This window comes from Tiliqua scincoides, chromosome 7 (genome assembly GCF_035046505.1).
Source record: "Tiliqua scincoides isolate rTilSci1 chromosome 7, rTilSci1.hap2, whole genome shotgun sequence".
Classification (NCBI taxonomy): Eukaryota; Metazoa; Chordata; class Lepidosauria; order Squamata; family Scincidae; genus Tiliqua; species Tiliqua scincoides.
In genome coordinates this window covers 66,815,833-66,944,169 of record NC_089827.1, presented here as the reverse complement: position 1 = coordinate 66,944,169, position 128,337 = coordinate 66,815,833, and the positions used below count along the sequence as shown (strand labels likewise).

At 43.9% G+C, this 128,337-nt stretch overlaps 1 protein-coding gene across 1 annotated transcript; it reads right to left on the bottom strand.

Moving 5' to 3' along the window:
- Positions 1 to 19,937: 19,937 nt before the first annotated feature.
- On the bottom strand, positions 19,938 to 103,663 carry KITLG (KIT ligand). The gene is made up of 10 exons (XM_066634357.1): positions 103,452 to 103,663; positions 57,219 to 57,332; positions 42,315 to 42,377; positions 34,659 to 34,841; positions 32,950 to 33,112; positions 32,394 to 32,483; positions 27,585 to 27,694; positions 26,871 to 26,947; positions 26,225 to 26,305; positions 19,938 to 24,900 (listed from the first exon to the last, which is right to left on the bottom strand). The coding sequence occupies exons 1-9, from the start codon at positions 103,464 to 103,466 to the stop codon at positions 26,266 to 26,268; spliced, it is 855 nt and encodes a 284-aa protein (XP_066490454.1). The 5' UTR covers positions 103,467 to 103,663; the 3' UTR covers positions 19,938 to 24,900; positions 26,225 to 26,265.
- Between the last annotated feature and the right edge of the window lie 24,674 nt (positions 103,664 to 128,337).

Here is a 128,337-nt window from a genome sequence, read left to right as displayed (position 1 = left end):
ATAAATAAATAATAGCATTCCCAAGCCCCTTTTCTCCAGCTTCATGAGCAAACAGTGTCGGAGGCAGTCCTCTTGAAATATGGCCTCATCCAAGCACATGACCTTGACTTGGTGTCCAGAACATCTCCAGATATGACAAAGTGAGTGAGGCATCTTTGCTAATAGGCGTGTAAGCTAATGAAGGGACCCAGCAAGAAACAGACTAACCATCAGGAAGACTATTTGTGCAGACCACGAATGCCTTGAGGTACACAGGTCTTGTACAGTCCTCCAATACACAGAGACAGATTTGGTGTTAGCATGCTGAGTGCTGTAACTCAATTCTAATTTACCACATTTTAGAAATATCTGACAGTTCTTATATTTGTCAGAAATATCTGACAAAGTAAGTATAATACTGGATTCTTGTGAATTATTTATGTGCCTATTTATTTTTCACAATTTTATACCGCCCTTCCTCCAAGGAGCTCAGGTGTGCATGGTTCCTCCCCTCCTTCTGTCCTCACAACAACCCTGTAAGGTGGGTGGGCCTGAGAGATAGTGACTGGTGCAAGGTCACCCAGGAAGCTTCATGGCTAAGCAGGGATTTGAACCTGGTCCTTCCAGGTCTTTGTCCAGCACCAGACCAACTACATCATGAATGAATTAAATACATATAACGTCTCATTAGCTTTTGATAATCTGGTTGTGGTGTACTTTAGTGGATGTTGATTCTGGGCCCAATCCTATCCAATTTTCCAGGACCAGTGCAATGGTGTCAGTGGGATGTGCACTGCATCCTTTGGTGGGGAGGCAGTCACAGAGGTCTCCTCAAGATAAGGGAACATTTGTTCTCTTACCTCCAAGCTGCACTGCAGCTGCATCGGTACTAGAAAGTTGGATAGGATTGGGCCCTCTATTTGCTCTGATCTATCTGTGTGTACATGATAAATATAAACAGGATTTAACTACTAGTTGCCTCTGCAACACAGTTGTGGTCATATCTTTGTGACTGACCATTCACCACCAAAACCCATCTACAGTTCTATTGGGATAAATTTAACCCTAACTGCATAATTAGCCTCCTTAAGAAATATGAGAGAATCTCACTTCAGTCAGTTATAGTGGGTGGGGGGAAGGGACTGGGAGAGAAATCAGCCCAAATTCATCACAGGAAAATTTGCACTATTTAATGAGCATCTTGCAGACAATTTTGTTCCAGTTTACCCCTGAATTAGCCTCTTGTTTGCTCGTACAGGTCATGCCTCATTATCCACTGGGGTTCTGGAACCACGGTGGATAAAAAATAAATCAGTGGAGAAAATAGTTTTAAAGATCCACTTCCAGGTTTCTTGCACCTCCATTGTCACACCATAATGCGTGGTTCTCAAATGTTTAGCACCAAGACCGACTTTTTAGAATGAGAATCTGTCAGGACCCACCAGAAGTGATGTCATGACCAGAAGTGACATCATCAGGCAGGAAAATTTTTTAACAATCCTAGGCTGCAATCCTACCACACTTACCTAGGAGTAAGTTCCATTCACTATCATTGTTAAAAGCATATACATAGTAGCCTGTTCAAAGTACAGAGCTGTAACATTTCCTCAGATGCAGTCACATACTATGGTAGCATCAAGTCTACTATATTAAAAATAAATGAATGGGGACCCACCTGAAATTGGCTTGTGACCCACCTAGCGGATCCATACCCACAGTTTGAGAAACACTGCTTGCACTGAAAAGCAGGCAAGGTTCAAAGAACATAAGAACAGCCCCACTGGATCAGGCCATAGGCCCATCTAGTTCAGCTTCCTGCATCTCACAACGGCCCACCAAATGCCCCAAGGAGCACACCAGATAACAAGAGACCTCATCCTGGTGCCCTCCCTTGCATCTGGCATTCTGACATAACCTATTTCTAAAATCAGGAGGTTGCGCATACACATCATGGCTTGTACCCCATAATGGATTTTTCCTCCAGAAACTTGTCCAATCCCCTTTCAAAGGCATCCAGGCTAGACGCCATCACCACATCCTGTGGCAAGGAGTTTCACAGACCGACCACACACTGAGTAAAGAAATATTTTCTTTTGTCTGTTCTAACTCTCCCAACACTCAATTTTAGTGGATGTCCCCGGGTTCTGGTGTTATGTGAGAGTGTAAAGAGCATCTCCCTATCCACTCTGTCCATCCCCTGCATAATTTTGTATGTCTCAATCATGTCCCCCCTCAGGCGTCTCTTTTCTAGGCTGAAGAGGCCCAAACGCCATAGCCTTTCCTCATAAGGAAGGTGACCCAGCCCAGTAATCATCTTAGTTGCACCTTTTCCATTTCCACTATGTCTTTTTTGAGATGCGGTGATCAGAACTGGACACAATACTCCAGGTGTGGCCTTACATTACATCTTACATCTTGTACATAGATTTGTACAACAGCATTATAATATTAGCCGTTTTGTTCTCAATACCCTTCCTAATGATCCCAAGCATAGAATTGGCCTTCTTCACTGCCGCCGCACATTGGGTCGACACTTTCAGAATTCTGGGACTAGCAAGTGGACTCTGACGCTGTTTCTCCAGAGCCCCTGCACAATGTTTTGTCGATGCTTGGGACGCCAACATATCAAAGTGGGAGACTTCTGGAAGACCTTGCTTGAGGACTTGAGGCAGCATTTGGCTCATCCTCCCCTCCTTCAGATGGCAAGCAGTTTGTGAGCATAAGGAACTCATTGGAGCCTGCCTTCCGTATCATGAGTTAAACAGGGAGAAAGACTCTCATCCACAGGGAATTAGATTGAGCTCCACAGGAAAGAAGAAAAAGCCCTACCCTGAGAAAAGAGTCGCTTTTCCTGAAATGATCTGACCTTTCCCTGGGCCTGTGTTTTTCCTCATCTGAAAATCTGGCAACCTGCAGAAGCGACGAGAACGGCTATGGCTTCAGGAGATAATTTACAGAATCTGGAGGAATCCGCATTAGTGCCTCTGGGGTTTCGCCAGCACTCCTGCTCTTTGCAGCTCCCTTCGTGGATTGTATACATTTAGCGCCAGTGAGCTGATGGATGTTTCGTGAAGCTGTATAAATATTTCTTAACTTTATTTTTTAGCATTAGATTAAGCATGACAGGTGAAGAGGGTTTTTTTTTGGTATTGTGCTGCAATGCATCATAAGAAAAAAACTCGCCCCGGAGTCTTGGTCCAAAATGACTCATCACTGAATACGATGCTTTAGCTTTGGAGACCAGGATTTTCATTTTGTAAATAACTGGGGGGGGGGGGGGGGAATGTGTGTGTGTGTGTGTATGTGTGTGTGTGTGTGTGTGTGTGTGCGCGCGCGTGTCCGTGTGCTTTGTTTTTTTAGTTAGTTTCCTAAATAATTTGGTGTAACAGGATGTAACAAAGTCAGAATACATTAAATGGGAAGAAAAAAAAAAGCTGGAAGGACTCCAGTCTAAGTGTTTTAAGTGGAAAAGAATACGCAAGATACTATTTCTGTATAACTGCAAGAAGGCGTTTTTGAAAGAAGTGCACTCCTAGGGATTGTGGTCTGTGGGAAAAGTTGTACAAAAATCATCTCCCACCATTGTGTTGCCAGCAGTGGTGTAGCTGGAGGGGGTGCAAAGCACAAAGTTTTGCAGGGAGCTTCAGCATGGCATGTAAGCAGCGCCTCCCCCTCCCCCTTTGGAGTCGTTCTAGGTATACACCTCTGTTTTGCGCCCCTGCTTGAAATGACCCTGAAGGAGAGGGGGAGGGGCCACTTGCACACTGCGCTGTGGCTCCTTGCAAAACTTAGTGCTTTGCACCCCCTCTAGCTATGCCACTGGCTGCCAGTAGACTAAAAAGCTAAGAAAAACTCATCCTTTCCTTTTATAAAAAATTTCATCTTTTGATAAGGTTGCTGCTTCTTTGGTCCTCAAACAGCAGGATGTCTGTATGGGCCTGCAAAGACTTGTCGATTCCACCATTTGGCCAGAACCAAATATATCATAGCCAGACGCAACACACACTTTTCAGAGTCGCCACGTGGATTTCTGTAGTAGCAAAAATAGTTTATTTCAGGAATGTTTTCTTACACTTACTAATGTCCGTTTTTAAGTTACGTCCAGAGAAAGTTGGTAATGTTTAAGTGCTACTGAAATAGGTGCGACAATTTTGCTCATGACTTTTTTGAACTCAACATGTCATCATTATGTATATTATGAAAATGTTGCCAAAAATTATAAGGCATTCTCTTTATGGCTGACTTCTCTTGCGGTTTAGTTGTCTTTTAAAATTCTAATTGCTGCAACAGACTATAATAATCTCAGTATGAAACTGCCATGTACTGAGTTTGGAGTTGCCCCAACCATGAAGTTGGTAAACTCTGATTTTTTATAATGCACAACATAAAGTATAATTGGAAAAAAAAATAAAGATTTATCTCAATGAAGTTGGTGGTAAAAATATCCCCTTTCCCCAAGGGGACCTCTAGCCTGCTCCTAATATGCGCTGGATATGGTGTAGGCCACTTGGCCTAGCTATGCCAGTGCAGGTAAGGATTGGGCTGCCCATGAAATAGCAGGTGGGCAACCCTATCCTATTGGGCCAACTCCATGCACTCTGCACTTACTGCTGGCTCCGGGTTGTAAAAAAGTGCCGTAAGGCAATCCAGCCTCGTTGCCAGAAAAACAATGGACTGGAGCCTCCAGTGGTAAGTTGCATTGGCAGCTGGCAGTGAGCCTTTTCAGGGAGGGGGGAAGGCAGGAAGTGGGTGAAACTGGACAGAGAGCGGGTGGACCATGGGGCAGACTGGGCCTGGAAAAGGGGCAGAGATGACAGCATATGCCAAATCCTATACCCCCTCCGGAGCCGAAAAACCCAACACGGGTATCCTTTCAATAGTGGGCACAGATCCCAGTAGCCCATAGGGGCTGCCATTGCTCAAGACTTACCCCAAGGAGACCTCTGGAACTTCCTTGGTCCTAGAGGTTGCAGTGACGGCCATTTCAGCATTGGTGTAGCCCTGGGTGCTAAGGAAGCATCGGATTGGACCCGAAGCCTCTTTCGCTCTAGTGAATCAGGCTACAATCCTAGTCACACTTACCTGGGAGTCATTGCCATTGGACACAATGGAATTTACTTCTGAGTAAACATGCATAGGATTACACTGTCAGTCATCTACGAAGAGAGATTGAGGGTGCAGTCCTAACCCCTTATGCCTGTGCTTTCCAGCACTGGCATAGCGGCGCCAATGGGACATGTGCTGCATCCTGCAGTTGGGTGGCACTCACAGAGGCCTCCTCAAAGTAAGGCAATGTTGGTACCCTTACCTCAGAGCTGCGTTGCCCTTATGTCAGCACTGACATAAAAGGTTAGGATTGCACCCTTATTTTCCTAAAAATGGATCCCAGTAAGGACCAGCTGCTTATCTTGTGCTTTTCTGCCTTCAGTCGAAGCAAGTCTTGCCAAAGCGAAACATAATGTTTGAGTAGGGTTTGGTTTAATCACGATGGAAGAGTGCTTAATATCACAATAGTCAGGAGCATAAGCGTATAAGAAATGCAAACACCCAGAGATTAACTTGAGGGATGCCATCTATCTTCTTGAAACGTTCACTCGTCACATATATTTGGCCAAAGCCTCAGAGAGGTAGACTCTCTTCCACACATTGTTCTGCATTGTGCTTTTAATCAGGTGCTCAGAGACCAGTATCTCCCCTCATTGTCAGGAAACAAAAAAGGTCTCTCTGAGATCACCTCTTTACAACTTTTGCTGGCAGGTGAATTTGAATCTGTGACCCTTCCAGTTGCTAAATTTCTACATTTGAGCAACTTGAAGCGGGCTAAGTTGCTGGTTCTAAGCAACTTGGAGTAACTGTGTAAGCAAACTGGTGTGTTTTAACTCTTATTTAAATTAGCCACCCTGGGTCCCGTTAGGGAGAAGGGCGGAATAAAAATAAAGTTTTATTATTATTATTATTATTATTATTATTTCCTCTCTCTCTTTTAATATATACCTTCATACATGACTGTTTGGAGATATTAGTTGTAAAACTATATGCCTAATAAAGGTTTGTTGTATGTTGTTGTTGATATTTGGCCAAAGAATGTGCAAATCTGTTAGTGACACCAGGCACAAAAGATTTTAAAATGTTGCTTCCTGATTGTGAAAGACACACGGACACATAGACACATTGATGGCTTCTTGCGCTGTCCTCCAAAGAGCTGACTCTTGCAGTTCTGCAGTCAGTAGAACCGGAGAACACTGGATTGGCTGAATGAAAAGTAAAGAATGGGTTTTGCTGTCATCCATACAGCAGAGATTGTGTAGCTGTCACACTTGACCGAGTCTTTTTTTTTTTTTCTTTCAGTTGTATAACGCAGTCATTCTTTGTGACTGGTGGAGGAACCCATGTGCTTGTTTCCCTAACAAAAGCACATTTGGATTCTCACTTTGCCTCATGCTAAGAGCTGCTCTTTGCACATATTGGTCAAGAGTGTGCACTGGGAACTGGAAAATATTGATTTGAATCTCACCGAAGAACTCCCAAAGTGGTCTTAGGCAACCTGCTCACCTCTCAATCCCAGGCCCCCCATATACCCCACATAGGCATCATCGTTATGCTCTTGTTATTTTAGTTTCTGAGATGGTGTGTGCAAGAACATCTATCTTTTTTGGCTTAATTGTCCTAGTCATTTCCTTATTAAAAACTTGATTTGTTTCATTGTTCAGTCACAGGCAGCCCAATCCTATTTGGTGTTGGTGCAGCAGACCCTCGCATACTGAAATTGGGCAGGCTAGAGGTCTCCTTGGTCCAAGTCTGAGTAGTCCAACGTAGGGTGTTCAGGCCCGAATCAGGAGTTAGGATAAGGTTGAAGGCTCCTCTGCTGACCCTGCCATCCTCCTGGGCTTGAACTGCCCCCTCCCTGCTCTCACCCACCCCAAAACACCCCTCCCTGCTTCATTCTGCCCTCTTCCTTGCCCCTCTGCTGCCCGGTGCAGCACTTACCTGCTCCTGTGACTGCTGGGCTGGATTCAGCACCAACAGGCCTGTGCGAGCCTTCCTGCCATTGCTACCTACTCACAAGTTGTCGCAAACATGCTTTGCTGCATATTTGCACCGGCTAGACCACAGTAGGCGTAGGCTGTTAAACCATGTTTGTTTTGATTAGTATTCCTTTCTGTTATTTCTGTTATGTTCACATACCATCACTTTTGATGAGAAACACAGCTCGTGTATCACTGGCCGTAACGTCTGTAGTTCTTTGTGGTCTCTTTGAAGTCACATGATGTGGAGTTCTGCACGTACGTGGCCAACCTCGGAATCTTAGAGCTTTGGTAAACGTTCTGCCCCTGCTCTTGAGTCAGTGAAGCCAGTGCGCGCCGTGTGTACCTCCTTGAGGATGGAAAGAACGTCAGCTCCTTTTTTACTGCTGCTGAACCAGCTTCGTGATGAATGTCCCTTTGTCTTTGCCCATCGGAAAAGTTTTAAAGAGAATTCTGTTTCCATCTTTAGTCTCTGCCTTTGGGGTAGTAGTTAGTTTTTGCGATCAATCGTTAGTTGATTAGTTAGCCCTGACTCATCACATGGTAAGTAGGGTCACCATTATCAAATGTGGGGCAACCCTTCATCCACAGGCACAACACAGGTGTTCTTCTTGCCTTTGACGTATAAGGTGTGCACAGGGGTTCCCTGATTTGAGAGCAGGGGCAGAATATTCCTGCTGAACTCTGGAAGCTTCCAATGTTCATTCTGCATATACACAGTCTCTCCATGTGCCTGCATGGGCAGCCACTCAAAGAATCATATTTAGAGGTAATCAATGTGTTCTTTCCCATCCAACTGGCAAGAAATTTCCATGCTCTCTACTACTTACCCAAGTGTTCAATCCTGCCAAAAGTCACTCAGATAGGAAACAGTGTCCTTAATCTACAGACAGTTAAAGAGGTACACAAACACACAGCCCAAGTGCTGTCTCTAAGTTTATTGAATAAATAGGCCAGGAACACAAACAGACTCACAAAAGTAAGACCGGAGTGATTCCGGGTTACTGTGGAGGTGAGAGGACCCTCAGCAACAGACCTTTCAGCTTACTTAAGTTTAATTTCAGGAGACTCCCGTAGTGGTGCTTGGCTGGGCTTTCATTTTTTTTCTGTAATACACCTTCAAGATAAGAACAGTTTGAGTTTTACCATCAAACCAAAATAAACTACAGGTGGAACCTCTTTATTTGCAATATTTTTAACCTCGAATCTGACTCAAGGCAGGTTCCCAGGACCTGCATGGAGCCAGACTTGGCCCCACCTGAACCCTCCAGAGGCAACTGGAGCTGCGCTGGCGCTTCTGAGGCCCGTGGAGGCCGCGTGCAACCCCCAAGAGCCTCACAATGGCCTCCGGAGGTTCATGTTCAGAGGTGGGTGGAACCCAGATTTCGCGTGACTTGACTTTGGCAAAGTTTGTGTGGGCTTTGTTTCTAGTTACCTGTGCCTACATACAGCCGACCCTGTCATTAAGTCAGAATGAGGTGTGAAAATGCATTGTGTGGTGCTCCGGTATATCTTGCAATCCCACTGTATGTACATTTATTTCAGTGGAATTTGAGCTTGCCTTTCACTGTACGCTGGTTCTTCTCAACAATATATACTACCCAGTGCCCTTCAAATGTGACAAAACATACTCTTTTGAACCAGCTGTGCTTCCAAGGCCCAATCAACAAGTTACTCTTCAGTAAACGAGAGCCACTGGCCATTCTGCATGCTCAAATTCCAATTTGGGAAAGTATATTTTCAAAACCCCTTTTACACAGAGCGCGCGATACCATAGTCTTTCGAGACTGAAGGTTGCCAACTACATTTACACAAGGTTTCTTTTACAAAGCTATGACACTCTTTGAAGCAAAACACACTGTAATCTTTTTACTGGCTTATTTCCCTCTTGGAATTTATAACTAGTGTAGTGAGTACGACACAGTCCCTGAACTCATAAATTTTATTATTTATGGACTCGTGGAAACAATAAAAAGTAGTTATATTTGTTCTTTTTTCAATAAAAGTAGTTTGTTCTTTTTTTTTTCTCCTTATCTGTAGAGGCTCCAGAATAAGTAAAAAAACTGCAAAATAGTCTAGCTGATTTTTCTGCCAGTGGTGCACAAAAACCATCCCACATTGATTCTGTTGATGTATTAAGTCCCTGCATTCAGTTTATTAGAAAGCAATTAGGTGATTAGATTTCTTCTGGAAAAAAACGTACTAATCTTATTTTTTCATCTGCTTTGATGCTTTAATTGAACGCATTTATTGGCTTTTAGTAATGTGATGTTATTTTCTTTTCCTGCTAATTGTTTACTTAAGACAACCCCCACTAACAGGGTGGTCTTTATTCTTGTTTTAAGAATATAATCCAATCACTACAATCTTTGCTTACTCACACACAGTTCAAATGAGTCACCTATAGCATTTCATTTTATGATACCCTCCAATGTCAATTCCTGAGCAACGTCAGAAGAATAATACAGACCAAATGCAAATTCTCTTGGTAGTTGACATCATGGCAGCCAGTCAACAGCTTGATTCATCCCCCCCCCTCCCATTTATTGTGGACCATTTGAGCCAGAACGTAGTTATGTTTTTAATCATTTATCAGGCTTCAGTACATGACTGGTGGGAGGCCATGAATCTGACAAGCCTGGGAACAATTTCCATGCGTGGGATCATCTCAGGACTTGGAAGGAAAGGGATATATAATTTACAACCCAATCCAATGCCAGCCTCAGTTGGTAGGACATGCACGAACATCGTCACAAATATGCTGGAAGACACATTGTGGCAGTGCAGAGGACACTGGTGATGGCTGAAAGGCCTGCAATAGCCTGGCAATGCCAGTTGGGGGCCAGTCCCCACTGGAGTGGGTAGGCATTCCACTGGCCGTTGGGGGATAGGGTGGTATTACCAGACAAGGGAAGGGCAGGAAGGAGGAGGATCAGGCCCAGGAGGGGGGAAGGGACATCAGAGGCAGTCTCTGCCATATCCTATACCCCACCCCCGCCTTTTCACCTGACATGGGGCAGCTTGGATTTGTGCCAGCGCTATTGTTGGTGTGGATCTGAGTAGCCCCATAGAGGCTGATGGGGCTTTCCCCGGGGTAAGGGGATGACATGAGACCTCCAGCAGCCTCATCTCCTGTGTTGGATGCCATTTGGGACATCACCAATGGGCAGCCATTTCAAAGATTTTAATAGGAGAGAGTAAATTTCCATAAGATTCACAGACTCACTCTTGGATATATTCAAGAGTTAAATGGCATTTTAAGAGCTTCTTTTTTAAATCCCTTACAACCGTGGTTCCCAAGCTTACCCTGGTCACGGCACGCTTAGTGTCACTGGAATTCTTTCACCATGGCACTCTGTCATGGTGTGGGAGTACGAGATGGCCACCAGCACAACCCTGAGATTGCATGAGATTTCATGATCTCGGCTTGGCCAAGATGGTGGTGTCCGGGAGAGCTGGTGCCCCTATGAGTTCACCATGGCATCCTGGGACACTGTGGTAGACAATTTGGGAACCACTGCCTTACAATAGCTATAGCAGCAGTATATAGCAGCTATTGCGCCTCTCTCTCTCTCTCTCTCTCACACACACACACACAAACAAAACCACTACCATTTTTTTTAAAACAAGGGTTTTGTGTCTTTGGCACCCATGTCTTCTGCATTGACCCATTTAATTATTAGTAATAATAATCACCCAATATGTCAAGTAGTCCAGTGATACAGGGGTTTCTATGTCACCACATAGGTGTGGTTGTCCCCCTCCCATCCCCCCATATTATTTCAGTGATGCTCCCTTAATGGTGGTAGGACTAACTAGGTTTCTGCTACTTTTACATGCATGAGGACAATCAGGCAGCAATGCTTAATTCTGTTTTTATTTAGTTACATTGGGTGGAGTTACTCACCATGCCGGGATTCATCCAACCAAAACCTGTCAATTATTCTATTGTTTGGTTGAGTGGTTTAAGAAAGGGAAACTACTTAATGCAGCACAATGCTGCTAATGGAGGGAGAGGCTGAACTTACTTTACTTTTACAAGATGTGCAATTTCTTCTGCTGAGTCAGTGCTCCTTGGAGCGCAGTGCATAGCTAGAGAGGGTGCAACAAGTTCACCACCCCATGCAAGCAGTCCCATCCCGTCCCCTTCAGAGCCATTCCAGGAGGGGGAGAAAAGCAGAGTCAAATACCTCTGTTTTGCTCCCCCTGCCCAGAATGGCTCCAAAGGGGAGGGGCTACTTGCATGGTGTGGTGAGGCTCCCTGCAAAACTTGTGCATTGCACCCCCTCTGGCTATGCCACCGGGTGGATACGTTGTTGCCGCTGCATTCTCATATTTTCTTACTATTGAATAGTTCCTGCACCAAGTCAGAATTCACAAGGATTTTATTTGGGAAATTTTAAGCCATTCCAGCAGCCCAGTGACTTGCTGTGCTGACATTGCAATTTCTTGTGACTCAATTAAGATGATTTCTGTTAAGCAGTTTATGAACACCATCTGCAAGTGTCGTGTTTTTGACTGCTGTTTTCCTCGTATCTGAGGAGGAAGCATCGTTCACGGACTTGCCAGTCGAAACCACCAGCCCTCTGTTCGGGGAGGGCATCCGTTAGGCGAGGTGATCCTGGCTGCATCAGCAGTGGGTTGGGGCAGGGAGAGCAACGGATTCAAGGTGCCCTTCACACCACCGCCTCTCTCCTGCCTGCTGCTGACATAAGCTGCACTGATCTGCTTGCTGCCCATGAAAGCAAGCAGAAAGGGAATCGTCTGCATCCTTAACGTGCTCCAACACAGTTTCTTCAAATGCAGGAGTGTGGGACTTCCAGTTGGATGGGACCATGTGAAACATATGACTGCCTTTGTGTGTTTCCTTTAAATAAAACCAGAAGACCCACACTTTTGTGTTTGAAGAAACTGCAGGGAGCTTTGGTAAGGGGCTTCCTTCTCCCTTTTTTATAGTACAGAACAGTGATTTTCTATGGGTGTGCCATGGCTGCGGGAGTTTGGAGCACAGCTATTTAGAATTGCTGAAAAACTCTTCCAGGTTCTGTGGATCTGTTTCTAGAGCAACTGGAGTAATGAATTGTCAGTCCCTCTTCCTCCTTCAGCTCCTTATAGCAGAGGTGCCCAAACCCCAGCCTGGGGGCCACTTGTAGCCCTTGGGGGCTCCCAATTTGGCCCGCGGGGAGCCCCAAGTCTGCAATGAGGCTCTGGTCCTCCAGAGACTTGGTGGAGCCAGTGCTGGCCCCTATGCAACTGCTCTCAGTGTGAGGACGACGGTTCAACATCTCACCTGAGCTGTGGGATGAGGGCTCCCTCCACTACTTCCTGTTTCATGTCTGTGATGCAGTAACAGCAGCGAAAGAAAGGCTGGCCTTGCTTTGTGCAAGGCCTTGTGCTACTGCAAGACCTTCATTTATTCATATAAGTTCCATCTCTAATATGTATGTAAATTTATGTAAATTTATTCAAATTTTAAATGTAAATTAGTTCTTTTTTTCCGGCCCCGGACACAGTGTCAGAGAGATGATGTGGCCCTCCTGCCAAAATGTTTGGACACCCCTGCCTTAGAGGAAGAGGGCTCCTAGAAACAGAGCCACAAAACCCAGTAGAGTCTCGTAGAAGTTGCAAGTGACCTCACAAGAGGCGAAGACCACAGAGAAGAACATAGAGGTCAGTGTGCCTTGTGTAGAAAAACGCTGACAATCACAGGCACAGAAGCAACAGTGGCGGACCCTGTTTATCATTGGTCAGTGTTCCAGGTTATGCCACACTTGCCTGACTTGTACATTTATCTCTAACCTATAGCATAGGGTCTACTTTTGATTCTTTTTTCTTTTTTTCTGTCCATTCTTTAAAAACTCCTCAAAACTTACCCCGTAATTAAATAAAATTAATGCTCCCAAGTGGTGTGACCTATTTTAGAGCACAAATTAGTGGTCAATGAGAGTTTACCAGCTGAGATAGGGCATGTCACAATCTATGCTCATTTACTGTAGCTTTAACTCTAACAGCCCTTCTAGGCAGTTTACAAAATTTTCCTGAAACAATAAGAATGAAACACCTGCAGGAGGGGGGGAAGGAGATGGAACAGGGTGGGGGGACGTTGGTAATGGAGATTGGGTGGGCGGATCTGGGAGGCCTGGGAGGGGAGGTGAGATTGGTGGCACCAGCACACACCATATTCTATCCCCTTTCCTGGGCCTGATCCGCCAACATGGATCAACTCAGACTTGTGCCAGTAATATTACTGGCATGGGTTAGCTGACCCATAGCTGCTGCTGGGTCTTACCCTAGGGCAGTGGTATTAAAACTGGGGCATCGCGACACCCCAGCCTGAGGGTCCTGGTCCCTTTCCCCTTAAGGGGCGGGACCAAACCCCGCCAGGAGCCAAGAGGCAGCCAGGAGGCAGGGAGGAGGCAGTGGTGTGATCCCCAGGATCATGCCGCTCAGGGGGGCTGCAGGGGCTTGGTGCACTTGCCCAAGGGGGGCTGCCCTTGGTGCACTTGCCCCGCTCCGCAAAACGGGAAGTGGAGCATGATCACCCCACTCTCGCTTTCCCTGACCTGAGGAGCCCTGCAGGCGCTCGCACCCAGCTCCCCGCAGCCAGGGACGGCTGCTGCAAGGACTGGAGGGTGCACCCCAGTCCCTGCAGACCGATCAAAAGGGAACATGGAGCGATCGCACACTGCTTCCGGTTTAGCAGAGTGGGGCGCGATCACTCCACTGTCAACCTTCCCTGACCCAGGGAGCCCTGCCGAAGGTCACGCAGGGCTCCCTACCCCCTGGGGGGCTGCAGGGGGCTTGGGCAAGTGCACCAAGCCCCTGCAGCCTCCCTGAGTGGCACTATCCTGGGGAATGAGCTGCTACCTCCCCCCCCGCCCCCGCAAAGACTTACTGCAGGATTCAAACTCCCTGCGAATTTGAAAACCGTAGCCCTAAAGCAAGAGGACAAATGTCCCCTTACCCCGAAGAGCCCTCCAACAGCTGAAATTCACAGTGTGGGAATTTAGTTAGGATTGGGCTGTTTATCATTAACAAAGATTCTGGCTTTTTTTCCCTGGCTTGTCTCAATATTGTTTCAGTCAGAGGATCCTAACTTTTAAAAGAGGTCCCAGTTTTATGTACAGGACGAATTAATAAACAGACATAAACATTATCCAGTAAAATGTAAGGTATGAGGAGGAGGAATTTCTAACACGCAGACCGCTTGGCATTTGAGCAGCAGCCACTTAAACTGATACAAGCCACACATTCTGTCTTTCAGTCACTTTAATAGGACTTCTTTACTATTTATGCTTTATTCATCATGGCACAATAGGCGAGACACAAAGAGACACTTGTAGTCCCCAGAGCATCTTAATTTCATGAGCTGAAGAAAACCCCTTATTTTGCCAAAAGGCACAGAAAATTGCGCCTGTGTGGGGGACTGGCCCGAAGCCCGAGGTCTTGCTTACGTCTGGAAAAAATGTAATTCACACTTTGCTGTTCTATTCTCTTCCCACTGGATTTATGAGAAGGAGCTACGAGTCAGGAGAGCAACACTTGTTTGTAGATCCATCCTCTGTTGTGTCCAAGATGCTGACGATGAATGTAAAATGTAGTGAGAAAGGAATTACAACAAATGCAGGGGCAACGAGCATCTATGGGCTGATTCATGCAACCCCCCAATTTTGCTTCATATCGGTAGCTTCTCACTATTTCAGTGTGGCTTAAAGGGGTTGACAACAAATAAGAAACGGTGGATCTGTTTGGGCCTGATTTTTTTAAGAAGTTGAAGCCAGTAACTAGAAAAGCAAGTGAAAAGACTGCTGTTTCAGTTGTACACAGGTGTTGAACAGAAAGATGCTGTGCTGGGAAGCCTTCCTAAGTCCCACTCCTAATTTCTGGGCTTCATCCTCAGGTTCCACTTCCAGCCCTGTATTGGTTTTTATCAACTGACTCATGAGCCTCTTCGTTGCCCAATCCTAATGGCCTCTACAGTGGCGTCACTAGGGTTCATGTCACCTGGTGCGGGATGCCAGCGTGTCACCCCCCATGCAGTGGGCGGGGCAACACCCCAGATGGTGGGCGTGGTGATGTACCATCATTTCGCCCCCACTGGTTTTTTGGCTGTACCATTCAATAGAACAAATATAGAACACATTCTGCACGAAATTACGCATTGATTGATATATAACATGATGGTATTATTCCCCCAAATTATGATTTTAGTGATTTTGGTCACTAGTGGTGTCACCCCCCCCCCCCGATGTCAACTTACTAACACCTTATTGCAGCAGTTCTCAAACTTTTAGCACTGGAACCCACTTTTTAGAATGACAATCTATCCAATACCCACCAGAAGTGATGTCATGGTGGAAGTGACATCATCAGGCAAATTAAAATAAGTATAAATAATTAAAGTAAAACAAATAATTAAATAAGCAGAAGCCAGCCCTGGTCCACCAAGTGAATTTCCTCTGCAGCCTGCCTGCAATAACACCCCCCCCCCCTCAAAAACCAGTAAGGCTTTCAGCCCTACTCAGTGCCCAGTTCAATTTAAGAACTTCTTTTTAAACCAGATCACTGTCAGGATCCACCTGGCTTTGCATATCTCAAAAAAGTTCACCTTATCAGTTGAAGCCTCTGTTTTGATCCTTTTTAGTGGGGAGGGGGGAGAAGGCTGCCTTTTGGAGCACTTGTTTAGCTCCAGGTGCATAGGATCAGGACCATTCTGGTAGCCTTCCACTCTCCTTCACCTGATCTTCCACACCAGCCAAGGCATGTTTGCTTACTCGTGAGTAAACATGACCGTGAGTCTTAGTTTTGCTTTCCATAGGGCTCAATACATTCATCTGCTTGGAGGGAGGAACTTCTTTCTCAGGTGTTTTTGGGGGCTGCATTCATTGGATCAGGACCATTCTGGTGTCCTTGGATTCCTCTCAGCCTGCCCTTTCTGAGGTCTAAGGCAAGTACACCTTCTCACGAGTAAACACGTGATACGGCTCACTTTCACTTTCCATAGGGATCCATGCATTTTTTTCGTTCTCTGGTTTTTTGGCCATAACCTTTGATTAAAAGGAGCTATTTCACTCTGGTTTTTTGCATTGCATTCCGCTCGAAATTCCACATCCAACAGTATATAATATGATGGGGTTACTTCTAACCACCGTGATTTTAACGCATCACCTCCAGTGTGCATCACCTGGTGAGGCCTGCACCCCCCTAGCAACGCCACTGGGCCTCTATGCTGGTGGAGCATGTGTTCTGCCAGTGCATTCTGTCACAAGTGAACTGTAAAGCATGGTGTGTGCAGCATCCAGGCCTGCTAAAAGGCTAAAGCTTTCCTGCATGTGCTGGCAGAAGGTGCCCGCAGGAGGTCAGATTTATGCTGAGCAGCAGGGGGAAATGGGTTGGGGAGGGCAAGGAATGGGCAAAACAGGGTGACGGAGGGTGGCGACAGGGTAGGGGATGGGTGGATTGGGCCAGGAAGGGGTGGCATTGGTGTGCACTGTATCCTATCCCCCTTCCTGAACTTGATCCACTGGCACTGATTGACCCAAACTGGCACCAGCGATGTGGCAACTAAGCCTGTGGTGAGTTGTAGGGATAGAGTACTCATGCCAGATGTAGGGGAGGGCACCAGGATGAGGTCTCTTGTTATCTGGTGTGCTCCCTGGGGCATTTGGTGGGCTGCTGTGAGATACAGGAAGCTGGACTAGATGGGCCTATGGCCTGATCCAGTGGGGCTGTTCTTATGTTCTTATTTTCATAGGTTCATCAGAGCTGGAATTAATTCATGAAAAGTCATTAAATGAGGGGACTCTTCAGTGACACATCTTGACAAAGTTCAAGGGAAGCCAAAAATAGCCAGGGCCCAAGTTCATGTGTAAGGGATCTTTTTGAGCTTACCGAGGAAAAATATCCTACTGGACATTTAAAAAAAAAATGTGTATAAGAACTTGAGCCCTTTGATATGCTGGTACATGCTTCAGTGTGCATTACCAGGACAATTCAGATACTTTATAATTATTTTGATTTTTAAAAGGATTTCAACCACTGATGCATAAATCAGTGATGGTGGAAGCAGATTGAGAGTTTGAACTTTTTAAAGTTACAGTGTGGCTTGAACTGCTGAATTAGGCTACCTCAGTTAAACAAGGCAAAGCCCTCCAGTTTTAAGTTGGAGAAATGCCCCCCCTCAAAAAAAAAAAAAAAAAAAAAAAGACTTTTGAGAGCTCATATGGAAAGTGTTCCATGTTAGCCTGTCAACTAGAATTATGTTTGAGTCACTGAACTGGATTTTCACCTCATGTAAAGGGCTACAGTAGTATTAAATGGCATGACAGCAATGAACGTTTTGTATCATCTGATATCCTGCGCTATAGGTAAAGCGATACATGCTAATTTTAACGGTAAGGAAGTTTGGTTTTCTGTAATTCCTTTGAAGGTGGCTTAGAGAAGGAGCTTGATGTCTTCTCCAATTTACAGGTGCTCTTTTACTTGCACGGTTGAAGATGATTGTAATTGTGGTATGATTAGTTTTGTGATACTGCACCCCTTTATTTGGGTTATCCCCTGCCCCCAATTTTTTCCAGAAATGGCTGGTGCAGTTGCACAACACTCCATGCAGTCACTTTAACAAGTGAAGGGTTCACTTTCCTAAAACCACAAACCTTTGGAATCCACTACTGTTGAAGCTGCCCCCTTCCCAAGTTTCGATCTGCTCATCCTGTAAGTATAGGATGGGGCCCAAAGCCTCTTTTACAGTAACGTAAGCTTAGTTACTTACTCTGGAATCAGCCTTTTCAGCCACACTAGACGCTGTTCCAGAACCACCATTCAGAGCGTGATACCAGAGTCTTTTGAGACTGAAGGTTGCCAACACACAAGCTTAGTTAACATCAAACTTAGTACACTGCTACAAGTCATAGAACAGAAACTTCTAGTATCCTGGACCTGCTTAGGACTTTTTTGATTTGAGTCAGCTCCCACTAGTTTTGGTGACCACATCTCTACCAATTGTTTTAGCTTCCACCTCCTTGTTTGCTGCCTGGCACTGGCAAATTATGAGGTTTCCCCATTGGAGCTCAGTGGTGGTAGCCTACTTGTTCAGTACACCCCCTGAAACTGAGAGTGTAGTTATTACCACATACTTACCTTCACAGTAGACACACATTTGTGGTATCCATCTCTAACAATTCCATCTCTACCAATTCAGGAAAAGTAGATAAAACCATTACAAATATTAAACCTCATAATCTTCCTTGCTTTTTCCCCAAGCGCTAAAAGCTAGCCAAGGGCCATATCCTATCCAACTTTCTAACCCTGGTGTAGCCATGCCATTGGGATATATGTTGCATCCTGTAGTGGGAGGGTAGTTATGAAGGCCTCCACAAGGTAAAGGAACATTTGTCACCTTGTCTTGGGGCTGTATTGCAGCTTGCACCAGCGCTGGAAAGTTGGATAGGATTGGGCCTCCAGTCTTTTGTCCAATTAAGTATCTCGCACATTTCTAGGAGATGCACAGGCTTTGACAAGCCTTTGTCTACAAAAGATGAATGATTCCAAACAATGTGAAATTTCTCAAATTTTCCTGTGCAGTCCCCATGGAATAAATGAAGTAGTCTTACTACAAGGATTAAGGGACATGAATAATTGCTGCAGAGTCCTAAAATGTTCAGTCCTAAAATTCTCTGAAAACTTTCAGTCACCTCACCAGATGGAATGAACTGAACCTTAATAAATAGCTTTCTAAGTCACAAGGCCTCCATGTCATCATCGTTTTATGCTTGTTTGAGTTCAGCCACAAGTAGGTCACTTGTATCCAAACTTCCAGCAATGAAAGTCCATGGAAATTTGTGCCATCTAAAGATTAAGAAATCTTGGGATAATAGTGGTTGATTGGCAACCTTCAGTCTAGAAAGACTATGGTATAAGCCTACAGCACCTGGTATTCCCAGACGGCCTCCCATCCAAGTACTAACCAGGCCTGACCCTGCTTAGCTTCCAAGATCAGACACGTGCAGGATACGCTCCTAACCTCATGCTGTACAACTGAACTATGAGGTAAGTGTTAAATGCACTGATCGTAATATGCTTTTAAAAAAATAATGATTTGGAAAAATGTGCTAGTGCATCATCAGTGTGGCCTTCCCAAAAGATCTATGGCCCAATCCTAAGTAAATGGTGTGCTAGTGGGAAGCCTGTTCCATTGGCATGCCTGGCCTTCTCACTGCCAGAAAAGTGCCATAAAGCGCTTTGCGACAGCAGGTTCACCGTGGGAAGGTCCGAGCCTTGCCACACGTGCCTGCACTTGCAGGGGTGGGGGAAGGGTGGGGAGTGGATGGAAAGTGGCAATGGGGCAGGGGTTGGTGGATCAAGCCTAGGAGTGGGGCTGGATCAGTATCCTGTCGCTTCCTAAACATGATCCAGTGACATGGATAAACTCAAACTTGCGCCAGCAATTGACCTGGCTCAAGTCTGAGTTGACCCATTGTGGCTGCTAGGGCTTACCCTGGAGCAAGGGGACAAATGTCCTCTTGCTTCGAGGAGACCTCCAGCAGCCACAATTCTACCACAGTGTTCAACAGAGCCAGCACCGGTACAGCAGCACCAGCACAGGGGAATTGAGTTAACATTGGCCTGCTTAACCAATCCTAAGCAGCCTATCTTATGACGCTGATGATAAATTAAGTTTATCATTTATTCATTATGGTAAGTGAAGTGACCAACAAAAGTTGCAGTATTCTGCGAGCGTCCTGAACTATCATACACTGTCAGTGTGTCATACTGTCCTGAAGTATGTCACACACTGTCAGTGTGTCAGAGTGTCCTGAACTATCATACACTGTCAGTCCTAAAAGAGAAGAGATACTGGTCTTCAGAACAATTGGCTTTTCTGACGACCTTATGAAACAGTGAAAGCAATGCTTTAATTAAATAGCAGTGCATAAAATTCTTTATTTAGAACAATAAAGTATATGGATATACTGTAATTCCAGATTCAACCAATATAAAAAAGGTCAAAAGGTATACATCTATTTTAAGAGGACATATATATACATACACATTACATTTTATAAACTTGGTTGATTAATTTTCGGTCAGATTACAGGTACACAAGATTGTGTTGATGGTCACGTCAAAATATACACTCTCACCCGTGATACAGCCAGCAAACGGTTCTCTCTGCCTAATAAGGAGCCAGACATTTCAGCGTTCCAAGGACTTAAAATATATTTAATAACGACTTCTACATGGTTTCTCTGGGGAAAAAAAAAATAATTGAATGAAATTGCTAGTGATGCAGGGAAGCTATCACTCAGTTCTCAAAGTCTCACTCCAGATAGCTTAAAAATCATTTTAAAGTAACTTTTTAATTTCATATTTGTATTGTGTCTAGTTTGGACCGTCACACCACATTTGGAAAAGAAAGGAATGAATTCTGTATGGCACATTTGTATTAAGCATAGATCTAAACCAGGGGTGCCCAAACACTGGCCTCTGGGCTATTTGCGGCCCTTGGGGACCCCCAATCTGGCCCGCGAGGAGCCCCCAGTCTCCAATGAGCCTCTGGCCCTCTGGGGATTTACTGGTGCCCTCCAGATTTACTGGAGCCTCTGGCCCTCTGGAGATTTACTAGAGCCCGTTCTGGCCCAACATGACTACTCTCAGTGTGAGGGTCAACTGTTTGACCTCTAGGGCAAGTTTTGGGGCAACAGCTCCCTCTGTTGCCTACTGTATCAGCACCAGCAGCAAAGGAAAGGCCAGCCTTGCTTTGCACAAAGTCTTTTATGGGCCTTGAGTTATCGTGAGACCTTCATTCATTCATATAAATTCAATCTCCAATATATTCACTTATGTAAGTGTATTCAAATTTTTAAATGTAAATTTCTTTTTTCCCAGCCCCCCAATTAAGTGGCCCTCCTGCCAAAATGTTTGGACACTCCTGATAAACAACAAACTTGCAGTGAAAAAAAGTTTCCTGAAGTAATTCAAGTCAACTTGAATTACTTCTAAAATAGCATATTGAAATTTGTCTTCCATTAGCTGCTTTCTATTCCCAGAAAAGTAATAACACGCACATTTTGTTGACATACACAGAACAGGATCAGGAATTGCAATAAAACGTGGTGGATTTACATGTTTTTAAAGAATATTCCTTTGGAGACATTTATTGATCCATCATTCCAAAAATGGGTTGTATACCCTACTGTGAATGAAAAGGTTTTTTAAAAAAAATATTTTTGAAGAATTAATGGATTACTCCATGCATATAAGATCATACTCTTACAGTGCAATCCTATGCACATTTTCTCAGAAGTCCTATTGTATTCAGTAAAGGTTGCGCATAGGATTGGTTGTGCCCAGGAAAATGTGCATAGGATTGGAGCCTTACAATGCAATTCCATGGATGTCTAGTTGCAAGTCCCATTCAATTCAGTAGGGGTTATTCCCAGAAAGTGTCATAGGATTCAAACAAGCACAGCCCCTTGGTTTTGTCCTCATATTATTTATATAAATTAGCGTCGTCGTGCTACCACGAAACAGTAAAAGAGTAGAAATCCACTCTGATCCAATCCCAATTCTGAATTCAAACGCAATTTTCTAAGCAGCCATTTTCAACCACTGTCAATTGTTAAAAAACTGATGGTGTGCCTTGACAATTTCAGCACCTTGTCAGTGTGCCATCAGACGAAAAAGGTTGAAAATCACTCATTCAAAGGGTGTTAAAGGGCAATTTGTTTCAAAGGCTCTTCTGTATGTCCCTTATAAGTCAGCTTTCTCTTCTTTTTTTTGAAGTATATTTTGTTCTTGCTGGTGAGAATTACCCAGGAGCTCCAGTATCATTTACGCTCTTGAAGGAACTACAGCACTCTGCAAACTATTGACTAGTGGTTCCCAACCTGGGGGTTGTGACCCCCCCAAAAAAAACCACGTTAAAAAATTATCCCCCCCTTAAGGGAATGACAATCAGTGGAGACCCATAGGCAATGGTGCCCATCACATCCAGGTTCTCCTGCTGCTGCCTCCATCACCCCCTACAAGGAGGAAAAGAGGTTTTTAAATGGGGTTTTACCTCCCTATAAGTGACAGTTTGGACAAGGGAGGTTTTACCTCCCTGTAAGTGACAGTTTGGACAACCTGAAAGGACAGGGTGCTGTCACCTACTGGTCCACCGTTGGATCCCAACCCTCTCTTGAAAGGGACTACTTAAACAGACTTTTGACTATTCAAGTAAGCTATCAAGCAGACTGGACAACACGGCTTCCTGGAACTGTTTGACTTGACTGTACCTGCCAGTCTGGCTTCACTGCTGTTGTGATGAATCTGGGTCCCGGCTCTGCCACCAGGACACCAATTTTGCCATAAGCCCTTTAACACTGAGAGTACGATCCTTTGCATGACTACTTGAAACACTACTTGTGTTCAATGGGGCTTACTCCAAGGAAAGTATGTATTGGGTTACACCTCTTGCAACTGTGGAAGCAAGCTCTGGCCATGCATCACCATGGAAATTTCAAGAAAAGGAGGTGAGCTGAGAGCAAGATGCTAAGTAAATGCATTTCAAACTTCCACAATTAGTTTACCAATTGGCACTGACAATCCTAAGTAGTGAAGTCCTCTCCAGATATTTCAGCTTTGTGACATTTAACGGAGGAGGCCCAAACCACTCAGCCAAACCTCTCAAGCAGAAAATGCCAAGAAAATGCTACCAACTGTCAAAATGATTATTCAGCTTCAGTTCTGATGGGATGCTATTCCACTTTGTGCTAATGGAGGTTATTTACATTCAAAACTAGAACAATGATGGTTATGCAAGCACAGTAATGCCAGTAGGATTATACTTGGAATTTTTAGTTGGCTCCGTGAATATCTCTTGACCTTCAGATTTGTCTTGTTCTGTTTTAAGGGTAAAGAGAATGTGTCCTTGTTAACAAACCCTGAACTATAAATTAAGTTTTGCACAGATGTCCTATAAATCCCAACAAGTTTGCATTATCGTCTTGCAAGCTGTATTGATCAAACAACAAACATGGTCTTTGTTCTCTTTGGAAAGTGAGCAAGTAGGTTTCAGATATATTGCACACAGACGTCTTTTCGAACACTTGCAGAATGGGAAATGCTGTACATGTTTACAGAGCGTTTAGTGATTTATTGGGGCATGTTTGAGGTTTTGGTTTCTTTCTTGCCAGGACTTGTACCGGAATACATTCAAGGAAATCTTTCTATGTTTTCTTCTGTTGTGCAGAGATTTCAGGAACTAGCAAATAAGCTGGAAATTCACAATTATGGGCCTCAATCCAGCTATAATTGCCAGCAACTAATTGCACACAATCGCTAGTAGTTCCTAATGCCACCTCACCAGTTCAGTAGATCAACACCACAATCTGAATTGAGGAGTGCACACAAAATGGGCATCTATACCGGCAAGTCATGCAGATCTTAGTTTGGGTCAACAGACTTTATACAACTCAGTAAGCATCACTACCAGCAAAAACCAATTCATAGGATAGGAAAGACAGCTTCATGTTCATTTTAACCAACCCTAAATACATTCTATAGCTTCTCATATATTATTTCTAAGAGTTTGTGACATATGAAAATAAATAAATCTGTGAAAATCTTTAGGTTTAAATAAGTATTTTTTTAAGCATAGATAGATTGATGAGTGTATTGTAAATGAGACTTTTAACAATCGTTTAATTAAACTTATAATAGTTTAAGCTTATTATTGGATTAGTAGTTTGGAACATGAGACAATCAAACTATTTCACAACCACAAAGTCCCATGTGTCCGTTTTCAGGAAACAAATCACTTCAGCACATTCCATACAGGTTTTGAGTAATTTGTATAGTGTCCCCCTTCAAAATGTATGTGTAACAATGTAGGTTATTTTGAGCCTTGGATTCACTGTCCATGTCTTCCTTACAAATAACACTGACAACTCTTCAGAAGACAGGTTTCTTTTTTATCTGAGCTGAACTAGTCATAATTAATTAAGAATGCTAAGTGATGAATAGTGTATTACTCTGAAAATTTCTCTGCAAATCTTCAATGACACACAGGATAAGCTAAACTAAACCTTGGTATCTTCAAGATGACCTGATTTTTTTTTAATGAATGTCAAGATGATAATTTGGATGCTTGTAACATTTTGAACAGACATTTACTATTCCAGATGTTGACTTTAGTATTCCCTACTCATTGGAACTAATGGGAATTTCTCTACATTCAGCAGTCAGTGTTCCATCCGATTAAAATTGCCCTTGTTTTCATGAACAAAACAATTCATTCAAGACAAGTATTGTCCTGAAGTATACTAAAAGCTCTGTCAATGTGCCCATTGGCTTTCTGGAATGTGAAATACAAATTTTACTTACAGCTCAGTAGATATCCAATCTTATTTCATACCTGACCTTCCCTCAGTATGAACCCAGTTCCTCAGACGAAAGAAAGCTAACACACTTGTCCACAGCATAAACTTATTTGCAAATTTTATGTACAGTACTGTAGACTGCGGGGTTCTCATCCATTGGGGATTGTCCTCCTCTTCAGTGTCTCCATTTGTACACAAAATGCAAACTTCCTTATGACGTTTGGTGCTGGACCACATAAATCCAGAATCATTTGCTCATGCATTTGCCAAAAATCCACTGCAAATTCCACGATGCAAAGCAACACATTCACCTGCATTTAAAAATACAGTCCATCTCATTGCAGTTACTTCTCTGGTGGTGTTTAATTCAACGTTGGTTTCACAGTAGCATATTCTTTGCCCACAGCTCTATATTCTCAATATGGAGTCACGGGCAACAACAACAGATGCAGACTCAATCTGTCACTCCAGAAGGAATACAAATATGCTTAAAGCTGCTTCATTTATGAAGCAAACATGGAACTGTTAGCTGCCTGGTAGAAGAGAGAGAAAGAGAAAACTTAATAGTGTTTGAAAGGTATTTCCTTGAAAAATTTTGGTTTCACAAATTTATAAGAGGCACTCTAAAAAAAACATAAATTCTCTGTTTCGAGCAGTTTTCAACGTGTTGAAAACAGTACACTTGTGGAGGTGAATGTTGTAGAGAAGTGGTTTCCACGCTTACTATGGTCCAGCGCCTTCTTTTGCGGTGGCTTCTTCCCAGCTCTCCTGGGAGCTGCCATCTTGGATCATGTGAGATCTCACAAGATCTTATGTGACTCATGATGGTGGTGCCCTGGAAAGCCAGGATTATGGGTGCCATCATCTTTGATCTCACAAGATCTCACGCAATCCAAGGTCGCAGTGTCCAGGAGAGCCAGAAAGAAGAGGCTGCAGGGACGTCCTCCAGTGCCCCTGGGAGTTTGCCATGATGCACAGTTTGGTAACCCCTGCTATAAAGGAGACAGTAGCACTGTATCAGGGGAAAAAGGGAAAGTTGGAAGATTGAGCAAGAGAGGAAAGGTGTGGCAGGAGAAATAATACATGATAGTTATGAGTGAGAGGGAAAGAGAGGTTGGGGGGTTAGGGCTGTGTTAGATAGGATATGGACAAAAAGACTGTATGGCAAAAGTAGATTCAGTCAGTCGATGGTTGTGCATATGTGTAGTTATTTATTAAAAAAAATGGGCTGCAAGCCCCTAGTTTTATATACAAAGACTTGGTTTCAACCTTTCCAAATCTTTAAAACCAGCAGAACTTGCAGTGCCTTATATTGTACAAGAGTGCAACAGCAACCTGACTTCCGAGGATGCTTGCTTATTATGTTGCTCTCTATTCCTGTGTAAATAAAGGTGTGATAATTCCGAATACTTTCGTGAATGCAGAAACTAAATGTTATGAGGAAAATTGGAGCTTTTATTTAAACACTTTACACCCCACCTTTCAGACAAATGCCACAAGTGGGCTAACATTCAAGTAAAATAGTACTCACTGTAAAACATTCGTTAAAAGATACAGAAATTATACACTATAAAAAAGAAGCAATGAAAAAATCATATTGAAATTCCCCAGCGCCAATGCAGTGAAACCAGCATTTCTTGCGCTGTATCCCATGGGGGAAATGTAGCAGTGTGGAGGTCTCCTCTAAGTAAGGAAACATTTTTCCCCTTGCCCCAAGGAAAGCCCCAAGCGGCAACAGGTCTACACAGACCTGTGCCTGCTAAATCGCTGGCGCAAGTCTGAGTCCAACCATGGGGGAACAGTCCAATCATTAGAAAATACCGACAGGGAATTAATGTTTCCTTTTTCAGAACTTACCCAGACATGAAACAGTAACAGTGGATATAAAAAAGCAACAGCTACACTTGTAGAAGCGACTTGTCTTTTTGCTGCAGCATACTGAAGGAAAACAAACCAGATAAAATGCTTTTCAGCATACCAGTAGAAAAATCAATATCAGCACATTTAAAAGATTCCTAGTATAGGATGATGAGCTTTCATTTGAAAAAGGCACAGGAATTCCAGGAACTATCCGACAGCCCGAGGCTGCAACTCTATACACACTTTCCTTGGAATAAGCCCTACTGAACACAGTGGGATTTACTTCTGAGGAGACATGCATAGGATTGCACTGTTCCTTTATGTATTGCACTGTTCCTTTATGCTTTTCTAGACTTAAGATTGCAGAATAAAAGCACCTGTCTTGGATAAGACACTGAAATTGGTGAACGTATCACAACATGGGTATAACCAGAGTACCTGACACTTCTCCTCGACTTCACTTCACTTTACAATGCTAAGGGAATGCAACACAAGGGTGTACTTTCAGGCATGTAACTCAGTTCTCCTCTGGGTCTCGCCCATGACAACTACCAAACAAAGAATGATGTAGATTTCAGGAACAGGAGCTAGGAAATCAGAAGACTTTTTTTTCATAACAAACTGTAAATAAAGGTAGAAGTACCTTATCTCATTATCCTCTTGGCAGACATTAGACTGTGTAGACTGGTCACTTTCTGATATGTGTCTACGGGTTGTTTTCTGTGGGGGAAAAATGCATTTGATAATGTAGAAAAAGTCACATTCCAAATAAGCAAGATCTTAGTTTCCTTTTGACCAGTGTGGGTTCTGATGTGCTGATATGTTGCAATGGGTTACATACGAACAAAATAAACTAAACGTGGACTTCTCCAAAGATGGTGCATATTTGTTTTGGGTTTGGTGTCTTTGTGGGGAGGGGTGTGTGCAAGAGTGAATAGAATGCCAGATGCAAGGGAGTGGCAGCAAGATGCAAGTATCTTGTGTGCTCCCAGAGGCTCTTGGTGGGCCATTGTGAGAGACAGGAAGCTGGAGCAGATAGGCCATGGGCTTGATCCAGCAGGGTTCTTCTTATGTTTCTCGAGGTAAGGAAATCAAGGTTTCGGAAACAGATTACCTGGTTACATTAATACAGCACTGATATGCCCATCGGTATGGTTGGTTGGCAACCTTCAGTCTCAAAAGACTATGGTATAAGCCTACAGCACCCAGTATTCCCAGGCGGTCTCCCATTCAAGTACTAACCAGGCCTGACCCTGCTTCCAAGATCAGACAAGATCAGGCATCATTTTTTAAAGAATATTATAAAGGTCAAGCTTAGCACTGTTTTCAACAGCAGCTAAAATGTGACATTTCTCACCTTCCAGCACAGAGCTCCCAAAATAAAGCCAATAATAAGAGACACCAGCGATGTCATTGTTAGGCTGATTCCTTGCATGCTGGGACTGTTGAGGAAGCCCATGGCTTCTTCTGTAATTAAACACAATTTGTGTGAATGAAGACACTTTTTTTTTTAATCTTCAAGGTAGCACAGTTAATAAGAGGTAGGCTCACGGGTAACACCTTCGTAGACCATACGTTGCAAGTTATACCTTTAAAGTGGCTTGTTTGTAATTAAGAAGTGTTTGGCTGCCTGGTATTCACAGCTTTATGTGCGCTAATTCTGGAAAGGCAAACATTCTGCCAACTCTATAATCACATTTTCACCATCTGCAGAGCAACATTTATCAAGATATTTTCTTCTTTCCTTCCCCCACCCTGCATTTTCAAAATTCCCCCACCCCTTTCACAACCCAAACATTTCAGCAAAGCAGACCACGTTACTCAGCAGAGAGAACCTGAGCTGCTCTCAGTGTAAACCCTACAGCTCCTAAGTGTGTCTTTTGTCCCCAAGCAGTATAATAACCCTATTTGCAAATTTGAGTGCTGCTGGCCATTGAGTCCAAGTGCCTACATTTCCTTATTCCTAATTTATGCTTATAACTAGTAACCTGGCGTAGCACATATACAAGTTTTATTAAGCAGAAAAAACATGAAATTGAGCAAATCATTATAGAGGGCTTTGTTTGGAAGAAGTGGTCTGCATTAGGAATAGAGGTGGGCGTAAGGGGCAGGTGAGGTCCAGAACACTGAGATGGGTTCAGAGCGCACACCTGCTGTCATCTATGTTAAAAAAAGGAGATGTTGGAAACTGTGGGCATCACTTAGGTGCCATTTTGGCTTGGCTGGTCTTGTCTGCACTCCTCCCAGAGATGGCATAGAAGCTGCAGACTGGCTAAACAAGTCCCATCTGTATATTGCAAATGCGTGCTTTTTGCCTACGCAAAATGTTTTTTGTCATTTCCAGTTCTGATTCCTCCCCACCCCCCAACTGCTTGTCTCAAGAAAAATAATCTATCCAAAAATTTAAGTAGAACCACCAGGAAACAAGATTAGCAGGTGTGAAAAGTGTCGCTATGTCCTGGTCTACTAGATATTAGCCATTTCAGTTCATTGGTACAAACTTGCCTTGATGTGTGTGCGCAACCTCCTGATTTAAGAAATGGGCTATGTCAGATGCAAGGGAGGGCACCAGGATGCAGGTCTTCTGTTATCTGGTGTGCTCCCTGGGGCATTTGGTGGGGCCGCTGTGAGATACAGGAAGCTGAACTAGATAGGCCTATGGCCTGATCCAGCGGGGCTGCTCTTATGTTCTTATATTCTTAACTTTCTATTCAAAGGCAACCACTTTCTTCTGTGTTAGGAGATTTCCGACTTTAATTCTGCCACAAAAATCCTGCCTGCTCCAGTTCAAACCACATCTCAAGCCTCACTGCAAACAGGTCTTGACAGTGGTAGCACACATACTTTATTATTATTATTTTTAAAAAGCTGCCTGAGATTCTAAATCTTGTTTTTTAATCCGATTTCTAGCAAACAGTGTTTGAACTCTGTTTAGACCCTGCAGGTGTGCCAACACTAAAAGGAAATTTTAGTCAAGTAGAACAGATACTTCATGCTTGCATAATTGGAAGGTGGTTATTTTACACTATGCAAGCTAACAAGAGTAGATAAAAGGTGAAACTAACACACACAACTCTTCTTGGTGAATGCATTCGTCATTCTTCACTGTTTTGCTTCAGAATCCTCTGAGAGGCCCATGCAGGTGAAAGGTCTAATACATAACAGCCCAAATGGAGCAGGTTGAAGCACACTGAGTGTAGCTTCCCATTTCCAACACTGGCTGCTCATCTACTTCCAGAAAAGCCCATGAACAAAGCGCAAAGCCAGCAGACTAACTGGCTGTCCCCTCCACTAACCCAAGCAACTGGTACCCAGTGGTATCTCAACTTGGACGCTCAGCATAGCTATCCTGGCTAATAGTGGTTGATAGAGTGATTCCCTCAAGCAAATGATTTTGTTTAGCGCCCAGTGCAGAGCAACCCAGAAGTCTGGCGGTGACGTGACCAACAGAACATGTATTCTACCAGGAGCTTATTGGGATGCGAGTTCTATTTGCACGTGCATAATTTGATGTCTCTCATGCCCTCACACCACTTTAATAGCCCTTTTCATAATTCACAAGTCCTCAGTGCTTTCTTCATACAGAGGCTGCTTCAAATCAATGACCATTTTAGTTGCCCTCCCCTTTCTAAACCTTCTCTAGTTTTACAATATCCTTTTTAAGGAAGCAACCAAAAGTGTACCCCGTTTTAAAAAGACATTGCGATACTGTTTGAGTCAGATTCTGAGCATGGAATTTGCCTTTTATCTTCTCCACACTCTTATGCATTAATTTTGCTAGAACAGTCTCCCACTGAGGTTGGGACATGCCTAAAATGGAACCTTTGGAAGTCAGAACCATTTGTCAGTGATTTTTCTTGAAAAATGGTTCTACCCAAGACATTAAATATGCTTAAATTCTATTGAAACAAATGTAATGAAAGCACTTAACTGTGCTCTTAAGTTCTTCTTCTATTACCCTGCAAAGAATTAAGAGCTAAACTGCACATGACATTCAGTTGTAAGTAATTCTATCCCAGGCATTTTTGTTTTGCAAATTGTAATCACAGAGCTTGAAAACCCAAGTAGAAGACTGGAACCAGGAGAGGCTTCTCAACAGTTTTTCAAATGCAATTTTTCCACTAAGTATTTGCCCCATTTGCTTTTTACCATGCAAGGGAAAGAGTAATGGAGACCTATACCTTTTTCCTTAGATAGCATTTAGTGGGGGGGGGGGGGCGATACATGAAGAGAAGAAGCCCTCCTCCCCCCCCCCAATCATGGTCTTCCACTTTAATTTACAGCCTTCATGGTGGTAAATTGCCAGTTCTCTGAATGCAATATATAGCTTGGCCCTTAAGAAAACTACGGTGCTTAACTTTTCTATCTGCGTCAAGTTGTAGAAATGTAATGAACTTCTACCTGGAGCCAGGCAAATTGCGTTAAGTTTAAAAAAAAAAAAAGACACCACACTAAACCACACACTAATTCTGGTGCCATTCTAGAGACTTGCTCCAAATTAATTAAAACAAGATATGTATCTGTACAGCGTTAATCAGTCTCTCACCTGCTCATTAATTTGGTCATGTAATATAAAATGTTGGGCAGAAGAACAAATAAGCAAGGCTGGGTCAGTTGTGTGGGAAAGTGCAAAAGCACAAGTCCTGGGGTCTGATTTTCGACTTGATTACAAGGATTTTTTTTTCATTAATTGGGAAGATCAAAGTTCTGTCTGAAAACATGTAGCCACAGAGTTTATTAGGGGAGTTTTTGAAGGGGCGTATGCCAAGCTGCAGCCAAAATGTCAGAGGGCAGTAATGAACAGTTAAAATGAACAGTGAGTTGAATTCTCCATGGGACACAGTCACGGATCCAGAGGGTCATCAGAGAATACTACAAATAAATACGGTCGATTTTTTTTTTAAAAAAAGGGTTATGTTGCATCACATGTTACGACATGTTGCAAAAAAAGGAGTTGCAAGATATGCTAATACTTTTACTTTTCACTGCATAATAATCACACACAGAAAGGGAAATCATGGCTTTCTCCTGACAGGGAGATGTGCACACCCTCAACTGACCTTCATACATCTGCCTTAACACACATTCTAACAAGCAAACCCCTGCCTTAAAGTTTGACAGGTGACTGCTGTGCCCAGCTTAACTTGATGTTGTGTTCATCTGGTTAAACAGATGCCTAGTTCTAGCCTTTGTTGCCCCTTTCCTCTGACTCCAGGGCTGGACTGCACGCTACAATCTCCAGAATTCTGCCTACTGAGACAATATGAAACAAATGGGAACTTGAACAATGGGAACTCTCCCCAAGTCCTAGTGAGAATGCTCCTGTGCAGGGTTCTGGCCAGCCTGGAAAAAGGAGCCTTGTAGCCTGTTTGGGGCTTGTGGAGAGGGCATTCCCCTACCTTTTCTCCATCACCCTGAAACCTTCCCTTGCCGTGAAGGTCAAGTTTGGAGCTGGCTGTGAGCTCCAAATCAGGCACTGTATAGTCAGGAAAGGGGGGGGGGTTATTTAAATATTTAAAACCCATGCCATTTTCTTGCAAAAAATCCCCAACACTTTACCTGAAGGCGCAATTTACTCTTCTTATTGCAACAATTAACCTCAGGGAGAAATTTAGGGATTGTGGCTTTCTTTTTCTTTGATAAAATAAAATGTGGGAAATCCCAGACACGGGATTCCAACACACTTAAATAGTTTCACCCTCGGTCTTGAAAGAAACAATGGATCAGCACTGTACTTTCTAAAGTTAATGTTTCATTAAACATCTCAAATTGTATTACAACGATTGCAACAAGATAAGGTAGATGAAGTGCTTTGAACATCTGAAAGTATGATGAAAAGGCAACACATTAAGTACAAAATTAACTGTGATCAATAGGTAAAAAAAATCCAATAAAACCATATTCTTTGGGCTCCTTTCGCTGGTATCCTGCGTGTGCTCTACTGTTCAGCCCAAGTAGTAGAGTAGTAATTCTCAGTGTCAGTATGTAATATTACTTGACAATGTGTTTTCGGTCAATTACATTTCTGTCCTAATGTCCATTTACTAACCCATACAGAAGCTATGCATCAGACCTGAACAATTATCGCCATTTTTCTTAGCTTTCTCAATTCCCCCCCCCCCACTACACTGAAGTAAAACAGATGTGGACCACCCTTTGTACTTACTATTGCTGTTATAATCACTGCTGTCATTCCTAAGGGAGCTGGCAGCAAATGGATGTAACAAAAATGGCACTTTGGAGCTGGCCCGGGATTCTAAGACAGAAATAATAGTGATCTTTTTTTTAATTTTGGAAAACAGCTGTTTCTTTTGCCATGGCATTTAGTCAACCCAATAAGAATGTTTAAATTATTATTGAACAGAAGTTAACAGAGTTGTTAAAAATGAAATACTTATTAATTCTGAATGTTTCTCTTACAGCAGAAATCTGATAGCCTAAATTCTCCCCCCCCCCCCAAAAAAAAAAAAAAAATATACAGCTTGATCCTCCCTGACACCTGCAAAATACCCTTATACGTTTATGGTCCGTTAAGAGCTTATTAAAGTAAATTTTCAGAGCTAAGCAGTTGGCTGTCATCACTAGAGACACCTGTGTCTACATTTAGTCAACTGTGACTGTATACATAAGATCGTACAGAATTGTTGCAAGACCACTGAAGGTGTAAAAGGAATTTGTGCAAGCTAAGAATACTCCAATATGAAAAAAAAAATGACTCTTACCTTCTGGAGAAGGTTCCGTTGGTAGAAGCAGAACACAACCACTCTGTTCTGGTGCTTTTGCAATGAGTTTGTAGATTTCAATGGTGCTATTAAAGTGCTTAAAGAAGTCTTCAGGACTGAATTTACCTTCTTCATAAAGATGGCCATTTTGTTTACTAAAATTCTAGAGAAAAATTACAGCATCAATTTTAAAAGAAAGTACAGGTAATTTACAACATCACAATGTAGAACACTATTTCTTCTCTATGCAAAGTGGGATCTGGTTCATGAATTCTTCACTAGGTGGTAAAAATTTTGACCAATTGCACACACCTTAATATGAACGCTATAAATTACAAAGGTCAAACCCATCTAAGAGTAATTTTTTTCTGATGGAAAAGCTCTAATCCCTGAATTTGTAATTAGTTTCCCTCACTTTGCAAAATTAAGCAGTGGATTTCAAAACTGGTTCCAAACAATTTGGTTTCTGCAACAAAATCTGTCTTCATGCTTTACATAGCATAGCACTCTACTATTAAAAGATATATTGCATAAGACATGTATATTTGTACCATAGCGTACTGTAAAGGTGGGAACATTGGGCCAGATTGGACAATACTTTCCTGTTACTCCCACATGTGTGGTGGGAGAGAAATAATTTTGTATTCCTGCCTACTCAGCACAGTGCAAATATCACAGGATATCCACAGAGGGGCATACTATTTGAAAACTGTATGTGCAATCCAACATGCAGACAATCCATTAGAACTATGTGCACCAGCGTAGCTGACCTGACATGCTCACCAGGTAGACAGGAAGGAAAAGCATTCACTCAGTGCCTCACAGAGAAGAGCAATTGGGAAAAATATTCTCCAATCTGACCCATTATGCCAGTTCAGTCAACATTTCAATAATGTATACTGGCTGTTGAATTACAACAGTTCCAAGTTTGTAGATAACCAGCTAAGGTGTCATTTTTGGAAAGTAATACCAAAACCAGGCAGGGAAACTTTGAATAAAGTTCTTCTTTATTCTTCTTAACAAGAAGTTAAGCTTAACTTCTTAAACTTTGAATAAAGTTCTTTATTCTTCTTAACAAGCACAGGGAGGAAGTGTAGACAGGCAAACTACAAATGATTTTTTTTGTAGGATAGTACATTTTGAGGTCTTGTTTGTAAGGCTGCAATAATTTTTTTTTTTTAAATGAGTGACTGGCCAGGATCCATAAACTTGTTTTAAGTATGTCCCAAGCCTTACATATGCTCAGTGATATCTAGATCTAGTTATTTGAATAGGAGCCTATCTCCTACACTGGAATAATCTCAGAAACTGCTTTAAAACTCTCACCATTTTCAAAAGCACCTTTCCAGATGCCCTTGAGAGCATGAAGCTTCTTTCTTTGGATCTACCCTCCACCCTTTTTGTCTTCTGCTGTAACAGCTGACAAACAGCCCACTACCCATATGAGAACATTGATACTGCATCACCAATCAGCCATGAGAAGTTAAAGCCATGTGGAAAGAACTAGAAGTGAGGAAAAGTGATGGAGAAGCTGGAATAAAGACTTGAGAAGAAGACAGACATGTTATTTATGAGAAAAGAAAAAAATTAAAGAAAGAAGTAGGCAGTCATGGTCACAGAGAGGCAAGAGAATTTGCACACAGCATAACCTAACAGGCTACCCAAAATGATTAAGCAATGAAGAGGAAAAAATCCAGATATTAGATTACCTTATTTTTATTATTAGAAGACAGACATGCCATTAGATCATTGATGATCCTCGTGAGGTTATTGATAATTGAATAATTACTTATTACATCCGACATATCGGAAAATTCTGTAAATTTGCTGAGAAGATTACTCAGGCTCCTTTGCAATTCAGGGACCATCAAATGTAACCAGCAGTGATTAGGCTGTCAGAGACAATAAAAAGAAAAAAGAAAAATTACATTTCACACACAGACACACACAACCCTTTCAGTAACTTAGTGTGTAAAAGCAGATTAACATGGCCAATTGGTATTAAGTTGCACTCTGCTAAATTAAAATTCAACTGCCATTAGGATGCCTGCTGTTTTCTCGAGTCCTTTTTTGGAATTCTTGACAACCCTTCTCAACATAACTAGTTCAGCCATGACTGTCAGAGATGTTGCCAGCTCGACTTTATCCCTGCGTCTACCAGCTTCAGAACTGTCAAAAATCACTGCTAGCATTTAACCTCTGTTGTACTATAAAATGCTAGAACCTATAAACCTCTTGCTCTTCCTTACATGATGATTTGTTAGATTTCCAGCCTTCCTTAGTGGCCTTGGTGTAAGCAAAGCTAAGGTACTAGCAGAGCTTTAAAACAAACAGCACCAGCATCAAATATTTAGGCACCAATTGTTACGCCTATTGCAACCCAGTGTAATAAAAAAAGGTCTGAAGGTCATTAAGGAGATATGTCTGAAAAAGCATGTCTGAGAGTCCAGTACTATTCCCCACCCCTGCAGTGGCACCAAAATGGCTACTGCAGCATCCTGCAGAAAGGCTGTTGTAGAGGACTCCTCTGGGTAAGGGAACAACTGTTCCCTTAACCAGGGGTAAGCCTCTACAGTGCGGGGAGGAGAGGTCTACTTGGACCTGTGCTAGCTAAGTAGCTGGTGCACGTCTGTGCGGACCCATGCCACAGGATCAGGTCCGGGAAGGGGGTTAGAATTTGGTAGCCACCACTGCCACTGAGCCCACCCCTTTCCCAAACCTGACCCGCCCACCCTCTGCTCCTGTTGCTGCCCTCCCCCTGACCCCCTCTCACCACTTTGTTTCACCTTCCCCTGCCACCTTTCTGCCCTCCTGCCACCCCTCCCACCTCCCCTGCCACAATTTTGGTGGCAGGCAGCTCCGGATCCACTGGTGCAAGCAAGAAGGCTCCGGTTTTCCTGCCAGTTTCCCAGCAGTGCGCTACTGATCGTGCTGCTGGAGCACCTTTTACAACTGGTGCTGACTGCTCTATGATAATCAGCACCAGTGGAAGAGGTGCTCTAACAATCACTGGCTCCTTTAGGACCGAACCCTATATATGTTTTAAATCAAGTGGTCCCATGATTTGGGACCTGTATTACATGGGTTGTAACTAAACAAGATAAGCACTGGACCTGGAATAAGGCTTTCTGAAGTTCCACCCAGTCTACTAGGCAGACTGATACAACTCTTACTCCTGCACTTTTGAAAGGTGAAAGAGGCGGCAATGGTGCTGTAAGGCTTCACTCGCCTACTCCTTCCCTTCCTCACTTGGCCACAGACATACTTCATTGGCTAGTGGCAAGATCAGAGCTTCCAGAGTGCTTTATCCCAGGGGCCTGGAAGAAAAATGTGACTGATCTAGTGGGGAGGAGATATATTGTGCGAGTTCTGTGATGGGGGGGGAGCTTCTCCCTTAACTTTGGCAGGAGGCTCTTAAAACACCTTTTGCCACAAAAGAGTAAATAAATCGCAGAAGGCAATGGCAATAACTGCTGATTGCATTGCTGGCACCTCTTAAAAATACACTTTTTGCTGTACATATGCAGGGAGCAGCAGCTTTAGCAGTGCTTGAAGCGCTGATGGGCTCTCTGGCATCCAGCTTCTGCCAGTCATCAGCTTTTTCTCTTGTGCTGCAAGGTCATTCCCTGCCCATTCTGAAGAAAATTAAAATGGCAACCAGCAGAAGCTGGCTGCCCGGGCCTCCATGAGCCCTGCAAATACTGCTAAACGGCCACTGCCCACAGAGAGAAAGTGAAAAAGTTTTAAAGAGGAACATAGCCCCACAGCAGTCATTTGCTGGACATGAGCTCAAGGTCACTAACAGTAACCAGGCAAAACTGCTATACAGGTGGGACCTTGTTAACTGCGGTGGATCCGTTCTCAGACTCCCCTCCGATACTGAAAAGCGGATAATGAAATCCGCTTTTCTTGCTCCTTTAAGCCCTCTGGAGGTGACTGGAGCTGTGCTCCAGTTGACTCCAGAAGGCTTTCTGAAGCCTGTAGAGTCCAAAATACGCTACTTCGCAAGCTAAACCGGAAGTGACATTTTTGTGCCATATAAAGCATTCTGAGGCCTGGGGAAGCCCTTCCGGGTGGGTGTATGTGACTTCTGCAGGCTTCAGAAAGCCCTCCAGAGATGACTGCAGCTGTGTTCCAGAAGGCTCAGGTGGGGCCAAGCCTGGCTCAACACAGGTCCAGGGAGACTCGCACCAAGACAGATCCACAGATACACAATTCGTGGATATGGAGACCCCACCTGTACTGTATATCCTTATCTCTATGTGCCACTCGCACATAGACATATAGAGTTACCACATGATTTTTTATTTTCCCTATACTTCTGTGACTCACCAACTCCTGGGGTGAGATTCATCCCAGGTAGGCCTTCTCATGGCCAGGGTCCCATCTGTGGTGCTGGTCTTTCAAGATTATACAGCCTAAACCTTACAAAATGTTCTAGTACCTTTTAGCTCTTGTGAGCATGGATAGTTGCGAACAAAACATGCCAGAGATTTATTATGTGCTTGCGATCCTCACAGTGATTTGGAACCCTGACCAGTGAGCATGTCAGCACACGGGTAGGCAGCAAATTCTCCCCTTCCCCATAGAATACAGGGAGAGTAACCTATGGATTGTTCTCTTTTGTTAAATACAGCATTGTATAGTCCAAGCCTTTACCCTAGTTGTCATTTTCACTGGTTGGGTAGAAAGTCCATACTAAGAACAATCAACAAGTTAGTGAAAATGGGGATAAAGCAATACCTTTTACAGAAAAGTAGTGTGGAGTAGGACTGAGATATGAAATAGAAACTGGTTAAAACTGCAGCTCCCATATTCACACCTGATGCAACTCAAAAGCACCATTAGAGGCGCCCAAAATCCTAGCATGCTGGCAAATGTATCCATCCTATCTTTTGGATTGCTCATTGGCCATCTCTTTTGTAGTCATGCGCAGCAAAGCCCAGGAACAAAACCAATTGCATGACCTCTTGTCAGCAGGCAGATTTCATTAAGCCCCTAATTAGGCCCCCACAGTTGGTGCATTTGGTTTTTGGCCCAGCGAAGCGAAATGGAAATAATTTGCAATACAATATAGTTGCCATTTTATTGCCAGCATTTGATAGGACTCTGTTGATGGCATATTGTTTGCTGGGAGTATTTTTGTTATATTCAAGTGCCCCCTCCCCCAATTCATTTCTTTGACTGACTGAAGGCTAACGTAATGCTTATTCCACTCAGCCCTTGTCCACACACACACACACACACACACACACACACACACACACACACACACGATTTATAAAAGACTATTCCTAGTAGGACACATATATGGTCAGGGACGGTCCAGTGTCCATGTGTTTTTGGTTTCAGACAAGCGTGAGAAAACTTCACCACAACTACAAAAACAAATTGTTCCATTAGTAACAGTCATATATTAACAACCACACTGCCAGACTGGGAAATTAGAAAACGGGTGACTAGGCACAGGAATCTCCTTAGGCTTGATCAGGCCAAGAGTTTATCTAGTCCAGCATCTTGCTTTCCTCAGAAGTCTGAGTTAACTCATTGTGACGGCTGGGGCTTACTCAGGAGCAAGGGGATAAATGTCCCTTTAACCAAGGAAACTTCCAGCAGCCAAAAATCTCCTGTGGGATCCAGCATAGCCCAAACTGGTGATGCTGCATAGGGATTTAGTTAGGATTGGGTTGCCAGTTTCTAACAATAGGCTGTCCCACTTTAACATGTGGGAGAAAGCTAGACATGGTGTTTTTTTAGCTTCTCATGTGGTTTTAGCTTCAATATTTCTTTACTCAGTGTGTGGTTGGTCTGTGGAACTCCTTGCCACAGGATGTGGTGACAGCATCTGGCCTGGACGCCTTTAAAAGGGGATTGGACAAGTTTCTGGAGGAAAAATCCATTACGGGGTACAAGCCATGATGTGTATGTGCAACCTCCTGATTTTAGAAATGGGTTATGTCAGAAGGCCAGATGCAAGGGAGGGCACCAGGATGAGGTCTCTTGTTATCTGGGGTGCTCCCTGGGGCATTTGGTGGGCTGCTGTGAGATACAGGAAGCTGGACTAGATGGGCCTGTGGCCTGATCCAGTGGGGCTGTTCTTATGTTCTTAACTACAATTCCCAGGAAGCCTTGCAGGTCCCTTGTTATCTGGTGTGCTCCCTGGGGCATTTGGTGGGCTGCTGTGAGATACAGGAAGCTGGACTAGATGGGCCTGTGGCCTGATCCAGTGGGGCTGTTCTTATGTTATGTTTTCATGTGTGCCCAAGTAGCTTCTCATGTGTCCTGCTGATAAATGGGTGTTTGCATTAAGCATTGCACTTGACTGCCCTGTGCATTGTCACAGTTCATGACCTTAAGTTGACATTCCTGGGACATTAATCTCCCACTGCAGGCAGATACACCAGCACAAATTGTTTAGGACTCATGCTTAAAATATTTGACTGTAAGATTCCACTGTTCCAGTTTATGGCTGCATAATGCCTGTATAAAGCTGAATAAACTTTTTAAGATCATGCACTAGAGGGTGAGACAAAATAAATGAAGATGTACACCATCTATGTCGATGTACGTTATAGACAACAGCAGCTTCTTCAATTATACCAGCTTCAACTCTGATCCCAACATACCCAGTTTAAGCAGCGAGCCCACCATGGAAAGGCATTCGCCCTTTTTGTTCAAACTTCCTTGAAGGTCTGAGTTCAGGAGAAATGCACTCTTCCTGCCTACTACCAAAACTCACTGTGCGCAAAACTGATTGGTTGCTTCTCTGTGACAACAAGAAGCCAATTCCTCCACTTTCAACTTTAAAATAATTTTTCAATTTGGATTTAAAAATGGATTTTTTTTTGTTTTAAAAGGCAAGGAACAATTGCTAAATTGAATGGAGAGACATACTGTTCATTAGAAAAATAAGAAGGAAGACATGCCTCTTGATGCATGTCAGAAGGGGCAGGACAATAGACTGAATTTGTGTTTGCAGATTAATATGTTTGTCATTGGCATTTTGGATGTCGGGAATAAGTCAGGCTTGCCCATAACCCAATACTGAGCTGCCCGGCACCCAAGGCTGCAGCAGTGCCAAAATGACTAGGGCCTCATCCTACGGCTGTTTGGGTAGCTGCGGGTGGATCCTGACACCTCCTCCCAACATTCCCCCCTAGTAAGGGAAGTGACCCCACAATAGGGTTACTCAACTATGCGCTGGCTAAATGTCGTATACTTGGTCTCACACTCCCAGGGTTTTGGGTGCTCAGAGTTGTTGGTTCTGAGCCCTAGAGCCCTCAAAGATCCCTGTTCCGTAGTACTGCCACCACCCTGTAAGAGCCAGTGCCTCAGTCCAGGGACACCGAGACCCTCTAGGCTTAACTATATCCCTTGTAGGCACTGAGCACTTTCTTTACTTAAAGTCTCAGTCCTCCAGTTACTAGTCCACAATGAGGATTTTTGGTAGCTTGCTGAACGGCTCGGCAGGATTCTGAACCTTTGTCCCCAACAGACAATGAACCAACATGGTAAAAGGATTTTTACTTTATTAAGTACATAGGGTTACAAAAAGTTACAAAGGCAGCAAATGCTAGAGGCATAAAAACTTCTAGGAAACATATCAGCATAAAACAACAAAGCTAACTGGCTAACTCTATTATTCTCTGACTCTCTCCTGTGTCAGCTTCTTTTGTAGATCCTCAGGTCAGTTACCTAAGGCCACATGGTCCTGGTGGGGGCAAGATGTGCACCCACCACCTATCTCACCAAGAGACAAAGACCAAAAGACCCTGCCCTCTGGAAGTGGGGCTGGATGCTAGCCCTCTCAGCTCTTCCCTCCCCCCTGGAGATCTACAGCTGCATTCCATCCTTGATGGGCATCTTTCTGGCTGCCTAGGTGCTACATTATCACCTTCCATTGAGTTGTAAATTCTTAGCAGCTAGGACTGCAAGCCACTTCTGTGTTACTGTTTTAGCTTGGTTCAGGCTTTACATGTTACTAGGCCTAAACTGTACATATTCATGACATTAAATAGCCACCGCAAAGAAGCCCCATGTCGGGCTGGGAGGTCTGACTCAGGGCTTTGGATTCAGCAGAGCTGAGCTTCACTGGTCCTGGCCCCTCCCACCACCTGCCATGCCTTCCCCCACCCTGCAACACCTCCCCCCCACGCCCCCACTCAGTTCTCCATGCACTTTGCATGGAGCGACAGGCAGCAGCTGGCTAGTCTTCGACTATTGCTGGCCCAGCGTGGGCTCACATTGGGCAGGCACTGATTGCCACAAGTATGCTTTACAGCACATTTGTGAAAGTGCAAGCCGGCAGTGGGCTGGTGCAGATCGAATAGAATTGGACCCCCAGCCAGAGAAGTATACTCCTTGGCTTCTGTGTTTTGATATGCCTGTATATACACTGAATAAAACTATAGTCTGTCCTAAGAGTTGGCTTTTTGCACATGTTAAAGGCAAGATAATATGGCTAAGAGAGTGTGGAAAGAGCATGAAATCAAAAGAAATGGGAAAACATTTATCATACAATATTTCTTATCTTGAATACAATCCCTATCATACGAGTTTATCACTTATAATTAACCAACCACATTAATCACTTCAGTTTTTGCTCTCCAAACCAATTAGGAAAATTAGCATACTGACTATTAAGGAATAATGTACATGCCTTGACATTCCTTGGCAAGTGAAACAATAAAGCATTTAGCAGAACTAACACAAAAATCCTTATGCAAAATTCAAAAGATATTTACTCTTTAGAACCACCACCTGCTTTCCAAAAACAACAAGAAATGGATTAAAGAGTGATTCGAAACTACAGAATTATGCAAGGAAAAAAAATAAAGCTAACATATGTCAGAAAAATAAGTTATTCTTTTGATTACCCTGTACATCCATTAAGGAGATGATAATGATAATAATTATCACAGCCTGCAGTTGTTCTCTATCACTGACAACATCTTACATGCATTTATCTTGAGGAAATTATAATTATACACATAGTCCCCCCTTTTCTGCTAGAGTCAAACATTATGTAAAATATACAACTAACATCTATATTGTTTCCCTTTCCTTGCCCACTAATGAGAATTTATAGTATTTTATAATTATTTAAAGAAAATATCTGGGACACAAGCCAGGCAGTATTCAGCAAGTTGAATTTTAATGGCTTTAAAGGTTTAAATATACCAGTCCTTTAAAATATCAGCAGGACTTAAAGTGCCCATCTTTCTCTGGACTGCGTATTTTGAAATGAGAGTTTTTGAAAGAACACTAATCAGTTTGAGCCTTAAAAATCATCTGCTCACATTTTAATATATTAGAAAGCCTCCTTATCTATTTTACGGAGAATAATAAAAATTAATTATACGTACCAGAGCGTCCATCTTCCGGACATATTTAAGGGTTATCATATAATCATTTGGAAGATTTCCAACCTGCAAAGGCAATAAAATACATTAAAAGGTGACTCAGTGATTGGATTTTTATATAAGGTTGAGATTTAAGTATGTGCTTCAATAGTGTTCTTAAATGTTTTGCTAAAGTGATGTCTGAAATACCAATTGGCAGGTTGCTGGCTAAAGACGAACATACCAACTGATCATTCCATGAGCACCCTACGTAGCTATGTGCATGAAATGAAATTTTGGTTATGTATTTTGGCATTTATTCATGCACATTATATTGCATTATATGCCAGAGGCTCAGAACAGGTCCCATACGAACAAATTAAAGCTATCCACATGCTTGTTAATCTTTGTCATATTAAATGCAAGCCTGAGCATATTAAATGCAAGCCCAAGCAAAGATGTTCCAAAATATGCTCAAGTTCTCTTGTAAATTTTGAGAAGAGGGAGATGCACAAATATGGAGCAGTTATAAAAATGCATGTTCTCCTCTGAACCTTGTGCGTGAATGTGAAAGAATGTCAGGAGTTATATTGTGGCATAGGAAAGAGAGTCTTTAAAGCATTTGGGATGAACAGATTAAAGCTCAGAGGTCATCACAGAAATGGTCCAGAAGAAAAGACAAGGAATCTACTGACAGCATCCTCCAAGTCTTTTCCACACGCAAACACAGAACTACTCAGAAGCAGTTATGCAATCTTAATACAAACACCTGCTTACTTTTAGTACTGTACACTTAAAACTTAAGTCTCAATGCTATATGATGACCACAAGATAAAATGGGGCAAGTAGAGACATACCAGGTCCAGCATTTCCTCTGGCACAGAGATTATATGAGTGATCTGTAGTGCTTATTTAGACCCACAAAGAGAGTCTGGTCCAACAAGAAGCTGACGGAACATACCAAGATCCAGGTCTACAGAGCTTGCGTCCTGAGTACACTTCTGTACTGCAGCGAGTCATGGACTCTTCGCTCACAACAGGAGAGGAAACTGAACGCTTTCCACATGCGCTGCCTCCGATGCATTCTCGGCATCACCTGGCAGGACAAATTTCCTAACAACACAGTCCTGGAACGTGCTGGAATCCCTAGCATGTATGCACTGCTGAAACAGAGACGCCTGCGTTGGGTCGGTCATGTCGTGAGAATGGATGATGGCCGGATCCCAAAGGATCTCCTCTATGGAGAACTCGTGCAAGGAAAGCGCCCTACAGGTAGACCACAGCTGTGATACAAGGACATCTGCAAGAGGGATCTGAAGGCCTTAGGAGTGGACCTCAACAGGTGGGAAACCCTGGCTTCTGAGCAGCCCGCTTGGAGGCAGGCTGTGCAGCATGGCCTTTCCCAGTTTGAAGAGACACTTGGCCAACAGTCTGAGGCAAAGAGGCAAAGAAGGAAGGCCCATAGCCAGGGAGACAGACCAGGGACAGACTGCACTTGCTCCCGGTGTGGAAGGGATTGTCACTCCCGAATCTGCCTTTTCAGCCACACTAGACGCTGTGCCAGAAGCACCATCCAGAGCGCGATACCATAGTCTTCCGAGACTGAAGGCTGCCAACAGAGGATTTAGCATAGGACACATTTTTGAGAATGAATCTGTCTGGGACTTGCCAGAAGTGATGTTATCAACCTGGAAGTGATGTTATCAAGCAGGAAGTTACATTTCCCTTTAATACAGTCAACACCACGTGTATTAAATTGTATTAAAGGGAGAGTATCTTATGGCATTTTATTAGCTTTTATTGAAAAATTTATCAGGTTTTTTCCAATTGCAAAGTGTAAGAAAAAAAACAACAACCCTATTTACAACCTTGACACAACAAAATAATATCCTGGACTGCAGGGTTGCCACAGCAAATATTATGCAGAAGTCAGCTTAGAAGAATGTCAGCATCTCAGCTCAGAGCCACAGTAATCCACAATTTCATGAGCTGGAAACCTAGAAAAATGAAAGCAATTGCAACCAGCTAATCAGAGCCGCAATGGCAAGTAGGGGCTTCCTACTGCACCAATCCCAAGTCAGGCTTACAAAACTATGCCTTGTGTGTGCACCAGTGAGGCTGCAAAACTGAACCCAAGGCCAGATTTCTGTCTTGCATTTCAGAGGCCATTCCTTGCACAAGATCAACAGATGCACCTTCCCACCTCCAGCTCTAAACAATTTCAAGTGGCTTTTAGGGAGAAGTAAGGCTTTTCTTCTCCACTTTTCAAGGGAAAGGAGGTGTGTTACCCAGGGGGACTTGGGTTTGGAAAACTGAGGATTTGTCAGTAATGGGAAGAGAAGAACTGGAAGAAATTTTCCTCAAAATCCTCTCTGAGAACATTGTAACATCCTCACTGTCCCAAGAGACATTCTGTTTTTTTTAAAAGGGAAGCTGCCAGGACAACTAACACAATTGCCATCACAATTCTTTCTGCCAATTTCACATACCCCGTGCAGATCACCAGAATGCTTAATTCACTCTCCCATTTTCCCCACCCCATTTCACATACTCCTGCACTCACACCAGCATTTCATTCTGAAGCCAAGGCCTGACCGGAACCTTTCAAAAGCAGTACCCAGGTTTGCTAGTTTCCAAGATGGCAGCCACCAGCCTATTGCAACGCACCAGTGATCAGGATGCAACCCACGGTTTGAGAAACGCTGGTTTAACGTATTGTTTCATTTTGCTGCAACAGCCTGGTGCAGATGAAACGTGGCAAACCACAACCTGTGAATAAGGTGCTAGCTTTAAGAACATGTACTCCTTCCTCAAAGGTGCAAATAACCCTCCCTTCCTTTGATGGTCTTGGCTCTGGTTTAGAGCCCAACATGAGTAATGACATGCAGGGTTTGAAATGGGTTTGCAAACCCTACTAAACTCATTTTTGCACAGTTCACAGGTTTACACATTTGATCCCTGTTGTGTATAGGCAACATTGGGCAGAAATGGTTTAAGAGAGAATGTACTTAATGGCTGTGCAACTGCTATAATCTCTCTTGGAATATGGGTCCTTCCAAATTTTCCTTTATCAATTCCCCTGAAATCTAGAATGTTACACGTGTACAGTGCAATCCTACAAGATCATTTGGGTTTACTTTTAAGTGACCTTGCATAGGGCTGCAGTGTCATTTAGGGTGGTTCTGAAATTGCACTATATACTACAGCTTTTTAAAAAGAAAACATTTTATACTGATCAACACGTACAGCTGAAAGGCATCAAGGGACCCAGGAAATTGCAGGCAGGAGATCAAAATTAATTCTAATTTCTTTATCGAGTTACCAATGGTACTAGGCTGACCTGGTTTTCAAAGTTGCTGTCTCTTTATTTATTTATTTATTTAAAAATATTTTTATCCCATCTTTCCCCAACCAAATGGGAAGGCACCAAAGCCAGCTTAGAAGAAAATTAAAACAATGGAACAATGATTACACAATGAAAACAAACATAGCGATAAACCCCCAAAAGACCAAGAAAAGCCCCTACAACAGAACATAATGCCAACTCAAAAAAGGTTCAAAAAGCGAGTTTGAAGGCTTAGTGAAAAAGAACAGGCTTTAAGAAGTGATGAAAAGAAAACAGAGAAGGGTCCAATCTAATTTCTCAAGGCAAGAAATTCTACATAGAAAGAATCTTTCTCCTACCAGATAGAATTTTTACCCAATTTTTCTATAACATTAGTATTCTACACTCACACCAATTTTTTTTTAAAAAAGCCACAACTACACCAATCATTAAAAAAAAAATCCTAAACAGTTAAACCAGAGATACCAGAGAAAACATAGTATTAAACTACATTAGCAGGAAAAATTTTAACATTTCAAGAAGCAGCAATTCATAGACATTCAGATCCCATTTAAGTAAATAATGGTCTAAACCAGGGGTGTCCAAACTTTTTGGCAGGACGGCCATATCATCTCTTAAAATTTGAATAAATTTACATACATAAATTAATTAGAGATGGAACTTATATGAATGAATGAAGGTCTTGCTGTAGCTCAAGGCCTATAAAAGGCCTTGCACAAAACAAGGCCAGCCTTTCCTTCACTGCCACTGCTGCATCACAGACGTGAAACAGCAAGTAGTGGAGGAAGCCCTCGTCCCACAGCTCAGGTGAGAGGTCAAACAGTTGTCCTCATGCTGAGAGCAGCTGCATTGGGCCAGAGGCTCAATGGAGACCTGGGGCTCCTCGAGGGCCTGATTGGAAGCTCCCGAGGGCCGGGGTTTGGGCACCCCTAGTCTAAACCTATGTGTGCTGCTCACTGGCAGTGTACCTGCTGGGCTGGTGCTGACTGCAGTAGAGCCTGCTGTAAAGGGAACAATTGTTGCCCTACCCAGAGGAGACCTCCTGGACTGTCCCCTCACCATTCTGGTGCCGATGCAACAGTGGGGTATGGGGAGGATAAAATTGGGCCATGACTCTTTAGTAGTCTATCTAAATGCAGGAAGAGAAGAGCCCTAATTCAGACATTATCTAACCATGGCGACTCTTCATGTTAAGAGGCGCTGCAGGAGCTCCCCAGAAAACCCGAACCCCACTGTGCTCCATAGCTCCACCTCTCCACTTTCCCTAGCAGTACAATTTGTCTGCACTGACAAACTATATCCCCAGGGAGAGGAGGGGTGCGACTTGCTGGTGCCCTCCCAAGGATGCTTCTAACTGTTGAGAGCCTCCATGGTTAGATGACTTGTTTAAAGTTTCATCAAATGTAAAAGGGCTAGGCAGATGAGCAGACCTTCCCTGATCCCACAGTCTTGGTAGCATCACCAAAAGGCCCTCTCGCCTACATGCTATGGGATAGAGATTCACAGCACAATCCTCTACTATGTTCAGTGGGGCTTACTTCCAGGCAAGTGTGTATAGGATGGCAGCCTTAATATGTTGGTAATGAGTACAAAAGATGTTTTAACTTATTTATTTATTTATTTATTTATACAGGTATTTATATACCGCCTTTCTTTCTCCTCAGACTTTAATCTCAGACTGAGATTTCTCAGATTTTAATCCAAGGCGGTTTACATAGGCAGGCTGTTCTAAACCCGCATAGGGATTTTTACAATTGAATAGTTCTAGTCTTTCAAAGAACTCCTCCTTCCAGCTGGATTCCTTCCCAATCTGGCCTCTCTCTGGCCCTTCGCCTCCCACGCTCCACTTGACAGCAACTCCTCTCTGCCACCGAGGGTCAGCTCATCAGTATATCAGCGTGTCATCAGTTCTCAGGTACTTCCGGTTGTTTCGAACTGGCAGCCTCAGATCTTCAGGCATACAAGGCGGCAGCTCTACCAGCTGAGCCAGATTAAAAGATCTAACTGGGCCATTAAGATAAAAGGAAAATTCAGTGTTCTGGCAAGAGACATTGCTTACTTTGATAAAACTTCAAACAAGGAATTTCCAGACCAAAGGAACAGTTGGTAATTACTTTGAAGTGTACATTTCCCAAAGTTTTCCAAACACATAAGTGGGTAATTTAGCTATGCAGATACATTTGGGGGGGGGGGGAAGGTCCAAAAGACAAAGTAGAGCAATAGCTTTATAAACAGTTAGCAAAATGGTTATGTTCCTAGAAAAGTTGTTGTAAGATGATATGATGCACATTGAGACCAATTTTACCATAAAAATACAGTGAGGAAATTGGGAGTTATGTTCCTGACCAAGGATCCAATATGCAACCTTTTTTAGATGTTTAGAATAGCGTGTTGAATTGCCCATAAAGCACATACAATTATACAGTCACTGATGCTATAATGTTTAGAAAGTTCTTTGTTGGGGGAGGGGGATTACTGAAGGAGGAGGAACATCTTTGGAAGAAGCACCTGAGTTATAGAATTTGAAATGGCTTCTTTAAGCAGACTTCTGGGAGTCTTAAGGTGGCATGATGGTATTTTTGTTGTAGAATTCATTCAATGCAAATTGTTTAGCTGCCTTCTTCATTGTAAGTTTCCCTATAGCAAGCACAAACACTAGATATCATAATGTTCATATTGATTCCACATCCCATGTTGGGATCCATTGCTGTGCCAGCTTTCTAAAGGCCTCAATAGCGTGGTTGTCATGATACCTTGGGAAGCCCCTCTCTTCAGTTGAGATGGCACCTTCAGCCTTCCTTTGCTCCTCAAGAAAAACAAGGACTCCAGTGCCATGTTCTTGGGAGTAGAGGCATGTTATTCCTGGATGTCATCTGCTTCAACTCTTGGCTGTAGCTGGGCATCTATTCCCACAACATCAGCAGTGATCTCATACAGGACCCAATCCTATCCAACTTTCCAGTGCCAATGCAGCCACAATGCAGTCTCAAGGTAATAGAACAAACCTTGAGGAGGTTTCTGTGACCTCTCACTGCAGGATGCAGTGCATGCCCCACTGGCATGGCTGCATCAGTGCTGGAAAGTAAACGTGAGCCCTCGGTCTCAAAATTCCTTGCAAGCTAAGATTAACTCTGGGCACTGATGTAGCTAAGAGTTTGAGAGTCTAAGCTTGGTAAATATGAAGGTGGTTGGCAGATTAGGAGTGCTGCAAATGCGGATGGATGTAAGCTGATCCACTGTGACCTGCTTATACCAGCAATTTTCAACTGGTGTCCCATGGGAGTTTGGAGCATGGCAGTTGAAAAAAAATCACAGAAAAATTCTTCTGGGTTCTGTGGCTCTATTTCTAGGGCAACTGTCTGCAGTTATGCACAATGTCCTCTTCATTTGTAAAAGACAGTTGCCCTAGAAACAGAGCTGTAGAACCCAGAAGAGTCTCCCATAAGTCGGAAGTGACATCAAAAGAGCCAAAGACCATAAAGAAGACCTTAGAGGTCAGTGAGCCATGAGATGAAAAACGCTGAGAATTACTGGCCTATACCTCAATAATACTGCTTCCTTTGGTGTTGTTTCATTGCAGCAATCTCCATCTTGGGTTGGCTCACAGCTACTGCAGCCAATGAAAGCTGTTTTCCGCCTTATATTCTATGACATCTCCTGCTGTGCTGTTAGATGCAGCAATTGGCCATACGCACAGTGCAATGCTATACTTGCATCTTTGCAAGTTAATGTCATTATGTTTGACACTTAGTAACATTTCAATGCCAGGTAAGACTGACCAGAGGATTGCAGCCTTAATGTTGACTTTCTGCTTTGCACATTTCTGTTTTCTCAGCCCTGTTTGATACAGTCCTACAGCTTCCTCCGTTTAGTACATATCTCGTCATCCTGTATGAACAGATAATCCTATTGTTATTATTATTCAGTATTTATATACCGCTTTTCAACTTAAGTTCACAAAGCGGTTTACAGAGAAATCAATGTATTGTTATGTGCTGTGCACAGGGATGTGGGGCCAGACTTAGGAGCTGCAGGGTCCAATGCAAAACATTTTTATGGGGTCCCCCACTCCCGCTGCCCCCCCCCTACTCACCAGGATGAATGGCAGCAGTGAGGCACCCAGAAGCAGCTGCTTCCAGGGGGGAGGATTTCAAGCCAATTAGACCAAAGGGAGAGCAATGCAGCTGCAATACTCAGTTCGCGGCACTTTCCTAGTGACACCTTGGCATAAGGTACCAGCCTCTCCAGACGCCGGATCCAATTTTAACAAATTGCCCTATGGCCCGCTCTGCAGGGATGTCAAATCAGCCACACTTCCAGCAAAAGTGAAGCTGCAGCTTCAGGTGCTGTCTTCCACACGCAGTATGCTGGGACTTGATACTTAAGCAATGCCAGCAACTGTATATTCCTTCAAGAAAGGTCACTGCAAGATTAAATTTATTCCAGATCAACGGGCCCTACAAGAATTGACATGCATTATGTATGCAATCTACTTTCCTGGCATCGAAATCCGCCAAGCCCTTTTCACGCACAGTTAAAAAAATATAAGTGGCCAAGTCCAGGGATTTGAAGACTGAGAGCATTTCTTAAAGCTTCTAAACAGGAAACGACTCAGCACTAGGCAACTTATGCCCGACAGCAGACTTAGAAAAACAGCCAGCAACAAGAAAGCTCATGAAACCATCCTAATTTAGAATTGTTTATAGAACAATTTGTCTAGAACTATTTAAACGAATGCAACTGCTGGGTTATCAGTCCAGTTTTCAAGGCAGGTCAAAGGTAACTACATACACTGCATCTCAAAGACAAACACTGGACAAACACATGCTCAAATTTAGATAGAATAGGTATGACATAAATATAACAATAACTATCTCATGGGCTCAGAGCAGCTTACAGTACTTTTTTCTGTCTGTTAATTTTGTCCCCAAGGGACTCAGGAAAGCGAAGAAGCTTTATTTTGGACACAAGAAATTATAGAAATCATTACATCTGTGTATTATTGCTCATGTGGTAAACTGCTGATTTGGCCCTAGCTAAGTATAGTCACATGGGCATATATCCAGAGTGACCAACTCTGGTGCAGACCAGTCTTGCCATTAGGTTGCAGGAGCTAATTAAGTATGATAGTAGGAATCGTCAACATTTCAAAATGAATTCAGACAAATTCTAAATCGGGGCAGCAACTCAGTCACTCTCTCACACCTACCTCTCACCTACCTCACAGGGGTATTGAGAAGACAAGAAAGTAAGAAGAACTGCATATGCCACCCTGAGCTCCTTAGAAGAAGGATGGCATAGAAATGTGAAAATACATTGTTCCAGAGGGAGGGATGAGAAGAACATGTTGGTTAGTTATACCCCTCTGCTCCAATTAGCCCATGGTCATTCAAGCACTGAACCAAGCCAGGTTGGCACAGTGAAGTGTAGTTAACTGGCATCATTTTGTTCTTTCCTTATCCAGTTACTGAACACTGTACCCAGAATTCCAATACTTGAATAGGGCTCCCATGACACAGACAGACGTTCATTCTTCCATAGCCACCCTCAATTTTGATAGGCTAGGGCAGGTCTTGGGTGTTCCCATAACCTTAAATAGGTTCCATGTGGGTATGCCCTTGATCTTCTATATCCCCCTGGCCCCAATAAAAAAATCAGATTCCACAGAAATGGGAAAGTCATAAATGAAGGAATTTGGAATGCCACCGGGGGGCCCCCAAAGAGTCAGGAAGGGGGCCAAAGCCATCATATTTTGCAAGCCTGCCTTCTGTTTTTTAATAGCTTTTTATTTTTTAACAATGAACTTTATGTTCACTGGCACTGTTTGCTTTTTTTCTGGTGCAGCCTGAGCTCTTTTGTCAGCTAGGAGGACTTGTACAAGACTACAGGAAGATGAAGTAAGATTACCATTAATGAATTATCGCCCTCATAAATGTTCATGTATTCAGTAGTCGTTTTGTTCTAAGCAAGTAACAGGGTTTAATATCCCCAGGCGACTATGGTATTCCTTAATATTATACGAAAAACCCTAGAACATATTTGCATTATTTCTATGGTCAAAATTGCAAGGGAAAATTTATGATCAATGTAAAAGGCAATGACCACGATCCTGCCATCTGCTTGGAGGAGCATTGGCTAGTGGCTCCCTATTGAAGGATAAAGTACAAGGAAACAGAAAGGTGAGCTCAGCAGTATGCATAACCTTGTCCTGTGAAGGCTAATCTGTGCTGTCCAATGGATGCAGCCAGATTTTTCCTGTTCACACAAAATCCCATAAGTACGGTTGCTCTGGTAAGGCAATATTGGGTAGATACGAATTAAAACTAGGACATTTCCAGAATGTTCAGTCTTTGTTCGTTAGTACTGTGGGTATGTCACAAATATCAGTATTTTGGTACTAATTCTAGCATGTTGTCTTTTGTTCTTTGTTTGCTGTTTTTAATAGCTCTGGGTGCAGGTATCTATACACAAAAGGGGCCCATCTAAAACATGCTATACTTCTGATGCAGATACCCATAAAGTACTCTCTGGAGAACTAATCTGGAAAGACAGACTGACACTCTGCATTGCATCACCAGTTCTAAACTACATGTACAGAAACTGACTTGCAGATCTGCTCTGCCACTTTGCACAGGGCACACTGGGTTTCTGTACCTCATGGAAAGTTTTTGTGTGTGTGCACAAAACAGGATCTCATGTGGACGAATGCATAAGGAATACTTATTGTGTCCAACAAAACAGAGCACACTGCCAAAATACTTGGAGGTGCAAATGTTTTGCCCCTGGAATGAGAGGGCAAAAAGCCAGGTTCCACATCCCTTTGCTACATCCCATCGCTATTACTACCTCTAGTAGAAACTACTGATTCTGTATATTCAAAAATGACTGACAGCACTCAGCTATCTGTTTTTAGCTGACCTAACTCCTGCAGTCTCAGTGCTCACCCAGAATTGCTTCCCATTACTGTTCTCCTAATGTAGAAATCCAGCTCCATGTCACAAGCAATAAGGTCTACCCTTTGGGTTCCATGCATCAGAAAGCCGACATGTGCATCAGCTCTGATGAGTGCCAAACATGGTCAAGTGGTGCCACTTGCATCACCAAGTGTACATTATTAGAAAAATTTATATCCCACCTTTCCTATGCCCAAAGTGGCTTACAGAGTTCATAATAAATGTGCAGTAGGTCATAACAAAAGGGCACCAGAAACAGGGCACATCCACTAAAATTGAGTGTTGGGAGAGTTAGAACAGACAAAAGAAAATATTTCTTTACTCAGTGTGTGGTTGGTCTGTGGAACTCCTTGCCACAGGATGTGGTGACGGCATCTGGCCTGGATGCCTTTAAAAGGGGATTGGACAAGTTTCTGGAGGAAAAATCCATTATGGGTTACAAGCCATGATGTGTATGTGCGACCTCCTGATTTTAGAAATGGGTTATGTCAGAATGCCAGATGCAAGGGTGGGCACCAGCATGAGGTCTCTTGTTATCTGATGTGCTCCCTGGAGCATTTGGTGGGCCGCTGTGAGATACAGGAAGCTGGACTAGATGGGCCTATGGCCTGATCCAGTGGGGCTGTTCTTATGTTCTTATGGCAAAAGAAACATATCACAAACCATTAAAACATTTTTAACTTTTGAACACTAAAACATTAAAAAGAAAGCATGAAAACAGAGCAAAAACCCAGCACACATTGTGAAGCTGCATGGGTGTGTGTGTGTGTGTGTGTGTGGCAAATTAGTCCAAGGAAGCAGTCAAGCCATTCAAGCATATCACCTTTTCTGATATCTAGAGATGAACGACCGAGTTGGAAGAAAAAAAAACAATGTGTGGAAGTGGCTTTCAGTGTCAGGCCACATCAGGGAATTAGTTGTGGGTAAACTGGCTGAAGCCAAATCCAAGTAAATCCACCACAATTATTGCAATCTTGTAACCAGAAGTGGGACAAAGACATCTACCACGGAGGGTTCACTGGTCTACTGTTGGATGCAGTCCTAGACCCTGAATAAGAGGAGGTTGTAGTAGTTGAGATATTATCTCATTAGCTTCAAAGGACAATAAGGCTATTGTTCCTATTTGTCTCCAGACTGGTGGGAGTCATGATCACCTTGAGGCCATCACAATGCACTTGACATGTATCTACTGCTGAAGAATATTCAGAAGGAACAGCCGAGGCCAAATGCACTTATGAGTCTGTTATCAAAAGTAGGTTGCTGGGGAAACACCAGAAACAAAGAAAAATATACATGGCTAAAATAAGAGTTTATTAGAGTATAACCTCAGCAGTACATTTTGACAAAAATTACTCTTGTATTTAGGGCTGAAGGATATATTTATTTGTGCCCTATAGCTTAGGCTACATTGTTGGCTCTATAATACCTTCCATTCAACAAAGAACAATCATAAATGTGAAAGGAAAGTTTGCACCGAGATCAAAGCATACATACAGCTTTTGTGTAGTAGTTAAACACGTTCTGTTTGAATAAATAGCTGAACAATACATAGAGCTTTACTTTGGCACAGCTGTTAGGTCTTCGCTTTCATTTCCTTTACCATCACCCTACATTTGCAGCTGCACAAGCCTCCAGTTTTTTTTCCCCTACTTATAGATTTCTCCTCTCTTGCCCCTGAATGTGCATCATGTGACGTTCTTATGCATAGAGTTTAAAGCAGATAAGTTATGTGTAGGAGAGGTGCAGAACCTTTCCCTGCCAATCCCTTTTTGCTTCCAAATTCTGCCCATTTTCCTTCAAGCAAAGTTTACTGTTTCAGAGCCTAACTCTTTTCCTGTTTCAGTGGAAGGGAGGGAATTGCAAGCAAAAAGCAAAAAGTAGCAGTGGCATCCCCCTGCCTTAGTAGCAACCTATATGCTAACACAGAGGTCAGTCACTGTCACAGGTAGTCAGTCTCTTATACAAACTATAAGTATTTTGTCATTGTAAGAGCAAAACCATAGCATCATCAATCTGTTGCTCATCCCATATTTGACTAGTCCAACATTCCACATAAGCCAATTTACTTATTCATACTTCACAAATGCAATGTTTCTCAAATGGTGGTTCACGAGCTAATTTCAGGTGGGTCCCCATTCATTTCAATATTTTATTTTTAATATATTAGACTTGATGCTCCCACGGTATGTGACTGCAATGGGGAAATGTTACACACCTGTAGTTTTAACAAGCTACTATGTGTATTTTTTAAACAATGCTAGTCAATGGGACTTACTCCTGGGTAAGTGTGGGTAGGATTGCAACCTAGGATTGTTCGTTGATGTCACTTCCGGTGGGCATCATTTCTGGTGGGTCCTGACAGATTCTCATTCTAAAAAGTGGGTCCTGGTGCTAAATGCATGAGAACCACTGCACTAATCAAATAGTATGACATACATCTATGACCACAGGATGATTAAAGTAAACCCATTCAAACAAATGCATTTTTTTTCTCTTGTTGCTCAGTGTATAAGAACATAAGAACAGCTCCACTGGATCAGGCCATAGGCCCATCTAGTCCAGCTTCCTGTATCTCACAGTGGCTCACCAAATGCCCCAGGGAGCACACCAGATAAGGTGCATAACGGACTTCCAAAGCTCAAAGTTTCCAGTTGTTCTCTTACTCTATGGGAACTTTATTATTTTGCATTTTTTACTGTATAAGCTAATACACACAATATTTCTCCCCTCCCCCAACCTACATACAGAGCCCTCTTAACAGTCCAATCCTCTGGGTTCAGCAGGCAGCAGAACATGCTTTTCGCTGCCAGCAAATGCCGAGTAGCTTCCCAATGAGACAATGGCAGAATGCCAGAGCCTTCCCACACAAGCTCCTGCCACCTGCCAGAGGAGGTAAGACAGCAGAATAGGAAGGGGTGGGGAGGGGGCGTAACAGGGAACGGGGAGGCTGCAGGAGGGAGTCAATTTGGCAGCAATGGTGCACACTGGATCCTATCCCCTTTTCTGCAGCCCCCCACCTGCTTTCTCTCCTTGGACTTGCATCAGTTGCAGAGCTGTCACAGGTATGAGGAAACCGACTGTCAAGCAAGAGGCTTATGCAGAATTTAAACCAGATTATGTTTGTTTTGCTTCTCCACTCCCTGGATTAAAAAAGGTACACAGAGGTGTTTGCGCCATTGATCTGCCCCGTTTTTGGCATGGCTGCAACATTGGGGGTGGGGGAAGAGAAGGATAGGATCGGGCCCTGAAACCCGTTAGCATGTTACAGGTACAAGTATCAGCAGGTATCACCTACAGGAATGCTGCTCATGTGAAAGCTTCAATTCATATAAGCACCTTCTACAGTCCAGACAAGCCTTCTAAGATTGCTCCACTCTCAACAGCACTAAAATTCAGCCACTTTCAACCTTTTTAATCTCACTGACAAGGCACTAAAATTGTCAAGGCACACTATCAGTTTTTTGACAATCGACAAGGCACATCATGCTGCCAGTGGGAGGCTCACATCCCCAATGGCACTACTAATAAATGACCACCCTCCAAACTACCGTGGCACACCTGCAGACCATTCACAGCACACCAATGTACAGTGGTTGAAGACTACTGGTATAGTTTGTTCATGACTATACTACATGCCCGCATCACATGCAATCTTATTTGCTATCTCCTGTAGGGGAAAAATGACATACCAATGCATTATAATTAGCCTCAGAGAAAGACAGGATATAATAAATACATTTCCCTTTGTTTCTATTTCAGTGGAGTGGTCTAATTTAGCACAGTGCAAGAAAACCTTTGAAATTCAATTAAAGGAGAAAATTTTGCTATTATAGAATGCATAAATGATTCTACTCCAATTGCATTTTGAATTAAGAAAATTAACTTTTCAGTTTTCCATGTACAGATGTGGCTGCTTGACATTCTCCAATTCCCGTTGTTATGCGATTAGGTCATTAAGTGAACATTCAGTGCAATCTATTGCCTTTGTTGTGTCAACAGACACTCCCTGCCAGATACTTGCTGTCTGCACAGGCTACTGGAGATAGATCACCGCTGCTTTGTATTAGGAGTCTCTCTGTTGTGTAAACAGACCTTCGGCTGCAGGCTATGGGAGATGCGATTGCCTCATTAAGAGCATCTTTATTGTGCTTTGACCACCGTCGTATATGTGGTCTGTTAAGTGGCGCATGCCTGAACCGTACAGCATTTGTGAAAACAAGGTCAAATTATCTTTCAATAAATACACTAAATTTCAATAAATACACATGTTGAACTAAACAATCCAACATGAAGGGTTCAAGGAGACATGCCTAGGTAGCTACCATGCATTTGAAGCGACACCTAAAAATAACCCTAACTGGGATTCATCGACATGATGGGAAAAAAAGGAAAGGCATAAAAACAGCAAAAGACATTTGATATGTTCCAGTGTTAAAGCAACTTTGAACTGAACAGGAAACACTAGATGAAGACTGTCTTGTTCAAGGATACCTATATGCTGGAAAAGGTAATGATTTCTAGAATCTCAATCCCGTATGCACAAGTCAAGACGAACTTCAACACATTTCCCCAGAGGGTCTCCTTCCATCTCACACTGCTCAGTATTTAGTTAAAAGAAAAGTCACTTGCCAGTTTTGCGATGTCATTCACATCATCCGTCACGGGAGTCCCGCAGGAACTTTGGGCTTTGACCAGAGGATGAAGTAGGAGCAGTTGAAGATAAATGCAAGTGATAATCCAAGTCTGTAAAAGAGAGGGAATATTTGCTTGGTAACCTTTACAAAGACTAATTACACAGAGTAACATGCAATACCTTTTAGAGTGAAAGCATCAATGTTTCAAAACGCTATCTTGGCTATTAAAAATAGCCGATCACTGTTTTGCTAGGTTAAAAAGCTGCAGATCAAATTGCTTATGATACATCGTGGGTCAAGTAGGCGATATATTTTACTAGACAGATTTTTCAGAAAAATGCATGCTTCCAAGGCAATATAACCTGTTTCCTGGCCCCAATTCTCTCAAGTTTTGTTCCTCTCTACAAATGCTTAACACTAGTTCCAACATTACCATCGCCACGGAGAGTCACCCCCAAAGTTCTATTGTGACTATTATTGGGACTGGTGAAGCAAAGGGTCTGGTTGTGGGAGTTAATCCAGTGTGACTGGGTGGTACCTGGAGACCCAGTACTAGAAGCCTGCTCCAAGGTTCAAGCTGAGTCATAAGAACATAAGAACATAAGAACAGCCCCACTGGATCAGGCCATAGGCCCATCTAGTCCAGCTTCCTGTATCTCACAGCGGCCCACCAAATGCCCCAGGGAGCACACCAGATAACAAGAGACCTCATCCTGGTGCTCTCCCCTACATCTGGCATTCTGACTTAACCCATTCCTAAAATCAGGAGGTTGGGCATACACATCATGGCTTGTACCCCATAATGGATTTTTCCTCCAGAAACTTGTCCAATCCCCTTTTAAAGGCGTCTAGGCTAGACGCCAGCACCACATCCTGTGGCAAGGAGTTCCACAGACCGACCACACGCTGAGTAAAGAAATATTTCCTTTTGTCTGTCCTAACCTGCCCAACACTCAATTTTAGTGGATGTCCCCTGGTTCTGGTATTATGTGAGAGTGTAAAGAGCATCTCCCTATCCACTCTGTCCATTCCCTGCATAATTTTGTATGTCTCAATCATGTCCCCCCTCAAGCGTCTCTTTTCTAGGCTGAAGAGGCCCAAACACCGTAGCCTTTCCTCATAAGGAAGGTGCCCCAGCCCCGTAATCATCTTAGTCGCTCTCTTTTGCACCTTTTCCATTTCCACTATGTCTTTTTTGAGATGCGGCGACCAGAACTGGACACAATACTCCAGGTGTGGCCTTACCATCGATTTGTACAACGGCATTATAATACTAGCCGTTTTGTTCTCAATACCCTTCCTAATGATCCCAAGCACAGAATTGGCCTTCTTCACTGCCGTCGCACGTTGGGTCGACACTTTCATCGACCTGTCCACCACCACCCCAAGATCTCTCTCCTGATCTGTCACAGACAGCTCAGAACCCATCAGCCTATATCTAAAGTTTTGATTTTTTTGCCCCAATGTGCATGACTTTACACTTACTGACACTAAAGCGCATCTGCCATTTTGCTGCCCATTCTGCCAGTCTGGAGAGATCCTTCTGGAGCTCCTCACAATCACTTCTGGTCTTCACCACTCGGAAAAGTTTGGTGTCGTCTGCAAACTTAGCCACTTCACTGCTCAGCCCTGTCTCCAGGTCATTTATGAAGAGGTTGAAAAGCACCAGTCCCAGGACAGATCCTTGGGGCACACCACTTTTCACCTCTCTCCATTGTGAAAATTGCCCATTGACACCCACTCTCTGCTTCCTGGCCTCCAACCAGTTCTCAATCCATGAGAGGACCTGTCCTCTAATTCCCTGACTGTGGAGTTTTTTCAGTAGCCTTTGGTGAGGGACCGTGTCAAACGCCTTCTGAAAGTCCAGATATATAATGTCCACGGGTTCTCCCGCATCCACATGCCTGTTGACCTTTTCAAAGAATTCTATAAGGTTGGTGAGGCAAGACTTACCCCTAGAGAAGCCATGCTGACTCTCCCTCAGCAAGGCCTGTTCGTCTATGTGTTTTGAGATCCTATCTTTGATGAGGCATTCCACCATCTTACCCGGTATGGATGTTAGGCTGACCGGCCTATAGTTTCCCGGGTCCCCCCTCTTTCCCTTTTTAAAAATAGGCGTGACATTTGCTATCCTCCAATCTTCTGGCACCGTGGCCGTTTTGAGGGACAAGTTGCATATCTTAGTCAAGAGATCTGCAACTTCATTCTTCAATTCCTTAATAACCCTTGGGTGGGTGCCATCAGGGCCCGGTGACTTATTGATCTTTAATTTATCAATGAGGTCTGAAACATCTTCTCTTTTAACCTCTATCTGACTTAACTCCTCGGTTAGGAGGGGCCGTTCGGGCAGCGGTATCTGCCCGAGGTCTTCTGCCGTGAAGACAGATGCAAAGAACTCATTTAATCTCTGCCATCTCTAAGTCTCCTTTTATCTCCCCTTTCCTTCCCTCACCATCCAGAGGGCCAACCGCTTCTCTGGCGGGTTTCCTGCTTCTAACATATTTGAAGAAGCTTTTATTATTCCCCTTAATGTTGCTGGCCATGTGTTCCTCATAGTCTCTCTTGGCCTCCCATATCACCTTCTTACATTTCTTTTGCCACAGTTTATGTTCCTTTTTATTCTCCTCATTAGGGCAAGACTTCCATTTACGGAAGGAAGCTTCCTTGCCCTTCACAGCCTCTCTAACTTGGCTGGTTAGCCATGCGGGCACCCTCCTGGATTTAGTGGAACCCTTCTTTCTTTGCGGTATGCACCTCTGCTGGGCCTCTATTACTGTTGTTTTAAGCAGCCTCCATGCACTCTGGAGAGATTGGACTCTTTTTACCCTCCCTTTCAACCTCCTTCTAACCAGCCTCCTCATTTGAGGGAAGTCCGCCCGTCGGAAGTCAAGGGTTTTTGTTAGAGATTTGCCTGGTATTCTTCCCCCAACGTGCACGTCAAGACGGATCGCAGCATGATCACTGTTCCCCAATGGCTCAGTAATGTTTACATCTCTAACCAGGTCCTGCGTACAGCACAAAATTAAATCCAGAGTCACCTGTCCTCTGGTGGGCTCCGTGACTAGCTGATCTAAGCCACAGTCATTTAGCACGTCAAGAAATCCGGTTTCCTTATCGTGACCAGAACACAAATTGACCCAGTCAATATGAGGATAATTGAAGTCCCCCATGATTACAACCCTGTCCCTCCTTGTCACCTCCCTGATCTGTTTCCTCATTTCAAGGTCCCCATCAGATTTCTGGTCTGGAGGACGATAGCACGCCCCCAGTATTACATCGCTGCACAAGCCTGGTAATTTAACCCACAGAGATTCTACGGTGGAGTCGGACCTACCTTCAATCTCTACTTTGCTGGATTCTATCCCTTCCTTAACATAAAGGGCCACCCCACCTCCAACATGCCCCTGCCTGTCCCTCCTGTAGAGTTTATAGCCCGGGATTGCGGTCCAAGGGGGGCTCAGGCTGGAGCACACTTCAGGGGAGGGTTCCCCAAATTTGGCCTGGCTACCAGAATTGGAAGCTCTACGGTTAACGAGTGATTGGTAACTGGAGTTGGAAAGATCTGAGGGGTGTCAGGGGGTTATATGGGTTTATGGCCACTTGATTACCCTAAGGGCAGTAAACCGATTACACGGCCCTCAAGGGAGGGTTGTCTTGATTGTCAAACCAACCATGTGAAGTCCGACTCCAGGGAAGCACTTCCTTGGGGGCTAATGATACTGGCATGTGGATGTGGGTGGAAGCACACAGTAGGAAGCTTTCTGAGTGTACCACTTTTGTAGGGAGTGCTTCTAGAGGGATGGGTTTTTTGGCAGCATGCACTTCTTATCTTCTCTGAAGAACAGGAAACAGCAAGACAGCTGCCCTATCCTGTGAGGATCTTTCCCTGAGGCATGGCTATTCTTCTTACCTCTTATGCATGAACAGGAGATCATACCATTGTCGGGGGGGGGGGGAGAATAAGAACTTGCAAGAAGAAAGTCAAGGGCAGAAAGGACCTAGCCTCAAATCTTAGCAGCCTTGACTACTGTAAGGGATGCCATATAGTTTTGTTTATTTTGACGTACACTTATTTCTTAAATAAGACATTGGATGTCACAATATGAATGATAAATATTCATCAGGACTTCAGTATGGTTAAGACTGTGCTGTTCAAACAAACCTCCCATGCACTGTTATGCCTCACAGGTTAGATGGCAAAAACCCCAGCAAATGCAGTCATAGAATAGAACATAATGAATCCCAGAAGGCACCACTCAGCAGCAAGGATGAGAAAATTGCAACAGACTTCCGACTTGTGGGAGTCCCACAGGAACGACTGTCAAGCCAGCCCTGGTTAACATTTACATATAACACAAAGCAAATGATTTCTCACAGTGAGTCATGACCTAGAGGCCTGCTGTGCTTTCACAGGAGATTCAACATCCATACTTGGGTTAAAACTCTCATCACAGCTCTGCAAGTCAGCAGGATCCCAGGAAAATTCTTTTCAGAAATGGTAGCTATAGACTATACGCTGCCACTAGTGGGGAGCACAGAGGGGGTGTTGCGCACTAGTGACCAAAAACACTAAAATTGTGGTTTGTAGGAATAATGTTATATGTTGGCAACCTTCAGTCTCGAAAGACTCTGGTATCGCGCTCTGAATGGTGGTTCTGGAACAGCGTCTAGTGTGGCTGAAAAGGCCGATTCGGGAGTGACAATCCCTTCCACACTGGGAGCAAGTGCAGTCTGTCCCTGGTCTGTCTCCCTGGCTATGGGCCTTCCTTCTTTGCCTCTTTGCCTCAGACTGTTGGCCAAGTGCCTCTTCAAACTGGGAAAGGCCATGCTGCCACGTTTTCCAGACTCACAAAGAGTCTGGTCCAACAAGAAGCTGACGGAACATACCAAGATCCAGGTCTACAGAGCTTGCGTCCTGAGTACACTTCTGTACTGCAGCGAGTCATGGACTCTTCGCTCACAACAGGAGAGGAAACTGAACGCTTTCCACATGCGCTGCCTCCGACGCATTCTAGGAATAATGCCATCATGCTATATACCATTCATTGCGTGATTAACAGCAGAATGTTAGAATCCATATTCTGTCAAAGATATAGGCAAAAAACCAGCAAGGTGGAACAATGGTACATCACCACGCCCACCACCCAGGTCATTGCCCCACCCACTGTATGGGAGGAGGTCTATCATGGGGGAGATACACTGGCCCTCCGCACCAGGTGATGCAAGTTCTAGTGACGCTACTGGTGGGGGGCACATTGATGAGAACAGAGCTAAGTCACAAGTCCGTGTGACCAGCTATCAACTCACATAGCAGAACCTGGTACTGGGCTGTACTGTCCTCAATCACGTGGTTGCATCACTGACCACAGATGAACAGAGTGGTTGGCCAGACAGTGATATGTAATTGGACTTAGCAGAAAGGAGGCTGTTCTTCCCCACTCTGTAGAAGGTCTCGGAACTTTTGCATTTGCACAAACATCTCTGGGCCACAAATGACAACTTTTTTTTAACAATATGTGGTACAGTTACTCCCATTAGTGTACCATGTTGCTTTTCCAACTTCAGCAAATTGATAAGGAAGAATTGAGTGAAATTAATGAGAGAGAGAGAGAGAGAGAGAGAGACTGACTCATGTGCATGTTTTTATTCTAGGCAAACAGAATCCTAGACAGTGGCATAGCTAGAGAGGCGCAAAATGGTGAAAAGGGTAGGCTCCTGACCATAAGGCTCCTCCCACTTGTGTGCCAAACACACTCAAGATGCTTTGGAAGGATCCATTCTATCCTTCCCCAGATATCTCACCTCATGAACAGTGTCCAGAACCTGAGGCTACCCTGAAATTAGCTAAATTCTCACTCTCCCCCCTGAACAAGGTACGATTCTATCAGGTTCCTGATAACTTGGCATTTTACTCTGTCTCAATACTATTGTTCACTCAAAAATTTTTCACCTGAAGCATCTTGGGACCTTAACATACCTCCTGGAACCAAAAAGAGGTGGTGGTCTGTGCCCTGTTCTAGATCTATGGGATGTCAACATTTTCATCAAGAACAAGAAATCCTGTATGGTATTGACAGTGAACATCCAGACACTTCTGCATGAAGTTGCCTCATCTGCAACCATAGGATACTGATGATGTGGATCTCATTGAGGCTCTTTCAAAAATCAATGGGGCTTTGTCAACAAACAGAGGAAAGTTCATGCCATCTTTCCAGAATTGCTGACTTCTTCAAAGTGCTACAATCCTTCCTATCATCACTCATGCAGTACCAGTTCTAATGGACAATACAACAACTATGCATTAAGCCATTTCTGCCCAATGTTGCATATATGGAACAGGAACCAAATGTTAACACTTGTGGGCTGGGCTAAAATGGGTTTAAAAAAACCACAGGGTGGCACTGCAAACCCTTTGCTCCTTGACATGCATGATTTGGGATTGGTGTCCTTAACATCACTTTGCCCCCACTGCTATTCATCTAGCTGGGACATTCTTGGCAGGAAGACAAAGTGATTGCCCATGAACAGAACTTCATGATTGAGTCTTCCAGTCTACAATTCATCACTAGGGTCATCTCGTTCGCCACAATACCAAGTGTTGGAAAATCTGCAACTGGACTAGATACAATCCACTCCATAGGGGCTGCATTTCTAGCCCTGGGGGAAGGGGTCCTGTTTGCATTTCCCTGCTTTCCACTAATTGCTATCAACAGGATATGCAATTTCAACATCAACTATATCCTGATAACACCATGATGGTTGTGGCAGAGCCAGTTTGCACCTCTGCTCAAGATAGTACGGGGCAAATATGTTCACCTCCATCCCACCTGAACCACTTATTTCCACTTCTGAACAATTTGTCAGCTATAAAAAGGTCTGTTTATACAGATTTCAGAGCTCGACACAGAACTAGTCCAAGACTCCGGAATATGCTACTGCCAAGAACCAAGGATAATCGTTCCAAACACAAATTCCTACATCCTACCCCAAATTCACATATTCCACCCCATATCTATCAACATTTGCTCTCTCTTGCTTAACAGTTCAAAATGTAAAGTTCTCTCCTGATAATCAAGCATGGATTTCATAACTGGAAGTGTCTCAGATAATAAAATCACAATACAAGAAGGTGCTTGGTCACAGAAGAACATGGTGACTGGTCCAAGAATTACAGGGTTTAGTACTTACAAGGACTTGTTTAAACCACTCACTAAAGCAACATTTCCTATGGAAAGTTATCCATATTGCCACTGAGATATTGTAGCTGTTGCAAGTGTCAGCCAAGAAACTAGGTACTTCTTCAAATCTGAGTCCTCAGCCATAATCTCAGAACATGGCTTGAGGCAATCCACTATTTCTCAGGCCACCCCATTATCCTCATATGAAGAAAATAACTCTGATCTGCTTTATAGGGTGCCGTTTCTGAGCCAATTAATTACGCATGCTAATAAAAAAAACAATGCATGTTAAAATGCACTATCAAGTGTTCAAAAAACTTAGCATGGTTATCTGTCGCAGTCTTACAACAGTTGAGTTAGGTAAACAGCACACTCCTATGCCTAACTAAGAAGTGAGTTTAACGGAACTTACTCCCAGGTAAGGGTATATACAGGATAGCAGCCATTATTATTCCCAGTCATGTAGCTGATAGTGACCTGTGAGGGCATTCAATGTGGTGGCCCCAACCCTCTGGTATTCCCAGTCCTGTGAAGTCTGGCAGGCCTCTTTGCTAGTTGGATAGGACTGATCTATTTTGGATATATATCACAGCTTGTTTTTTGTGTTTATATATTAACCTGGGAATACAATAGGACTGACAGCACAGTCCTATCCAACTTTCCAGCACCGATGAAGCCACAGTGCAGCCCAAGATAGAGGAACAAATTGTACCCTTACACTGAGGAAGCCTCTGTGACTACTACCACCACCACAGGATGCAGTGCACACCCTGTTTGGTTAGGATTGGGCTGCCACTGTCATGTAAATGTGCATGGAATCATGCTGCAAACGTGCATCTCACTCTTGAGATGTTCAGCATAAGGGCACATTGGAAAAAAGGTAATACATGGTGCATTTGTAAGAATCTACTATTTCCTAACAAGCTTCCACTTCCATTTCTTTTACTTAATAAGGAATGAGACAAGAAAGTTTAGCTGCTAGAGGTGTGGAAGCCCAAGTAACTGTCAGACCATATGACAGAAATCAGAGCCTTCCTCATTAAATGCAACACTTCATATTAACACGTCTTATGCACCATCAAATATATTACAGCTGCCTTGCTTGATTATGTCAACCAATTACAAAAGATCTAATGAACATCTGCCTTTAATTTCTGAATGGGAAGCTTCCATTGTTATTGTCAATGCATCCTAATCATTCAATTAAAGCTCGCTTTTACAGTAACAGATTTTGACTGCCCTGTGCAGATTCAAGATTTGGACTCCAATTCCCACTACATCAACACATCCATCATACAGGAAATATCCTGCATCAGCAATGAGTACAGAATGTGTTGTAAAGACATTTCCATTATAGGAAAACAGTGGAAGTTGGACATTAAATCTGTAGTATAGCCTTATATTTACACCTTTGACTTTTATAATGGTGTAACAGATTGCTTTGCAATATAGCACAGGATCAATCTACCCTAAGCACTTCTGTAATCCAGTTCTTAAAACTGCTATAGATTAAAAAAAAAATCAAACAGCACAATTATTCTGCTCTGTACCTCCAAATGAAACATCTTGTTTATGGTTCCCATTTCCAGGAAGAATCCCAAAAGGAGGAAAACCTCTAATCTCATTTTAACAGTCTATTTAACCAACGTGATAACAATCTGACTTTTTTGGCAGCAAAAATAGTTAGCCAAAAAAACTCTTACACTTTCCAGCTTGAACTTGAATTGAAACATGTATTCAGCAAAAAAACACATGCCATGAAAATGACAGAAGTGTTATTTACAACTATAATTCCATCTGAAGGGTCCCACTGGCACTGCAAAACAAAAAACACATAAACAGTTTTTTTTGCCCTTTCTGTGGATTTGAATATCCACAGATGTCGAGCCTGCAACAGGAGGGCCACAGAGGACCTCATGGATGCGGCCGAAAGTCACTTCCAGTCACATCCAGGAAGTGTTCTGATGTACTTACTTCCACAGGAGTACATTTCAGAAGATGAAAGGCACAAGCGCAAATCCACCAAGCTAACAGATTAATGACAAGGGAGAACAGCATATCGTTTATCAGTATGTGCCACAAACACCCAGTGAAGTCTTAGAGCAGGGGTATCCAAAGTTTTTGGCAGGAGGGCCACATCATCTCTCTGACACTGTGTCGGGGGCTGGGGGAAAAAGAATTAATTTACATTTAAAGTTTGCATAAATTTACATAAGTTTGCATTAATGAAAATATTAAAGATGAACTTATATGAATGAATGAAAGTTTTACAATAGCTCAAGGCCTATAAAAGGCCTTGCACAAAGCAAGGCTGGCCTTTCCTTTGCTGCCGCTCCTGCATCACAGACGTGAAACAGCAAGCAGTGGAGGAAGCCCTCATCCCATAGCTCATGTGAGAGGTCAAACAGTCGCCCTCACGCTGAGAGCAGTTGCGTTGGGCCAGTGTGGGCTCCAGCAAGTCTCTGGAGGGCCAGAGGCTCATTGGAGATTGGGGGCTCCCTGAGAGTGGCATTGGGAGTCCTCGAGGGCCGCAAGTGGCTCCAGGGCCGGGGTTTGGGCACTCCTGCCTTACAGAACATGATAAGCAAACTTCATAAACAGAAAGCTTATGATGTCCCTGCACATGTTTTAGTTTTAAACTGGGATCATTTCACAGATCTGAGAAGGACAAGTACAGCATCTTAAGCAACCTCCTTTTACAAGGCAAGATCATCCACTCGCGTGTGCTGTCTCACACTGAAAAATCTACAGAATCCAGGCCACAGCACAACTAGAGATAAACTGTATTTATAACCAACTACAGCTTATCCATGCATGCAAGATAAAATGCGCATGGCAGAGATAACACAAAAACATGGTCATCAACCCAAATGATTTCCAATATGGTGACTGATCAGAGTCATAGAACTGATTCACAAGGCCAACATCACCTGAATGTGCTCAATCCTCAGCTGCACCACATGATCAGCCTTTGATCATGTGGTGGACAACAATCTGGTCACAAAAAAACAAGCTGCAACAATCTCTGCAATTGCTGCTAATGTTTCAAACTGTTGCATTGTTGTGGATGGATTGAACAACCCGTTGTGCTCTCTAGGAAAAAATGACCGTGGAAGTAGTCAGGAACACCTGCAGGTAGGTGAAGTTCACCATGCCAACTGATACTGTATGAGATAAACCAAAGATCTCTGCAGAACTAATTCAACTCCATGCAGTTGAGCTGAATTCTGTATCTTTCTAGTTCAGCAATCCCTGACGCCTAGAGAAAATGGGAACAACATAAAGGAGATCGGAGGTTTGATGGAAACTGCCCTGACACAACAGAGACATCAGAAAAAAAGCACAACATTAACGTGTTAAATGTATTCACCTCTGCTTTGTAACCCGTCTGGAATACAATACAACTCTAAGCTTTTTGCAGTGCTAGGAGTTCAACATATGGTTTCAGCGTAAGCAAGAACAATGCATTGTTTTTACTCTTTTTTTAAAGCTAGCAGTTGTTGGAATAGAATACAAAAATAGCAAGGTAGTTGAAAGTAGCAAGTGTCTCAGCAAAAATTAATCACCACTGTAATTCTGGTAGCATACACTGATATCATTGGAAAGATGTATTGTCCTCTATTTTTTTTTCCCAGCGGAGATATGTAAAAACCACTCTCACTCGGTGTTGCTTTCTGTAACTGCCAAATGCAGTATCCACTGATAAATTACGGCTATGAAGTTTAATGAAGTCAAAGCCTGATCCAAGAGCATCTGGAATAATAATAGGTAATTAAAATTGCTTTCCCATGACAGACAGAGCACTAGCAGATGTAGGAATGCCATTTTTTTCCTCCAACTGTGCATATTTTAAAAAATAGTCAAAGGGAGTGTATATTTTATTATAAACACAGACAAAAATACCCCAGAGCTTGTCCAATGGTCTTTTCCAAATGTGATTTCATTACAAAGAAAGACAGCACAGTGGCTCCTCTCCTACTGAGCATTATCCGGACAATGTTCATTTGTTGTTCAAACGCAGTTGTTCTCCTACAACACATGTGTTTCCTGGGTGGACATTGTCTGGATCCACCTCAGAAAGAAAGCAGCTACTGCGGAGTCTTCCTATCATGAAAAGAAAGATCTGGTTTCCCCCAACACCAAGATCACAATATTCACTACTGAGTTACTGGAATGAAAACCCTTCATGGTGGCCTACCATTTATGCTGGAACATTTCTGTGGAACATGGCTGTGCCTTTGACATCAATGTGCTCAATGACAAAGTTTCCCAACACACAGACACCATTTCATGACCTTTCTGTTTTAATTTGCCTTTTAAAAACATTTCTCCCATTATTCAGAAGTTCTTTAAAAGCTACGCTCCTCAGACAAAAAGACTCAGGGCCTGACTACCTAACTGGCACACCAGCATAGCGTGCACTCCACCAATGAGCCAGGCCTTTATCACAAAAAAAAAAAAAATATCACACAAAAAAAACAATTTTAAAAATGCAACTTGCTGGATTTACTTAGATGTTTAGAAACATCTCTATGTCTTTGGCCTTTCCAAGTGTAACTGTATATCAAAATCTAGGTGATTGCATACGAAGTCACTCTCATCCCAGGCACAGAGCCAGCCAGATCAAAAGAAAAGGGTGAGAACACTTAAGATCTCCCAAAGGGGGAGGGACTCCAGAGAAGAGCCTGTGGGGAAACTACACCACATCACAGCATAACACTGACTCCACGTTCTGGATATCCTGATGCTAATCTGCTTAAAATAGCTAGTCAGAGCTTCCTTTTTGAGTCAGAAGAATGCCATAGAATTTGAGGAACAGAAACGCAAAAGAAAGATCATTCCATGTAGCTGAAGATGAACAGCTAAAGATGCTACCAAGTCTGTTTCTGTGCAGTAATTCAGGCTCAGAGGATGGGACTGGGTGAAGCAAACTGGATTGATGGGAAATGTATTCAGGATCCTTATACTATTGTCTATTCATTGTGTATGCATGTGTGCCAGACTTGTCATTTCAGCGCATAGCCAAGAGAAACAATTTAGCATATCTAAAATAAAACTTCAAAGTGTAATCCGAGACTCATTCTGAAAACCTGGCATAATCCCACACGAAGTACACAGCTCTCAATCAGCCTATTGAATTATTGAGGGCAAGTGTCGAGAGACGATAATGATTTTGTACAAGTCGGGATCCATGAATAATTCAGGGGGCAAGGGAATCTGGATTCATTCGCTCCTTCCTTCTCCAACCCACAAGGCATTTCTAAATTCCTTCCGTCACAATCTTTTTGTGAGAGGGGCAAACTCTCTTGCTGCTGAAATGATTGGGGTAGGGAGGACTGGCTCAGAGGATACATGCCACATGCTCAGAGGAGGGCCTCTTCGTCCCATTCTTTCAGTGGCTAATGGACAGCTCCTTATTGACAAAAATAACCTTGTAAGAGGGAAAACAGGGCTCTGCGGATATACTGCAGTCTGTCCCAAGGGTGTAAAGGCATAACTCTTAACCCCTGTCAGTTCTAACCCTGTCAGTGCAGGGATGTGATGAAGCCACAGCACCAAGTGTCAAGTCGAGTCCCAAGTCTCTGCCCCCTCTTGACTCAAGTCACCCATGAGTCATAACAGCGGCCATCAGGGCTCTTCCAGAGCAGTTTTTCGAGTCATTCTGACTCAAATCCAAGTCTTTATGTAAAGTGAGTCAAGCCCCAGAAGTGGCAAAAAAAGCAAGCACACACACAAAGCAGAGTCACAAGCACACACAAAAGTGAGTCTCAACTCTAGTCTATTCATTTTTAAGATAAAACCCCCAAGTTAGTACCCAACACATGCATGACTCAAGTCTGTAAGAGTCACAAAAACGCATAATTTTACAACTCAAGTCCAAGTTAACTGAGTCTTGCCTATCCCTGTTAAGCTCTTGCTGTTTTCTTCAAAGTCAGAGGGACCATAACCCCATAACCCTTCTCCACAAATCAAGGTTCAATCGTATCCATGCAGAACACTGGTGCATCACGATGTCTACCAGTGTTCTGTGTGGCCTGCTGGCGGGGCAGGCTCTCTGCTGTTCATGCAGGTCTGTTGTGAGGGCAGGGGGGTTGGATGGGGTAAGGACCAGAATGGGATGGATCTGGAGGCCCTGTCCCAGTCCTTACACCCCCGAGGTGGAACAGATCTACACCAGCAAAAGAGCTGGCATAGATAGGAATACGCCCATCGGGGCCCAGGTAGCAGTGGAAGAGGCAAATAAAACTTTCCTTTACTTACCTCTTCCAGCCAGTTTGATCTCCTGCTGCCACGCTGGACATAGCAGAGGTTGTGCTAGCTGCCCTAAATCCTGCATGCCAACGGGGCATAGGATTAGGCCATTAGTCACCATGGATTTCTTCTTTAGTGTATTTCATATTTTTTGAAAAAGCTTAGACTTCCATTTAGGAAATATATAAATCTATAAACATAGCAACAAGATGCAGGAATTTTTTTAATACTAATATTAAATGTCCTACAGATTGATATCCTACAGATTGGCACATTGGTGGTAAAACCCACATGAGCTTACTTATCTGAAAATCCCCCCACCCACCACAGATTAAGCCAAATATGTTTTCCACCGTTTCTGGAATCTTCCATATGGGTTTTGAACATATGGCTGAAAACATCTGACTGGAAAATGTGCTTGTCCAAAATCTGTAGGTTTCGAGTCTTCAGAGAAGCCAAGACGACATCTTACAGCCAAATCCTATCCAACCTTTCAGGACAGATCCGGCCATGCCAATGCGGTATGCACCACATCCTGTGGTGAGGAGGCAGTCACGGAGGCCTCCTCAAGGTAAAAGAACATTTGTCCCCTTACCTCAGGGCTGCATTACCACCATAGAATGTCATCTTCCCCACACCTCTCTCTACATAGGAAGGTGCCTTAATACCCAGTCAGATGACTGGCACACTCCAGTCCAAAAAATTTCAATAAAAGGTTTTGTTTTATTTAAACTGGGATAAGCCGAGTGGCAGAAACGTATAAACTGCTATTAAACTGCAAGTCTAAACTGCAAAGGGAAATGGCTGGGAAGAGGATTAGTTCCTTAACATGAAAAGCCACTTACAATGTTATTTCATTAGAGACATGTCAGCCTGTCTAATAAAATAATTATAAACATTATTTGTCTTCAGAAAAGCCATATGTTAAGCATGATAGAAATGGCTTCCATTAGAGTTATTTTAAAAGCTGCATATGCCCAACATCATTCTGGTATGTACTATAGACATTCTGTTCACATAACTGATTTACAGGTACCTTGAAACCAAAAGTAGCAAAACATTCCACACACACACCCCCACCCATCTACTTCTGCTTTACACGGAGGACTTTGTACAGTAAAGCTCTTACAAGGGCTACTTGAAGTTGCAACAGATTGAAAGGAGTAACAGGTTTCCACCCTGTGCTAATCAGGACCACTAATCCCTCATAATCTGTGGTACCTTCTGGAGGTTGCAAGCAACCCTGAATTGATATTACACAAAATCCAGCATGTGCACATAAGGAGATAAGAATCAAGATTAAGCCTATAATCCTAAACACTCTTAGCAGAGAATAAGTCCTGTTGAATTCAAGATGACTTACCTCCGAGTAAATATGCTTAGAACACTACACAAATTCAAAAAGGAAGCAACAGTGTCAGGGGTTGCCAGGTTAGACACTGATTGGCAGGCCATCTCCATCAAAGGGCCCATACTGCTGAACACTGAACTCTCAGTACTAGTGACAGTGGTTCTGCCCAATGGACTACTGGGGTAGGGGGGGACCATGGAGGTCTCGGTGACAAGGTCTATGCCCTCTGCCCCGTATTCTTAATAATAAAGTCTACAATGCTACATACATTTCTAGAAGTAACGTAAAGAACGGGTTCTGAGTAACTTTGCATCATACTCTATAAATTTCTCAAAATTATTTTTGCAGGTTCTAATGAGAACTGACCAAGTACAGTACTTAAAAGGTATTTTAAAATGACTTTTCAAATATGATAGAAGCAAGGTTAGATAAGGGGGAAAATAGGCTTAGATTTCCTTCTAGAAAGCAGGCGAAAGCAGTTTTGGGGAAGAGCAAACTTCCAAGTGCAAAGACCTGGAAACTGAAACCTTCAGGTCTGATGCTGGTCAGACCAAAGTCTGGTCCAAAGCAAAGCACTGCCTGAAGCAGCACACAACTTCCATCCCCCACAAAAACATGTGCACCCCACTACCAACACTGTATCACCATTTATTCTCCCAAATATAGCTGTTTAGGAAAGTAGCCAAGTGTAGGCAAGGAGGGGAAGGCGTGAAGACCCATCCGTCCCTCACCTGGAGCTCCAGATCACCACCTGTGCCTATCCTGCTTAAAATAAACAAGAGGAGTAGAGCATGCTGGGAGCATTCCTACCATGCTCCACTCTTGATCATTTTACAAAGGGTAGAAAAAGGGAAAGGAGACGCTGATATAGAGTAAAAGGCATAGCAGCTGCACTTCAGGGAGGGCAGGATCGCACCCTTTGCTACTATTTAAAGCCAGGTAGATGGGAGAGTGAGCTTTTCATCCTCTAGTGGCATTGGGGTCAGAAGTTGTTGCTACTTGCCCAACCTTCTCCTCACTTGTGCTAAGCAAGCAGGAAGAGGAGCAGAGCAGCAACTGAAGAGGCTCTGACAGCAGCAGGCCAAAGGGGGGTGGGTAGGTATCCCTCATCAGTTCACCGCTCTGCCCCCAACTCACCACTCAAATCAAGCCTTTCATAGACTTCATCAGTGGGCCAGCCCTGCCGCCATGTATAGCCAATGGGTGAGGAGCGCAAACAAGCACATACTCAGTGGCTGTGCCCCCAAGCCTCTGCAAGTTCAGCACTCGTTCTTTCCATGTGCACCTCTCAACCAGTCACTGGTTGTACTTAGCAGACACAACTATCACATAATGTTTTAATTGCTTAGCAAACTGCAGGAGCAGTGTCTAGACTTTGTCTTCCAGGTACCAACTTCAAAGTTTGGCATCTCAAGAGAGTTTGCTGACTTGGATTTAGACATGAGCTAAGGTAATTTACAGACAGAGTGGCTCGATCATTGCTACTGATATCTGTACAAACTAGGGGTCTCTCACACAGCGGTCAGCAGAACTTTATGCTCCAGAGAAGCTAAAGGAGTCCGCATAATAGTTCAGCACGAATTTGCCTACAAGTGACATGTCTTCGAGCAGGGGTGTCCAAACTGTGACAGGGGCCGGGGGGAAAAAGAATTAATTTACAATTTTTAATTTGAATAAATTTACATAAATGAATATATTAGAGATGGAACTTGTGTGAATGAATAAAGGTCTTGCAGTAGCTCAAGGTCTATAAAAGGCCTTGCACAAAGCAAGGCCAGCCTTTCCTTCGCTCCCATTGCTGGACCACAGACGTGAAACAGCAATTAGTGGAGGGAGCCCTTGTCCCACAGCTCAAGTGAGAGGTCGAACAGTCGTTCTCTTGCTGAGAGGCCAGCACAGGCTCCAGCAAGTCTTTGGAGGGCCAGAGGCTCATTGGAGACTGGGGACTACCTGAGGGCCTGATTGAAAACCCCTGAGGGCCGCAAGTGGCCCCTGGGCCGGGGTTTGGGCACCCCTGTCTTAGAGCCTAATTCTTATCATCCCCCCCCCCCACAAAGGCAGCTGTGTCAAAAAAGCCTCTTGCTGTATCCAGTGGGCCAAGCAGATTGGGAGGCTTCGGAGGGTGAAAAGGAATTATTTTCCTTAACCCTCTACAAACCACAGCATTGCCAATGGGTCTCCTTATACCTGAGCCAGCTTGTTGGCTGGTGCAAGTCCAAGGAGAAGAACGGGGTAGGGAGCCTCTGAATAGGGGGATCAGATCAAGCACATGCCAAAGCACTGGATCCACCCCATCCCTGCCACCTTCCTCCCTCCACCCAACTTCAACCTCTCTTTGCCACCCTGCGCCTACAGCTACCTTACTTGGTCTGGTGAATCCGGCAGGGTCTGACAGCAGAGTTGAAGCACCCTAGAGCAACATGTGCAAAATGGCCGCTGACAAAGTACTCTGCGCTCTGTAGGTAGCCATGCTACAACAGTGGAACCACACACCATACAACACCCCAATTGTGTGGGATTGGGCTGTTAATAAGATTACTACTTTGCCCAGTCAAGTGTAAATATATTTAAATATTTTTTTCTATAATTTGATCACTATACCATGCCACTATGAATATTCTGATTTAGAAAGGGTTCATTCCTTTATTTTCTATAGAATGTCCCTGTGGGGAGAAAAATTGGGTTAAATTATGCTAATAATAAATAAATTTGTTACTTAAGAAAACATCTTTTATCCATTTTCAAATCACATGTTTTACTTTAAAAAAAATTAAAGATATGGTTAATGGAACTATAATATTTATTCTAGGATAATAGCTTTATTACTTTGTCCTGTGTTCCCTAATCTAAACTTCAAAAGCCTACGCATGTAGATTACTTCTGATGCTTCAAGTGTACCCTTTCTCCACTGGCAAGCCATGTTTGGAATGTGCACAGAAAAGTGAAAGCATTCATAACAAACTTTGCGCCCAATATAAAACAGTCCTCGTATGCCCCATGACCAACAGCAAGGAATGCAGTACGGTATTCCTAGTTCCATCTGCCAGCTCCATCTACCTTTTCTAGAAATGTTTCCAAGGCCATAAGCAGCATGACCATGTCATTAATTGAACACCATAGCTCATCAGGTCATTTCTGAATATCCAGGGGCACACCTGAAGAATGCCAATAGTTCAAGCCACTGTAAAAGAAGAGGTTTGTGTAAGTCAGGGGTGCTCAATAGGTGGATCGCGATCTACTGGTAGATCGTGAGGCAAAATGAGTAGATCGCGGAGTGCCGACCCCCCCCCTTCAGGTGCCTCTGGGAGGAAATGCCGGGAGTAAGCCCCATTGTACTCAATGGGGCTTACTCCCAGGTAAGTGTGGCTAGGATTGCAGCCTCACAGCCTTATCCTAGGCATGTCTAGTCAGGAGTAAGTCCTGTTATACTCAGTGGGGCTCAAGGTACACCAACATACATTGTACACATAAATGTTATACGTTATGATGGCACAAACATTGTAAAAAAAACTCTGGTAGATCTCCGGGCCTTGCTGGGTTTCAAAGTAGCTCTCGAGCCAAAAAAGTGTGAGCACCCCTGGTGTAAGTGGACTCCCGGTTGGCTTCACCATACTTACAGCACAGTTCTTATGTTCAGTGGGGCTTACTCTCAGGAAAAGTCTGGATAGGTTTTCTCCCATAGCTCCCTACTATAGTTCCATGTCTCCCTAGTAGAACTGAACTGTTCAGTAACATTAATAGGAGATCAAGGAGGTTTCCTTTGACCTACTGAAACCACACCTCTGCATAGAAGGAACTATAGTAACCCTGGCATTGTCCTTTACCAATAAAAAGATCTTATCTGAACTAGTCAGGTGCTTATTAACTAAAGGCTAACCCTCTATCTGAACACATGGAGCTGCCTTCTCATTCACATTTTTCACTAGGTCTTTCGTCTAGATAGATGTTTCTAGTTGCAAGTTTTCAAGCTACTGGCAATCTCAATGCCTGTTCTGGGTCCCCTGCATGAAAAGCTAGGCTGAATGGGAGCAAAATCACGCATATTTATCCTATATCCATTTTCCAGTCTGGACTCTACTTATCTGTCCTGATCCTTAAGTCTGTATCATGCTCCTCTTAAGTATGGTGGCAATGGCCAATATGGTTCTAAATATCATAATGGGGAAGCTTAATGTACTGCAGGCAAAATCCCAAGCTCTAATCTGCAAAGCCAAATGCTATAAACTAAATGGCAAAAGATACACAAATTATAAATTAAGCATATAGAAGTGTAATGAAAAGGACTGCAAGAATTATCAAGTTAAATTGCAAGAGTTGTCTTTCTGCCAGTGGTGGTTACCCAGAGCGTGCAGAGTCCTTTTTTCCTGAGCATTTTGATCTTGATGTTTCACATCTGACCCTCTACTTTTTTCTTATTTTCCTCTGGAACACAAAACAGACTGCCAGAGCTACTAACATCACCCCTGAAGACATGTAGTACAAAAACTGTGTTTGGAGAATCCCCTTCCATATCAAAAGCTGACCGATTACTGGGCTGCTGCCCCACAGTTCCCACAATTCAACTGTAAATGTCACCTTTGAACAAGAGCCCTAAAATAAAATGCATGACGGTTCCTTGGCGGCCATGAATAGCTGTATAGAAAGTGTGTTGCAGCTTAAAAGGCAAGGGCAACCCAACTGAGATGCACTGAATACATGAATGTAACAGGCACTTCTTTTGCGATACATGCTTTAAAAAACACAAAGCCCTTCTTCTGGCAAGAGTTTTTCATTCTACTAGAGCGTCTAGTGGTAAACTTCTCTGCTACAAGGAGGAATGGGTGCTTCAGCCGTGGCCTACATCTTTAACAAAATATCCCACAAGAAGGAATATTCTTTGCCTGGGAAATAAACATACGGCAAAGAAAAATATTATGAGCGAAGCTTCCTCTGTGGAAGTTCTGATGGCCACATGCGGTTAAACGGTGAAGCTTCACAGTCTGACAGTCACATTTAAGACCAGGCACTGCAGAATAAACTGCTTAGTGCCATTGGATGGTATCCCAGTGGGCAAGCAGGAGTTGGACTCCTCTGCAATAATAAAAAAAAAAATGAAGTAATAAGCTACAAATTGAATTAAGCGTACTCATGTCTTGGAACTGTCGTGTTAACAGAGCAGATTCTGGAAATATCCAGCCACACTGAGTGTTATGACTTGCCAGGCTTTGTACAAGGACTGGAACGCCTTTGTTTAAAGAACAAGACAAGGAAGAAGGACTAAAGGAACAAATAATGTATTTAGGTCATCATGGTTATTAAAAGTTTGCATCATTTCAATGAATCAATGAGACTCAAAAGAAGAGCAAAAAGAAAAAAGCATTTAAAGGCTCTGAAAGAGATCTGGGAGATATATTTTTTTTTCTTTCGTTTTTAGCCCCCACTCAAACCCAGCCTGCAGAGTGGGTAAAAAAACATTTCAGGTCAGACATTTATAAAATATTAAACTCTTAAAGAGAGCATCACAAGCTATCTTTGTCAAACACCAACTTTAACAGTCACCCCAAACCAGCCAAAATAGAAAGAACTCTGCTGAATTTCTAGAATTCTCATGGGGGGGAGGGATTCACAAATGTTGATTTGACTTTGGTAGCCAGCCAAAATTTGCGCTTGCCAGAAATCTGCCCGTCCCCCCACTGGAGAACGGGTGCACTCTAATCTCTGCTGAGTTGTGGAGACACTCAGCATCACTGAAGAGCAGTGCAAGGTCAGGGACAATGTCCTATTCCCTTCCCCAGCTTCAACCACTGAAGGGCTCACCCATGCCACATTGCACAGAACAGGTGCTCCAAACACCTTGGATGTGCAATACAACTGGACCCAATACAACAGGATGGACAGGACCCAGCCCACCTTCTGAGTGTGAGATTGCAATGAAGGTCAGGGGTTTGTCCCTGCACATTTGTATCAAAGAGTGCCTCTAAGTCCAACAAAACTGCAAACATTATTCCTGGTCTTCTCCCCAGCCACGAGCTTAGGAGGAGGACTAGGCATGCTTACGAAAAGCTGAGAGGGATACTTGCCATGGTGAGCAAATCTGTCAACCTTCCGAGGCTCATTCATTGCATTTCATGACCCTTTAGAATAAGAGGAGATCTAACTATGGAGCAGCTACTGAACGCACCACTGTGCTTGTATAGCACTGGCTTGAGAGTGTAGCAAAGACATTCCTCTTATGTCCCATGATGAGACATAAGCAATATGGCAACGTCAAAGGCATGTTTGGTCCTGCACATATATTTTGAACATCTACTTTTTAAATTAACTCTTTACAATAAACAGAACTTGAAAAAGTGGTAATCCACAAAGAGGTTAAAATTTATACAGTCCACTAGGACTGTGAGTCACTTAACATTCTCTGATTCCCACTGGTATGCGATTAGGTTGTTAAGCGAACATTCCGTCCAATTCAATGCCTTTGTTGTGTAAACACTCCCTCCCAGACACTCACTGGCCGCACAGGCTACTGGAAACTGATTGTCTCATCTTTGCATTAAGAGCCACTTTGTTGTGTAAACAGACACCCTGCTGCAGGCTATGGGAGACCCGATTGCCTCATTTAGAGCTTCTTTGTTGTACTTTGACCACGTCATATATGCCGTCCATCATTAAGCGGAAGGTTGTTAAGCAACGCACGCCTGTACCACACCCCTGTTCACAGTATTCAGTTCAGTAAGTCTGGAATCACCATACACCTCTGTAGCCCCACAGTACTTAAAGCTCTGAATGGTGGTTCTGGAACAGAGTGTCCTCTCCAGTGCGCGAAGCCTGGGTAAAGTAGATATGAAGGATAGACTGTTACCCATGCAGCAAATCCCCCCTCTTCACGTTGCTGAAATGGTCCAATGGAAAGGCAGAGGCCAATACGGTTGGTTCCAGCGGCATCGCAGGAGTTGCCAGAACGTGACTGTGTTCAGCCATGAACTGCTTCAGGGACTCCGGCTCCGGATTTTGCCTCGAGGTTGACTCCTGAAGCCTTTTCCACAACTGGATGTAGCCACAAGGCAGTGGAGGTTTGGGATCAGAGTTTTCCTTCTCTCAGATGAGCCGCCTTCCCAGGCTAACGAGTCCCATCTACCCGGTGGGACTCTATATATATATATATAGAAGTGTCATTGTGTATCTTTGGTCTTCTCAAAAAAAAAAATTTGTTTCTTGAGACTTAGACAGTTTTCACACACATGTCAGATGACATTTCTGGAGAAGGAAGCCTCTGACGAAGAAGGCAATAATCCAAGTAACATTTAAGAAAACTGTGTTTAAAGGTAGAAGCAGCAGGAGAAGTTATGATTCAACCATTGCAAATACAGGAGGTTACAAGAAAAAAAAGAAGTGCATGTAACATTACATGAAGGATATGTTCCAAAAAAAAAAAAATTGAGAGTAGTAGGCAGAATTGGCCCAAGGTCTCCTGATGCCTGAGGCAGCATGTCAACTTCTGCCCCATTACCCAGTGATGTGCCACCTCTACTCCTCCTACTCTTCAGAGTTCTAGCTCAAGACTTCCCACTCTTCCATATTTCTTCTCTCTTTCTGTCCCCTTCTTTACCAATTCAGGGAGTGGAAGGAGAAAAGGGAGCAGGAGCAGCAAGTAGATGGGCAGAAATGGGCACCCCCCACCAAGCTGTCTGAGGCAGCTGTTGCAGTTTGCCTCATGCATGGGCCAGACCTGGTTATGGAAAACAGTTATAGGAGGCATTGTTAAGGCAAGAAACTGGCTTCATGCTTCTCAGAATACACTGCTTCCATTGGATAGAAAGTCTGTCCATCATGCCTAGTCAAAGAACACTAACAAATCTGCACCCAAAGGAAGTAGGATTATAGGAGGAATTACTGTATAAAAGTCAGTTCCCTGCTTCCAGCATCAGGTCACACTAAGCTGTCATTGCTGATGGATAGAATAATAATAATAATAATAATAATAATAATAATAATAATAATAATAATTATTATTATTATTATTATTATTATTATTATTATTATTATAACAACAACAACAACAACAACAACTTTATTTCTACCCCGCCTTTCTCCCCGAAGGGACTCAAGGCGGCTTACAACATATTAAAAACAATTTAAAAAACAAATAAAAACATATTAACACATACTAAAAACAGCAGTCAGAGTAAAAAAAAATAGGTAAAAAGAGCATAGAGCAGCAGCAAGTCATAAAAGAATCAGGCCTGTAAAAAAATATTAAAAGATGTTAAAAAGATGTTAAAAGGCCAAGAACTCAGAAGGCCTGTTTAAACAGAAGGGTCTTCAGGCCTTGCCGAAAGGTCTCAAGAGAGGGAGCCATTCTTAAGTCAAGGGGAAGGGAGTTCCATAGCGTTGGTGCCACTACTGAGAAGGCCCTATTTCTTGCAGCCGCCCCACGTACCTCCCTAGGCGGCGGCACTTGTAAAAAGGCCTTCTCTGATGACCTGAGAGGGCGAGCCGGATTGTACGGGAGCAGGCGATCTCTAAGTCAAAAGAGGTGGTGTTTCCTATGCAATGTGCCATTGTATTCACTCCTCGGGTGTCCCTATGATCCATAGATGCTTTCCTCATAATGAATAGCCAAAAAAAGGCATCACGTAAATGGATATTGGCATGGATGACTGGGTACAAGGAAAGTAACTGATCTTGGAGAAGATTATTTGGACAGGAAAGATGGTATACAGCATTACAAGACGTCCACAATGGTCATGGGACAGCACAAAGGATCGCTTTGTGTTTACTGAGTGCAGGGTTGCAAGAAATGTTCAGCCTTAAAGACTGGATTTCTTGCATCTCTTCTGAAAAGTCCTATGCAACTTAAGGATTTTGAAACAGGAGACTCTTAACACAAATGGCACCTGGCAATCACCCTGGAAAGGCAAAAAGAAAAGAAAAGAAATCCAAAATGTTATAGCAATACCACTGAGAGATGGCCAGAGAATGAAAACGCTTAGCTGGGAAAATGAATGTGTCTGAGCAGAAAACAGGCCTTTAACAGAGAGTTTTAAAACAGCCAATTGAAATGCTCTGTATAATCAGAGCCCTCTTCTTACAAAAGTTCCATACACTTGTTCTACACATGGAGGTGCATCAGGATGGTGCTGGCTAAAGAGCCCCTAAACTCTTTCCACACTGAGATTAGTGAGAATTGAGTCTCTGTACATGTGCAGTAGTATGCATGTAGACCCTCTAATTCAGGCTCCTGGTTGTGTGAAATTTTTATCTCAGTTTTTATCTCAATGTGTAAGACCAGAGGGGTGGGGGTCTAGTCAGCAAGGTTATGCTCGCTGCACAGAGCACATACAAAGTTTTTCTGGGGAAAGGGCTCTCTTTTACTATTGATAACAAGCAAGGATCCATGAAAAGGAATAATGATGGGCAAAGTCTATGGCAGGGTTTCTTAACTTTTTAAGACTACAGACCCCCTCATGGATTGCCTAACATGTCACCTTCACCACCCTGACAAAATCATCACCACAAGCTCTATTAGGTACCAGTATAACTTCAAAAGATGCCCACTACTTGGTTTTACATGTGGACAGCTAGGAAAAGAATGGCTTAATCTGTGTGGATTCATAACGGTGACAGTCAATCTAACTTTTTAAATTATTATTCAAAGATTCAGTCCCATAGCCACATTATTTGGTTCCCGTACCTGCAAGTATTGATATCCCTGGTTATGAATCTCTAGTCTGAGGTAGTGGTTCTCAAACTTTTTAGCACTGGACCTACTTTTTAGAATACTTTTTCCAGGACCCACCAGAAGCGATCTCATGGCCGGAAGCGACATCATCAATTTAGGCTTCAAACCTAAGCTGTGATCACCCAAAGGTCCTCGTGCTGTTATTTTGGTTCACAGTGCACTCATGCTGTTATTTTTCATAGCTCGGAAGTCAAGCATTCCACCACAGAAGGAAGACTTGGATGCTTTTCCAACCACACAGCCCTCCCTCCTTTCCAGAGTCTCATCTTCCCACCTACTCAGGGTAAAGCACCATGCCTTTCCCCCACTGGGATCCTGCCCTGCTGAGCAGTTTGGTAGTCTGTATTTTCAGTGGCCACAGAGCTAGATGCTATGTGACCCACCTGAAATTGGCTTGTGACCCACCTAGTGGATCTCAACCAGTTTGAGAAATGCTGGCCTAGGACATGCAAAGAGGACTTCCATATTGCTATATATGCTCATCAGATTCAGGCAAACAAGTTTCATGTACATTTCGAGTTCTGAATTACACTTGATGAATTTGTAATCAATTAGAACGGTGGTTCCCAAACTGTGGGTCAGGACCCACTGGTGGGTCGCAACCTTGTTTTTTGATGGTGATGGAAAGATCAAATAACTGCCTCAAGCCCTGAGGCTATTAAAAAAAAATTAGATACTGTAGCTGCTAATAACCCCCTGTTATTAGCTCTGCTCCTACAGTTTGTAAGCATGCGTAAATATAGGGAGATAAATGTTTCAGGGTCTTTTTTCTGGTTCTGATTACTTATAAATAAATAAAATATTTTTTGTAGCTCTCTTTTTTTTTTTAAAGTCTGGTAAACCTAGGTGGGTCCCAACAGAGTGTCATTTTAAAATGTGGGTACTGGTGCTAAAAAGTTTGGGAACCACTGAATTGGAATCAAATTTTCTTTCATTGCACAAATGTTGTGCAGTTAGAACCTTCCCAAAAATTACTCCTTAAAAGGTTTCATAATTTAAAGAAGGTATTAATTTTGAATGCTCAAATTAAAAAAAAAAAAGTGTTCCACAGAAGGAATTCTTTATAATCCTCTCCTACGAAAGCTTAAGTTGTATGTGTGGTTCAAAAAGAAAATCCAGAGGAGGATCGTGCAATATACTATTATACAAGCTTTCTAAATTAAGCCAGCTGTCTATTGTTCACCCTCCCACATATGACTCAAAAAAGTTTTAAAAAAAATTGCTCAGTTGCAATTCGGTTCAAAGGAGTTGACGTTCAAATCTGTAACAGTTCCAAAAGGAGTTGCCGTGTAATTACTGCATTAGATACTGCGATAGCATAATTCATTACACAAGCCCTCATGGGCAGAAGGAATGTTTTATGCAAGGTAAGAATGCAGTTTTACCTCAGAGATTTTGACCTGGTATCCGCATGCAACAGAGCGGAATGGCAGAATTCGAAGAGGAGACAGGGGTCTGGTCGACTGTAGTTACATCGCCGTTACAGGCCACTTGTGAACAAGCATCTGTACAAAACATGCCTTGCGTGTAGAAAAATAGAGCACTGGCACATCAGGGACAGAGTTCTAATCCAGCCAAACTATGATAGTCTTACTTTGTAGGGTTTGGGGAAGTTCTTTCACCTCAGAAAGCATTCAAAAAATATGAAACCCCACAGTCCAATCTACCACTTCTTTTTTTTTTTTTTTAAATATATAATGCTTTATTTATTTATTACAGATACAGGTAAGGAAAATTGGATAGACTTAGGGCTAGGACTACATAGGTTACACAGGAGGGTGGTGGCCATCGATTACAACAAACATTAATCCAAACGAAATTAATAATCAATAAAAAATTATCATATTCTTTAACCCAACTGGTTAATACTTTAACATTCCATATTTTTCCTCTAACCTTATCTATCCCATCATAAAAAAAAACACTTCAAACTTTTAGTTATACACTCTTCTTACCACTAAACTAGTCTCTAAAATAAAATCTTTCTTATCTGATTCTTAATTTCTAATATGACATCTAAAAAAGAAGTCTCCGATTACCATGGTATTACCTCTTTCAATATCTCTTATAACATGTTATACATCATTTTCCATAACTATCCAATCAAAAAAGGCTTCAAATTTTTACTTATAGACTCTTCTTACGACTAAACTAACCTCTAAAATACAATCTCTTATCTGATTCTTAATTTCTAATATCACATCTAAAAACAAATATCTCCAATTACAATAATATTATACTTCGCTTATCCACCACATATTTATTAACCCAAAATACAGGTTTAATATTTTCTCCAAAATAAATTGACATCTATATTTTATTTACCTTCTTTTTTTATAAAATAACCCTTTTATTTGTCTTAATACCACTATATTTTACACAATACTTATATTCCAAAATTGCAGTTCCACCTAATTTATTTCATATATTTACCACTTTAATTTTCACGATACTTATATTCCAAATTCCCTTTTCATCCACTTTAGTTTAATCTAATTAATAAAATATTTATCTTAATACCACTTAATTTCCACAATATTTATATTTCAAATTTTCATTTGCATCTATTTTAATTTAATATGTTTTAAAAAAAATTCTATTTATTATTCAACCATTTCGCCCTTCTTCTTATTTACTTTGTACTCTATCTTATTGGTGTTCCCTCTTAGTCCTCCTACTGGTTCTTCCACTTCTTTTTCTTCTTAAGTTCCCCCTCTGTTTTTCTTTCTTTTTTTTCATTCTGTTATTCTTGAATTCAATCCATAAATTTTTCCTCTTCTTGAGACAGCTTGCTCTCTGAACATTTCATCTTTTTTCTTCCTTAAGATTCCCAGTTATTATAACAATTGCTTCTTCCATCTCGTGTCCCATTTCAAAATACTCCACTTCATTAACTTCACCTGACATCTGATCCATTTTTTCTTCTCTATTGTTTATAATCTGTTCCCGCGAGCTTACAAGGGAGGAGCTTATTTGCCCAATTTGTTCAGAGAGTTCTCTGACTTGTTGCTCCATTTCTCTTCTAAAATCCATCAGAAAGTCCACCAACAAGGCCTGGCTTTCAGGATCATCTTTTAGATTTTCAAAAGCCATTTTTATCAACACCAACTCGAGCCACTTCCTGCAGGGCTACTTTCTAATTTTGTATCCAGGGCTACTTTCCAAATTTTTATATCCAAAAAAAGTCAATCAAATCTACAGTCAAATTAGGTTAGTATGCCTTTAAATGACCAAAAGAGGAAAAAAAAAATTCAGCCTCTTGCTGAGAAACCGAAACCGAAACCAGCAGTGTCCAGGCTTAAATAAAGGCTTTTTGCTGGGAAAATGAAGGTAGACTTTATTTCCTTCGTTGAAGATTACTTATTTATTTCTCTTCGGTACATACCATTAAAAAAATATATAATCTTGTACTTACTCCAGCAGGGGAAATACCAATTCACCTATTCCCACCCTGGGTGGCTAATGGCCAGCGTGAATAATCTTGAATTATCTCCTCCTCCTCCAGACTTCTTACTTACAGTTCTCAGTAAAACTTTTTAACGAGCCAAGTTCGCTCACTCTTAATAGCTTTTTTCACTGTGATGTTGTTGTATCTAGGCCGTGGGAGGATGGGTTTTCAGCTCTCCTAGCTTCTCAAAGATGGCGCTCGGGATAGATATGCTTCAGCACAGAGCAAAACAGAGAGAAATCCTTGAAATTGCCTGTTTCTAAGGACCCCCCGTTCAAGCTCTCAGCTCTTCATACCGTCTTCCTGGCACCAAAGCGTGCCTTAGTTGTTTAGGCACATGAAAACATATCTATTTCGCAGTCTCTTCGGGAACCCCCAAAGTTCACTGCAACTTCGCTGAAAGTTAGCTCCACCCCCCCAATCTACCACTTCAAGATTCAATGACACCGTTGCGTCTCATTCTGTGGCACAGGTAGACCACCTGAAGACATTCATCTAAAAATGCATCTGTGACCATTTGCTGCCTGCCACATGCCAGTATCTACAAGTGCCCAACTGTCCAGACAGTTTGATCTGTGGGTGGAACTATTCACATACTTGACTTTGGTAGATCCAATGTCAACTCAACAGTGGAAATTTTCCTGCCACAAAACACACGTGTGCCTATCTGCTTATATATCATTATGGGACCTTGTGCCACCACCAGCATAGAAGGATGATTCACGTCAGATTAACTCTGTGTTACAGGTAAGCAACATAAGTTCAGTGATCTGCATCCAGCCTGTCAAGAATTCTATCAGTCTAAGAAGCCTGCACTGTCAACACAGGGAGGTGAGCTATCCTTTTTGACCTTCCTATGTTGTGGGAAAGCTTTTTGAAAGAAAAAAAAAAAGTGTGGATGCTCACAGTTTTTGCATTCCACATAAGATGTGGAGACGCCTGAACTCAAAGTCAGTGCCACAAAATGGAGACTGTGAGCATGCACTCGGTTACATGGATAAATATAGTGTCATGCTGGATATCAATCTAAATTTCTAAAACATATAATCCAGGGGTGTCAAACTCATTTCATACAGTGGACTGAACAGCATTCACGGTGCCGGAGGAAGGCTGGAAGTGACATCATTAAGCATCATCATCATTAAGGAAGTGATGTCATTAAGCAGCTTATGACCAGAAGTAAGTACTTTGTTCCTCACCTGGCTATTCATTAGGTACAAATGACAAGAGAAACTATGTGAACCTTGATCATCGTATTTTTAAGATATGGGAGAGTCCAGTCATCACGCTGAGACAGCCCAGTTATCGTGTGGGGCATGCTTTAAGCAGCTCTGCATCTGCTGAGGAATCACTTTTTAGCTCACTGCTGAAAAGGTGGCCCAAGTGATAATATTATACTTTATTAATATTATACTGTATTTATACCCCACCTTTCTCCCCGAAGGGACTCAAGGCGGCTTACACAGGACCTCAGCAGTGTTTCCTCTCTCTCTCTCTCTCTCTCTCTCTCTCTCTCTCTCTCTCTCACCTGTTCCATTCCTTGCCTTCTCCTTCTGTTGCTCCCTCCCAGTGCCTCAGCAGAAGTGGAGCTGTTGAAAGGGCAGGCTGGGAGAGCCCAATTATCAGGAAGACCAGATAAAGACCTTCCACGGGCCACATCTCACCGCGGGCCTTATGTCTGACACTCCTGGCACCATCTAATAAGACTGTATATCTTATTAACAAATGTGATTGGTCTATGTGTGGATAACGAAGGATGGAAAATGGAGGAGGGTGTGTCAAGCAAGGCTAAAGGGAGTCTCTCTACAAATGGTAGACATATCTGCCTACTATGGGAAAAAATGTCAGACCAACTCCCCAAAATCCTATACAGCAGTGTTTCTCAAACTGAGTCAGGACCCATTAGATGGGTCATGAACCAATTTCAGGTGGGTCCTCATTCATTTCAATATTTTATTTTTAATATATTTGACTTGATGCTACCATGGTATGTGTCTGCATTTGGGGAAATGTTACAGACCTGTACTTTTAACAAGCTACTATGTATATCAGGGGTGCTCAATAGGTGGATCGCGATCTACCGGTAGATCGGGAGGCAAAATGAGTAGATCGCGGAGCCCTGTCTCTCCAAACTGTTAATATGTCAGTTTCGTCTAGTGACTAGACAAAACTGACATATTTAGCTGACACTAAACTGACACTGAAACTGACACTTTAGCTGCTCTTCAGGCATGCAGCAACAAAACTGATGAAACTGACTAGACTCCAGCAGGGGCTCCATACATTAAGGGGGTGTCTGTCAGATGCTTCCTTCCCCCCTGGTAGATCTCTGGGCCTTGCTGGGTTTCAAAGTAGCTCTCGAGCCAAAAAAGTGTGAGCACCCCTGATGTATATTCTTTTATCAATGATAGTAAATTGAACTTATTTCTGGGTAAGTGTGGGTAGGATTTCAGCCTAGGATAGTTAAAATTTTTCCTGCTAGATGATGTCGTGTCCGGTCATGACATCACTTCCGGTTAGTCCTGACAGATTCTGATTCTAAAAAGTGGATCCCGGCACTAAATGTGCGAGAACCACTGCTATACAGTCTTGACTGGGGATGTTTTCTTGAGAACTTGGCAAGTACCACTTAAGCATCACAACAATCCAGGTGGCTTTTCTCCTCAACACCACCCAACCCAAGCCAACTAACAGGAAGGTTCTGATATTGAGAGAAAGATAAAGGGATGAGAGGGGCAGAGGGAATAAATCAATAGTTCTTCCTACTGTCTCACCCTTTCCAGGGAATATGGGAGAAGCAGATCACAGGAGGGTGAAAGTTTTCCTCGTTTACTTTCCCTCTCCTCTGTGAGGGATTCTTTGCAAGTCCCCACTTGTCACTAATATTAATAAACCAGCATCAGCAAGGCCTGACAGAGTTGCATGTCGGAAAAGTTGAGTATCTATTTCTTCATCCTGCCCCTCATTCAACAGGCCAGCAAATGTTCAGAGTATGTTTCTCATCAACAAGGGGGAACACAGAAAAAAAAGTCTGATGCAGGTGACTCAGGGAAAGTGACAGCCACTCCATTTTGCCCTCTGTGGTATGATGAAAAGTGCACCCACCATCTTTGCTGGGTAATGTGGCAGGTTTATTTTTAACCTTTGAAGTGCAATGGATGAAAGGGAGAGCGGGTTAGAGAACGCGTGTTGTGAAACAGGTTGAAATTATATAGTTAGTACATGATTGTTATGAATTTTTTATATGGCGAGTTCATCTTTATCATGGGAGGGCCTCCAGATGAAACATTCACTAAACACCGTAAGAAAAAGTTGCATCAACTCTGTCACTGTCCAAGACAATCGTGACATTTTCCTCCCTTAAAGCACAGAAGTCTGACAGAAATTCTTCAGGAACAGAAAAGTGAGTTTCACAATGATTAAGTGCACTGACTTGTGGCGGTTCACAACTTCAGGTCAAGCACACGAGAGACTAACAGGGCAAGACTATGCATGCATACTCGGGTGTAAGCCCTATTTGGTTTAATGGGACTTCTATCCAGGTAAATGTGTCTAAGATTTCAGCCTAGAAGAGTAGAACATTCATTCATTCATTCGATGTATATTCCACCTTTCTCCCCGAAGGGCACCCAAGGCGGATAGCAATCAGGTTAAAATACAAGGCAACAGATAAACATTAAAAATACAAAACACTTAAAAAACAATTAAAACAAGATAAAATACATAGATAAAATACATAGCAGCAGATTGAAAGCACGCATTAACCTCCCCGCTATTAGATCTTATAGGCATGTTTGCCCATAAACTTATGCAACAACAGATCTTGGCTTGCATAGTTATGAAACTAGTTTTCCTTTTGCAAAGTCAGCAAAAAGGATTAGGAAGTAACTGTCCATTGCTTATTTAAAGCTGCAATACTACAGCATTTCCTCAAGAGTAAATGAGGAGGAGCATTACAGGAGCAATGGCTGCAGCAACCTAACCAAGCCGCTTCCTGTTTTCTGCCTAAGGATCAGACTAGGCATCACTTTGATCATGTGCTATACAGTTGCATGCTTGTTAAGTAACGTGCACCAGGGTGTCAGCAAAGCAGATTATGGCAGGGCAGGAGGGTCTTAATCTTTGACTTCTGACACAGTTCCACTTCGGATCCCACCTGCAGCTGCTATTTGACCAAGGAGAAAAGTTTCTATTGGTGCAAATGGGAGCTTTTCTCCCTGATTAAAAAGCAGCCATGAAAAGAAAGGATTTCAGATTAGGACCACAACAGGGGACAGAAAGGGTTAGAGTCTTCCCCCCCCCCATAGAGAAACAAACTGAATCCCTTCCTCCATGCTTGTTATTCACTGAATAAGGTGCAATACAATGTGCTGAAAGTAACAGGTAGGTTGCCCTCACCTATTTCATTTCCAAAATAACTACTGAGGGCTATTATAAATAGTGGTAGTATTTTTAACATACAGAAAAAAATAGTTTGTAGGAAAACTGTAAAGAATATACGGCGGGCTCATTGAAGGATAATCAGGATAATTCAGGATATCAAACTGGGTAGGATAACACAAACTGATTGAAATTACTATGTCAATTGAAAGAGCAGCCATAATCAGATGGCTACCCCCTCCTCAAGGAAAAGAATCCTGAAGTAAATTATGTGGAAGCCTCCACCTGACACTGGGGCTATGGAAGCACAAGGTCCAATTTGTTATACATTTCATACTGAAGCAGGTACAAGAAGCAAGCAGAGCACAAGAAGTTGGCTGGCACTAAGCCAGGAAATTGGTTCACCTAGTTCCATATTGCCAACCCAGGCTGGCAGGCTCTCTCCAAGGTCTCCAACAGGAACTTATCCAGTCCTACAAAGAGATGCCAGGGTCTGAATCTGGGATCTTCTGCATGCCAAGCAGGTGTTTTGCCACTGAGTTCCAGCCAATCCCCAATTGAGCTGTCGCTCCTGGGGCAATTCCAGAAACCATGCCATTAAAACCCCTGGAGCATGGTGCCTGCATGTCAGGACCAGAGACAATTCCCAGTAGAAGAAGGTCCAGATGCACCAAGAGATATCCAGCAGGAGGGGAACAGTCAAAGCAGGCAGCCAAATGCAAGAAGAAAGGGAAGGATGCAAAGTAAGATTGAATGCTCCTCCTTGCCACATCCAAAACCCCAAGGGGAAGGTATTAACTCCCTGCTTTTTTACTCTTAGACATTATCCTTTGTCTTGTTCTCCTGATCAAAACACACACACACACACACACACACACACACACACACACACAGAGTCAGTCTGACTGTAAGTCGTTCACTGTTAGGCATTCTTTTATTATCAGTTGGCTGGAGTCCAGGTGTTAGGCATACAAGGCAAGGCTGGTGTGTTCCTGCCCTGTTCATAAGCTTTCCTTAAGCACTTGCCTTTGGTGTGATCCAGCAAGGAGGTTCTTGTGGTCTTTAATATCTTTCACAAACAGAGGAAGAAACAATACACTGCATAGTAGCTGCTAGAGAGAAACAGTTGGGGAAGAGGGAGGTGATGGCAATAAAATCTAGTTTCAGTGCAAATATAGCTCCCGTGTGCTCCGTCAAAGTATTGTACGTCATTTTTTCATCAGGAGTATGAACGCTATGGATCTACAAACTTAATCCATTAAACCCAAACTGAAAATGAATCAATTAAGATTGATCTTTCATCTTGTGACAGCCCAGGTCATGGTCTTAAAGGCACATACTGCATCTACCTTGCTGAAATGAGGCAAGTCTAGATCTGGTCATTGCCTGAATGAAAGACTAACCACTTACACCAGCGCTTCCCAAACTCACCTGGCTGGTGACTCCCCCTCAGTACTGGAACCCAGAAGTCAAATACAATGTGCTTTTGTGTTTTGATGTGTTTTGTGTCATGCGGTGACAGCGCCAGCCACTCATTTCCCACTGCGCTGAGCCTTCTTATTGCTATTTTTTTGGCTCAGACCATGGTCTTGCTGCTCGGTAGTGTGCCTCCCATAATGTCCCTGGGGGGGCATCACAACACACAGATTCACAGATTGGGAAGCCCTGACTTATACAATGCCTTAAGTCAGTGGTTCCTAAACTGTGCCTCATTGTACCCGAGGGCACTGTGGAAAACTCACAGGGGTACTGCAGGATGTCCCCAGTGGCCTCTTCTTCCAGATATCCCAGGTGCCACCATCTTCTTGAATCTCACAATCCAAGATGGAGGCATCTGGGAGAGCAGGGAAGAAAAGGCTGCGATGAAAGAAGAGTGCTGTGACCATGGTAAGTTTGGGAACTGCTGACTTAGGTTCAAAGAAGGTGGGACATAAATCTATCAGGTAGTGTGCTGGCTTAGGACAACAGAGCTGAATTCTTAATTCCCACAGGGAGTCACCCACGTAACAGCAGAGAAATTACTTTTACCAGAACCAACTAAAGTGTCACAATGCAATCAGAAATCTTTTGCATTCCCCAGAAGTTTATTCAGGCTGGATGTTGAGCATGAAAAATAAAAGGAGGAACAGGAAGGAAGTAAAGATATTCACAGGCACAATGAAAACGCCCAAGTCTGCAGTATGCAAGATGCAGTGTAGAGGAGTTAGGAAGACTTAATTGGGTTAGATTGTGTTAGGTGCGAAGGAAATCCAAGGTTGTGCCAAAGGCTACCAGGAGAAAATGGAGAGTTTGCCTTAGAAAATATAAATGCTAGCATTAATTTAGATCCTTCTCTAGCACTAATCAGAACACAGCACCCCTTGTAAGGCAGTGAGTGGAACTAAGGAAAAACATCATAGTCCTTATATTAGTGCAGCTGGAATCAAGTCTTAGGTGATGTGCTCCATAAACAACACCACACAGTGTCATTGTCTGGATAAAATTGGATAACCCCATGTGGGTCTCCCTGCAGAACGTTAGGATACAAATGGGATAAATATACACGGATGACAGCCGAGCTCCACTAGGTGCAACCCAACCAAGAATTCCAGATAACAGAATTTAAAGGCATTACCAGTTAAAAAGAAAGCATAGCAATAAATAAGGAACTTTCAACATCTCTAGATAATACAAACTCTCTTATCCCTGTCTTTACGCAAGGCATTATTACTGTCCCTTGTTTCATTTACCTATCATGTTGCTTTTCAATTCTGCAGCCAGCCTTTCGGTAAATGTTAACATCTGCTTACCAAAGGCACCCTGGGCTCCCTTCCATTAAGCATCAAAAGCAATCCTTCACACCAGGAGAAATTGCTTTTTTCACACCATCTAATTCAATTTACAGTTCCTAATACATTCTACTGTAGGTGCCAGCTGAAAGGAAAGATCTGGGGATTTTTAAAATATAAACAAGTTCAGTGGAAAACATCCCTGAGGAGATACAATTTCTAGTCTTATGAGTGTAAATCTCAATGAAGAGATATAGCACAGCAGGGGGAAAAATCTGAGGAAGGATAAAGGGAAGCAAAATAGATTTGCAGGAAAAACTGGACTTGGCAGGAGAGCTCAGAAAAAATGTCTAGTAGTTAAATATACACAACAGCCATCTGTAAGCTTAGCATTTCATTAACACAACAACTATGTTTTGTGAAATGAATTACATAAGTGATGCTGGTTATTATTTTAAGGTGCCTTTACAATTAAAATTCCATGGGTTTACACAGTGCAATCCTATGTCTGTTTACTCTGACACAGTGTTTCTCAAACTGTGGGCAGGGACCCACTAGATGGGTCACGAGCCAATTTCAGGTGGATCCCCATTCATTTCAATATTTTATTTTTAATATATTAGACTTGATGCTACCATGGTCTGTGACTGCATTTGGGGTAATGTTACAGACCTGTACTTTTAATAAGCTACTATGTATGTTTTTAACAATGATAGTAAATGGGACTTACTCCTGGGTAAGTGTGGGTAGGATTGCAGCCTAGGATTGTTAAAAAGTTTCCTGCTTGATGACGTCATTTCCGGTCATGACATCACTTCCGGTGGATCCTGACAGATTCTCATTCTAAAAAGTGAGTCCCGGTGCTAAACGTGTGAGAATCACTGCTCTAGAACATGTGCTTAGAACTGCAGCCTTGTCTTTCAGTAATCTGGATTTCTCAACTGCTTTTCTTCTGCCTTGGATATGACTAAGGATGAAGTCAGATGTAACATTTTCAGTGTGGGAGAAGTGGTCTGCCCTGAAAACAGAAGTCTTCAACGCGGCACATTAAACCAGTAAAACACAGTCCTGCCCCAATTTATGACAAAGGGTCAACTCTGCCAGCAACCTGATGAATCAGACCTACAAGGCCTCCATGACCCACTACAAGGAGTTGTCCCACTATTTGGCAATGAATGGACTAAAAACAAATAATCTAATCATGTCACTACACAACTATTTAGGACCTCTCATTGAAATTTGTCTGCCTTTATTATCTTTGTCCATACATTAACGTTATCCATTTCAATGTTATATTTGCATCTCACATCCCCAAACAACCAGATTGCTTATACTCTAGCCCAGGGATGCCCAAACCCCAGCCCTGGGGCCACTTGCGGCCCTTGAGGACTCCCAGTGCGGCCCTCAGGGAGCCCCCAGTCTCCAATGAGCCTCTGGCCCACCGGAGATGTGCTGGAGCCCACACTGGCCCGACGCAACTGCTCTCAGCGTGAGGGCAACTGTTTGACCTCTCGTGTGAGCTGTGGGATGAGGGCTCCCTCCACTGCTTGCTGTTTCACATTTGTGATGCAGTAGCGGCAGCGAAGGAAAGGCCAGCCTTGCTTTGTGCAAGGCCTTTTATAGGCCTCGAGCTGTTGCAAGACCTTCAATCATTCATATAAGTTCATCTTTAATATACACATTTATGTAAACGTATGTAAATTTATTCAAATTTTAAATATAAGTTCTTTTTTCCCTAGCCCCCAACCCAGTGTCAGAGAGATGATGTGGCCCTCCTGCCAAAAACTTTGGTCACCCCTGCTCTAGAACACTTTATGGCTGCTGAGGGATTAGATTTCCACAGTTACTGGAAGCAGAATTGAAAATGATTTCACACAGCACTTAACATGATGTTCTTTGTAGGTTTGGGCCCGTCCATTGCTTCCAGGTTGTCTAATGGGAGGGAGGACTGAGAATTAATTACTCCAATATTGTTTCTGCTCCCAAAAAGTGGAGGAGATTCTAATTACTGATTTCCTTCTCATTACAAATCCACTAGAATTGGCTGACAGAGAATCAGACTAAAGGAAAATTTCTTTACTAAGCGTGTAATTAATCTGCGGAACTCCTTGCCTCAAGATGAGGTGATGGCACCTGGCTTGGATGCCTTTCAAAGGGGAGAGGGCAGATGTATTGAGGAAAATCCCATCACAGGTTACAAGCCATGATGTTTGTATGCAACCTCCGGGTTTTAGAAGTCACCCAACTCTGAATGTCAGATGCAAGGAGTGGCAACAAGTCACAGGTATCTGGTGCGCTCCCAGAGATACCTGGTACACAGCTTTGAGATAAAGAATGCTGAACTAGATGGGCCCTTGGCCTGCTCCAGCAGAGCTTTTCTTTTGTTCTTATTCAATGACAACAAATCAGAAATTAAAGTATGCTCTACTTCAACAAGGTCAGGAACTTCTGTAGTCAATTCTGCTGCCACCTTTGCCCCCCTCACGGGCCAGTTCCTTCCCCTACCGTGAAAGCCCTTACCACCACCTGGAGTTCTTACAATGTTCTGGGTGGCAGCCATCTGGCACTGGGCCTTGACACAGGTTGTGTCTGTTGTCTTGTGTGCTCCCTGAAGCATTTGGTGGGCCACTGTGAGATACAGGAAGTTGGACTAGATGGGCCTTTGGCCTGATCCTTCTTATGTTCTTGGTGCCTGCGCTCCCTCCTCACAGGGTGCCATAAACATGCTTTATGGCACATTTACGATACCCAGTACTGGAGCTAAGCACCAGCCTTGGAGGCCCATTGAATTGGGCTTTCAGTTAGCATTTCAAATAGTAATCCCATATTAATGAAGAACTATATTTCCAACCGTATTGGCTTCTGCCTTTCCACTGGACCATTTCAGAGACGTGGAGAGGGGGGATTTGCTGCATGGGTAACAGTCTATCCTCCATATCTACTTTACCCAGGTTTTGCGCACTGGAGAGGGCACTCTGTTCCAGAACCACCATTCAGAGCGCGATACCATAGTCTTCCGAGGCTGAAGGATGCCAACAATTTCCTCAGGGCAGTCTACTACAAAATGTTTAGGGACAGGATCAGAGAGCTGAATAATTCTAAATGTGGGTTCAGTTTCAGCTTAAGTTTATCAGCATGTTTTAACTATTTGGAGAAGTTTGTGTCTAGACACTAACTTTAAAAAGTGGTTCAATAGCCAGTTCAGCCAGTTCAGTTCAGTACTTTAGTTTGCAACTGGTTCAGATACATTTTCAGGCAGCATAAAAAAAACTCATTGGCAATACAACTCTAAAGCACATAAAGTAAAATAACTCTATGAAAACTTTATCTATCTTAAGGAAAAAAGTTTTTTCCACTACTGTATAATATATCTGATTTTTTTTTTTACTTTGAATTTTGTTTTTACAAGCCAAATACATAGCACAAGATTAAAATAATAGGAAAATAAAAACATTCATGATAGAGCTCTCAAACTACAGTATTTGTGTTTAGGGGTTCATAGTACAAAAGAACGAAAGAAACTGAAGCATACAGAAGGAATCTGGCTCAGGTTCAGTTGAACTCTGTAGCAGATTTTGTTTTAACACCACCGACAAGCAATTGACTGCTGGAGATCAAAAGCACAGGTTATGTTTGCCCTTTACTCCTTTGTTCAGTGGGCCAGCACACAAGAATATGACACTTGTGAACCTCTAGACCTGTTAAGGCATCCCTTTTCCCATGATAAACAATTACATGCGGCACTTGTCAGGAATGTGGGCCAAAGCTCCATCTCCTCAGACAAGGAGTACATGCGCATATACTAGCCCTACTAGCACTGCAGAGACACAAGGTGAAAGCAGGAAGTTTCTTCCCAAATGTTCCAGGGTGGCAGTTGGAAAGAGAAACTTTCCCTGCGCTCCGCATTTGTCTCTGCAAACAAATGCTGAGCACCCAGAGGCTGGAAGCGGGGCTAGTGCATGCGTCACTGGAGCACGTGGTGCTACAGTACTGGCTCCTGACAAGCCTTTCATGAGTTCATTCTCCATAGGAGAGAGGACAAGTGAATACGGTTTCTATTTTTTTCCCTCCTACTTCATTTTTTCAAGCAGCTCAATAAACCATACCCAGTCTTTTAGAAAAAGACCAATTGCCCAAATAGAACTGCAATGTGAGTACTGGAAAGAAAAGAAAATTTACAAGGATACATGGACAGATAGTGGTAAAACGTTCTCTAAATATTAAAAAGCAAAACCACAGAAACTACTATCAGGACAGCAACAGTGTAAAACACCGTAGTTGTTGAAGAAGCTAATTGCGTCAAAGTACTTCTAAATGATGCCTTAAAACACTGTTCCACAATTATGAACTATGGTATTGTGGTTCAGCTCTATTCTTCATCACGTACGCCAGCTGCTAATATAAATAGCCAAGAACTCATTCTACACCATCGTTTCTGTTTAAATAAACCCAGGCTGCATCTCTCAAACCAATTTCTCAGAGAGCCCCTTAGTGGATCTCTGCCAGAATGAGTCTTTTTTTTTTTTTTTTTTGCAAAGAGCACTTGTGGTTTTAAAATAAAATATTCAGTGAAGATTCCCCGTGACCCCCTCTCTCCCCCAGCTGTTCTTCAGTGTGTTTTCCACTTTAATGTTTAAACTGATCAAAACACCCATATACACATTTAACAAGTGCCAGTAATTGCAGATTTAGGTGCAAAAAAGGATTCTTATTGGCCACACACCACCACGGCATGTATTAAATAGAAACTTCCATTCCCATTCTTATGAAGAAAGATGAAATGATTTGACATTTTTGGTACAAGCGGCAGCCATTGTTGAAATTCAGATTCGATTTTGCCCATGTATCCTACATTGCACAACCTCCAAACTGACCAGGGATGAAATACAAGTTTGCCCAACTGGTAATTTTTGGCTCAGTCAGAAAACGGCACGATACAACCCATTGCTGAGCTTTAGGTTGTTCATGTCTAACAAACCTACTCAGTTATTGAAGTGTTGCATAAAATGGTTTAAACTCTCATTGCAATCATGTGAAGACATGTATGCCTGTCAGTGCAATCTTAGGCATGTCTACTGAAAAGTAAATCCCACTGATTTCAGTGGGGCTTACTCCCAGGTAATGTGTATAGGACTGCAGCCTGGACTCAGTAACTTGACCACACAGGCCTATGCATGCCTACTCAGAAGTAAGTCCCACTGTATTCAATGGGACTTACTCCCAGAAAAGTGTGGATAGGATTGCAGCCTGAGTCTTATTGGAGTTACAAAGCAAATAGCCCTTAACAAGGACTGTAGCTTCCTAACAGATAGGGAGTGTCCAAAAGAGGTGCTGGGGCACAAGCACCTCCCTCCATTCATATTCTGCACTTTGGAACCACCTTTTCCAAGATTCCCTATGGCTGGTTGTGGTCATTCTACACCAAGGAAAACATTTTACATTTTTATACCACCCAAGGAGCTCAGATGGTGTACCTTTCATCGTCACAACAACCCTGTGAAGTAGGTGAAGCAGACAGTGATTGGCCCAAGACCACTGAGGCAGCTTCAGAGTTGATCGAGGATTTGAGCCTGTTAGTCCAACTCCCAAACCACTATTTGATCCTTCCTCTCAACACTTTCTCTGCCCAGTCAACAGGCAGGGTCTTATTTTACATGTCTTAGTGCTAAGTACTGGTACTGAGAAGGGCTGAGTCCTGGCTCAAATTCAGCCCTGCAAACAAATCCAGAGATACAAGACCCCCTGTGGAAAACGCCTGAGATGGAAAGAGCAAGCAAACCACAAGATAGCAAACCTCTTCCTTCCTAAGCCTGCAAAAGTGAGATGTCTCACTCAGAGTTGGAAGCAGACATCAAAACCCAGACCTACTTGCACCTCAGCTCCTTTCCAACCAGGTCTAACATGATGCAAGCTCTTAGCCTTCCCTTTTCAGTGTCACAAGCAACCTCACTCACTACTCAGTCTGTTGCCTCTCACATATCGCTTTATTCTGCCTCTTCATTCCCCTAAAAGTATATTGTACAAGAATTGGGGGTTTAATAGCTGTTTGCTGCACATGAGTCTTCTCAGCACTAATGACCAAAGATCTACTCCTAAAGCCAGTTAGGAGGGGGGGCACTCTAGCAAATGTTAGCCAAGCACGCAAGTCATGCAGTTGTTTGGGAACATTTTTTTTCTTTTTTCTTAAATATTCCAGAGTGCTACTGCTGCTTTCCCCCAGGATTTGCCTTGCATAGTTTCAGTGGCCTATTTATTTCCAAAAACCCCTTTGCAGCAGCAAGAATGCCGCACTACGAGGGCTGTTCTTGACAGAGAAGCCTTGAAGGTCATGTAACTTCTGGCAATGAATGTACCCATTCAACAAAAGGCAAGCTGTACACTTCTGCCTCTAGCTCTTTTCCACTACTAAGGTCTCCTAAAGTTTGCACGTCTAGCCAGGAGGTCAAATTTCTGACAGTCTTTGACCACTTATCACCACATTCATTACAGTTCAGCGTCTGACATATCGTTTCTGTGCAATGTCTTTCGAAAGCGTTTCTCCTAATAAGTCCTGCAGAGCAAGAAATTAAACTGATCAAAAACGTAACCAAAAACAAGTCTGCAATAAAGCCAATTATCACATTTTCACACCGATATTCAGTCGTTACTGGGAAACGGCCGTTTTGAATGCCAGATTGGAAATGGTATAGGTTCACTTCTTGTACTGATGTTCATTTACCAAAGCCTATGATCCCACAAATCCTTTAAGAAGAGTAATCTTTCAATGGGATTAGATCACTGCGATTACTGTGAATAAGAATCTATATGATGAAAGGCTAAAGGATTAGGTTAAACAGGTGCGATGATTTGACTTAAACTGTAGCTGTCCAGTTATTTGGATGGAAAACTTTTCAGATTTGCAGAACTGAAAACCAGGCCTTCAAATTCAGAAACACACATTTAATTTAGCATTGGCTTATTCCAGTCCATACCTTAAAGTCACAAATTATGTAATGACAAAGCTATGATTTAAAAAACTCTCTATATCAAATAGTTAATTTTGAAACTACCCTTCATTTTCTATGTATATGTTTACTCAGCTGCTTACTTTGATAGTAATCAAAGAGTTAAGCATCTTGTTCAGAATAAACTGGTATATTTGCATACATAAGCACCTGACTGGGGCCCTAACTGATTTAACTCAGCAATTAAATGGAAGATGGTTCTCATGATTAACCCATTTCTGCCCAGCTCACAGGTGTACACATTTGATCCCTTATACATATATGCACCATTGGGCAGAAATAGCTTAATTGGTTTCTATCCAAATCACTGACCTCAACCAGTAATTCATAAACACTGATTTACAGTTCATCTTAAATATCACAAGTTTTACTAATGTTAAGTTTCCTAGGAAGCATATTTAGGGTTGCACCTTTGCAATGCTAAGAATACTTATGAAAGTAAGTGCTATGAAACTCAGCAGGACTGACTTCTAAGTTATACCTAGGATAAGACTGAAAATTCAAAAATATTTAAAATTAAGTCCTAATGTAAAGATCCTGCAGCAAAAAATATTCCCTTATTTTCTTTCCCTTATACTGGTTTTCCCCCCAGAATGAATATAGTGCACTATTACACGAGCAATAGAACACCTAGCATGATGAAAGCATCACTTTGTAAAACAATGGCTGATGTACATGATGTAGTGACCCATCACACCATATAGACTGAAGGGGCCTTGAAGTCATTCAGTACAATTTCCAGCCGAAAAACAGGAGCTTACCAAGTAATCCGCACTCTTAGAATTATAGATTTGGTTAAGGAACCTACAAGATCATCTAGTCCAACCCCCTGCCTGTAGCAGGAATTTAAATGCAACCTCTTTGACTTAACCCATTCATTCGGACTACACCATTCATCACAAAGAGAGAGCAGGATAATAAAAGGGTCACTATCTACAAAGTTAGTTTTCACTTGCCTTCAGTTGGGAATGTTTTTTTGTAAGGGGGAAATCCCCTTTTTGCCTGAAGCCTCTTCTGCCCTCATCTCTCCAAGAGGATTGGACATTTGTGTTTCTCTGGCAAGATTAACATCCAACACTGGAGACCAAGATGAGGAGAGAGTTTTCATCACGAACTGTGCTTTCCTTCCTACCTTCCCATTCCCCACTGATCAAATACTCTCAGTTTTTGCAACTCTCTGACTAACAGGAAGCCCAAGTGTTTGAAGGCTGACTGATGCTTCACCACTGACTCAGAAACAGAGGTAGGAGACATTGTGTGGCACTCATGCGTCAGGCCCTCTAGTGCACAGTGCCAAGGCTGCCTGCCTTCCCTTTCCTGTCAACTTAATGGTGCGGGATCGACCATACCAGCTTTACTAATCCAAAATGCAACATCCACTTTAACCCATTTTTGCTTGGCCCACAGGTGTACACTTTAAGTCCCTGTTGCATATATGCAACATTGGGCAGAAATGGCTTAGAAAGTAAGCTTTCCTTCTCCAAATGGCTTAAGTTCACATCTTGGATTGAAATGCAATGCATTGCAGCTGACATGTTCTTAACCCCCTTTTGCATCTTTTGATTCAAGTTTTTTTTTTTTTACTTTTAAATGCACCTTTTGGTTTTGCGGTCATCGTACAAAGAGACTTTGGGAAGCCCGCTGCCAAGTCTCCACTCTGCCCAGGGACACTGGGCTTGCACTAGATGCATTCAGTCAATTCACCTTGCATTTTCACTCTTGAGCCACAATCAGCCTAGGTACCTCTGGGGGCAAACAGTCCCATGAAAGACCAAAGCAGCCAGCTGCCAACCTGGTGTGAATTAACCTTCCCCATCAAGCGTTCCTCCAAAAATCTCTTTTGAGCTGGATCTAGATTCTAACAAATCAATCAGCATCAGCCAACATACAAGTGAAGACGCCCCTGCCAAGAACACATCTATTGCCCGTCACCTGTTCCATATCTCCCAGAGGACAAGTACAGACTTCCTGTTTCACAGCCATTCCTGAGATACCAATTGACAGCTCTGAAAAACATTATATTGTATATACAGTTCAAGTTACTTTTCCCAATTTTCTCCTGCTCCCTTCCACTGCTGCCCTTTCTCCTTGTATATACACCAGAGACCTGAAATGGTAAATGGAGCAAGAGAGCAAAAGGAAATGCACAGGAAAATACAAAGCTTGGTGATAAAAGGGTGGAGGGAGGAAGGCGCTGGCTCTGTGAAGATGGTAAGAGTCACCCTAGATCAGTCACCCTAGATCAGTCACCCTAGATTTTCAACCTTTTTCATCTCACGGCACACTGACAAGGCACTAAAATGTTCAAGGCACACCACCAGGTTTCTGACAATTGACGGCACACCATGCTGCCAGTGGGGGCTCACATCTCCCATTGGCCCTATTAACAAATGACCTTCCTCCAAATTCCTGTGGCACACCTGTGGACCACTTGTGGCACACCAGTGTGCCACGGCACAGTGGTTGAAAACGGCTGCCCTAAATGTTTGCTTGCAAGGGAGACTGGGCACCAGCACCACCGCGCACTATCCCATCCTCCCTTCAGCTCATGCTCCAGAGTTTCTTGTGATGGGGGGGGAACACAATCCCAAAACAGAAAATTTATTTGCAAGTACCCCGCAAATGCTTGCTGCACTTCTTCAAAATACCCCCAGGGCAGCCGATGTGCAAAAAATGCACCCTGATCAATGCACAGAGTCATGCATTCTGCCAGGGTGGGGAAGGGCAAGGAGAAGCATGCAATGGTGGTGGTCATCACATCGGAACATGGAAATGAAATGATGCCCCAGGCAGGGCTTCTGAATGAAGCCACCACTGCATTGGTCATGGCAGAGCCTCACCACAGTGTGCAAAAAGCCCCTCTCCTCCCATTTGCTCCCCCCATCCGAAGTGGCTCCAAGGGGGGGGGCGCTTGCACGCTGCAGTGAGGCTCTCTGCAAAACTTTGCGCTTTGCCCCCCTCTAGCTACGCCACCGGCTCTTTGGCCCGATCCAAGCGCATCATGCATCACCCATCGTGTCGTGGCCACAGAGCCAAGAACAGCGCCGATCGGAAGCCCGGCCAGCACTCGCCCAGCGCACCTTCGCAGCGCCGGTACAGCCGGGCAGGGCGCAGGTTCAAGGGCAGCGGGGGCCAGTGCCAACGGTGCCCTGCCTCTGCCCCCCCCCCCCCCCGAGGCACGCGGAAGCAGCAGCGCCTCGGCAAAGACTGACAGCCCCATCCTAGGCATGTCTACTCAGAAGTAAGTTCCACTCAGTCAATGGGGCTTACACCCAGGCAAGTGTGGCAAGGACTGCAGCCTAATCCTATTTAGAGCCCAATCCCAGCCGTGCCTACTCAGGAGTAAGTCCTATTATAGTAAATAAAGCTTACTCCCAGGTAAGTGCGGATAGACTGCAGCCTCTGAGCCCAATCCTATGCATGTCTACTCAGAAGCAAGTCCAACCATAGTCAATGGGACTTACTCCCAGGCAAGCGTGGACAGGACTACAGTCTCAGCCTACTTCGAGCCCAATCTCAGGCATGCCTACTCAGGAGTAAGCCCCACTATAGTCAATGGGGCTTACTCCCAGGCAAGCGTGGACAGGACTGCAGCCTCAACCTACTTCGAGTCCAATCCCAGGCATGCCTACTCAGGAGTAAGCCCCACTATAGTCAATGGGGCTTACTCCCAGGCAAGCGTGGACAGGACTGCAGCCTCAACCTACTTCGAGTCCAATCCCAGGCATGCCTACTCAGGAGTAAGCCCCACTATAGTCAATGGGGCTTACTCCCAGGCAAGCGTGGACAGGACTGCAGCCTCAACCTACTTCGAGTCCAATCCCAGGCATGCCTACTCAGGAGTAAGCCCCACTATAGTCAATGGGGCTTACTCCCAGGCAAGCGTGGACAGGACTGCAGCCTCAACCTACTTCGAGTCCAATCCCAGGCATGCCTACTCAGAAGTAACTCCCACTGTAGTCAATAGGGCTTACTCCCAGGTAAGTGGAGCTAGGACTGCAGCCTGAGCGTCCACGAATCGCTCCACCGGAGCCCAGACACTGGGCGAGAGCAGCGCACGCTGCAGCTCCTCCTGTCCCTTTTGCCCCTGACACGCGTCCCATTCACACGCACACGGGCGGCCACTCACTTGTGCCTTCTTCATAAGGAAAGAGAGCGCTGCAGTCCCGCCCCAGCCGCGGCGTGCAGACTCCCTTCAGCGGGTCTGTGGCTCCAGCATGTCGCCAAGGCAGCTAGTCCGCGCATGGGGGCTGCCCGCCCAGCACCCCCGGTAGCCCTGCGCGCTCCGCCTCCGCTCTTGGCCAGCGGGCAGCACCGCGAATGGAGCTTGGCCGGTGGGCAGCAGAGGCGAGCAGGAGAAGCGGAGGCAGCCCCTGAGCAGCTCTCTTATAGCTCCCGCGACAGCAGCAGTAGCCCTGCCAAGGGCACGCCTCCTCCTCCTCCTCCTCCTCCCCCCCCCGTCCTTGCCTGGGCGGGGGAAGCCCTGGGAAGGCACCTTCAAGAGCGGTGGAGGAGGAAAGTTGGGGAGGGGTCTGCCTCTGCAGACTCCTGTCTCCCCCCCACCCCCAAGCTGGTCTGGGGGAGCAAACCTCTTCCAGAGCCCATGCCTACTCAGAAGTAAGTCCCATTGTGGTCAGTGGTGCTTACTCCCAGGTAAGTGTGGCTAGGATTGCAGCCTCAGCTGCTCACATGCTCCTCATGCTTCCATGGGGCTGGGCCAGGAGAGGACCTCACATGGCCACAGGGATCATCACCCCATGGTCACCGCCACCATCACTGTGCATTGGCCATGACACATGGCAGGCTGCATGTGGAGACATGTTTCACGTCTGAAAAGCAGCAGCAGCATAGAGTCTTCTGGCACTTCCCAGACATCCATCTGCTTCTGCTTAAGATTTTGTGGACAGCACTTCTGTCCAGAAGCACCAGGCGGAATCCTCGCTGAGCGGGTATCTAGCTGGCGAGCTACTTACGCTTGCTGAATAAGAACATCACCATGAATCTAATACACAGCACAATCTTATGCACGTCTACTCAGAAGTAACTTCCACTGAATTCAGTGGGACTTGCTTCCAGGGAAGTGCGCATTGAAAGACAAAGGTCCAAATCCTAACCAACTTTCCAGCTCTGACATAGCTGTGCCAATCGGGCATCCTGCAGTTAGTTGGGGGGGGGGGGCAGTCACAGAGGCCTCATCAAGGTAAGGCAATGTTTGTTCCCTTACCTTGGTGCTGGCAAGTTGGTTAGGATCGCACCCAAAGTGACCTACAGTCTACAAAAGCTTACACTGAAATTAAGTGCTTGCTCAGTGGTTCTTAATCTTTTTAGCACTGTGACCCACTTTTTAGAATGGCTCTTCTTCTGGAACCCACTTGAAGTGACATTATTAGCCTGGAAGTGATGCCATGGTCGGAAGTGACATCACCAATTTAGGCTTCAAACCTTTCGCATTGGAAGAAAAAAAACAAGAGGTCCCTTTAGTGGCGTAGCTAGAGGGGGTGCAAAGCGCTAAGTTTCACCAGATCAGTCCAAAGGAACTGAAGGTGGGTTTGGCCTGGGGCAGGGGTGAGTGTGGTACAGGACCATAAGCAGAGGAAGACAGAGGGCTCAGGAGAATTGAGATGGAGACAGCAGGATAAGGAGGACGTGGATGCAGAGGAGGCATGAGAGTAGGTTGGGAGGAGAAGGAGCAGTCCTGAGCACTAGAGGGGAAGATGGCCTGGGAGTGATTACACAGCTCACTTGAATTCCTGGGAAGAAGGGCTAACCTTAAGCCCTGCTGGATCAGGCCAAGGACCCATCTACTTCAGTTTCCTGTATCTCACAGTGGCCCATCAGATGCCTTTGAGACCGCACAGCAAGAATCCCCATCCCGTTGCCACTCCCTCACATCTGGCATTCAGAGATAGGCTACCTCCAGAACCTGGAGGCTGCATACAGTCATCATGGCTTGTAACCTGTGATGGACTTCTAGCAATCTGTCCAATCCGCATTTGTAAAACTTTCCACAGAGAGGTAATCTGGACTTAGGAGTTTTCCCAAATGATGCAGCCTAGACTGGTGCCCAACCTGCAGGGCTTCTGCATAGGAAAGTGGGGCAGAATAGACCCATGCCAAGGAAGAAACTAGGCCCTGGAACAGGACTCCAAGTTTGCATTGTGCCCCTCCCCCCCATAAAAGTTCACATTCAAAACAGTACATGGTCTCCTGCTGCATTATTAGTGTGACACAGAGATGCTCCCTTGATGGTGGGGGGACATCACCCTTCTGAGCAATTATGTTGCCTTTCATTTTCTCACACAAAGGGTCTGCCTTAAGAACATAAGAAGAACTCCACTGGAACAGGCCAAAAGCCCATCTAATCCAGCTTCCTGTATCTCACAGTGGCCCACCAAATGCCCCAGGCAGCATACAAGACAACAGACACAATCTGCGTCTTGGTGCCCTCCCCTGCATCTGGCAATCAGAGGCAGCTTGCCTCTAAAACCAAAAGCTTGCACATACCTACTATGTAACCCGTAATGAACTTTTCCTCCAGAAATTTGTCCAATCCCCTCTTAGAGGCATCCAGGCAAGATGCCATCACTACTCCTTGTGGCAAAGAGTTCCACAAACTAATTACACGCTGGATAAAGAATTATTTTCTTCTGTCTGTCCTAACTCTCCCAACACTCAACTTTCGTGGATGTCCCCTGGTTCTGGTGTTATGCGAGAGGGAAAAGAGCGTCTCTCTATCTACTCTGTCCATCCCCTGCATGATTTTGTATGTCTCAATCATGTCCCCCCTCGGGTGACTCTTTTCTAGACTGAAGAGGCCCAAACGCTGTAGCCTTTCCTCATAGGGAAGGTGCCCCAGCCCAGTAATCATTTTGGTTGCTCTCTTTTGCGCCTTTTCCATCTCTACTATGTCCTTTTTGAGATGTGGCGACCAGAACTGGAAGCCTTCTCTGCTTCCTGAGTCGAAACCCTGTAAAAACCCCAATATTGGACTCCCCCCTGCAAGGAGATCCACACTGATAATGGCTTCTTGTTTTTCATGTAATTCATCCGGTGATAATGGTGCCAGTAAAGGTGTTGTTGAAAGAGTTGTGTGCTGCCATTAGTCCTTTCCCAAGGAAGCTTAAATGAATGTTTTCCATAGACAAAGTATTTGGACCCTTGGGGGACGTTTATCAAGAGCTTTGCCTCTGAGAAAGGACACACAAGTTCTGATCAAGAGGGGACATTCTTAGCACTCAGGGGTACATGTCCCTGCCAATGCGTCTTTCTCTGTATTTTCCTGTCTTGTTCCTGCTGTTATGACTATCCAGCGCAATCCTGTGCACAAATCCTACTCACAGATAGGTTTCATTCAATACGACTTACTCCCAGGTAAGCATGTGTAGCACTGTTTCTCAATGTATAGCAGACCCACTGGGTGGATTGCAAGCTAATTTCAGGTGGGTCCCCATTCATCTCATTAAGTATTTTATTTTTAGTCTATTAGACTTGATGCTACTGTGGTATGTGACTGCATTTGAGGAAATGCTACAGATCTGTTCTTTTAACAGGCTAAGGGTGCAATCCTCACCCCTTATGTCAGTGCTTTCCAGCTATTGGCCCAATCCTATCCCGCCCCCACTTGTGCTGGAGGAGTGCACACTCTGCTAGTGCCATAAAGTACTTTGTGACAGCGCTTCTTCTAGCAGAACCAGTGGGAAGGCCGGAGCTAGCCTGTGAGGGATGTCCGTTGAAGCAGGTAAGCATGGCACAGGGGCAAAGGGAGGGTGGGATCAGTGGCACTGATGGAGCCATATCCTATCCCCCTTCTCAGGCCTGATCCACTAACATGGATCAACTTAGACTTGCACAAGTGGTATAGGTGGTGCAAATCAGAGTTGCCTCATAGTGACTGCTGGGGCTTTCCCTGGAGCAAGGGGACAAATGTCCCCTTACCCCAAGGAGACCTCCAGCAGAAGAGTTAGTAAGAATGGAAGAATTGGGAGGATTGCAAGGATTGAAGTGCTATACCTTTGTGTTTTGGGATTGTTCTTGCACCAGAATCCAGCTGCAAGATTCGAACTGGTGTAGACTTGACACTGCTGTAGAGAGGCATTTGTCAAGAAAGATATAACCTCATCAGAGAAGCAGGCTTTACCATCAAGCAGAACTGGATGCTAGGGTGGGATTCTCTCAGGCATCTCGAAGGGCGCAATCCTAAGTTGCGCTGGAACAGGCAAGCCAGGAGGCTTTCACTGTATCCAGCGCAGGATTGTGGCCAGCAGCAGCTTAGCCAGAGGCAAGGAGAACTTTTCCCCTTACCCCCGGGTAAGGGCTGCTGGCCACAATGGGTCTCCTCGGACTTTCGCCACCTCCTGAGGTGACACAAGTCCGAAGAGAGCGCAGCGGCTTGAAGCCGCTCCGTTCTCCCCGGGGACAGGGGTTGGCATAACTGCCGGATCCCAGCCCCGCCTCCCCCTCTCCACTCACCCGCCCCCGGGGCTGCCCATCGCCCTCCCTCCCCCTGCCCAGGAATGCCTGCCTCCCTCCCTCCTCCTCCCCCCCCACACCTACCTTTCGTCCTTGCATCGGCTCATCCGAGCTGACGCAAGGAGCTGGGGGGAAGCTGGCGCAGAGGCTTCCGTCAGCCTCCGCAGGCTGGCACTTCTCGGAGCGCCAGCCTGGCTTCCTCCTGTGACTAATTGTCACAATATAGTTATTAGCTGGTATTTGTCCACAAACTCTTTCTCCCTTTTTTTAAAATTTATTTTTTGGGGGTTTACCAATTATTATAAAAAATTAAACTAAGAACAAAAACCCTTCTACAGTTCTTTGAAAGTTTCAGCACCAGTGGCTCAATAATCTGTTAATGAATTCTGATTTCCTTACATTAAAGGGTGCAATAGATCCTTTTTGATATCCTGTGCACCCCCCAAAAAAAAATTAACTGTTCTTTTATTTATTGTTCTTTTGTGGAATCATCTCAATAATTAACTGACAGCATGACTGAGGCATAAGGAAGCAATGAATTATGCGACTCAATGTTAGAACTGTGAGCCTATACAGTATATTTTGACACCGTCAGGCTTGTTCAATAGGAAGTCTCTTGGATGTTCAACCTACCCATGTATTCTGCACTACGATGTGCATCCGTTGTGCATCTGTCGTACACAAGTGGTAAAATGACGCACACAACAGTATAGAACAATGGCTGGCAAAATCAGCTGCTTTCCACACACAGGCTGGAACAGTATGGGCACCTTGTCATCCCTTAACCACATTATTTTTGCTTAACAAAGTACAAAGTTCTGCCAACCATTATGGGAAGACAGATGGTGCAAATACTGTGTTAAAGTCAGTGGAACGAAAGACAGGTGAAATACCTTTATTAGAATTTACCCGGCTGATCTAAAGCTGTGAGCAACAAGCAATCATGGTATCATGTTGGTTACACTCATCAAGGTATAGGATGGGAGTGAGATGACTTAAAACCGGGTGCAGTTGGTTTGTTTTCTTAAACAATTAAGTACCACTTTTTGAGCATTGGAAGTGCTACACAAACATGGTAATAGTAATTCTAATATTCATCTTGCAATGTAGATTGATTTAGGGTCTGATGGGGCAGAGGGTTGGTGGATTTGGCCCAGGAGGGGGCAGAAACATCAGCACCAGTGTTTTTCATATCCTATTTCCCCTCCGGGGCCTGGTCCACTGAAGTATCCACTGACATGGACCTGCAGCAGCCATATGGCTCAAGCACATCTGAATAGACCCATTGCATGGGCTGGAGATTTCCCCGGGACAAGAGGGCAAATTCCCTTTACCCTGAGAAGACCTCCCACCTGCTAAATTCCCCCACAGGATGCAACGCAGTCCTTGCTTGTCCCACTGCATTGGTGCTGGGGAATTTGCTCTGCATCAGACTGCCTATCTAAGAAATGACAGCTTGCCTAAAATTAATTTATGGCAGAAGCAAGACTTGAGTGCTTCCATCATGGTCTCTTAGCTCTTTCAGTCTAGTGCTATGACTGAGCGGTGATGTGGACGAAGGCAGGCTTGGATCATATGCAGTGTTCACCCTGCTGGTTCATGCTAACTCTTGCCCTGAGTGGTGGTTGAAAATTATATTTAGCATCTCTATGGCTCCTGATCGGGGATGGACCTGTTCCAGTATTAAAAGCATACAAAAACAGCCTCTAGCTAGATTTGGTTTCTGTTCCCAAGCTGAGTTATGCTCAGTTCCAGACACGCAAGCAAAATGCTTCAAAATGCTTCAAGAAGAAAACAAAGATTATTTTTAGAAACGGTTTGTCGTATCAATGTTTCCTTGGTACAAGGTGGGTTTCTCTAGGAACTTGATTTTTAAAAGAAAATGTAACCTGTAAAAGCAAGCTACTAAAAAATTTCAGAGGTGTGGAAAAAAACCAAGGGCCCAATCCCCTCCACTAATTCAGTGGCACCAAAATGGCAACCACTGTAGCCTATGGTGGTGGTGGTGGGAGTGCTGGTTGCAGAGGTTTCCTCTGGGTAAGCCTCTGCAGTGTCAACAGGTCCACTCAGACCTGTGAGAGTTAAATAGCTTTTTCAAGTCCACATTGACCCCACACAGCAGGATCAGGCCCGGGAAGGGGGTTAGGATATTGGCAATACTTTGGCTGTCAATCCTGCTTTCTCCTGGAACCCTGTCTGGCCATTTTTGCCTTTTTTTTTTTTTTTTTTTTACCCCCAATATGTTGCCTGATCACCTATGGGTGTCCTCAGAGATACACCAGCCAATTTGGTGGTATATGTCCAAGGAGAGAAAAGAGGCAGAGTGGTTTCAAAAGAGGGATAAAATCCAGCATGCAGACTACCATGGGTTCCACCACCTCCTTTCCCCAACATGCCCCACTTCTTCCCTGGAAAAGCCCCTCTTGCCATTTATGGCAGTGGCCTGACCACGACAGCAGCCTGGTTCATGCTGCCATAAAGGACTTTGTATAGGTGGAATGCTAGTTCTGGCCGTCCGTGGCCCCATTCAAATTGGGGCCGAAGAGGATTACATCACAGAATCACTCTGTGAAGGCAACCAGTGGCCACACTAGTGGTTGACCTTTCTACGACTGCGCCACTGAGCTGAGCCAGTATGTGCGATGTATAATTTGTTTATATAATGTGTGGGATGAAAATCATGTCCAAGGTGAGACTTTGTAAAAGTTTTACTTTTAACATTCCAAAAAGAAACTGTATGAGATAAGAGTAATTTTGTTCAGAATTCTTGAAGCCAGACTTTAGAGAATAGTTATTTATTTATTTATTTAGTTATTTATTTATTAATTAATTATTAATTAAAATTAATTATAAAATTATTTATTAATTAAATAAATAAAATTAAATTAATAAAATTAAATTATTTATTAAATTAATTAAATAAATTTGCCCATTGGGCAAAAAGGCGGGGCATTAATTAATTAATTAATGCCTCGCCTTTTTGCCCAACGGGCACACAAGGCGGCTTACACAGATTTTAAAAAATACAACATTAAAAAACAATCATTAAAAACAATTTACAATAATTAAAAAAACTAAAAACAAACAAACCCCCGTGGATTTTCATATAAAAAGCAAGAAGCAAGAACGCCAGCCAGCCAGCCTGTCAACAATTAAAAGCTTTTTGAAATAAAAAGGTCTTCAGTCCACGCCGAAACGTTAGCAACGAGGGAGCAGTTCTCATGTCTAAGGGGAGGGTATTCCACAGTTCGGGGGCCACCACCGAGAAGGCCCTCTTCCTGGCCGCCGCCCCTCTCACATCTCTTAGTGTCGGCACAGTCAAAAGGGCCCTCCCAGATGATCTAAGAGCATGGGCAGGATGGTAGGGAAGGAGGCGGTTGTTGTCTCTCTCTCTCTCTCTCTCTCTCTCTCTCTCTCTCTCGCTCTGTGTGTGTGTGTGTGTGTGTGTCCCTGTACTTTACACTTTTAAGCTATTTTCATTGGGATTCTGGAATTCCATTTCCCTCCTTGAGCTTAAATCTGCACATGAGAAAGTTGTGCAACACTAGCAACAAACAAGTCTTGGGCCTCACTAGTTTGTCACTAAAAGATTATAACAATGATTATTGTTGTGGGCTTTTTTTTTTTTCCTAAACTCTTCACAAACATGTCTCAGCAATCTTTGCAACAAGCCTATGAGGTAAACCATTATTTATCTCTAGACAAGGGCCTGAGAAACAATGGCGTGCCTAAGGACATCCAGTCAGTTCACGTCTGAGCTGAGACGAGGTCATTCTTAACTCATTGCTCATGCCCTTCCTATGGTAGTCATCTAGCTCTCAACGCTATATATCATCTTACGCTATGCTTTTCATTAACTCGTGAGATATTATCTAACTAATTATTTATCTCGTTATCACATCGCGTATCTTGTTGATAAGAACCAACTCCTGGCACATGAGAAATATACCTGGAGCCCCACAGGATAAAGTGAAGCACAATCTTCAAGCGCCATCTTTTGGAATCTCCCAGCGAGATAGGGATGGAACCACTGCCATGCTTTGCACTTTCAAACCGTACCCTTAATCCAGGAATATAAATCATTGATGGTACTGAACAGTGTTACAAGGCCACGGAGGGGTCTTGATCATTTATCTTTGTTTGGTGCACTGGAAACCCAGTGAGACGCCTAACTTGAGTCACACCAGTGGTATCATGACATTAAAAAAAATAAAAATAAAGGACATAAAAATTTCTGGTGACACAGCTGCATCGGCGGGGGGGGGGGGATTTAGTTAAGATTAGGCTATTTGTCATTGTCACCCAGAATTTGTTCCTTCTCTCTACTCTCTCATTTCATGCAGCAGACTGAAGATTTTCACTCTGATTCCACACAAACATATTCTGAAGCAAGTCCCACTGATTTCAATGATTTTTTTTTTTGAAATTGAAAATGAATGAACGCTGATTTTTTCAAAGTAAAAAGATGGAATAACAACGACCTTGTTAGTTGGCAACCTTCAGTCTCGAAAGACTATGGTATCGCGCTCTGGATGGTGGTTCTGGCACAGCGTCTAGTGTGGCTGAAAAGGCCAATTCGGGAGTGACAATCCCTTCCACACCGGGAGCAAGTGCAGTCTGTCCCTGGTCTGTCTCCCTGGCTGTGGGCTTTCTTCTTTGCCTCTTAGCCTCAGACTGTTGGCCAAGTGTCTCTTCAAACTGGGAAAGGCCATGCTGCACAGCCTGCTTCCAAGCGGGCCGCTCAGAGGCCAGGGTTTCCCGCCTGCTGAGGTCCACTCCTAAGGCCTTCAGATCCCTCTGGAAGATGTCCTTGTATCGCAGCTGTGGTCTACCTGTAGGGCGCTTTCCTTGCACGAGTTCTCCATAGAGGAGATCCTTTGGGATCCAGCCATCATCCATTCTCACGACATGACCGAGCCAACGCAGGCGTCTCTGTTTCAGCAGTGCATACATGCTAGGGATTTCCCGACACTCTTTCTCTTGATACCGAGCTAAACAAATGCATCGGTAAAGCAGCTACCACGTTTTCCAGACTCACAAAGAGAGTGTGGTCCAACAAAAAGCTGACGGAACATACCAAGATCCAGGTCTACAGAGCTTGCGTCCTGAGTACACTTCTGTACTGCAGCGAGTCATGGACTTTTTGCTCACAACAGGAGAGGAAACTGAACGCTTTCCACATGCGCTGCCTCCGACGCATCCTCGGCATCACCTGGCAGGACAAAGTTCCAAACAACACAGTCCTGGAACAAGCTGCAACGACCTAGTTATTACCTTGAATAAACTGTCTTGGTTTTTACAATTCCCCAATGTAAAAATTTCTTCGGTTTGGGTGTTTTCATGCTCATTTGCAGAAGCATAAATAATCGGCAACCCAATCCCGAGCTGCCCAGTGTGCAGGACTGCAGCGGTGCCGAAAATGGCTGCCACGGAGAACCAGCGCTAGGGCCCACAAACGTACCTTATGGCACGTTTGAAACAGTATACGCTGGCAGTGGGCTCTAATGCTGCAATTTGTTCAGTCAATCAGCCTTAAAAAAAACAACCCTCAGAGTTATTAATGCCATTCTGGAATTAGCCAATATTTTCAGTAACTTATTTAAAGGTACTAAACTTATTTACAGAGGGGGCCCCCCGTATTTGTGTATCCTGTATCTGCCAGAGGTCCTCTGCCCTTACCACTTTAAGGGGTGAGGGGAGGGGGGAATAGAGCAACGTGATCCCTAGGATTGCACTGCTGTTGGGGGGGCGCAGAGGCTGTCTTTTACTCACATGTGGCAGCTGCAGGCTTCTGGGGGTGCAGGGAGTCCTGCAGAAGCCTCTGCAGGGCTCCAGAAGCCTCAGAAAATAAAAAAAAAAAAATAACAATTGCAACCCACTTCTGGTTTTGCAATCGCAAGTCAGAGGTGGGTTGTGATAGTTTTCCTTGCATAGAATAACAGCAGCCTGCTGCCGCAATGTGTGAGTAAAAGACAGCCCCTGCCCCCTCCCCCGCCAGCAGCATGATCCTGGAGATTGCATCACTCCATACCCTCCTCCCCCAGCAAGAACTTACCCCTGTATATCCGTTTGAGAACCCCTGTATATCTGCAGATTCACTTATCCATGGATTGGGACCATGGGCCCCCCATGTGCACCCCTTCTGTCAATGGGGCTTAACTCCTGGGTAAATGTGGATAGGATTGCAGCCTAGGATTGTTAAAAACTTTTCCTACTTGATGAGCCTTCTGACCATGACATCACTTTCAGGTTAATGACATCCCTTCTGGTGAGTCCCGAAAGATTATCATTCTAAAAAGTGGGTTCTGGGCTTAAAAGTTTGAGAACCACTGCATTAATCAATGTCTATCAGGTACTGATAGACAATATACTGAGCATAAATAATTGGGGATGTCTGTCTCTGTAAAGCTTGATTCGTGATCTTTCCAGGGGCATGTGGTTGATCCCTCCCGGAGATGCTGGGTGCTTCCATACTAGGGTAGTTTGGTTGTTTGGTCAATTGCTCTTTTGCCATCAGTTTGAAGCAAATAGCACCTCATTGGTTACACATCTATTTATCATTGTAATATTACCCCAGGAGTATTTCACAATGTCCATCCCTCTCCAACAAAGGTAGAAACCACACACACACACACACTCCCCTTATTTTGCTGCAGCAGCAAAATTATTCTTGATTTATCGCATCCCACTGTCCCAAATGTCCATTCAAAATCTTCTAGTGTCTCCTCAAAACACATGATCGCTGCTGCTGTTAGTACAATTTCTATTGCCAACTATGGGCCCAATCCTATCCAGTTTTCCAGTGCCGGTGCAGCTGTGCCAATGGGACGTGTACTGCATCTTGTGTTGGGACAGCAGTCACAGAGGCCTCCGAAAGGTATGGGAACGTTAGTTCCCTTACATTAAGGCTGCATTGCAGCTGCATCAGTGCTGGAAAATTGGTTAGGATTGGGCCTTGTATTGCTTGCATTTAAAAGGAGCTCATACACTTTATCACTAACGCTAGCGTTGAAAAACAGTGACCTTTGTGTGCATATCTAGTTAAGCACATAAAATAAAAGAGCTGGATGTAAAAATAAAATAGAGGTTGCTTTTGATGTGTGTGTGTGTTTGAATGAGCACTTTTTTGTTGTAAAACTGGTAATACTTGATGCTGAATAAGTAATAGCAGAGAGAGTGGCCAAATGGCTGCTAAACTGGTAATGGCAGAAGTGCAATCAGATTACTCAGGGCAGGTGATTCAGAAAATGGCTGCCACGGAGAACCAGCGCTAGGGCCCACAAACGTACCTTATGGCACGTTTGAAATAGTATACGCTGGCAGTGGGCTCTAATGCTGCAATTTGTTCAGTCAATCAGCCTTAAAAAAAACAACCCTCAGAGTTATTAATGCCATTCTGGAATTAGCCAATATTTTCAGTAACTTATTTAAAGGTACTAAACTTATTTACAGAGGGGGGGGGCCGTATTTGTGTATCCTGTATCTGCCAGAGGTCCTTTGCCTTTACCACTTTAAGGGGTGAGGGGAGGGGGGAATAGAGCAACTTGATCCCTAGGATTGCACTGCTGTTGCGGGTGGGGGGCGCAGAGGCTGTCTTTTACTCACATGTGGCAGCTGCAGGCTTCTGGGGGTGCAGGGAGTCCTGCAAAAGCCTCTGCAGGGCTTCAGAAGCCTCAGAAAATTAAAAAAAAAAGATATAGCCATCACCAATCATGCTGCGGACCTCTTTGCTTGACAAGATGAAACGGTGGTACTTTGTCAGTTCATACCTTGAAAGGCTTGCACTGACATGACTACAAATGATCAGATGGAAGGTGAAAAGAGGAGAAGAAGAAGAAAAGCCCACAGGCAACCCCAGGGAAAGCTTGGGAATGCTTTGGGAGGAACGTCGTCTGAATTCTCAGAAATAACTGAGTGTGTGAACGTCAATACTGGAGACCAATACTTGGGGTCCTTGCAGTGTAGTGAACGCGATTCTTGGACTGATCCCTTCATGTTCTTGAATGTTCTTTAATTAAGCCATTTCTGCCCAACGCAACATATACGCAGCAGGGACCAAATGTGTATACCTGTGGGCCAGGCAAAAATGGGTTTCAACTTGAATGCTGAAGCAGGAATTTTGGGCACTTGCAGCGACAAAACCGCTCATCACTCACATGTCACTCATCATGTATAGTGATCATTTGAAGTATTTAGTTTTAAGGTGTGTAGACGCTGTCTGTAAAATGACAAGATCAAGATGAATGAATCGGGTGCGAGGAAAAACAGCAAACAGTTTGAAAATCTCAATCTGCACCTTCGGAAACTTCGTATTAGCGTAGAAGCCTTATGGCACAAACTTATCTTCTTCTTGTGCAGGTGCAGCAACCGTAAAGCATGTTGCGACAGCGCAGAAGATAGGGGCAATGATGGGGAGATCCCACCAGCACCAGTGGAATCCTCGACATGTGCTGGAGTAGGTAAACTCGACACTGGACAGTGGAGATGTGGGGGAGGGAAGGTGGGAAGGGAGCATTACAGGGTGGGGAGGGCAGAGATGGGGTAAAGATGGGCAGATGGGGTCAGCACCATATCCTACCCCCTTTCCCAGGTCAGATCTGCCAACACGGCTCCACTTGGACTTACACTGGTGAATTCGAAGCCAGATGTCCAAGTAGACCTGTTGCCATGGCTGCAGATTTCCCCTTGGTAAGGGGACAAATGCTCCCCTACCTTTAGGAGACCTCCAGCCTGCTCAATTCATGTGCAGAATACAATGTGGCTGGACTGGTGCCGCTGCATCAGTGCTGGTTAGGATTGGGCTGCCAGTCTGCCACAGAAAACACAGTTGCTTTTGCTAAACTGTTTAGCAAACAGTTTACCACCGTGGCGGTGGTAGCAGCGAAGAGATCGTTCTTCTCTACTACCATTGCGTCTGCTGACAACCGTCCGGCAGAGCTGTTCCGTGTGGTGCGGGGCCTCCTCCATCAGCCCCCCCAGTAGATCAGGAGGAATACACGGTCAGCCGCTGTGACGTGTTTGCGCAACATTTTGCAGATAAAATCGATCGTATTCGTCACAACTTGGATGCCACATTGACAGTGTCTGACGATGTCCCCTTGGCAACTGCTTGTCCTGTGTTGTGGGATTCTTTTCAGCTTGTACAGCCTGAGGATGTGGACAGACTCCTTTGGAGTGTGAGGCCATCTGCCTGCCTGCTCGACCCTTGCCCAGCTTGGTTGATAAGAGCTGCCCGGGGCGGGCTGGCTGAGTGGACAGGGAGGGTGGTCAACTCTTCCTTGATGGAGGGGACGTTACCACTCGCTTTGAAATGGGCGGTGGTTCGCCCCCTCCTGAAGAAGCCCTCCCTGGATTCCACTGTGTTGGATAACTACCGGCCAGTCTCCAACATCCCGTTTCTGGGCAAGGTAATTGAGCGGGTGGTGGCGTCCCAACTCCAGAGGGTCTTGGATGAAGCGGATTATCTGGATCCTTTTCAATCTGGCTTCAGGCCGGGCTTTGGGACGGAAACCGCCTTGGTCGCCTTGGTGGATGACCTACGCCGGGGACTGGACAGGGGGAGTGCGTCCCTGTTGGTCCTGCTGGACCTCTCAGCGGCTTTCGATACCATCGACCATGGTATCCTTCTGGGCCGATTGGCCGAGTTGGGAGCTGGAGGCACTGTTTTGCGGTGGTTCTGCTCCTACTTGGAGGGTTGGTCCCAGATGGTGGTGCTGGGGGATGCCTGTTCGACACCCTGGCCCTTGAGGTGCGGGGTGCCGCAGGGCTCAATTCTGTCCCCCATGCTATTTAACATCTACATGAAACCGCTGGGAGAGGTCATCCGGGGGTTTGGAGTGGGGTGCCATCAATATGCTGATGACACCCAGCTCTATCTCTCCTTTCCTCCAGACTCCAGGGTGGCGGTTGAGGGCCTGGAGCGCTGTCTGGAGGCAGTGAGGATCTGGATGGGGGCTAACAAGCTGAAATTAAATCCGGATAAGACAGAGGCTCTCCTGGTTAGGAAATCCTCGATGCAGTTGCTGGACTATCGGCTTGCGCTGAATGGGGTTGCACTCCCTCTGAAGGAGCAGGTCCGCAGCTTGGGGGTCCACCTGGACTCGCAGCTGCTCCTGGATTCCCAGGTGGCGGCTGTGGCAAGGGGGGCCTTCGCTCAGCTTCGGCTGGTGCGCCAGCTGCGGCCATACTTGGATCGTGCAGACCTGGCCACGGTGATCCATGCCTCGGTGACATCGAGATTAGATTACTGTAACGCGCTCTATGTGGGGCTGCCCTTGAAGACGGTTCGGAAACTGCAACTAGTGCAGAATGCGGCGGCCCGTGTGGTTACTGGAGGTAGGCGGTTCGACTCTGTCGGTCCGCTTCTCCAGCGGCTGCACTGGCTGCCCGTTCGTTTCCGGGCCCAATTCAAGGTGCTGGTATTGACCTTTAAAGCCCTATACTGCTCTGGACCAGGGTATCTTAGAGATCGCCTGCTCCCGTACAATCCGGCTCGCCCTCTCAGGTCATCAGAGAAGGCCTTTTTACAAGTGCCGCTGCCTAGGGAGGTAAGTGGGGCGGCTGCAAGAAATAGGGCCTTCTCAGTAGTGGCACCAACGCTATGGAACTCCCTTCCCCTTGACTTAAGAATGGCTCCCTCTCTTGAGACCTTTCGACAAGGCCTGAAGACCCTTCTGTTTAAACAGGCCTTCTGAGTTCTTGGCCTTTTAACATCTTTTTAACATCTTTTAATATTTTTTACAGGCCTGATTCTTTTATGACTTGCTGCTGCTCTATGCTCTTTTTACCTTTTTTTTTTTTTACTCTGATTGCTGTTTTTAGTATGTGTTAATATGTTTTTATTTGTTTTTAAATTGTTTTTAATTATGTTGTAAGCCGCCTTGAGTCCCTTCGGGGAGAAAGGCGGGGTAGAAATAAAGTTATTATTATTATTATTATTATTATTATTATTATTATTATTATTATTATTATTATTATTAAAGGTGCTGCTGTTAGGTGATTCAGAAGACCACACAGCTCTCCTTGCAAAGGAAGGCACCAGGATGCTGGTCTCTTGTGGTCTTGTGTGCTCCTTGAGGCATATGGTGGGCCACTGTGAGATCCAGGAAGCTGAACTAGATGGGCCTTTGGCCTGATCCAGCAGGGCTCTTCTTATGTTCTTACATTTATCAAGAGCATTGTCACAGCTTGCTGAAGTTGAGGCAAAAAAAGAGATCAGTTACATCACAGATTTAGCACCAGGACCCACTTTTTAGAATGAGAATCTGCCAGAACCCACCAGAAATGATGTCATGACCAGAAGTGACATCATCAAGCAAGAAAATTTTTAACAATCCTAGGCTGCAATCCTATCCACGCTTAAGCCCCATTGACTATCATTGTAAAAAGTATATACAGAGTAGCCTGTTAAAAGTACAGGTATGTTTCTCCAAATGCAGTCACGTAGCATGGTAGCATCAAGTCTAATATATTAAAAATAAAAAATTGAAATGAATGGGGACCCACCTGAAATTGGCTCACAACCCACCTAGTGGCTCCTGACCCACCGTTTGAGAAACACTGAGTTACATCAAGAACAAGCTTTTGCTGACTTCTGTGTGCTATCTGAGCTACTCAGTGACTACTCGCCTTACCAGAGCAGTAAAAGGTGTTTTTGATTACCAATTGAAATACTGGCAGAAATGGCGAGATGCTAGGGTCATGTTGCAGAAATAAATGAGATGCTGAAGCAAAACTTCAGCTTGCCAACAAACCTGACCACATACAGCAAACCAAGGATGAAATCAAAAAGTGGGAATTATTAACAAAAGTCAAACAAGGAGAAAGGGATTTTGAACAAATATTTAATACAATACACAAAAGAGTAGTGCGATTTGAAAAAGACAAGGTGACAGACTTCAAAACTTTTATTATCACATAGGTGGAATCAATAGTGCAAACACAACAGCAGCTGATAAAATAACTGGGGGGCATTCCTACCTGAAACTAAAGCCGTTTCCTAGAGATTGAAAGAAGACTCTCCCAAGATATGAAGATTCTTTGGATGTTTGCCTGACTGAGCTAAATTGCACGGTGAAATGACTTTAAAATCCCCCAAAGAAACTATCTTGACTTTTTATATACTACAGCAGTTGCCTTAACTGTTCTGACCCTCGGAAGGGGACTGTGGCATGACATTCTGCAATACTTGCTGAACTGCCCACCATTGTGTCTTAATAAATGTGCACTAAAAGGTGCGATGCAAGTCCAGAAAGTTATTTTTGTTCTCTTTACAACATGTTCTGTCTACCTGATCTTTATGAAACAAATTAACCACAGTGATACAGTGGTATTTGAGAAGTGTTAAAGCATTCCAGCAAATCTGTAGGGCTTATTTGCCTATACCGAGGGCCCCCGTCTCCGTGGATCCTATATCTGCAGATTCAGTTATCCACTGATATGATTCACGCACACACACACTCCCCCCGCATGCACTGCTCCCCTTGCCTCTGGAGGGTCTTCTGAACCCAGCAGACATCTGTAGACATCTGTAGATGTCTGTAGACATTGGTTGTGGAGGCTGTGGACATTTGCAGGTAAAATTCACAGAGAAACCAGAAGTGGCATTTTTAATGCCTTATAAGACATTAGGAGGCCTAGGGAAGCCATGGAGGAAGCCCTGGGGAAGCCCTTGCAGAACTCTCCTTGCCTCCAGAGAGTGAGAGGGTAGGCGTTCACCTGTATCAGCAGTTTCAGGTAACTGCGGGGGGTTCTGGAACCAGGGCACTCCTGTACAGTACCAGAAGTGACTTAGGGCCCAATCCTATCTAGCTTTCCAGTGCTGATGAAGCCATGCCAATGGGGCATGCACTGCATCCTGCACTTAGGAGGCAGTCACAGAGGCCTCCTCAGTGAAAGGCAACATTTGTTCCCTTACCCCACATCTGCATTACGCCTGCATCAGTTCTGGAAAGTTGGATAGGATTGGGCCCTCAGAGACAAATAATTTTATAACTCAACATGGAAATTCTGAATTTCAGCCCAGCGCGTAATGAGAAAAACTAACAGCCCATTCCTAACTAAATGCTGCCCGCAGGGTGCAGCTGTGCCAGCGTGGGCTCTATTACTGCATTCTGCAGGCAGTAGCTGGAGACTGTACAATGGCAGAGAGAGAAGTACAAGAATGTTTTATTTACCCTCCTCTGCTCCCATACAGTTCCAATGGGTCTACTCGAACCTGCAGCAGCTATTTAGCTGACACAAGTTGAAGCAGAGTAAAGGGCACATGTTAGGGACAAAAGAAGGGTTAGGCTATTGCGGAGCTGTCCTGCCAAGAACCACGTTTGCCCATCCCCAACATCCCCCAGATCCACACACACCCCTGCCCTGCTCTGCCCCATCCCTCCCCCATTCCACACATCCCCACCCTCATCAGTGGGTTACTTGTAACTGTGGGGGCAGTAGGGTCCAGCAATCGTCCACTGCCTCTTGCAGCAGTCCTCAGAAAATGGCACGCCACCATCAACCATTTTATGGCTGCAGAAAGCGGAGTAAGTTGTTCCACTCGCCAGCCCAATCCTAGTTAGGATCAGGTCATGAGTTACACATTGGACATGAAGGAAACTATCAGCTATATGGTAAAATAATTATGTTTTCCATTTCTTTTTCCTTTCATGCTAATGACACAGGCCAACACACTTTTTGCTTCCTTAAACGTTAAACCAAGTCCTGGGTATATTTGGGGTGCCGATTCCAAAAATGGCAGCCTACACCATGGCTTCCTCATGAGGAAGCTGCTTGAACCATTCACTAAAGAGGCTATGCTGTGTCTCCAAAACTAGACGTGATAGGGCAAAATGGATGCCATTTTTGGAATCGGCACCCCGAATCCATATCAAACCACCATAAAGTTTGGGAAAAACTTTTCTGACCCTCAATTTTGTAGGCCTGTGTGATTACTGATGTATTCTGTCATATGCCATGGGGGGAAGGGAGGCTAGAGGAAATGTAATTGGCTTTCCTTCATGACAATAGTGTATATGCATAGGGACAAATGCATTTGTAAAAGAGAGTCATTTGATTAAATATTTCTCCAAGTTATCAATTGTGGGATGTTGCCTCCTTGGGAATCTTCCTTTTTTCCTTAATTTGTCTTTTAAATTATTTTTAATTTGGAAATGCTGCAATAATCTGTGTTTGGCAGTGGTCAGCCCTGGTGAATCAGAGGAAGGTGCATAAAACTTACATCAGTAAGTGAATATGGTGTCATTAAAGTTTAGAAACAGCACATAAGAACATAAGAACAGCCCCGCTGGATCAAGCAATAGGCCCATCTAGTCCAGCTTCCTGTATCTCACAGCGGCCCCACCAAATGCGTCAGGGAGCACACCAGATAACAGGAGACCTGCATCCTGGTGCCCTCCCTTGCATCTGGCATTCTGACATAGCCCATTCAGGAGTTTGCACATACACATTATGGCTTGTAACCCATAATGGATTTTTCTTCCAGAAACTTGTCCAATCCCCTTTTAAAGGCATCCAGGCCAGGTGCCGTCACCACATCCTGCGGCAAGGAGTTCCACAGACTGACCACACGCTGAGTAAAGAAATATTTTCTTTTGTCTGTCCTAACCCTCCCAACGCTCAATTTTAGTGGATGTCCCCTGGTTCTGGGGTTATGTGAGAGTGTAAAGAGCATCTCTCTATCCACTTTATCCTTCCCATGCATAATTTTGTATGTCTCAATCATGCCCCCCCCTCAGGCGCCTCTTTTCTAGGCTGAAGAGGCCCAAACGCCGTAGCCTTTCCTCATAAGGAAGGTGCCCCAGCCCAGTAATCATCTTAGTCGCTCTCTTTTGCACCTTTTCCATTTCCACTATGTCTTTTTCGAGATGCGGCGACCAGAACTGGACACAATACTCCAGGTGTGGCCTTACCATCAATTTGTACAACGGCATTATAATATTAGCCGTTTTGTTCCCAATACCTTTTCTAATGATCCCAAGCATAGAATTGGCCTTCTTCACTTCACATTGGGTCGACACTTTCATTGACCTGTCCACCACCACCCCAAGATCTCTCTCCTGATCTGTCACAGACAGCTCAGAACCCATCAGCCTATATGTGCATATCAGACCATAAATGTAATAATCGTAACTTTGCATTCATAGAAATCAGTTCAAACATAAATCATTGCTGGGGTGAATGCCTACAAATATCTCTCACAGTTTTTCCCATGATGCCTCAAAAATAACCTTAGGTGTTAACATTTTTCCATCCATGAGCTCAGAGACATCACACTAATTCTTTTATTAAAGACATTCACCACAGGAACATTGTCTTTGTTAATAATTCCCCTAACATATAATCCAAAGGAGAACATGTGCCCCTAAACATATACATGTAAACATGTAACTGTGCCCAATCCAGTAGGCACAGGCCCCCTGTGCAGGCTCCCAAGGGTTGAAAATGTACGGTATGTTTGCACCGACTTAGGAGTTGGCTGGGCCAATATGGAGGCCCATGGATCAGATCCAGTTCCTTTACCAGCCAGAGGAGGTAAGTTTGTGGTAGGCGGCATGGGGGTAGGATGGTGGGAGGGTGTTCTGGGGGTGGGGAGGAGACATTTTCAGGCAAGGGGTGGCAGTACCGGGGTGGATCAGGCCCGGGAAGTGGCAGGACTGGCGGAGGTCTCCTCCACAGTATCCTAACCTCCGGCTCAAGCAGCTTCACGCAGGCTGATTGGGTTTGCACCAGTTAAATTGCTGCAGAACCAAGTAGCCCTATAGGGCAGGCTAGGGCTTGACATGGGGTAAGGGGGAAATAACCCATTACTCCGAGGATATCTCCAGCAGACTCCCAACCTGTTCTATATACAGTGCAGGCATAATTCCAAACCTTGATGGCAGCCCCACTGCGCTAAGTTTAATGGGTAAAAAAAACTTCTATTGAAAACCATTGGAAATGTTATTTCCATTTAAAGTAGTGATGGGGGATATGATCAGGATTGGAACAATGTCAGGGGACCAGTACTAGAACCTCCTATTCCATCTATTGTTTCACTCTGTTTTGTCATCTTGCATGTTATTTATTTAGTTTTTTTTTAAAAAAACCTGAAACTGGAAGGTGTACTTGTGCATTCATGGCGTTGTTTGAGTGAGAGTGAAAGAGGTATTTGTCCTATGGTGGAAGAACAAATAACTTGCCCATGAAAACTCATAGAAGTTTATTCAGTTATCTGGTTGATCTGATATATTCACCACTCGACCACTCCATTGTCAGATCTCTTTTTTTTTCCTTTGGTATCCAATACCGATCGGTGAGCCTGTACCTAAAGATCCAACTGAAAAGGGCAAGAATTTAGTGTCAACCCTTTGCATCTTCCAGGCCAAGTTGGCCTTTGCTCTTGTATATGCAAACACATTTGCTTAGCCTCCCTTATCTCTTGAACCCTTCACTGCTGTTCTCCAAGGTAGGGCCTTGATTGGCCTAGATTTGTTCACGAGTAAACTTGCCCCAGGCGGTTTCTGAGTGTGACACACATGTTGGATCACCTAAAGCCGTTTTTGAGACCCCAGGTGCAGCTCCTTATGAAAACTAGTCCGTGAAATATAAAGTACCAACTCTACAATTACCCTTTTTAAAGAGGCCGATTTCTTAACCATCTCACGCTTGTTCTTTTTCCCCCCAAAAGTAACTAAAATCCAATGTGAGAGAAGGAATACCAGAAATAGTTTGCATCTGAAGAAATCCATCTAGCTAACTTTGTGAAATATTTATCACCCTACCATAATTTTGTGGGGGCATAAAATATTAAACTGACCTTTAAAAGCAAAAGCCCAACATGCTGGGGAAAAAAAGGTTATTGTGGTAATATAAATAAAATATACTGAAAGATCAGCCATACCTAAAAGTTTTGTGTAGAATTTGGAGGAGATCTTCATGACAAAAATTATGACATTCTCCAGATAAATTAATAAGGAAGTAGTTCTTGACTTGTGCTGCTAATGTACTATGTGTTGTTGAGCCAAATGCATGCATAAGATGGAACACAGTGTCACAGTCTAGGATAGTATGAATGGATACTGTTCTCAAATTTGCAGACAGGTGCATTGGATTTAGGTGTAAATAATCAGTTCCTTACCAAAGAATGTAATGTTGCTCAACATGACCTTGTAACGCCTTAAAGTATCAAGTACGTGAGCCCTTTTGTTCCCCTTCCTTATACAAACCTGAATATTTTTGATAACCTCTTGCCAAACTTGCAGCCTACTCATTGCTCATTACTGAGATTTTGTTCTTCAGTATTTTGAACTGTTCTGGTAGAATTCTTATTTATTGCCTGGATGTTATCAAGGCAAAACTACACGATTCATAGTTACAAGATCAGTGTCAAGGTCCTTTACATGTGAATGCCAGATGCCCTCCAGCATCTACCAAGAAACTGTGCAAGAGATGAACGAGAACTTCATCTACTGTGGCTGCTACTTCTCCTTCTCACCTGGTACCTGAGAGCCCAATCCTGAGCACTTCAGCACCAGCAGTATGAAAGTACTGCTGGTGCTGGGTGTCGCAAACGTGCTGTAAGGCACATCTGTGAGATGAGGAGATGAGGGGCCACCAGCTCTGTGCCAGCGCCAATTGGTGCTGAACCTCAGTGCCACTCAGATGGGCCAGCCAGCCTAGGCAGTGGTAAGTAGTATTGGGGCAGAGGAGGTGATGAGTGGACAGAATGGGGTGGGGGCAGGGGGAGGATCTGGGGCTCCACCAGATCCAGAACTTCATGTCAGGCCTTCCAGCCTGACACAGAGTCTTTCAACTCTGCGCCAGCAAAATATCAGACTTGAGAAGACCCATTGTGGGGCTTGGGGCTTTCCCTGGGGAAAGGAGACGAAAGTACCTTTCCCCTGAGGAGACCTCCAGGCGGTGCCACATTTAGGATTGGTCTACCAGTCATCTGCCCACTCCAAATGGGGCCACACTCCCCATACAGGAGCAGGTGCACAATGTGAGCTGGACTCACAGCTCTCCCTGGAGAGCCAGGTAGTGGCCGTGGTGAGGGGTCCATTTGCCCAGCTTTGGCTGGTGTGCCAGCTGCAGCCGTACTTGAGTCGATTGGACCTGACCACAGTGGTCGATGCCTTAATGACTTCAAGACTGGATTACCATAACATGCTCTATATGGGGCTGCCCTTGAAGACAGTTCAGAAGCTGCAATTAGTGCAGAATGTGGCAGCCAGGGTAGTTATAGGAGCCAGGTGGTTTGAATCTATTAGACAGTTGCTTCAGAGACTGCACTGGTTGCCCATTTGCTTCCAGGACCAATTCAAGGTGCTGGCTCTTCACAGTTTAGGTCCAGGTTATCTAAGGGACTGCCTTCTCCCATACATTCTGGCCCGCCCTCTTAGGTCATCTGAAGGGGCTTTCGTACAAGTGCTGCCTTAATCCCAAGTCAAAGGGATGGCAGTGCAAGGGCAAGCCTTCTCTGTAGTAGTGCCACAATTATGGAACTCCCTATTGGGAGAATTAAAAACTACCCCTTCCCTCACAGCTTTTCAGCATGTCTGTTTCAACTGGAGTTTGGGTGATGGGTTTATGTCTACTCTCTGTGCCTCTATAATAATGCTATAATTATGCTATGTAATGCTTTGGTGTAAATATTTGCCCTGTAATGGTTTGTTGTTACTGATTTTAATTATTTTCTTTATTGTCTCAGATACTGTATATTTCAGTATGGACTGTGTAGGCTGCCTTGGGCATTTCCCTTGGGATAGGAAATGTGGGATCTAAAACTTTGAAACAAACGAACACATAAATAACTGTCCCTTTGTTTGATGATGGTAGGGAGCAGCGATCTGTCCTCTCTTTTTCCAAGTGCCATTTTAAAACTCCTAGATAACCCACCCCTGATGTTGTGATGGTTGTTGGCAACATTCAGTCTCGGAAGACTATGGTATCGTGCTCAGGATGGTGGTTCTGGCACAGCGTCTAGTGTGGCTGAAAAGGCCGATTCAGGAGTGACAATCCCTTCCACACTGGGAGCAAGTGCAGTCTGTCCCTGGTCTGTCTCCCTGGCTATGGGCCTTCCTTCTTTGCCTCTTTGCCTCAGACTGTTGGCCAAGTGTCTCTTCAAACTGGGAAAGGCCATGCTGCACAGCCTGCCTCCAAGCGGGCCGCTCAAAGGCCAGGGTTTCCCACCTATTGAGGTCCACTCCTAAGGCCTTCAGATCCCTCTTGCAGATGTCCTTGTATTGCAACTGTGGTCTACCTGTAGGGCGCTTTCCTTGCACGAGTTCTCCATAGAGGAGATCCTTTGGGATCTGGCCATCATCCATTCTCACAACATGACCAATCCAACACAGGCGTCTCTGTTTCAGCAGTGCATACATGCTAGGGATTCCAGCTCGCTCCAGGACTGTGTTGTTAGGAACTTTGTCCTGCCAGGTGATGCCGAGGATGCGTCGGAGGCAGCGCATGTGGAATGCGTTCCGTTTCCTCTCCTGTTGTTATGAGACATTCAGGAATGTTAAAATGACACCCAGGAGGTCAGAAAATGGGCAATTGCTACAGTTGCTCCTCTGTCCCACATTACCTGGTAAGTATGGGGATACTTAATGAATGAAGGTGTGTGGGCCCTTGGCACCTGCCCAATCTGTGACACTAGACCTACTTAGAAATGTTGTCCCACTCTTTTTTTTTTTTTTTTTTTTGAATGAAGAACAATTATGGGAGTTTGCAATCTTGCGTGAAAAACTGACAGGCGAGGAAGAAGTTTGTAACCTCTTTGGCTGCTTTTTCCCCACTCAAAATCTGTCCTCTGGCACCTTTTCTCAGGTATCTCAGTATCTTTCCTCCCATAAGAGAAAAGTAACTGAGGTGCATGGAATTTCCAACAGAAAAAAAACAACACAAGGGAAAAGGAAATAATCACTTCCTCCATGTCTGCCAGTTTGACTCCCAAGATAAAATTCTCCCATGGGTGTTTTTTGCTTTTGTTTTTCATCTTAAAAGGCATTGGGCAAAGTTGCACTCAACTGTGCAGTTCGTGTTCTTTGGCTCTCAGGTGCACAATCCAATAGAACTGTTAACGTGCCATTTTGCACATCTTGCACATTTTGCACATCTTGAAGAATATTTTCTTTACCTTTCCCAGAAATAATATGCATAATTTCATTTGGCCCTCCATGACCTCAACAGTGGTAATGAGATTTGCTATCGTTTACAAAGGCTACCGCTCTATCAGAAAACATCTCATTATTCATGCAACATACTGCTACTGCCTAGAAAACCACAGCTATGAATCATTAAATGCTCAGTGACTGAACACCATCTTTCCTTTATTTTTAATTCTTAATTAAAGCCTTATTTGCACCATCAGTAGCTGTTTCACATTCTTGATTCAAGATCAGTCCAACATGAACTGGTTTTAATGTTTGTGTAATCACTTAGGCAAATGAATACAGCATGCTTAGGGCCCAGTCCTGTCCAGCTTTCCAATATACGTGTAGCTGCAATGCAGCTCCAAAATAAGGGAACAAATATTCCCATACCTTGAGGAGGTCTTTGTG

Coding starts and splice junctions, on each gene's coding strand:
- KITLG (XM_066634357.1), bottom strand. Junction 32,484..32,949: donor AACGGAACCTTCTCCAGAAG/GTAAGAGTCATT, acceptor TTTCTGTCTTAG/AATCCCGGGCCAGCTCCAAA. Junction 27,695..32,393: donor CAGTGATTATAACAGCAATA/GTAAGTACAAAG, acceptor GTTTAATTACAG/AAGAAGCCATGGGCTTCCTC.